General features: G+C 40.8%; 2 protein-coding genes across 2 annotated transcripts; one reads left to right on the top strand and one right to left on the bottom strand.

Annotated features, from left to right (window-relative positions):
- Nucleotides 1-60,081: 60,081 nt before the first annotated feature.
- On the bottom strand, nucleotides 60,082-101,852 carry PDHX (pyruvate dehydrogenase complex component X). Its single transcript, XM_079787926.1, has 11 exons — nucleotides 101,674-101,852; nucleotides 92,607-92,687; nucleotides 82,706-82,806; nucleotides 74,410-74,609; nucleotides 74,022-74,120; nucleotides 72,329-72,503; nucleotides 69,924-70,071; nucleotides 67,881-67,939; nucleotides 65,055-65,213; nucleotides 61,625-61,689; nucleotides 60,082-60,842 (listed from the first exon to the last, which is right to left on the bottom strand). Exons 1-11 carry the CDS (start codon nucleotides 101,831-101,833, stop codon nucleotides 60,584-60,586), a joined length of 1,506 nt encoding a protein of 501 aa, XP_079644052.1. The 5' UTR covers nucleotides 101,834-101,852; the 3' UTR covers nucleotides 60,082-60,583.
- Nucleotides 101,853-102,113: 261 nt separating this feature from the next.
- APIP (APAF1 interacting protein) lies at nucleotides 102,114-124,995 on the top strand. Its single transcript, XM_079787401.1, has 7 exons — nucleotides 102,114-102,262; nucleotides 109,812-109,912; nucleotides 114,765-114,813; nucleotides 117,271-117,388; nucleotides 118,723-118,858; nucleotides 123,908-124,075; nucleotides 124,687-124,995. The coding sequence occupies exons 1-7, from the start codon at nucleotides 102,206-102,208 to the stop codon at nucleotides 124,784-124,786; spliced, it is 729 nt and encodes a 242-aa protein (XP_079643527.1). The 5' UTR covers nucleotides 102,114-102,205; the 3' UTR covers nucleotides 124,787-124,995.
- The last annotated feature ends 19,184 nt before the right edge of the window (nucleotides 124,996-144,179 follow it).

Below are 144,179 nucleotides of genomic sequence, written 5' to 3'. Positions count from 1 at the left end.
CAGGTTTCCTTCCTGTGAGTCACTTTAAGAAGCTTGACTTCTTCGTTCTCAGTTTTCAGCCCTTTTCTGGTTTAATCAATGGCAGCTGAAGCCATAGTATAATTTTTGGAAGTGTTGATGGATGTGATGTCCCTTGGAAAGGAAGTGGTAGAGAAGAGATGAAAGAAGGTGAGAAAAGAATCTGTATGTGGAGGGAGGGAGAAGCAAAATAAAACAAAACTGGAGGAGACACAAAAGGACTTGAAATTTCTTGCTATCCCGGGAGTCAAAATATTGCTTAGTTTAGTCATAATTTATCACAAAGGCAACCAGTTTCCTGGGCCAGACAAAATACAAGACTCCAGGAAAATTTGAATTTCAAGTACCAATTTTTGGTAGAATGAAATATTTCAGACATACTTTATATCAAATTTTTTTCTTTGTTGACCTGAAATTCAAATTAAACTCAACGTTCTGTATTTTTATTTGCTAAATCTGGCAGTCCTTTCCTGGAGACATTTCAATCTCGTTACTTTGGGTTGATGAGGGTGATAAGATATCACATTGAAGAGGAAATGGAGAGGATAGCACCATCCTCCTACTTTCTAGCAGAAAGATCCAGGTTATTTGGACTTGCTAGTTCCTTCCTTTGGGGGCAGCTTCTGCCTTCCCTGCTCAGCTGAGCACTGAGCACTTCAACTCGACCACTGTTTCAAACCCATCAGAAGGTCACTGAACTTGTACTTGCTGTCCTAGACTTGGTGTCTTCCATGACTCAGATAAACTTGGATCCCACAAATCTACTGAGACTCATTCTTGCCTTAATCCCCACTATGTTTGTCCTATCAATAGAACTGAGCTTTTGCCTTGGTTTCTGCCTATATCTGCGGTCCTGAACTCTAGATCATTCAGCTGTGGTTTTGACATTCTGCCTAGACTTTAACCATTTTTCTTTTTTAAGAGGTTGCCTTCAGCCTATGCCTAGGGTGTGTCTTCAAACCAAACACATCACCTAGAACCACAATGCTGACTCTGCCTCACCATCTTATAGAACAGGGATTGCCAAACAGTTCTGTAAAGGGCCAGATAAAAACTATTTGGGCTTTGTAAACCTTCAGTCTCTGTCACAACTACTCAATCCTGCCATTGTAGCACGAACAGACATGCGTTCCAATAAAGCCCAATTTACAAAAATGGTCATGGGCTGGATTTGACTGACCCCTAATTTGCTGACCCCTGTTTTAAAAAGAAGTCTGTGATCTTGTTCTTCCTGCCCAAAAGTTTCCACTTAGATATAGATGTTGGCCTATTAGCTCATGGGAGCCACATCTTTTCTACTTGCCATGATGTGGACAGCTGCTCCATGCCCCATCAAGGGCCAGTCCTATTTTCCAAACTCAATGTCCTAGTCTTGGGCCTGGCAGTTCCCAGCTTTCTTCTTTCCCTCTACCAGCCTCTAAGGTCCCAGCATGTTTAGAGGAAATTCAACTTCTTTCTGCTTTTGTTTCCACAATCCAGTATCCACCCCCTTTCTTTCCATAAATATTACCTTAGTTTAAGACCTAGTTGGTAATGCTTCAGACTGGTTCTGTCTCCTCTTTGGACTTTTCACTGAGGAATCTTCATCTGCCTATTACTGCTGCATAAGACAATGAGACTACCCATCAGTGCAAGGCATTGCTTGTCTTATAATAATTACAGAATTAGAGAAAAATCATCTCTCTCAGATGATTAAAATCCCCTGGCAGAACCAGGTAAAGGCAGCCAGTGCATGACTCCAGGGCTACACATGTTGTGCTTCAGTGTGAAGAAAAATCAACATTATCTATTTATTGTATTGATGCTCTTATTAAAAGCAATAATATAACCTTAGAAAGACCTTATGATGATATGCAAATGCAAAGTAGATTTCACAAGCAACCAAATACATGTGTAAATAAATCCACTTATTCACCAGGGAAGGACTTGGGACCTAATAAAAGAATTTCAAAAATAAAGTTTTAAATTAGAAAAGATAACAATTTTGAAAGAACTCTTTTCAAGTAATGTTGATTGATACTGACTGCTGCTCTGGGTCAGTTTGACCACCTCGTTCTACACATCCTTTTTCTTTGTGGGATATGTATTTCTCTCAAAGGTTGATTGCAATCGAAGACTTTATAAGCCAAATCCTATTTTAAATAGACAGAGCTCACTCTTTAATTTTAGAGTCTTCCTTTCCTCATTAAAAAAAAATTGTTTTCTATTTCTTATTTTTTCATTGTAACAAATTCCCAATAACCATTATGCCCTTAAATTGAAACTCCCTACATTTACTTAGGAAGAATGTTTTTTGAATTATCTGAACTCCTTCAAACCAGTCAACTATCATCTAATTTTGTTAGAAGGGATATATACACTTGCTGCTGATCTAAAATCAAGTTGGGTTGAGATGGCATCTTTGAAGAGCCCCTTGAAACATTTTAGGACTCTGACCACATGAGGTCAGCTATGGGGAAACCTAAGAAAGGCACCCAGGGTTTAGAGGTCTCTGTAAAATGTGATTATGCACCTCCCATCCACCAGGCAGAACTTTAATTGTAAGTTATCAAAGAGTAGGAAAATGATCCCTGTCCAGGTTACCACAGATGAATGGTAGCTTTGGGTCCTATGTAGAGTAACTGGGAAGTCAGAGGGCTTCATTCTCTAAGTCCAGGAAAGCAACAACCTAAGAAGAGAAAGTGTCAACCCACCTTGCTTCCCATGGACCTCCATAACATCATCCCTCTTAAGGAGATGACATGATGCATAATTCATCCAAACAAGTACCCAATGGTGAGCTTTGGATCATTCTCTCAGGATCTTTCTCTATCACAAAGACCTCCCTATATATTACATAAGATCATGAAAAAGAGGTGAGTAAGTAAAGAACAGCTGTGGGGTAGACCACCAGTCGTGTCTGTTGCCGGGGCAATTGGGTTGTTCCTCTCATAGAGGCAAAGTCACATTACATTAAAGGCATTCTAAGAGATGTGAACTACCGTCATGAGATCATGGATATTACTGAGGTTCAGGGCCAAGCGATTCAATTTTTAAATCCTGCTGTGACTCTCCAAAGAACATTTCCAGTTACATATAAAAGCAAGTCATTAAGATTTCAGCTTACGTTTATTTCTATGTTTGGCATGCAGTTCATTGAACCTCACCCTCTGAGCTCACAGCCCACAGATATCTCATAGCACTTACTAAAATGTGTAATGATTTGATATGTTTATTACTTTGCCTCTCCCATCACTTTCCCATCACTTTTACTGTCTCATCTGCCTTGTTCTCCTTTTTTTTTTTTTTTTTATGGAAGCACACAGCACCATGTTTGGGACATAGTAGTCACTAAAAATAAAAAGATATTGAGTTATTGAATGAGTAAATTAGAGAATGAAAAGCTTGGATGGGTAAACTATGAGTCAGATCTTTGGAGCAGAAAAGGCACCTAGTACTATCAATATCTTCACCAAATTTTGTTGAGCCCAAAGGATTGTTTTTACTGCTTACCTGTTACCCAGTGGGGAACACCATGGGGAGGGGGCCAAGAAAGGCACCTTTCCATTGACCTCCATCAGTGTTTGACGGGGAGTTTGGCTACATCAAAAGAGCTGCTCTCTTGCCAGCTACAAGAAACAGAGAGTGAATTGTCATTCATATTTGTGTTCTAGGACTCTGGTTGAAGGCAAAAGAGAGTTCTGTCTTTCCAACTCTTCAGGGGTCTTCAAGGATCTCAAACTCCCCAGTTTTTATTGCTATGAGCTGAGTTCCCAGAGCTGACTCGGAGGGAGTCCCATCCTGAAACAAGTGGTCACCAGTTGCATAAATACAGCCCCCAGTTTCAGGCTGTGGGCTCCTTGGATTACTTTCCCTCTCAGGCAGGAAAGCAGAGTAGAGTCTCTGGTGAATGGGAGAAACATGGAGAGTTCTAGGGAGCCTGGGTGGTGACAGTAAAGTGAGGAAGGGAGAAAACTGGGAGGCATTTCAAGAGCTTCTTCCTCAACATGCTTCTTCATTTCCCTTATAATCCAGTTTTAGAATGAAAAACTGTGGAGATTCTTACTGCAAATGTCCACAGCTCCAATGGCCATTTCTTCTCCTTGCTCAAACCTTAAAATCCTGTAGGGTTTTTATAAACTTTCTAGCAGGGGCCCTGCTCAGCTGATGATTCATTATAAAGAGAATTTTGGAAACGTTTAGGATTTTCAGTCAATGGGTAAGACATGTAGGACAGTTTCCTTAGAGGACACCTTCCTCCAGCCCTTAGTCTCTGGCTTAGTGTCAAATGGTGCTCTGCCTGCTCCAGGACAAAGAACTCTTCTGGGAGAACAGAATGGCCTGGGCTGGACTAGCAGACAGGCAAAAAGAACACCAGAGGAGAGGGTCGTGGGTGTTTGGCAAACCAGTTCTAGAATGGAGAAGCTTACCCTCAGATTGCTAGTTCAAATCCCCGCTGAGCTGAGGACAGGGAGAGGAGAGGATGTTAACTGAAGATGTTTGCTTGTTTCCCTCACTGGATGGTTGGTCTCCACTGAGGTCCAATTTCCAGGACATGGTGTTGTCCCACTTATCCTCACACCTGCAACAAATCAGCCATCTGGCACAGGTGACGCGGGGCCAATTCCTCCAGCATGAGGATATCTCATTCTCCAGCAGAAGCAGGATTTAAGTCAGGGCTGATCTCAGAGGGCCATCCCTTGGATGACTTCTCATTTCTGTCTATATCCTTTTCCTAAGTGATCTCATCCAGTCTTTTAGCTTCAGCCAACACCCAAATTTACATCTTCAGTACCAACTTCTCCGTTGAGCTCCAGCCTCCTTATCTCCAACTGCCTCCTTATACAGTAATCTCCACTAGGATATCTAATAGGCTTGGACTAAACATGTGCAAACAGTGTTTTGAAAGCTCCCACTACACCTGTTCCACCCACATGTCAGTTGACAAGCACTCCATTCTTCCAGTTGCTCAGGCCAAACATCTTGACTCTTCTCTTTGTCTTACAACTCACGTCCAAACCGTAAACCTTGTTTGTCCCTACCATAAAAGATATCCGGTTCTCACCATCTACACCACTGGTCCAAGGCACCATGGTCTCTCAACTGTATCACCATAACAACTTCCTGACCGGGCTCCTTGTTTTTGCTTTTGCTTTCTATTCCCGTTTTCTTTCTATTCCTTCCCAGCAGCCTGAGAGAGTCTTAAAAGTTAAATCAGATCATGTCCCTCTTTCCACTCAAAAGCCTCTGTCTTATTTAGAGGCAAAGCCACAGCCCTTACAATGGGTCTAGGAGGCCCTAATGATCCCTGACTCTGATCTGTGCTGTTGTCTTTGCTCATTCTCCGCCTGCCACACTGGCCTCCTGGCTGTTCCCCAGGCGCAGAAACGGTTCCCATCTGAGGCTCCCTCGGTGTGGAGCATCATTCTCCCAGGCACCCACATGGCCACCCCTCTTCTCCAGGTCTCTCACCTTTGGGTGAGGCCTTCCTTGACCACTCTCCACACAAAGAAAACCTTATTCTTGGCACCTGCTACCTCACGTTCCTGCCTTGTTTCTCTTCGTCACATTGGCTTGTTTACTTGTGTATTTTCTATCAGGATGTAAGTTCCATGGGAATAGGACCTTTCCTTTTGCTCACTGTTGTCTTTGCAGTGCCTACAATAATAGTCAGTGCTTAATCAATATTTGTCAGGTGAATGAATGCATGAATTTCTGATCTACTTTCACTTTCTGATCCCAAGATGACTGTTGTTCCCAGATTCAGCATTTCAGTTTTCTTAACCATAAAAGGATGGGGGTGAAGTTCGATGGTTTTATTTGAGGATAGAGTTTTTTAATGGCCTTACAAGGAAGATGTTAAACTTTAAAAAAATCTGTAAAAATCCATTAAATTTTTTCCACTGTGGCTGACGCATTTGGTATGAACAACAAATTCACATACAGTGGGGAACCTGAATTTGGGAGTGGGTCAGAAACAAGGTGGGGAGAAACATTTTATCATTTATTAAAATGAAGATCAGCCCTCATTTACTTAGATAAATCTGTTTTCCTCAGTAGAGCATACCTACAGAAAAGTGCATGAATCTTAAGTGGATATTGCAAAGAAAACACACCCAAAGTACCCACCACCCAGGTCAAGAAATAGAAGAGTACCAGGGCCTACCTTAGGGCCTTTCCCACCGCTACTCCTTCTTGCTTTTTAAAGGGACCACTATCCTGACTTGTAGCACCATAGATGAAATTTGCTTGTTTTTGAACTTTGTATAAATGGAATCAGACAATATGTATTCTCTTTGTAACTAGCTTCTTTCATTCCACATCATATTTGCGAGATTCATCAATGCCGTGTGTAGTAGTGGTTAATTTATTTTCATGTGTACAGCACTTCATTCTATGAATATCATCATGTATTCATCTGTTCCACACTTGATGTATATTTGAGTTGTTTCTATCTAGAGGCTATTATAAACATTTTTTTTGTGAATTTTTTTTGTGTGTGTGTGTGTGTGCACAACCTGGGTATGTGCCCTGAGCAGGAATTGAACTCACCACCTTTTGGTGTATGAGACAACGCTCCAACCAAATGAGCCACACTGGCCAGGGCTGAAAGAGTTCTTTAGGCACTCTGAATTTGAGCCCTTTATCAGTTACACATGCTGTGAATATCTTTTCTCATTCTGTACCTTGATTTTTTTTAATGGTATCTTTGGAAAAACTAATTAGTTTTGATAAATATTTTAAAATTCAATATAGAGACATTCTTCTTTATGGTTAGTGCTTTTTGTGTCTTATTTAAGAGTATCTGCCTACCCCAAGATCAAAAAGCTATTCTTCTAGAAGCTTTTCTCTACAATCTACAGACGACATAGTATTGATTTTTTTTTCTTGTGGTATGAGACAGGGGTTGAGTTTTAATCATATTTTTCCATTTGGATATCCATTTGACTGGCATCATTAATTGCAAGATTGTCCTTCCCCTACTGCTTTGAGGTGACATCATTTCCATAAATCAAGTGCTTACATATGCTTTGGTCTAGACTCTCTACTCTGTTCCACTATTTGTCTATTGTTGTGCCCATGCCACACTGCTTTAATTAGTCACTTTTTAATCATTCTTAACATGTGGTTAAATCCTCCAACTTTGTTCTTCTTTGAGGTGGCCTTGGTTATTCTAGGCTCTTTGCATTCCCACCTTACTTCATGGAATAGGGAGGACCTTTAAAAGTAAAACATCTTCCTCTTTTGGTGGAGCCTCACATCATCCAAGCCACCAAGTCTGAGCTGGCGTCCTAAGGTCCATAGCCACATTTCATTCCACAAGTCGCCTCTAGTGTGGTCCTCACCATCACACCAGTTGTTGCCTGGTTCACCCCCATGTCTTCTCCTTCCTTCTTTTTCTCCAAAAGGCACTGTCTTGGGTGTGCAGTGAATCAGCACACACAATACCCTGGCCGTTTCTGCTGCTGAGACTACCTCTATTGTTTCTAGTAACAAATGAAGTGTATTGTGTTCTTACTATTGTCAGGGACTGTGCTAAGTGCTTTGCATGCATTATCTTATGTAATCCTTCCTACCACCCTGGGAAGTAGGGCCTCTTTTACTGCCCCTTAAGGACTTACATCATTTCTTCAAGGTCCCTATCTTCTCCACTCACTGTTCCTCCTCTGTCAGCTTCAGCACCTCCATGGAACATAGCTTTTCTGAGCTAGAGGGGATCTGAGAGATGTTTGATTTGACAAATGAGGAAATTAATGCCCAGAGAGGGAACTAATTTATTTAGGGCCTCCTCAGCTGGTTAATGGCAGAAAAGGGATTAGAATTTAGGTTTCCTGACTCCCAGCCAGTATACTTCTCCCACACACATTTCCCAGTCACAGCATCCAGCCAACAGATGTCCTTGCTGCTACCCATTTATTTCCTCCCCTTTCCATTTAAATTTCTTCCAAGACTTATCTATGATGTTAGCTATTTTCACTTCCTCATCTCCCTTTCTCTCCTTAACTAACGCCAACTCTACTTCCTTACCGAAACCACTCTCATCAAAGCCACATGCAACTTCTATGTTGCCGGACCTAATGGTCTTCACTCTCTCCCATATTACTGGACCGCTCAGCTAGCTTCTACCCACTTGGTTACTCCTATTGTTCTTGCAACACTTTCCACTCCTTTTGCCTATATCACTACACCCCCTCAGATTTTCTTCTACCTCATTGACTGTTCTTTCTCAATACCCCTCAGCTGGATCCACCCTCCTCTGCCTACACAAGAGATTTTAGAGTGTCCCACATTTGCTCCTTGACCCATATTTCTTGACCCACCCTCTCTAAGTGACTGCACTAGTCTTATGACCCTAAATACCACATATGTGATGTTTCCCAAGTAAGAAGTTCCAACCCTGACTTCTGATTTCTAGATTTTAACTAGAACACACCCTCTCTGTTTGGATGTTGTCTTAATTGGGTCCTCTATAAAGCAGAGCCTGAGGAAAGGATTAAGATACTAACAGTTTAATTGGGAAGTGAGGAAGGTGTTGGCTGTAGCAGAAAATGGAAAGAAGACAAAAGGAGGTGTGAGATAATGTGAGGAGCTGCATCACCATCCCAGCTTCCACCACACAGAGCTGCTGAAGGTCCCAGAAGGTCACTCAGCATGTGGAACTTCTTGGGAAGAGTTGCTTGAAGATATTGTACCTTAGAGTTGTCCATAGGAGAGGGAAGAAACGACTTTATTGTCTAGCTCCCACTGAACTCTCATTTCCCCTCCTGTAAGGTTCACCTGCAGGATGCTACCTCTATGCTATTGTTATGCAAAAGCTGATCACTTGTTGGCCTGCAGAAAGCCACCTTACCATGTGGTGTTCCATTTACATCTGAATGTAGAAGACCAACTCAGAGCTAATGGAGCACTGGCTGGAGAAGAGAAAGAGATGGTACAATATGTGTGGCCTGATGCAGCTATTACACAAATCCACATGAACATGACCAAACAGGATTCCTGATTTCTTTCTCCCAACCAAACTGCTTCCCTCCTGCCCCATTTTTTTTAAGGTTGTTGCTCTGTCCCTAATTTGGCTAAGATGGGGATCCTAGCTAATAAAAGGGTAATATGCAAATTAACCATCACTCTGTCACAAAGATGGCGGTGCCCATAGCCACAAGATGGTGGCCGCCAGTCCTCTCAGCCCCGCTGGAATCCCCCAGTCCCAGAGGGGTCGGAGGGGCAGCATGAGCAGCCTGGTGGAATGCTTGCTTCGTCGCCGCGGTGACAAGGCAAGTGTTCTGCGGCCGGCCACGGATGGGCCTCTGGGCAGCAGGTGCGAAGCAGCCAGGCCCTACAGAGAGGTGCTGGTGCACAAATTTGTGCACAGGGTTACTAGTCCAGATATAACAGCCCACCAAGCAATTTCCTTTAAGAAAGGATGACAAGAGAGGAAACTCACATGTTTCCTGGCAACCCCAGTCCATTTTAAATGTCAGAAATTATGATCATCCCTGGAGGCTTTGGAGGAGTAGTCTGTGGCCGGATTTCAGTTGAGACCTTGATAAGCCACAGGAAGTCACACACTCAAGCCAAATTGGGCAGGTAGAAGTAGGGGACATTTTGACATGTTCTTATAAACTCCAGGGAGGGAGCTTCTGCAGAAATGCATGTTTTGATGCATGCTACCTTGCTTGAACCCAACCTGGATTAAAGGCTGCTGCTAAAAGGGGAAAATGTAGCGCTAATGTTTGGGAATTTTCTTTTTGGGAGGCTTGACAAGACAAAACCAAGAAGCATAAATGTCTGTGTTCAGCTCCTCTTGTGATCACCCATAGTGTCTGATCCTCCTCCAGAGCCCAGTGCCTCTTAGCCCCCCCTCCCCCCCCCCCCCCCCCCCCCGCCCCAGCTTCGCCTTTCCCTCATCTTCTCAGGATCATCTGTTTCTAACATTTTAACTATTCGTATTTGAGAGTTATGTGTGGCTACTCTTCCCTGGGCATTATTTTATGGTTTTATGTGTATTAGCTTCACTAAATCTCCTAACAACCCTGTGAGGTAGGAATCACTAATGTCCTAATTTCACAGAGGAGAGAACTTCGATACGGAGGAGTCAGGTAACTTGCCCAAAGTCACACAGCTCATACGTGACAGAGCAGAAATTCAGATCTAGGCAGCCAGGCTCCATGCTCCAAATCAGAACATTATGCTGACTTTCTATTATTGACAAATATGCTTTAAACTATTTCTTCTTTTTTAAAGACCATTCCTATTTCAGTAAAAAAAAAAAAAAAGGCTTCACTTGAAGAAATGAAACATTTAAATGTGGACTTCAGATAGCCAGTAACAGGGATTGGGGGGGGGGGGGGCACCACTGCCTTCCACATGCTCTTTATCTATGTCATGCCCTGTCACCCAGGAAGAATGTATTGCATAGAACAGCTTCATCTTGTGCAGGTTATTTCAAAGAGCTGCAACTAACATTTAAGACATGGAATTACTGCCTGCCAGAGAATGGGCTGGGAGCTGCACATACCTTACCTACATCAACAAGAGGGGGGCAGGCATGTGAACTCCCCTTTAGAGATGAGGAAGCTTAGACATGAAGCGGGATAAGTCCCGCAACTTGCACACAGCCGTCATCTGTTTGTCTGAGCCCAGCCTCAGGTCTGTCTGGTCTCTTTTGACTACACAAATGATGAAAGAGTGAAAGCTTCTAGTTTTGTGTCCTTTATTTTTGGTCACAATGTCAATTTTGGCAAATGACAAGGTAAGAATAGAACCTTCCATTTCCCGCCCCATGACACAGTTCCTCCCCCAGATTTTCACATCGTAGAGTATGGCGCTCCATCAGCCTGGGCACTGAAATGAAAAACCCAGTACTTGGCCTTTGTTTATCCCTCATCCTACCTTCTTTATATAAGTTACCAGCAAGTTCTGTCAATTCTATCTCTAAATGCATCCTGCGTCCATATACTTCCGTCCATCTCCACCAGCAACCCCTGAGTCCAGGCCACCCCCCGCCCCGCCATTGCCCCGACTACATCAACAGTGCCTTCCCGTGTACACCCACTTCACCCCGCAATCTGTCTTCAAATAGAAGCTGTGTATGACCTTCCAAAGGTCTGAATTTGACCTTGCTCCTCTCATAAATACTCTCCCAGCTGGGTTTGATGCCACTTTCCTGCTTCCCACTGATCCCTGGCTGTGGTGGGATAGGTCATGCTCAACCCCACTCAGGACCCTTCCCCAAGTCTGTGGCTGTCAACTCCTCAAAAAGGTCAATTGATTCTGAACTAGACATCTTCCCTCTGTCAAGATTAAATGTACCAATCCATCCACTCAAAGTCTGAGCCCAGCTCCTGGCATGCAGCAAGCACTCCGTTGATGTTAGTTCTTGCTATTGCTTTGACCATTGTTGTTCTAGTAGAGACTCCACAGTGCATATCTAGGTGATGAGATAAGTGGAATAGGAAAGAGGAATAATATTAACATCGGGACCCCCAGGAGCTCCTGTGATGGGAAGGTACGATAATTTTAGAAGGAAAATAATGTGGGCTTGTACATCCTTTCTTGCCTTAAAAAAAAGTTATTGCTATTATTGTCACACACAATGACTACATGCCTAGTGGAAGCATGTTTTACCGTCGCAATGTACATAGTTTGAAAAAATATAAGAACACTAAATATATTGTTTAAAGCAGTGTCCAGACCTGGTCTGATTGATTTTCCTGAATAAGTTTCACCTTGGCTCTTAACAGTCTCCCATCAAGTTTTTTCTATGACTTAGCAACAAGTACCTAAAACAAAGTGTGTCCTCTTTTTCATATTCGAGCATCCTTGCTAACAGTCTAGGAAATGACTTCCAGAAATATGCAAAGAGGAAAAAGGGTGGAAAAAAAAGTTAGATTAGAATAACCTATGCACCGGATACTTGGACCTCATTTAGTAAGAGCTGCTTTATAACAGAGATAAAGGTGATGGTGTGGAGACCTCACACACAACAAGCTGCGAGGCTGGGCCCTTCTTCTATAGATGGTGCCCTGGTTTGTGCACAAAGATACCCATCACAGCCTTGCTCTCAATATTCCAGGTCTACTGTTTGTGGGCTGCTTCAGTGAGCTATGGAAAATTTGATGGAATATCCAAAAGCCATTAAAATAATACTGGCAAAGCAATTTTAAAACATGGGGCAAGCCTTACATGATAATATCAAGTAAATGAAGGAGGCCTGCGATTGGGATGCATTAAAACCTGCCATTGTACTAGCAACAGTGATTAAACTTTCACTTCATTTCACACAGCTTTCCCAAGTGAGACAGGGAGAGGAGGCTTGGAAATGAACCATGGGTGGCACCGTCAACCCCTATGCTCTTCTTCCTGATATTCATACTGGACGTCCCTGCAGGCTTTTCTTCTTGTTCCTCTGTATTTTTCAAATGTCCTAACACTTGCCCGGCTGGCATGCTCTGTTTGAGCATCAACCTACGAACCAGGAGGTCACCGTTCAATTCCCAGCCACATGCTCAGGTTTTGGACTCAGTCCCCAGAGGGGACCATGCAGGAGGCAGCCAACCAATGATTCTCTCTCATCATTGATGTTTCTCTCTCTCTCTCTCTCTCTTTCCCTTCCTCTCTGAAATCAATATATATATACTAGAGGCCCGGTGCACGAAATTCGTGCACGGAGGGGGGTTGTCCCTCAGCCCAGCCTATACCCTCTGCAATCTGGGACCCCTCAAGGGATGTCCGACTGCCCGTTTAGGCCCGCTCCACCCTCAAATATGGTGTCACCCACAGCCACAAGATGGTGGCGCCTAGTCCCCTCAGCCCTGCCAGGGCAGCAGGTGCACCTGCCTCCAGAGTCCCCCAGTCCCTTCAGCCTCCCAGCCATCCAGGGCCACCTGAGTCTCAGGTAACCAGGGCTGGCCGAGGCTTGCGCTGCTGGCAGTGGCATCAGCAGAGGCGTGATGGGGCATAACCTTCCCCTGATCGCTGGGTCGCTGCCTGCCCCTGAGGGCTCCTGGACTGTGAGTGGGGCAGGTCGGACTGAGGGACCCCCCCTCCAGTGCATAAATTTTCATGCACCGGGCCTCTAGTACACACACACACACACACACACACACACACACACACACACAGGTCCTAACACTTTTAAAAAACACTTTTGTTCTCTTTCAATGTTTTCCCAGAACTGTCCAGGAGGCAGCCGCTGAGGACCCACATCTTGCCCCTTCCCCCGCACATGTGTAAATAAAGCGACACCTCTGTCTCTAATTTAAGGCGGGCTGTGCTTTCTCCTGTAAGCTGATACTCGGACCAGAGCCTGTGGGCAGGACGGGTGTTGTGTGTTTTCTGTCGAAGCTCCTTTTGGCTGATAAACTAGCACTTAAGCGTTTCCCTTTTCCAAACCCCACATGGCAAGCGCCTTTGCGGTGAGGTGGCAGCCCAACCGTCGTCACCAGCACGAACGGTCCTGGGGACACTTATTTTTAGTTTGCTGTCTAAGCAAGAGCGAGGGTGGGGAACCGGGGGCCTTGGGGCTCCAAATTCCAGAATCCAGAGCATGGAGCTGTTACAGAGAGAGTGAGGAGAAGCCACCACCCTCCTCAGGAAGGCCCGAGCACCTTTTCTCTAGGGGCCAGAAAGACAAGGTAGAGATCTTGTCTCGGATGGGAAGACCTTAGCCCACTTTTTCCATGGTTTAATTTCATCAAGGATGCTATAAAGCAGAAACACGTCAACACCCTTTGGACAAATGTCAACCCAGGTTGTCTTGGGCACTAATTATAACCAAGAGGAGGATGGTGATGAGCAGGGACTCTGGCCGACATCTCCCTCCTAACAGAGCCAGGACGGGGGTGCCTCATCTTCTGCTGGTCGAGAAATTGGCCCATCACCAAGCTAGGCCAATGAACTCTCTTCAGGGAAAAGCAGTCCTTAGTGAGGCGACACAGGGACTCCTGGCTGATGGGGAGTCTGTTAGAGTCTCTTCCGAGGTCCCCAGTTTCCTGTCCTGTACAAAGCCAGGGTCTTTAGCTTTTTATTTGATTCTGTGAGCTACTCCGTGGCCTTCTAATATGCATGTGTGTGGGGTCTGACGTGTGTGTAGCTTTTTTGTTGTTTGTTTTTTGCTTAAATTAGCTAACATGGGGCTTATTTATTTATTTATTTATTTACTTGGAACCAAAGACCTCCCTCTAAAATGAGAACCAAACATATTTCAATATATATGCAAGTCTCTGCCTGGCTCTGGACAGAAGGGCAATTTCTCCTCTCCTCTTCCCCCTCCATGTTCACCCAGACCCAAATATTTTCAACATAGGGGAAAATGAATTCTCCCTCTTAAACAGGAACTGTGAGATGCTGCATTTTATGAAAGCCCTGGGGATTTTTTTTTTTCGTCCTTCCTTTTTCCACAAATGCACGCCTCTTACTATTTGCTACCCAGGGGCAGCCAAGCAACCTCAGCCTGAGAGGGGCCCTTCAGACAGGAGAGGGCTGAGGGCCTGCCCACTGCCCACGTCTGGTGTGTTTGCATTGCTGCTGGCTTTGCTCATGACATGGTTCTTGAGCTGGAAAGCAGGCTCTGACATCCACCTCTTAAAGACGGACAGCTCCTAACGGAAGCGCGTCTGACTCCATGATAGAAGTGTTGGGGGTCAAAAAGCAATGCTCTGCCGAGACCGATTTGGCTCAGCGGATAGAGCGTAGGCCTGCGGACTCAAGGGTCCCAGGTTCGGTTCCGGACAAGGGCATGTGCCTTGGTTGCGGGCACATCCCCAGTGGGGGGTGTGCAGGAGGCAGCTGATCGATGTTTCTAACTCCATCCCTCTCTCTTCATCTCTGTAAAAAATCAATAAAATATATTTAAAAAAAAAAAGCAATGCTCTGTCCAAGGCAGTGCAGGAAGAGCTGCCCCCCCCCCCCCCCCCCCCGCCCAAGAAAGTCTGGCTCCTCATTCAGTCGTACACAGAGGCAGGAGCAAATGTCCCAGGAGGATGAACAATGACATTCTTCTGCCTCTACAGCTATGATTTCACACAGTGGACAATATCTCCCATCTCCGAAGTACTTATTTATTGTTCAAGGCATCTCTTACTTCATTTGATGCATCTCATAATCCAGTGAGGAAAGAAGGGTCAGTAACATCAGTCCCATTTTATGGATATGGAACCTGAAGTACATGCCGGTACCTCACACTTGATGGTATGATATTATTACTGACAATAACAAAGCTAGTCATCGACGTCAAATTAGCAGATCTCTCTCCCCAAATCTGTTTAGAGCACAACAAAACAAGAATAGTTCATATTTTATTGAGTTCTCTTTATGGGCTTCAATATTGAGTAGATGAGCCCTAGCTGGTTTGGCTCAGTGCATAGAGTGCTGGCCCGTGGACGGAAGGGTCCCAGGTTCGATTCCGGTCAAGGACATGTACCTCGGTTGCAGGCTCAATCCCCGGGCCCTGGAACGGCCTTGTGCAGGAGGCAACCAATCAATGTGTCTCTCTCACGTCAATGTTTCTTTCTCTCCGTGTCTCTCCCCCTCCCTTCCACTCTCTCTAAAAATCAGTGAAAAAATATTCTTGGGTGAGGATTAACACACACACACACACACACACACACACACACAAATATTGAGTAGATAAAATTGTCCTTGTTTTAAAGTTAAAGAAACTTGGATTCCTAAAGGTTAAATAATCTGCCTACAGCCACATCATCAGTAAGTGGTTGAGTCAGCGTGTGAACCCAAGCAGTCTGACTCCGGAATCATGCAGTGGACCAGAAAGCCACATGTCTGTTAGCCCATTTTCGAAGAAAAATTCTAATAGCATAAATTGGCCAGACCCTTCAACTTCCTTCTGTTCTAACCCGACCCCCCTTTGTAACACTTCTCAGTTCGAGAGTAAACATCCCATATCCACTAGGGGCAGAAGTGGCTTTTCACGAATATTTTCAGCTCAGAATGAAAAGGTGGAAGAACTCAAAGGAGAAGGGGTCTAAGTCCATTCCACAGACCCAGATGGCTTACAGGGCTTGGGTAAACACTCAACTCAAAAATGCTAACAAAGCTCCCAGCCTCGGCCAGCCCACATGGGCCAGGCTGCCGGAAGTAGCAGCCTAGAAAATGTCAAGGATCTAATAAGTCAATTTGCGCTGAAACCAAGCGTGACTTCCTTCTACAGTGTGTATCTCTGCCCTGTCGGTCTCCACAGCATGGCAGACACCAAAGTGTGACAGGAAACCCAATCGTCTACGCAAGCAACTTAACATTTTCAAAGCAGTGTGGTGGGGGTGGGGAGGGAGCGAAAAGGGAGGGCAGGTCGGAGACAAACATCAGATCAAAGGTTTGATAAGACGTGGTATCATTCAAATGACACCCACAGACGTTTGAAAGATGCTTTGCTCACCTGGGCAGCTGGGGGCAAAGTGGGGAATTCAAGGAAGTTGGTCATGGGTGGCCTCTACCATCTCTCGACAGCCTTCTTCCCTGAGAAAGTCTTCTCCTTCAGACCCTCACTGCCCTCACCTGCCATCCATCTCCAGAGAGGGGCTTCCCAAGCATCTCCCACACAGCTCTGTCCTGCCTGGCCAAGTCCCTGGGCCACTTTTTATTAAGAAGGGATCTTCAAGTGTGTTTCCCCCATGGCTTTTCATTCCTTCAAAGTATTAGCAACAAAACCAAAACTGACAAACTAATTCATGATTTATATTCTATTGGGTGATAATGGGTATTAATCAATTAATACAGTGAGAGAACTTTTGAAATTTACCCTGACAATAATTAATGGAATTTCCTGGCACACTGGGAGGCTGCTGTGATAGACATGTTTAGTGCTTGCCTTTATCCTGTTCTCCTCTCGGGTTAGACAAGGTCATGTGACCATGGCCTATGTGTCACCTGTGGACCAAGATGTTTGCTTTCCAATGAGAGATTCCTCTGTGGTAGTCTGGTTCAAGAGTTGCTACTGGGGAGGCTGTCAGCTAGCTACCCTCCGAGTAGCTGGGCAGAGTCCTTTTTGAAAGCCAATTGGAGTGATGTATCTCTATCTGCCACATCCCATATCCCCCCCATAATTCTAAGAGGATATTTGCCCCTCAGGGTAGTTCATGAAGATAACATAACTCTATAAAGTACCGTGTGAAGTGCCCTTGGGAAATAGGCCATCTCTAAACCTGCAAAATCAGAAAGAAAATTATGACCATAACTGCATTAGCTAAAGCATGAGGTGTGCCTAGAATGTGGGATTTCATTTAGTTTTAGAAAAATCTCTAATTGCACATCTGCAATAAGATCAGAGGTGCTTGCTGCAGAGGTTTGGTCATATTCTGCAACGAACAGGAATACTCAGGGAGGGAGTATTGACCGATAACTATTGGGAAGTCACTGCTGAGAAAAACGAAGCAGCGATGGGGAGGTGGAAAATGGCCTGAGAAAGCCGGCTTCTCTCAGGAGGAGGGAGTCAGCCCCTGCTCTTAGCCTCGGCTGCGAGTGGGTGTTTAGCACGTGGCATGAAGAAGAGGCTGGGATGGACCAACTAGTGGGAAATACAAGATCAAACCTGAGAACGGGGCCATGTCCTGTTAGTCTGGTTTCAGACATGAGCCAGTTCATCTTCAAAGATGTATGTTTCATAAGCTACCACGGTGGTTTCCAAATGGAAGTTAGCGCAGGTCTGGAGGGCAGAGGGAAGAGCAAATGAAAGGGAAAGCCTGGGGGCTGGGCCATCCCCTACCCTGTCTCCAGTCCTCCTTCAAGAGAGCAGCCCATCTTTCTGTTGTTGTTGTTTGTTAATCCTCACCTGAGGATATTTTTCCCATTGATTTTTAGAGAGACTGGAAGGGAGGGAGGGAGGGAGGGAGAGAGAGAGAGAGAGAGAGAGAGAGAGAGAGAAACATCAATGTGAGAGAGACACATCGATTGGTTGCCTTCTGCACACGCCACCAACCAGGGCCAGGGATTGAACCTGCATGCCCTTGACTGGAATCAAACACATGACCCTTCAGTGCAGAGGTCCTCAAACTTTTTAAACAGGGGGCCAGTTCACTGTCCCTCAGACTGTTGGAGGGACGGACTATAGTTTAAAAAAAAACTATGAACAAATTCCTATGCACACTGCACATATCTTATTTTGAAGTAAAAAAACAAAACGGCAAAAACACCCGCATGTGGCCCGCGGGCCGTAGTTTGAGGACGCCTGCTTCAGTGCAAGGGCTGATGCTCTAACCACTGAGAAACACCAGCCAAGGCTAGAGCAGTCCATCTTACCTGTTTTACATGTTAGAATTTTGTGTCAGGTTTATTTAAGAAAGGCTTCCTTACTGAAAATAAATGAGTCACTTAAGGATGGTTTCCTAGGACTCCCCTGAAAACTACTGAAATAAAATCTCTCAGGAATTTGTAGTTCCAAAAATGCTGCTCAATGGGCCTCTTGATAGAAGGATAGATAGATAGACGACATATGATAGATGATAAACAGATGAATAAAACACATATATACACAAAAATAGAACATTTAAAAGGATAAGAAGTAAATATAATAGAGGCTGTATTGTTTTCTTCTTGCCCCCAAGGGATCATCTGGAATTCCCCTGATGTAGGCGCACCTTCACTGGGGCATTCTCACGGTCTTTCCTATCTGTGATAGAAAGACTGTGGAGAATAGGGGGATGACCTACCATTACTTACAGATCTAAATCCATCCCACGGTTTTTAATGGCCTTTGAGTCACTGAGACAGTAGTACTCCTCAGCCTATTTCCTACTCTTACCAGGGCTCGGGCCTGGGAGTAGAGTGGATAATGATGGTAGTTGTTTACCACAAGGTGGGAAAAGCTCACGTGTCTTTTTCCAAAGCAGGTGGAGTCTTCCTCCCCATTCCCTTCAAGCACAGATGAAATGCAATTTAAGCAAATCTGGGGGTTCAAAACTGAACTCTCTTCAATCACCAGTTTAGGACAGTGAGTGGAATTATTGACATTCTAGTTGATGAAATGCCCTAGAACTCAACTCTGAAAGTCAGTCAGACATACACGTATAGTCACTGGTATCTAGGACCATCCCTTAAGGGGATCATCCCTGAGCAAAGTGGATAGATATCATCAGAGAGGAGATCTCCAGGCCTGAGTAAGAAAAGGCAAAGTTCATTAACCCCCCAGAGAAGCAGGAGGTCTGAGACAGGCACCCGCTATGTTTGTGTCACTTCTGTGACTCAGCTTCTATTTCTGCTGCTGATAAACAAAGGCCTGTTTCCAGGTATGCTGTGTGTGGTCAACCCTAAACTTGGACATTAATTATAGCCCTAAGTCACCAAGACTACACTGCTCTCAACCACATTTGTTTCACACATATTGAATTAAAATTAGAAGCACGCACACAATTTTAAAAAGTCTGTGGGTTTCCCACCCAATCTGCAAATCTCCCTTCACTATCAGCTCAGCGCAGGAGTTCTGCTTCTGTTTTGACAGCTCCTTCCACCCCAGAGACCCACTCTCAGTACCATTTCCCCAATGTGTTTTCCCACCTTTTGTTCATTCACATTCTCTCCCCCACACACCCCCACCCCAACTCCATTCCCTCCAAATTCCCATGTGCCCATCTGCCCTTCCCACCCCACCTCCAGATTCATGTACAGGCTTTGCCCCACGGCCTCCCCAGTGAGCAATGTATTTTTTCTGGGGAGAGTAAGCACTGACTCATTGCCTCCTTCTTACCACAGTTTCCAAAACACAGTCTTATTTTACCCTTGTCTCTACCCAGATCTTGGTTGGTCTGGGCCACTGGGTATGAAAACAGGCTCTTACTAGGAGGTTCCCTCCTCATCTTCCTAACATCTCTGTCCCTCCTCTGGTGCCTGATCTGCAAACATTCGGAAGACAGCAGTGTTTTAGGAACTGAGGCCCTTCAGGATCCGTTCTTTCCTGTATCTCAGGCTTCTGGTCAACAAGAGAAAACACTCGTCCGCTATGGAAATAAGACTCAAGGTCCTTAGAGAAACGGCTCTGTAAAAGGAAAACAGACCGCGGCAGTCAGTGTCATCTTAGCTTCGCCACTTGGGCAGGAAGGGGAAAACCTAACACTGAGCCACAAAGAGGAGCCACGGTTTTCTCTGAGTTTGGTAGCTACGTGAGTTTTACTCCTGTCCTCCCAGCCCCAGAAAGAAGCAGTGTGAGATCTACCTGTGGGCAGTTGAAGATGAAAGGTCTCACGTTTCTATGTGAAGTATAAGTGCTTTTATCCCTTTATCAGATCCGCGCAAGGCAGCACATTTAAGACTCAAAAGTGAAGGTGAAGCATTGCAAACGAGGAAGATGCTACTCATCCAAACCAATCAGATGGCTCTCTTAACTACTCCCACGTTCCTGTTTTGAGCAGCCTGCACTGGGTGTTCCTACCTCCCAACACTCTTTTCTCTGGATCTATTCTTTTTCTTTTTAAAAAAATTTATCTTTATTGTTGAAAGTATTACAGATGTCCTTTATTTTCCCCATTGACCCCCGCCAGCCTCCCATCCGCCCCTCCCAGGCCTTCACCAGACTATTGTCTGTGTCCACGGGCTATGTATACATGCATATAAGTTCCCCCATCTCCCCACCCCCTCTGGATCTAGTCTTTAGATCCTTCCTCAGCTGGAAAAATCAGTTTCCCGGTGACTCAGAATTCATTTAGAATACTCCCCCACACTCCTACCTCTCTGGTCAAGACCAAGCCTGTTCCCTGTGGATTTCCAGCATCGACCCCCGCATGCCCTCAGGTGTCCCCTCTGCCAGGATGTGCATGGCTTTTTGATTCAGGAAGCAGAGGAAAGCAGGTGCAGCAGCCTGTGCCTTTAAAACTCTACAAAGCCGACGAGTCGCTCTGTGTCAGCTTTCGCGGAGGAATTCACTGAGAAATTCTTTAGTCTATTTTCCAGAAGAGGGATTGTCTTCTTATCATCTGGAACTTCTTCATGTCTTGACTTAGACTTTAGAGAAAATGCTATCTTTAGGGTTTAGAAGGGATACCCATGGCTGCCCATTGCAAAACCACTGATATAAAACAGACCAAACAACAACAAAATCAAAACAAAACAAAACAGAGGGTGTGTGAAACAGTCCCTTGTGGATAAAATGATGTTCCACTTGAAGTGATGCTGGTTGGACTATTGTTGGGACAGGGCCCCGGGGAAGTCAGCTTACCTGGACTGCAGGTCTCAAAGAAGAATTTGCTTTGCACGGGGCTTCCTGATGCTGCACTGCAGATCCTCCAATGCCTTGCAAAATGTGCAATCCTATTTGGGAATTAGTTTTGAACTCGGGAGAGTTTCTCAGTACAGAAACCTCTTTCAGGGTTGAGCCACGAAGATGATGTAAGCCCAGTGCTAGACAATTAAAATGATTCACGAGGCCACAGGCAAATCAATCCCTCTTCAGATTCTTCCTTCCAGAACCTATCAAGGAAGCAGAGCTTAAGGAATCAGGACTTCCAGGATCAAATTCTCTTCCCATCTCAAGACATTTATTGGATAAAAAGTATTTTTGCTGTTAATTAAGACTCTGAGGCTCTTAGTTAAATCGTATCAAATGATATACAGATAAGTAGGTACAGTCATTTGCAACTTATGTTCTCCAACTGGGAAGGAAACTCTAAGGTGAGCCAACTTTTCTTTGAAGATTTCATTCATTCATTCATTCATTCATTCATTCATTCAAGCAATATTATTTATGTAGTCACGCAGATCTGAGGATAAACAGTCATCCATACTTACAACTCCTCTTACTTCCTTGGAGCACATAGATTATGTAAGTTCCTCTGCAGTCCTCCTTCCCGCCCCCACCCCATTTTTTTCTACAACCAGTGACTTAAGTGAGCCATTGAGAGTTTCTATATCCCATACAGAAGACTTCTGAGGAAGGTTAATTCACCTCACTTATGTTGTATGCTCCAAAGTCCTTAAGCACAAGCAACATAAATCAACCCTGGATTAACTGAAGTAGAAAATAAGTTTATTGATGGTTTAGGGAAGTTCACAGAACAGACAGGAAAGCAGGAGAGTGAGGCTGGGAAAATGCAAAGACCATAGCAGCTCCAGGGACATAGCAAATAAGAACTGTCAAGATCACATCTTAGGGCCTAGCCGGTTTGGCTCAGTGGATAGAGCGTCGGCCTGCGGACTAAAGGGCCTGGGTTCAATTCTGGTCAAGGGCACATACCTTGGTTGCAGGCTCCTCCTCCCTGGGCCAGGTCCTGGTCAGGGTGCATGCAGGAGGCAACCAATCGATGTGTTTCTCTCACATCAATATTTTTCTCTGTCTTTCCCTCTCTCTACCACTCTCCCTAAAAATCAAAGGAAAACTATCCTCAGGTAAAGATTAACCAAAATAAAATCACATCTTAGGAAGACATACTGTGGATACTGCCAATGCTGTAACCATTGCCTCCTTTTAACACACTGTAAAACAGGTCAGTGAAAAACGGAAACCAGTTTGCACCTATGGGAAATGCCCTTGCCTCTTGTGTGGTGGCCACTCTTCTCAGTACCTCCAAGGAAGGGGGAGGCTAACAAGAAAGGTGGGGTTAGCGTGGGCTCTTGTATTCTGGTGGTGAAGGCGGTGCTCTGGGGTGATAGGTGAGTTTTTAGGAAAAGGGCTGAAGGGTTGGTTGGGTCCACAGGTATTCAGCGTGGCTACTATGTGTTCAGGACAAGCAAGAACTAGGCTGGAGTCATGTTGGGGATTGGCTGAGTGGCTAAGGCAGGACCACATCAAGGGACTGGAGGAGGAACCCCAGCAGGCCAGGTGGTGGTTGATAAGTCATGGCTGAAGCCAAAGAAACCAACAGGGTGGGGATGCAAGGATGGGGTTGAGGTCAGAGGACAAGGCTGGGATTTCATCTACAGATGGGCTCCTTGTGACCAGGGCCTCTGCCAAGTGCTGCTCTTATAAAGAAAGCTGGAAGGGGTGCCTTCTCTGGGTTAACCAAGCCCAGAGCACCCAGTACGGCAGTTCTGAATCTTCATCTACATATTATTCTTTAATAAAAAAAAATCAAATGTTTCATTTTGAAATGAACCTTCCAGACAGTGAGATATGGTAGAAAAGAGGCTTGAGTTTTGTTTGAATCCAGCTCTTCCGTGAACTGGGTGAGTGACATTAGGTAAGTCAAATTCCTCAGGGCCTCACCTTCCTGCTATCAAATGAGAAGGTTAGGCTAAATATTACCTAAAGACTCTTCCAGCTTCAGCTATGACAAGTCCACACAAGGGCTCAAGTGTATGCAAAGGCACGCCCACATGTGTACACATGTGAGTACACACATGCACCATAGACATGCCCTAGGGCAGTGGTCGGCAAACCACGGCTCGCGAGCCACATGCGGGTCTTTGGCCCCTTGAGTGTTCTAACGCCACTTCTTCAAAATAGACTTGCCCAGGCCGAAAACCGACTTCTGCACATGGGCCACGAAGTTTCAATCGCACTGTACGTGCGCGCCCGCACGTGGTATTTTGTGGAAGAGCCACACTCAAGGGGCCAAAGAGCCACATGTGGCTCATGAGCCACGGTTTGCTGACCACTGCCCTAGGGGATGCTGCACATGTACCCCAAGAAGGAGGGCACAGAACACTCTCCTTGCTGTCCATCTCCCCTTCTCTCACACTGGCTCTAAAGGAGCCAACTTCCTCAAAAACCACAGCTGTTGAAACGGTTCCAAGAGAGTTATAATTAATTTCTGTTTCCTAACATCCTGAATGTGGGGCCCAGGACAACTGATAATGGGGTACTTCCCCCAAGTTACTAACCACATACTGAAAGGGGGAAAACCAGGTTACTAAGGGCTTAGCCAGTGGTGGGCAACTGGCGCCAGAAATAACAAGCCTGACCTGGGAGAGACCAGTTCACAGCTCAAGAATGCACAGTGGTAGCCCAGCTAGGATTTCCTTTATTCCAAGACAAACCACGTGGGCTCTGATTATACGCCTGGTTATGGTTTCAATCTCCTTTGTTACTCATATCATTATTCCCAAGGAGTCAGAAATTATTCATCCATTCTAACCGGCTGGCACTTGCCAGCCTCTCCACTGAGTGATGAACGGAGTGTCCATGTGCCAGGCCCGAGCCAGGGTCGGGAACACCACAGTAAACAACACTGCCATGGCCCGGGCACTCATAGGACTGACAGTCTAATGTGGGAGATAGAAAATGCACAAATCAGTACATACCTACAAGTGACATGAAAAAGGAAGCAGGTGCAGGGCATGGTGGAGAGTAATGGGAGGGAGCAAGGGGGAACATATTTGCGTAGAGTGGTCAGAGGTCTCTCCGTGAAGGTGATGTTAAAGCAGAGGCCTAAAGGTGATGTTAAAGCAGAGGCCTAAAGCAGATGACAAGGAGCCAAGTATAGGAAGTGCAGTCAGGTTGAAGTAACATGCATGGTCTGTGTATATGTGTGGTGTGTGTGCATGTGTGCATGGTGTGTGTGGCGTATATTTTGTGTGTGGCATATATGTGGGTTGCGTGTGGGTGTATGAGTTATGTGCATATGTGGTATATATGTGTGTGGTGTATGTGTGTTTGTGTGGTGTGAATGGGATATGTGGTGTATGTGCATGTTTGGAATGTGTATATGTGTCGGTGGTATGTGTGTGTGAGGTGTGTCGTGTGTGTGTGTGTGGTGTATGTGGTGTGTATGGCAAGTATGGGAGGTATGTGGTGTGTGTGTATGTGGTGTGTGTATGTGGTGTGGTGTGTGTGTATGTGGTGTGGTGTGTGTGGTGTGTGGGATGTGCGTATGTGGTGTGGTGTGTGTGTATGTGGTGTGGTGTGTGTGGTGTGTGGGATGTGAGTATGTGGTGTGGTGTGTGTGTGTTGTGTTGTGGGTGTGGTGTGTGTGTATGTGGTGTGGTGTGTGTGCAGTGTGGGATGTGTGTATGTGGCGTGGTGTGTGTGTATGTGGTGTGGTGTGTGTGGTGTGTGGGATGTGTGTATGTGGTGTGGTGTGTGTGCTGTGTGGGATGTGTGTATGTGGTGTGGTGTGTGTGTGTTGTGTTGTGGGTGTGGTGTGTGTGTATGTGGTGTGGTGAGTGTGGTGTGTGTGTATGTGGTGTGGTGTGTGTGGTGTGTGGGATGTGCGTATGTGGTGTGGTGTGTGTGTATGTGGTGTGGTGTGTGTGGTGTGTGGGATGTGAGTATGTGGTGTGGTGTGTGTGTGTTGTGTTGTGGGTGTGGTGTGTGTGTATGTGGTGTGGTGTGTGTGCAGTGTGGGATGTGTGTATGTGGCGTGGTGTGTGTGTATGTGGTGTGGTGTGTGTGGTGTGTGGGATGTGTGTATGTGGTGTGGTGTGTGTGCTGTGTGGGATGTGTGTATGTGGTGTGGTGTGTGTGTGTTGTGTTGTGGGTGTGGTGTGTGTGTATGTGGTGTGGTGAGTGTGGTGTGTGTGTATGTGGTGTGGTGTGTGTGCAGTGTGGGATGTGTGTATGTGGTGGGGTGTGTGTGTACACACACACTGAGGAGAGGGAGAAGCACTGGCTTTACTGGCAGAGGGAGGAGTGAATTGGTGGAAAACTCAAGTGATTCAAGTTGCTGAAAGAGTTCTATGTGGGCGAGGCAAAGGGGAAGACAATATGAGACAGGACGGGTGAATTTGGCAGAGCCAGATCATTCAAACCTTTTAAAAACTGGATATTATGTCTTAAACTTTTTTTCTAAATTCAATAGGAAACAGTGCATTTTAGACAGAGGAATAACAATCTTATTTGCATTTTCTGTTTGTTTTGCTGATAACAAAATAAAAATAGAAATAAAATTTGGAGCAAGAAGGCCAGGTAGGAGACTAGTGCAGATAGTGAGAGCTGGACTAAGTTAGTGGCTCTCTGCCCTCCAGGGGGCACTTGGCAAGGTTTGGAGACATTTTTGCTGGTCGTGATGGGGTTTGCTACTGGCACCTAGTGGGAAGAGGCCAGAGATTCTGCTAAAGATCCTAAAAATTGACACCACAGCCCCACACAACAAAGAATAATCCAGACCCAAATGTCAAATGATGCCAAGTAGAAAACCCTGGACTAGGTTGTGGTAGGAGAAATGGAAAGTAATTGGATTCAAGGTGCATTTTTAAGCTAAAATTAACAGAAATTCCAAAGAGCTTAAATGTGGAGAGAGAAAAAATAATACAAAGTGGCTTTCAGATTTCTGTCTTGAGTAACATGCCATGAAAATATGTTGGATGAATAGGTATCAACATTTTGGTGTAGTAGATAGACTCAGTTGCTTAGCTTAAAATTCCACATCTACTATTTATCAACTATGGGTTGAAAGATACACAGGCGATTCGTGTCTCAATTTCTCCATCTATTAAGTGGGATGATGGTGTACCTACTTCAAAAATATGTGATGAGAATCAATGACTCAGTCATGTAAAGTGCTTCAAGTAGATTTGGCATGTGGTGAATAGTTGAGTGTAAGTTACTTTGGTTGTTGTTATTGTTACTATTGTTAATATTATTAGAGCCTGGACCTCATAAGAGCTATCAAGGTGGGACACGTGAATTTGGGAGCCATCAGCACAGAGATGGCTATGCCCACAGAGATGGCATTTAAAGCTCTGAGATGAGCCGAAACCGGTTTGGCTCAGTGGATAGAGCGTCGGCCTGCGGACTGAAAGGTCCCAGGTTCAATTCCGGTCAAGGGCATGTACCTTGGTTGCGGGCACATCCCCAGTAGGGGGTGTGCAAGAGGCAGCTGGTTGATGTTTCTCTCTCATTGATGTTTCTAACTTTCTATCCCTCTCTCTTCCTCACTGTAATAAATCAATAAAATATATTTAAAAAAAATAAATAAATAAAGCTCTGAGATGAATGTGTAGATATAGGGAGACAATGCCCAGGACTGAACCTTGGCACTCTATTGGTAGAATATTGAGGGATGAGAAAAAACACCCAAATAGTGATGTCAGAGGAAGTCAAGAAAGGGAAGCATTTCAAGAAGGGGATGCTCAACTGGATTGATTAAGAGGATCAAAAAGTATCTCCTGAACTTCAAGGTCATAGATGACTGATGAAAACAAGTTTACTTAAGGAGTGGGATGGAAGCAAGACTGAAATGAGTTGAAGATTAAATGGGAAAAGATGTGAGACAGAATACAGGGTAAGAACTGGTGGAGGATTGTTCACTTAAAAAAGATGGTAATAACATGGTAGAGAGTGAAACATTAGAGATATAGGAGGGAAAGGAGTTAGTATCAAAGTCCTTGAGAGGATGAGAGGAGACAGGGTGGAGTAGCCATTGGTTAGATGAGAGACACTCCATGCTTTGAAACAGGAGGCTAGTCAAAGATGAATATCATGCAGATAGGTTTGCAGTTTTTACTTTAGGGAAATAAAAGTAATGAAATGAAGTTAGTTCATGCTTGGTCACTTTTTTTTTTCCTGAGTGGAGTACGGGGGAAACACGCCTAGAGACAAGTAGAAGAGACTGTATTTTGAGTACAGAATCGTCACCTTGGAAACTGGGAAGGCTGGACTTGAAGAGGGAAGTGGTGTGATTGCTAGACATCTTTTGAGACTCGTGATTATGAATTTTAACTGAAACCAGTGAACTTCATTCTTCGATTTTTCTCCTACAATGTCCTATTGTTCAGATGTAAGTCTAGAGAAGATAGAAGGCAGGATATTGGATTCATGAAGGAGCTGGAGTTTTGCCACATGAATAGGACACAGGATGAGACAAGGGAGTTGGGGGTATTTTCAAGAGAATGATTATAATGGTAGGCCATGAAATCTAGGCTGGGACAAGATGGAATGTGAATTTAAAAAAAGGGCTGATGTGTGGGGAGAGAGCAGTGGGAGTCAAAAATTTTGTCTCTGAGTTAAAGTAAAATGATAGAGGAGGTAAAATGAAAGTGGAGGTGATGGTCTGAGAGAAGGGTGTTGACATCTAGATTCTGATGGTCATCTACTTTCTGGAGAGGGAGGTGTCCAGGGAATGAACAGATGAGTGGGTGGTTGAGGTAGAGGGAAGGGGTTGTCACTGGACATGAGCAGATCAAGGAACCAAGGAATTAAGGAGCTGGACAAGTGTCCACCTGGAAGTAGAGTCACTGAGAATGACAATGGGATTTGACTTAGAGAGAAAAGCAGGGGTTTGAGTCCTCAGAGAATGAGGTCTGACCAGCAGGCTGGGCATTGAGGAGCGGGATGGGAGAGTGAGAGAGAGGGAGCGGAAGAGAGAGCGTAGTTGGCAAGAGAGCATACATCTTAAAGGGATAGGAGGGAAGCATAAGACATGTCCACTTCCCCTGGACCTGAAGTACTAAGGCTAGGAGTGAATCAAGAGCCTCTGGGTGAGAGGCTTGGAGGTGAGTGGTGGACTCACAGGCTGCCAGGTCCAAGGAAGGCAGAGTTCAAAGAAGAGGGCACTTTCCACCTTCAACCCCCATCTGCCACCTTCCTCCCCATCTGCACACAGCAGTCTGTTACACAATATGAGGTCCAAAGCCTGCTTGGTCCAAGCCTTTCCTCTCCCATCCCGCCCTCCCTCTCGCCACCCCCCCACCCCCCGCCATTCCCACTTCCAGAACAGAGGAGGCTTTTCAAAAGTTTATAGACTAAAAATAACCATAGAGCAAGGTCATTAAGTGGTTTAAACAAAAGCCCCCACTTAGCGCCAATGTGGATTAGGTGGAGGCTGTTTTTATGAAATCCACATTGTTTTTGAGAGCATCCCTCCCTACGCAGCAACTAGGTTCAAAACATACCTTAAAGTTTTATTTTAAATACTCAGACTAAAAACAACTTACAGGTATTGTCAGAAAAAGAGGAGTTGTCCAATTAACCCCACGTTTGCTACGGCCTTTTAAATCTGATGCGCGTGCCTACAAATCATGGACACACTAAAGCAGTTCCTGGCAATTGTCTAAGATCAGGGATAGCAGTGTAATAAACAGTTTACATTTACTGAGTGCTGCCTGTGTCCCAGGCATGGTTCTAGAGAAAGTTCCTTCGTTATTGCATTTAATGTTCACAAAATCTGTATGGGTTTTCATGCCATTTTACAAATTGAGAAAATGAGACACTCAAGAAATAAGGGACTTATCTAAGGTCTCCAGCCATAAGGGGTGGAGATGAGATGGTCTGCGGATGTACAGTAAAGTCATAAATTCAATTTGCTGCTGGGAAAGTATGTGAAGGGCTTAAATTAGCAACTCCAATACCATAAAAAATGAAAGAGAAATTGTGTTTGATGAACCATTTGGTGATATTGCCATGTGCTGCAAATATCCAGTGCACTGACTTCCCCTTTGTTGTCCAGAGCAGATACCACTGGCCCATCACTGAACAACCCCACAAAGCTTGACCCCTGACCTGCTCTGGGAGCTCCCATCCTATATAATAAAAGGCTAATATGCAAATTGACCCCTCAACCGGGCATTCGACCAGGAGTTCGACCAGAGTGTGGGCTGGCCAGCCAACTGTCCGCGACCCCAACCGCCCCTCCCCCTCTGATGTGTGTGTGTGTGGGGGGGGGCAGCTGGACCCCACCCATGCACGAATTCATGCATCCGGCCTCTAGTCAGTTGATAAGTATTGGCGCTTAAAAGGAAATCTTTCTGCTTTTCCTTCCCTATATCCTCCTCCTTTGCTCCACTTTTCCTAGAAGCTTGTCCCTCCCCTGCTCCAAGTTTGGTTCTGCTTTGACTCTTACTCTCTATGCTCAGCATATGGTCTTGGTCTCTTTCAAGTGTGACTCAGACTGAGATTTGCCCCCTGGTCCCTCTGCCCTTTTTCTGGTTCCTTCTTCTCCCCACTCTATCATAAGCTGTCTGGACCAGTGATTCGGTCAGTGAGGATGAGGCATGTGGGGGGATAGAGTAGGGGCAATAGGACGGAAGAGGGAAGGTCTTGGTGCAGATTCACCTTCAGAATCTGCTCCGAGCCCTCTATAAAAATTTCTGTGTGAACAGTACGATCCAGAGCCTTAGATGTGGTATCAGGTTCTGAAGATCCTGCAGTTGGAGACATACTACTGAATCACACATCCATGTCATCCAAAAGGACCCAAAAAGCCCCTCGTGTTTAGTAATCTGAATTGTAAACACAAGAAAACCTTTCAGTTTGGGAGAAAAAACTTAGATATTTGTTGTGCATTGAAGATAGCAATTGGGGGGTTGAAAAGTAGTGGGTTCTATGTGGCTGTGTAATGCTGGGAAATCACTTGGCCTCTCTGGGCTGTGAAGTGTGCCGATGAAATGTAGAACCTCTCAGTCCCTTTCAGTCCAGCATTCTGTGTCCATGTAGCCTGTGTTTCAGAGGTTCTTGTTCTTATCGGCTTTGCAGGACTACTAGCTGCCAGCAGTGTCTCCCCAATTACTCCCAAGAGTCACCAGGAGGTGGCCCACCTGCACTCGCAGGAGTGCTGCCAGTTTCCACAGGTCCGATGGCATCTTATCTCTCTTTCCTGCTCTGGCTCTTCCCTCTGATCATCCACTGCTATTTCCTGTGACATTCCCTGAGTTGCTGGCTCCGTGGGGTCTAAAGTCTATCATGCATCACCACCATCTCAGCCGTGGGGTAAGCATATCCTCGTGATGTCAAAGCCCCTTAAGGATATGTGCCCTCTAGCATTGAAACCTGAAGCAGGACTGCCGACCTCCGACCTCCGCCATCGGAACCCCAGAGCACTTACTAAGAGGCGTTGTCAAATTACTGTGAAAACTTTAGAGGCACCACTTAAATTCTTGATGGCAGGTCACTCTCTTCTCCACTCCCACAAAGAACAGCTCGAGTTAGCTGAGCACCTAAGAACCACAAGATAGAGGACTGCTGACCTAATCTGTCCCTGGAAACATTGAGACAAACCCATGATCGGAGAAGCCAGGACAAGTTATAATTAGAACCGGGCGAGTCACAGCTCTTGGGAGTTAGCTCTGAAGTGCTCACTCATAAAACAGCACACCAGTGTGAGGTCTACTGAGGCTCATTCTGGACATCAGAATTCAGTCTCGTATAAGGACCGAAGGACTAGCTCAGAGACGAGTAAGATTCATGGAACGCCAGGATATTCACCCGGGGCCCAGCCTCCCCATGAAGACAGAATATCAGATATGGGAAGTACAGACAAAGTGATAACAATTTTTACTAGAAAAAAAGTTCCCTTCATCAAATACAATTTCTCTTTCATTTTATAAGGTATTATAGTTGCTAATTTAAGCCCTTCACATCCTTTCCCAGCAGTGACTTGAATTTATGTCTTTACTGTACAGCCTGGTGGATTCAGAAAGAATCTGAGCTTTCAAATCCCAGCTCCATTACCTATTTACTGCTTATATGACTGTGAATGAAACGGTCAAACTTTCTAAACCTTAGTCCAGCTTATTTATAAAATGGGACTTTTATGAGGATTAAAAATAAACACCACAATAATGTATGCAAAGCACCAGGTTTAAGAACCCAATTATGATGGGTGTTCAATCACGGTCAGCTTCCTTCCTTCTGACTAGAAGTCGTCAGATGATTCTAGCTTCAGGTTTTTGGTCAGGCACAGAACCCGCCCTTCAAAGTGCTAATGCTGTTTCAGCTCAGCAGACACCTAGTCTCAGGAAAGCCATTAGAAACCCCCAAAGTACTATATTTTTCTCCTGCTAAGTAGCTCACTTCCCACAACTTCCTACAACTTTATATTAAGTGAACCCAACACATGAGTCACACTACTTACAAAAGCAAATTTGGGAGCCACACCCAAAACAGAGGCATCTTGACTTTTCACAAGAAGCTGTAGGGCTGGGGGGAAACCACAGTTTAAAAAAGAACACTAAACTTCCAAGCTACCTTAGAATTCATATGCAAACCCAAGAGCTTAGTTAATTTTTTTTCAGTGAATTTCTATCATTAAATATCAGCTAGGAATCATTGGACAACATTCAAGCTTTTGCTGAACTTGCTGCTTTGTGTGGGGTTGCTGTAGAAGTCCAGGGGGTGGTGGATATAGCAAGAGGGTCCAATCACTTTCCCTCTTAGGTTAATCAGAAATATAAAACTAAATTTAAAATAATATCCTAGAGAGTTCCAAAATGGCAGTAGAGTAAGCGGAGGCTACACTGACACTCTCCCAGGAAGGACCAAACTGGAATTACAACTAAAATACAGAAAAACCATCCTGAATAATCAACTGAAAACTAGCTGGAGAGAACCCCGATAATCAAGGACGGAAAGTGGAGATTGCATGGAGACTGGTAGGAAGTGTGGAGGTGCAAGAGGGCTACCCAGGCTCCCACAGACAACAGCTGAAGTTCTGGAGGGATATCTCAGCTGGCGGGGGTTCCCACTGAAAACTTGGGAATCTCAGAGAGAAGGCAGGGTAGGTGGGTGGGTAGGGAGAGATCAACTACAGAACTTGTATGCATATGTGCATAACCCATGGGCACAGACAATAGGCTGGTGAAGGCCTGGAGGTGGGTAGGGACAAAGGCAGGCTAGCAAGGGTCAATGGGAAAAACGGGACATATACTTTCAACAATAAAGGTTAAAAACTAAATAAATAAAATAAAATAATACCCTACTTCTTGGGCAATTTCAAGATGAAAACTTACTTATTGAAAGCATGTACCACAGCATTGAAAGTATGACTTTTTTTCCATGAAAATTTTCAAGAATGTATTTAGTATAAAAGTGCAAAATATGAAAGGAAGCCTGCTATATGCTAAGGTCATGGGCGAAGAAAAAAGTTGCATTTGAAATATAAACACTCCAAGTCTGTAGAAAACCCTGGTGTAGTGATGGAATTTATACTACCTGTATCTTATGGAAATCCTATGCAAGGAATTAACTTAAAAATGGTGTAGAACCTTTGAAACTCCCAGAAGCAGAAATTAAATAAGTTCTTTATAGACGTCTAAAATCCATAGTACATGGGCTTCCTGCATCATCAAAAGTGGTATAATGATAAACTATGACAGTAAATAAGAAAGAGTCATGAGGCATGAACTAAAGAGTTAGCACCCAAAGAGCTGGATTTAGTACAACATTCTAAAAGACAACTAATAAGTATGTTTCAAATAGTTAAGGCATTTTAAGAAAGGAGGAGAGATAAATAAGACAGCTGCTGAGAAAAATCAGTGAACTGGAAGGTAAAATTGAGGAAACTCCCTAGAATGTATCACAGAGAACAGATGGCAAATACAAATGAATAGATAGAAAATATAGAAGCTAGATTGAGAAAATCCAGCAGATATAAAATAAAGCTGTCATGTTGCACATTCCCATTGGTAGGATGTAAAACAGTATTGCAGTTCCTCAAAAAATTAAAAATAGAATTATCATATAATCTAGCAATTTCATTTCTGGGTAAATACCCAAAAGAATTGATACAATATAAAATGGAATTGTATTTTTAGTTCCTGTTTCTGAGAATCCATTATTGGTGTATAAAAATGCCATCGATTTCTGGGTGTTAATTTCGTATCCTGCTGTATTGCTGAATTCATTTATTAAATCTAGTAGTCTTTTGGTGGAGTCTTTAGGGTTTTCTATGTATAATATCATGTCATCTGGGAATATGAGAATTTTACTTCCTCCTTTCCAATTTGGATGCCTTTTATTTCTTCTTTTTGTCTGATCGCTGTGGCTAGGACTTCCAGTGCTATGTTGAATAAGAGTGGTGAAAGCGGACATCCCTGTCTTGTTCCTGTTCTTAGGGGAAATGGTTTTAGTTTTTGCCCACTGAGTATGATGTTGGCTATAGGTTTGTCATATATGGCCTTCATTATGTTGAGGTATAATCCCTTTATTCTCACTTTGCTGAGTTTTTATCAAAAAAGGGTGTTGGATTTTGTTGAATGCTTTTTCTGCATCAATTAATATGATCATGTGATTTTTGTCTTCCAATTTGTTTATGATGTATCACATTTATTGATTTGTGACTATTATACCAGCCTTGCATCAGCCTCTGAGTTTGATGAAAATGCCAGGCCCCCATCACTGGGTTAGTGGAAAATAGAAATCACAGGTTAGGTGTTTATAAATTATGAGCAGTACACAGACACTGACCAATCATAATGGAAAGAGAGTATGGGAAGTAGAGTAGTCATATGCAGTGGTTTTGTCAGTAATTGTATTGTATAAATATACAAATATTTGTATATTTTATTGTTTGGCAAGACTTTTATTTTGCAAATCCTTTAGGCAACAATGAGCCAAAAATTTTTTAAATGAACTGAAAGTGTATGGTTAGTGAAAAGTTAGGTACTAACCTTCTGTGTCTCAGGCATTTACTATCCAAATCCCTTGCTACTAAGGGTAAATATCCCTTATTTGTTAAAGGGTATCATGGCAATATCACCAACCACCTGACAATCAGAAGGGACAAGTGTGCCACTGAAGAAGCATCAGCACCTACTTAAGTCAGTGGATATTTAAAGAAGAATGTGCCCACAATGACAGCAGCTATGGAATATGCATTTACAAAGCCCTTCTTAAAGAATGGCTTTGCACGAAGACCAACTGCACATGCTCAATTAATTTTGCTTGTTTCCAACTTACAAAGTGAAGTAAGTGGTCGTTACTAACAAATTGGGAATGTTGCAAACAGTTTTCTAAAAGGGCCAGTTTTACATACCACTGTCACTTGATACTTCAACTAGTCAATGAGTTCAATTATTTCCTAAAATTGGATTCGTGGTTTTTAAAATCCAACTAATGGGATCCCAGGAAAGCCTTGGGAGTTCATCCTGTCCAAAGTGAAACAGGACCTGATTTTGAATGTTACTGTAAATTTAAGTAAAATGCTTCACAGTGATGATAAACATATTTGCTCTTCCACTGATCTGGTGATGCACAGCCACAAAGCAAAAACTATGTTCTTACTGAATGAAAACAGTGGAGCAGAACTGTACTTAGAGTCGGTTGGGTACACGCACAAGCTATAGATGTGTACGAACAAGCAATACTATTTTACCAATAAGAATAAAAGCTAGAGCTGAAACCGGTTTGGCTCAGTGGATAGAGCGTCGGTCTGCGGACTGAAGGGTCCCAGGTTCGATTCCGGTCAAGGGCATGTACATTGGTTGCGGGCACATCCCCAGTAGGGGGTGTGCAGGAGGCAGCTGGTCGATGTATCTCTCTCATCGATGTTTCTGGCTCTCTATCCCTCTCCCTTTCTCTCTGTGAAAAATCAATAAAATATATATTAAAAAAAAAAGAATAAAAGCTAGAGTTATCAAAATTTATACACACACACACACACACACACACACATACACAGTAACTAAATAACTCAACTACCAAATTTTTGTGACAAGGTTAATGATGAAATTAAAGAAATAAACAAACAAAAAAACCTTTCCATAGTGATATGAGCTTTATCTCCTTGCTTCTAATAAGCAATCAGCTTTTAGACATTTTTAAACCTTTGAATTATTCTTTTGTGAATCAACCTAAGTGTCCTACATGTGTTGAATTTTTATTTATTTATTTATTTGATTGAATTTCATTTAAAAGCCATTGGAAATCTTTAATGAAAGTATATGATGAATGGAAAGCTCCCTAATGCAGTTTTTGAAGCTTATGGAGAACTGCCATAAATAAAAACGAAGCTTGCCAACAAGATGTGGAGATATTATTAAAGCAAAGACAGAACTAAACCAATAAAGTGATCATCACTCAAACAGTACCAGAGATTTGATTTGGAAAGTATTGAATTTAGAATATCTCAACATGTAAGATGTATATTCGGATGGTGCTTCTATTTTTAATTGGATAAAGTGATATTCTGTGCCAGAATGAAGCAAAAATAAAAATCCAGGATTTTTTCAGCATTTAAATTTGTTAAAACATTAAAAATAATAATACAGGAAACCTTTTATGGTAAATTCTGTCTTTAAAAATATCTGTTAAAATATGTTCCTCTGAGTGGAAGCTGGGAGACAGTATGTAAAATATTTAGGCTGAAATATTTAGCTATTTCAATATAAAAAAATAGAATTGAGTATATATCTTCATGCAGTATAAATTGCTCTGACCTTACCATATACCTTGGCATCTATAAAATATTTTCTCAACTAAAAATATGTTTTCACTATAAATAAGAGTTATTTGAATGTAACAAGAATTTCATATTTATTAGTTATAAATTACAACTTTGGAGATCTCAGAAATTTTACAAAAAAACACACACACCACACAATAATAAAAAGGTACTGAAAAAAACAACAACATACTTCAGAAAAATACCAGTGACCGTTTTAGAACTAGAAATGGCTAAGAATGAGTGGGCAGAGCACCAAGGATGTTTAGGGCAGTGAAAATACTCTATCTATGATACTATAAGGTGGAAATATGTCCATATACAAATCTGTCCAAACCCAGAGAACGTACAACATCAAGAGTGAACCCTAATATACACTACAGACTTTGGGTAATAATGATGTGTCAGTGTAGGTTCATCAATTGCAATAAATGTACCTCTCTGGACAACGGGGATGTTGATGGTGGGGAAGGTTGATAGCAGGGGAGGTTGTACATGTGTATGTTGGGGGGAATATATGGGAACTCTCTAAACCTTCTGCTCAATTTTGCTGTGAACCTAAAACTACTCTAAAAATGTCATTAAAATTTTTTTAAAGTTCATAAAAATGTTGCTAAAGTATAATAATCTAATTAAATGAAAAATGTGTTCAAGCCAGGAAAATGTTATGATCAATTAAGATATTACATTAATAAAGTGTCATTATCTTTTATATTGTATAAAATTTTGACAGCAAAAATAGTAGTTTTCTAAGTTTACTTTGTTACTTACTTATCACAATTGCCCATATTAATTTTATAATTAATAAAATACTTTAAAAGAAAAAAATGACTAAGAAACTGATTAAAGTATAAGAATATGTGCCAAGAATATCTTGACTGTTATTTTAATGGTCATTCAATCCATTAAACAAATAAAGTGATCATCACTCAAACAGTACCAGAGATTTGATTTGATTTGGACATTTAAAGTTGTTTGCATTAATAAACATGAATATGTATTATTATCTGTTTATTAGAAATAATTTTTGAAAATTTTTGTAATAAATCAAGAGTTTTCATCATTGTATTAATGTAACATTTCTCAGCCAACAAATATTTCAAAATATATAACATATTATTTTAGCATTCTTTTTTCTTCTCCAAGGTGTGCTGTCACTCTGAGAGTAGTTAAAAGAATTCTATGTATTTTATTATTATTATTTTAATAAATATATATTTTCATTGATTTCAGAGAGGAAGGGAGACAGAAAGGACCAGGAATCGAACTGTGACTTCCTGGTTCATAGGTTGATGCTCAACCACTGAGCCACGTTGGCTGGGCGAATCCTATGTGTTTTAAATATGTATTTATTAATTTTAGAGAGAGAGGAAGGGAGAGGGAGAGAGAGATAAAACATCGAAGAGAGAGAATCATTGATCAGCTATGTCCTGCATGCCCCTGCTGGGGATTGAGTCGGAAATCCAGGCCATGTACCCTAATCGGGAATTAAAACTGGTGACCTCCAGCTGCTCATCAACTGAGCCACACAATCCTATGTGTTTTAAAACAGGAGCCACAGCAATGTTCTAAGCAAAGGCAATGAATAACCATGTTGTTTCTGAAGGAAGACACTTGAGAAGGGAAAATAATACTCATGTAGACTTCCCAGCATAATGCAGGAAAAAGAAGGAAAAAGTCAGTTCCATTGACTCAGTTCCCTTGCTTGTAAAAGGAAACTATTTGTCCTAAAGTAGATCCCACAATCCAGTCTATGGGAGCACTTTAAAGAAACACAGAGCCCCAATCTCTGAGAGTAACATTCAGGGACCTGCATTTAAAAAGACTCCCAGGGAGAGGAACCAAGATGGCAGTGTATCACAATTAACACCTGTACTCACTGCCTCCCACAACCATATCAAAATTACAACTAAACTACAGAACAATCATCACCCAGAAGCACCAGAAAGCTGGCTGAATGGAAGTCCTACAACTAGAGAAGTAAGGAAGAAAGCACACTGAGACTGGCAGGGGACACAGAGGCACAGAACAGGCTGGTCTGGCACCCAAGTGGACCGCTTTTTTAATTGGGAGGGAAACTGTCTCTGTGGAGGCCACCCGGAGGGGCAAGGGGACCCAGCCCCACACCAGATCCCCAGCCCAGGGTCCCAGAGCTGGGAAAAGAATTCCCCGTAACTATGGGATGTAAAAACCAGTGCGGATTGGGGCTCAGTGACACAGAGGCTGCTGGAGACCCAGCTGCTCCTCTTAAAAGGCCAGCATCATGAACTGAACTTACAAGGTCCTGTTTCCTCTGAACTCCAGCACCAAGGCTCTGGGGGACACATTTGTCTGGGCAGGAACTTGAGGGAGGCTTTCTCCCAATGGAAGTAGTTGCAGGGATCATTGCTCCTGTGCTGGGACCTCCCCCAGCTGCAGGTCTGACTGCAGCCATTTCTGTTTGCTCTGCCCTGGTGATTCCCTAAGACCCCGCCTCATCCAATTTACAACCCCACCCAAGCTGCCTGCAGCAGGGGAGGAATCTGCAGATCTCTCTGTAGCTTCTGCTGGGTGGCCCCAGGCAGTGGCTGACTTTGCTCCTTGCTGGAGACTGAGAGCCAGTAAACCCAGTGGTCAGTGGCAGACCATACCAGATTACAATTCTACATATCCATAAGTGACACACTCAAGGGGCAGACTCAGTGAACACCAAAGCCCCACTGAAGCAAGTTCTGCTCCATAGGGGTATCTCCCGCATAGCAGCTCTCCCACTGTAGTCACAGCTGATCCTTACAGCAAATTGGCTTGGAGGTCAATTCCTTCCAGTGATACCAACAGCAATCAAGTCTCACTACAACAAGACTGTGCTCATAGCCCACAAAGGGGTGTACCTAGAGTTCCCAGCTCAGGTGCCTGGGGAGGCTGAGCCACTGGGCCCTATAGGGGATACCTACTACACAAGGCCAATCTACCAACTCAAGGAGACATAGCAGCTCCACCCAATACATAGAAACAAACATAGGGAAGCAGCCATAATGCAGAGACAAAGAAACATGTCACAAATGAAAGAAATGGAAGAAAGCAAACTACTGGTATAGGGTTCAAAACCACAGTTATAAGGTTACTCAAGAATCGTCTAGAAACCTCCAAGGGACTTATTGAGACTTTCAAGGATCTTAGTGGGGAGGCCAAACACATGGAAAAGGACCAGTCAGATATTAAGCATATACTGACTAAAATAAAGAATAATATACAGGGATTCAACAGTAGAGTAGAGGATTCTGAGAATCAAATCAACGATGTGAAATATGAGGAAGCAAACAATACCCAACCAGAAGAGCAAGAAGAAATAATAATCGAAAAATATGAAGATAGTGTAAGGATCCTCTGGGACAACTTCAAGTATACCAACATTCATATTATGGGTGCCAGAATGAGAGAGAGAGCAAGATATTGAAAACTTATTTGAAGAAATAATGACAGAAAACTTCCCTTACCTGGTGAAAGAAATATACTTACAAGTCCAGGAAGCACAGAGAGACCCAAACAAGAGGAACCCAAAGAGGACCACACCAAGACACATCATAATTAAAATGCCAAGGGCTAAAGACAAAGAGAGAATCTTAAAAGCAGCAAAAGAAAAGTAGTTAGTTACCTACAAGGGAATGCCCATACAACTGTCAGCTGATTTCTCAACAGAAACTATGCAGGCCAGAAGGGGGTGGCAAGAAATATTCTAAGTGATGAATAGCAAGAACCTACAACCAAGATTACTCTACCCAACAAAGTTATCATTTAGAATTAAAGGTCAGATAAAGAGCTTCACAGACAAGAAAAAACTAAAGGAGTTCATCACCACCAAACCAGTATTATATGAAATGTTGAAGGTTATTCTTTAAGAAGAGGAAGAAGAAAAAGATAAAAAATATGAACAACAAAATGGCAACAAATACATACCTATCAACAATTGAATCTAAAAATCAAAATAAACAAATAAGAAATATAATGAACAGAATAATCTGGTGAATAAAATAGAATCAGAGGCATGGAAATGGAACAGACTGATGATTCTCAGAGAGAGGGGAGTGTTTGCGGGGGGGGGGGCAGGAAGAGATTAGATTTAATATGCATATATGCATTACCTATGGACACAGACAATAGGGTGGCGAAGGCCTGGGGCAGGCGGGAACCAGGTGGAGGGAGGCAAGGGGGGGGGGGGGGTAAAAAGAGGGACATCTGTAATAATCTCAACAATAAAGATTTTTAAAAAAAGACTCCCAGGAGCCCTGGCTGGTGTGTCTCAGTGGTTAGAGCATTGGCCTGCACACTAGAGAGTCATGAGTTCGATTCCCAATCTAGGGTATGACCCTGTGTTGCAGGTCTAATCCCTGCCCCTGGTGGGGGGCAGGTGTGGGAGGCAACCAACTGATGTGTTTCTGTCACATCAATGTACTTCTCTATTCCTCCTCTCTCTCTGTCTCTTCATCACCCCCTCCCTTTCACTCTCTCTAAAAAAAAAAAAAAAAATCAATAGAAAAAAATATCCTCATTCCTCAGATGAGGATGAAAAAATAAAAAAAGAAGAAGACTCCTAGGAGCTTCTGCCAGGCAGCCCTGCTTGAGCCTGCTGTCAGCTACTACTACATCTCTTCTTTGAGTGACTTCCTGTGAACCATCTGCTCTGAATAAGACCTCACACTGATGACCCTCCCGTCGTGCAGTGTTGTGACAAGAGATGGTTCTACTAGACTTGCCTGTAGACTTCTCCCCTTTCCTCATGAAGCTTCCACTCATCCAAGCCTTCCTAGGGAAGGAAGATTTGTCCCGACTCTTCTCACTACAGAAGCTGCACACCAGACAGAAGCCACTCGTGCCCACCCTGGTGGCTGTGCGCACAGGCTGTACTGGGGCCTTCGTTTACCAAGTGAGCATTGCAGCTTGAGACATCCCCTCACTAGAAAAGGTACACTTGCAGCATGCGCATTCACTTCTTTTCCATTTCTTTCTTGGCCCTTAAACATTTATTGTATTTTTCTCCTGTTACACTAGTTATACTGTATAGACTTGGTATAGAGAATTTTGAAAACATAGAAATGCAAAAAATAAAATAAAAATAATCTATAATATCACCTTCAAGAAAAGCTAATCGCTGTGAACATGCTGGTTTGTATATTCTTCTAGTCTTATTATTTAATTGCACTTATACATTTTCAAACAAAAGTGAAATTATTTTGTATATGTGGCTTTGATTTCTTAAAAAACAGGGTGTCCCCCCCCCCAAAATGTATTAAACAACTTTAAATAATTTATTAATTCCAAAAGGTTAAATCTGAAAAGAAAGAAAGATCAATCGAGCTATCAGTTGTTAAGCATGTATACATTTTTTTTGGGACACCCTCTATTAATATGATTGACATGTGCAAGAAGTGTGTCTTAAACTGCCCTTTCTGCTTTCATTCTTCCTGGAGATTAAAGTGTCAAAGTAGATTTTTTTTTTAACTCAGCAGAAGGAGAGATGAGATGTCTCATTAAAACTTGGATGAACTCTCCCTGTCACAGCTTATTTATGTTAGTAGCTTTCTTCAAATCAATGGCTCCCACTAAGACGTATACATTAGTGCCTCATAGCTAAATGCATTGGGAAATAAATAGCGACTCCTTCCTTATATTGTACACACAACAAATGTTAGCTGATATGTGTCAGCTGCTCTGAAGTGGGAGATTAGAAAATTAAACTTCATTGATAACTTCCATGAATCCCAAGTCAAAAATCAAAGCACAACCCTCTGTGTCACATTTAACCTGGAAGGCAGTGTAAGAAAGCTTTTTAAGCAAAAGCTGCTGGAATCTCTTCCTAGCCAAGGACTGCCTTTGATGTTCACTCCAAAAACCAAGTGACCACTGGGGATGGCTGGTCTCATAATTTTGAGTGGTTAATGTACAGCAATCCCAGCTCACGAGCACTCATCTACACTAATAAAAGAGAAATATGCAAATTGACTGTCACTTCGCAACAACCACCAGCCCATCAGGAGTGAGTATGCAAATTAACCCAACAAAGATGGCGGTGGCCCCGCCACCCAGCCACTCTGGGCATCTGGGCAGTATGCATGCAGGCGCAGAGCAGCTGGGCAGGATGGGATGCCTGTTATGAGGGGGAGGGCAGGGGACAGAGGGAGCTACAGGAGTGGAGCTCTGGCTGGAGTGAAGACTAAGGCGGCGGCCAGAGCGTAGGCCTGGGTCCCGGGTGCTGGAGGAAAACTGGTGCCGGCAGCTAGGGGAAGGAAGGCCTATTGCATGAATCTTTGTGCAATGGGCCTCTAGTATAACCTATGAAAAACAATATACCTACAATGGGCATCCTACACAAAACTAGAAAGGTCTCTTTTCTCCTTGAGTGTACTGCTGGCTAATTGCTTTCAGTAATTAAGCTGGAAGAGACAGAGACAGTCCTGTGTGATGCTTTGGAGGAGCACAGAGCACAGGAACAGCGGATTTAATCACCTATCACACTTCATTTTCCTTTGCAGTTAATTAGCAAACATTCCTTTCTCCACCTTATCTTGGTTGAGGTCATATCAACAATTACCTGCCCTTCCATTTATGGGAAATCACCTGAATAATTCATAATGCAGAAAAGCTTATCCACTTGCTTCCATGTTCCTTTGCCCAAGAATGATTAGCAATGGAATATTTCAAACATACAGAAAAACATAGATAAATAAAACCACCCAGAGTGAACGGAGGTTAACACTCCACTGTGCATGCTTAAGATGGTTGTCATCACACTCTTCAGTCGTCACTGCCACATTTATAAGAAGATTTGGCCCTTGGCTAGGACATGTCTTAGGAGCATACCCTTGCATGTAAGGCTCTGACATATTTCTCTGAAGTGGTTGCATAGCTTTCAGCTCCATGATCTTCAGTTTTCCAGTGTGGCTCCCTCCACAGGGTAGGGGATGAGACTGGGTGATGCAGTGGCTGCAGTTTGGCTTTGGGACCCCCAGAGGTCTGAGTTCCAACCCTTCCCCCCAGCTGAGTGCATGTGGGCAAGGGTCTTACCGTCTTATTTATAGAACGGGAATAATAATGCCTACCTTGTAGAGGTGCTGAGAGGTGATGTAAGTAAAGCGTTAGATGAGTAGTTGGCACATAGTAGGTGGTTATTACCAGCTTGTGTATCTATCGGATGTGCCAAACAACCCTCAAAAGCTTGAGCCCCATCCAACTGAAGAATATCTACCATTAACCAGCCACGCATGGTGCAGATCATGAACGGCTCTTCATTTGTGGGCTTACTCATGCATGCCACTTCTGCAACCTTCTAATGCTCTGATTCTAAACCATGCCATTTTTATAGAGTTTTGTAACACTTACCTTTACAGAAAGCCAAATTAGCCCATGAGGTAAGTGAGCAGTTGGTTGTAACCATGAAGCCCCCTATTGACCATGGGCATTCTTTGGCTGTCTTTATTTCCATGCATATCTCTTCCTCTCCCTATCCTTAGGTGTATCTATGATTTGTCATTATTGCAAGTTGCCTTCAAAATATCACATGGACTCAGTGGTTCTCACCTATGGCTGATCTTTGAATTTATCTCTGTGTTAAAAATATCTATCTATCTATCTATCTATCTATCTATCTATCTATTATCTATCTATCTATCTATCTATCTATCTATCTATCTATCTATCTATCATCTATCTATCATTGATCCCAAGGCGACCTCCCAAGATATGCTGGGAATCTCTGGGGCTGGGAGAGATGGGTATGGGTAGGATGAGGGTATGAGGAGTTAATGTTCCATGCAGGAGAGGCTGTTATGGATCCAGGGTTGAGAATCACACTGAGTTCACCACTTGAAATGGTATCTCTCTGAAGAGCAGTCTGAGATTTGGGAATTAATCAGGGAGTCTTTTCTTTTTGTTCCAGTGATTTTGTAGGCAGGATGCTGCTATTCCAAGTCTTCTGTTGCAAATTATGTCTTCCATAGGAATGAAGCATACCCATGGGCCATCCAAGCACAATGTAAATCAAAACACATGTCCACAGCTGGAGCAAACGCATTAGGAACATTTAACTGGATTCCACTGGAGTGAGTCGGTGTGACACCATGCCCAAGTTAACGAAAACAACCCCCTAAAGAAAGCTCCATGAAAGAGAGCCAAAACCTTGGGTTTACTAGTAATTCAGTGTTCTAAAACACACACACACACACACACACACACACACACACACACACACACACGGTATAATGCACACACCGTACCCTTTTGCAAACAAAAGCACACCAAATGCCAGGAACTGGCATGAGAGTACATTGTTTCCCAGACATAAAGCCCAGACTGGAACTGACCAGTGCTTCTCATACTCTCCTTCCCTCTCCCCCGCCACTCCTCCTGATCCCCAACAGCTGTATGCTCTCAGGTACCCTGGCAGAGAAGTGCATCTGAAGATGGAGACGATGAAGAAATCACGCTTCTCTATTTTGTTTCCATGGTGACAGCAAAATAAAAGACAACAATAAGCGTTTCAAAGCAACAATAAAAGAAGCCACCTCTCTCTCAGGCAGGCCCCCCTTGGTGGGAAAGCAGAGCTGTGCTGCTCTCTGTGAGATGATGGCCTGTGTTCGTCCCCTGACCCAGGGGTATGGCTCTCAATGGGGCTGGCTACCTGTACACACACACCCCAGCAACCAAGAAGCTACTCCTGGAACGTGCTAACTTTTTCTTTGGGGATCCTGTTGCTGAGTTTCACTTTCCATGACCTTCCAGAAACCAGACAGTGAAATCTCTGGGGATTTCTGAGCCACCCAATTCAAAGTACCACAATCAGGAACCTGAGTAGGGTCAGAATGCTGGCTGACCTCTTGCAACAAACAGGGACCTGGAATTTGGGCTTGAGCAAGTTCTGCCCCTCAGGAGAGAGTCAGCAGGGGAATGCCCTGGGTGCCTGACACAGGCAATGCCAAAGCCAGATCCCTCTCCCTCGGAGAAACCAGGGCCACCAAGCTTATTGGTAACAAGGTAGAATACTCCCCTCACTGCAACCTCATTATCATTCGTCACCCTTGCCTTGCATTCAAATGCTCTGACCCATGTCAATTGTGCCAGTTAGATTTCCTTTTCAATAAAGGCTCCAAGTAGTATTAACTCATTAGTTTCCACAACTATCCAACCCATTGACAGTATTCCCCTTGATTAACCTCCAAGAGCCCTCTCAGAAGAGTGGAAATTAGAGCAGTGAAAGCAGTGGTTCCGAATCATTCATCTTCTTTCTTTCTTTCTTTCTTTCTTTCTCTTTCTTTCTTTCTTTCTTTCTTTCTTTCTTTCTTTCTTTCTTTCTTTCTTTCTTTCTTTCTCTTTCTTTCTTTCTCTTTCTTTTTTTCTTTCTTTCTTTCTTTCTTTCTTTCTTTCTTTCTTTCTTTCTTTCTCTCTCTCTCTCTCTTTTCTTTCTTTCTTTCTTTCTTTCTTTCTTTCTTTCTTTCTTTCTTTCTTTCTTCCTTCCTTCCTTCCTTCCTTCCTTCCTTCCTTCCTTCCTTCCTTCCTTCCTTTCTTCCTTTCTTCCTTTCTTCTTTCTTTCTTCCTTTCTTCTTTCTTTCTTCCAGGGGGGAAATTCCCTCAGTGAATTTACTTAGAGCAAAAGTAAATTTTGGACTTGCCCCTACGTTCACTCATGTTAGTACTGTTTTCATTTAAGTTTTTATAGAAGGTAGGTCCTCTTTGCCTAAAAACCCAAGGGAAAAACCCCAATGCTTTAATTTACTCACATCCTGCTATGCTTTCTCAGGCTATTCATTTCCATACCACGCCTTCAGATGCAACCTCCTGGTCTGAAGGAAAAGGGGAGACAGGTCAATGGGACGTTGTCCCAACCTCAGAAGGAGAGAACTTCTAGGTACCTCTTCCTGGTGGCCAACACCAGGGCTGCTCTAGGCTATTTCCAAACCTCAGCATGCTCAATCCTAGAAACAGACACCATTTTCTGCCTAACCTGTCAGGCTCAGTGAGGCATAAAGAATAAATTAAGAATATTAAGTGACAAAATCTGGTAACTCTCAGTTCCTGAGAACCCAAGAGGTAAACAGGAAGAGGTATCCTCAACCTTCAGGGGATGAAGACTACCTGGATGCAACAAAAGTGAAGGGGTGATGAGCTCTGCACATTTGGAGAGAAATTGTCTTCTTGTTCTGGGGGTTCCCTTGTGTCCCTGGCTCTAGAAGACCATCTGACCACCAAGGTTGACAGTTGCCCGCAAGAAAGCATAACCCTTGACCCACTTACAAGTTGGGCCTGTGGACTGGTTTTATTCTAAGGGTGATTTTTAATTCTTTTCTTCCTGTCCTATCATTCCACACTATGCCTCACCCCAGTTGGTATATCGAGGCTTAATCACACTAAAAGCCACCAATGGGGGGAGAGGGAAGAGACAGTAAGGAGGGGCCATGATGCCTACATTGTCTGATTGACAAGGATAGTCATGACCTTAGGGGAGGGATGGTGGGGACTGTAGATAATACATGAGACATGACTATAAAATAAAGGCATTTTACTGTCTGATTGATGAAGCCAATTTCATTACTGTGCTGCCATACTGAATATATATATAAATCACAGGTTTAAAAATTTTTTGTTTTAAATTTTTTAGCCCCAATTAGAGAATCCATGTCCATCTTCTCCTATGCAGCCCACTTGGTCACTATGCAGCTATTGGTAAAGCACATTTCCATCGCCCTCGAGGTATGGGAGCTCTGGCCACTGGCCACTCATAATTTTGCCTTCTGAAATCCTTGTCTCTCCTCCTGAGTTCACACACTCGGAGTCTGGCATTATATCCTTAAACTATAAAATCCTCAACTTTATGCCCATTGGGAAAGCCTAAGCAAGCAAGGCTAGTTAATGCAGGACGTGGCCAACTTACTCTATGAGAATCTGATCCTCTCACTGTCCGGTAGCCAGGGAGCTCGAGAAAGTTGCTTCAGGTGGCAGGGAGCCCCGATGCTGCTTCTCGCTCTCTCTCTAACAGCCATGTGATGTTGGGAAAAGACCTGTCTCTTCTCTGGATTTCAGTTGTCTCCTTTATGAAAACGAAAAGCTGGCCATACCGTCAATCTCTTCCAGCTACATGTTCTATGCTTTGCAACTGCAAGGTTGAATCTGAGAATCTGTGCATACAAAAGGGCTTAAAAACTATGGCACCTAACACTTAAGCACTTTACATGTGTTAACTCATTTACTCCTCTCTAGAACTCCATGAGGTAGGTATTTATAATTATAACCCCTATTTTTAAGGTGAGGAAAAAGGCATAGAGAGAGCTTGAACAGCATGGCCTGTGTCAGATGGAAGTAGCATAAACGCAGGCAGACTGTCTCTAAGGTAAGTACTCAGGAACCACCAGAAATATAGGAAAATAGATTTGAGGTTGCGCCTCCTAGTGTTTAAATGCTTAGAAGGTGAGAAAGGAAGTGTGAGAATCACAATTAATCTGGCAGTTAACAGCATTTACAAAGAACCCAGACTAAAGCCAGACAATGCACTCTTTACCACCTGCTGGGTTCTTTCATTACCAAGGACAAACACAAGTGGCAATGGTGTAAATGAGGATGATTCTGGCAGCTTGAGATCTCTTTGCCACCTTGTCAGTGTATTGATGTGTTTTGGGGCAGGAAATGTTCCAATGATACTGGATGAGGGAACACAAGAGGCCAGGCAAAGAGAGCCACTCTCAAGACTGGTTTCGAGAAGAAATAAGCCCTGCCTCCAGGGTCTTCAAAACACAGCCACTGAGGTCCCGACTGCCCTACTCTGATGTCCCAGCATTGGCCTCCTCCAGTCCAGCAAGATCTTTGCAAAGGAACAGACATGTCTGTTCATTTTGAAAACAGGTCTATTAGAAACCCCCAAACCCAACAAGCCTCTCTAGCAGGAAAGCTCTTGTCTGTTCCCTGCAGAAAGATAGTGACGAGAATGTATGCTATCTGGATTCTTGGCTCCTTGCACCAGGGCCTGAGGTTCTGAAAGGGCCTCCTTTCAATGCTCATTTACTGTAGAAAGGTTTCATGGGAACATGATTGAGTGTTGTTTAGTTCAGGGCCCGTCTGGGGTTTTCCACCATTAATCCTCTTGGAGGAGGGTGGGGCTGAGCTGGGCACAATATAACCCTGGTCACAGGGATCCCTATGGCAACCAGGGCTCCACAAGTTAATAGCACCTTAGGGGGTTAACCAACACAGCTGTGCAATGCGATACAGCTTCAGGCCGTCGTCACTGCTACGTACTATGGCCAACTTGGAGAGTTCTCTATATTGATACTTTCTTTGACCCTATCAACCAAATAGCTCTGTGGCACACTGGCTGTCATAGAGTGAAATACCTCTCTTCCCCTTGAGCTAAAAGCATACCGTACTAAGAAGCGGTAGATTCTTTGCTACCATGTCATTGATTTACCTACTGTACTATGTGACCCAGGAGAGCTATGAATCATCCCTCAACTTTCCAGCTAACCAAACAGGTTCCTTTGGATACAATCTCTTCTTTCTCTAGATTTATTTGTTCTGAATCCTGGTGCATTCCTAGGGCATTATTTCTTACTGAAGACAGCTCTCCCTCAGTGTTTGTTTAGTGATAATTTTTATTTGAAGTTCTTCCTGAGTAGTACGCTTGCCCTTTTCCAAGGCTTTATGTTCTTAGGAATACCTGAGTCACATGCTGTCAGAGTTCCAGCATTCATCAATCACAGGCAGGGGCACATATTTTTGTGTCTTTCTTCTCTCCCATGGGTCACTGAACAGTGTCAAAATTCTGATTTCTTTAGTTGAACTCGGAGACTATCTCTTGTCTTTTTTTCTTTCCTCTCTTTATATTCACTATTTTCATTTCTAGGTAATGCAACAGATCATGTCTTCTTTCAAACACTAGTCGAGGAATTACTGAGTTGGGCACTTTGCTGGGTGCTGGGTGCTGGGGGCAGAGTTGAAGATGGTCTGTCCTTAGGAAGCTCACCATGAATGAGATAAGAAAGGTCATGACTAGACAAAGCAGGAAGTGCTCCAAGGAAAGATCCTTGCAGGCATGCAGAGCGGGGCTTGACCCAACCTGGAAGATCCCAGAAAAAATCCATCCAAAAGCCAAGAAGAAGTGACACTTGACCTAAATTTTACTTTAAAGGACAAGGAGCCGTCATTTCTGGAGGAGTCCAAACAACAGTGGGACAGATGTGGATGTGGAAGAATGACGTAACAAAGGGAGGCTGGAGAGTCGTGGCCAGGGCACGAAGGGCTTTGTCCCTGGGGCTAAGAAATTTGAACTGTATCTGAAAAGCAGACAGGAGCCCCCAAAGGGGAGAGACAGCAGGACTGTAATATAGAATGGTATCATGAATCGAAGGACAAAATCTCTGCTACGTTCGTACACGTTAGTAAGACTGTGTGTCCCCATTTACTTCATCTGACACTACTACTTGGCCCCAGTGACTGCATATAGTGCATGGGGAGACTGATGGGAGCTTCGTGCCAATTCCTGGCCCCCGCCTACCTCTCCAGGAGACTTAGAGCAGTGGCCACCTGTCCTCTGGTCTGCAGAGGAAGGATCTCTTTGCATAAGGCCATGAAATGAGGGATCCAGATGACGGACAGCAGTGGAAATGGCACTTGTAGCTGGGGAGAGAGCGTGTGCACAGAGGCGGAGACACAAGCCCGCAAGCCCCACGTGGTGGGAGGAGGTGGGAAATGTGGTGATAGGGACCAGGAGATCCCTGGGTTCCCCGTTTCATTAGAACATTGCTGCACAGAAGGTTACACATTTCCACGTTGGAGAAGCTAAGGTAGAAAGAAAGAAATTGTCTCAGCACAAATGTGAGGCAATAGCAAATGAAGAAGACAAATCACATGGTTTGGCTTGCTTCTGTTTCTAATCTGTTCTCCCTGCCCACGAGCAGCCTGCCTGCCTGTGGTGCCCAGTTAGACATGCTCCCTTTGAAATCGAGCGTTCACAGAGCTTAAGGGAGTTTTCAGATGGAAATGTAATTACTTTTTTTTTAAAATAAGGCTCAAGCAAAGTCCTACTAATCATCTATTGTCACATCTGTAGCATAGCTCACGTTCACTTAAGGCTCATCAGAGGATTTGGAAACCACTCAGGAAAATGATCTGACTCCTAATGACAATTCTTTTTTCCTTCTGGACACAGGCTTTTTAAAATTTCCAAGAGACATTTTGGGGAAACTTAATTAGGAATTTTCTGAGTGCATGGAACTTGTACTGGCCTCATTTCATGCGCACTGGCCTCTGCTCGAAAACCCATACTTTTTCCCCTCATATATATGTTTCACGGAGACCTTTTCCAGGAATGTAGAAGTTTAAAACTTTCACTCAAGCTGAGGTTTCTCAGTTTTTATTAGGAATTTCACTGGCCCAGGATGTGTTACAGAGACAAAAGCAGTTTCAAAATTGCTGGCTCAGTCACGTGGACTGCAAGTGACTCTCAGCCTAGCAAAGAAGAAAAAGGTTTTTGGCTTGGCTGGAGTGGATCAGTTGGCTGAGCACCATCCTGTGCACCGAAAGGTTGCCAATTCGATTTTCGGTCAGGGCACATACTTGGGTTGCGGGTTCAATCCATTGGAGCATGTACAGAAGGCAACCGATTGATGTTTCTCTCTCTCCCTTCCCCAAACATACCCTTATACTAGCATGTAACCCCCTGATACTCCCAACCCCAACTTGGGTCTTATTTCCTACTTCACAGATGTAAGAAAACAGGTTCTGGATACTAACTGATGAATGTAGGTTCAGTATGTTTAATGCAATCAGTGTAATTCTGCAAGCATATACAGAAATGAGGATTTTGTAACCACCATTTAAAACTATCTGAAGAGGATTTTTCAGGTAACTCTCTGTAGATCTTTTTATAAAGCAAAAGCCCTTTTGGAAAAAACAACATCACTCTCCACTTCATGTGTTCTAATTTTAGGTTTTCATAAATTAATTTCAAATTTCAAAAAAAAAACGGTGGAGGCCACCATTCTTTTTCATTTGTTAAGCTCCACACCAAGCCAAAGAGCCAATCATGCTTTGCTGTTAAGCTTTCCTAAATAACAAATGACATTTGAAAATGTGAGCTACTGAACAGAAAACTTCCCCATGAGTCAGCAGACAAGCCCAGCAAAAGATCTCATGGTTCCAACTAACTAGCCCATAGACTTTCATATCCAGTTCTGCTTTTTCTGTGGTCTTTAAATTAGAGTCCAATTTCTGGTTAGGAAGTGAGAAATTGGGTTGGTTTCTACTTCCGTACAGTAGTAGTGATGCTAAGATACCTTGTATTAAGGGTGTTAGAAAAAAGTGGCCGAGTCCCAAGGTCTCAAACATGGGAACTCTTTATCTTCAGCCCCCATTCCATCTTCTCCCCCTTGAGATTGCAAAGGGATACAATGAGCAGAGAACAAGCCCAGGCAAAAAAAAGGCGTATTGTTAATGGGACTCGAGCCTCAAACCCTGATAGAGTAGATCCTGGTGAGCTGGCTTGGATTATAAACTCTTGTGAGTGAGCTATAAAATGTACAATAAGCAGTATTGCATATTCTATTACGATTTGTGGATAGTGTATTTTGTTGAATTATATTACTGTATTACACATTTATTGCATTTAATAGTATTGCATATTCTATTAAGTAAATTGTATATTTTATTATTTGTATATCAGTAAAATTTCTAACAGACTTACATTTGATTATATATGAAATACACATTTCTTTCTCAGAGAGCTGGCTGTTACAGCATTTACCAGCACACCACTGCCTAAATCAAGAACAAAAACAGGTTGGTTCCTCCTTGGCTTCTATCTTATAGGTCCATGCCCTTAGCTCTGTAGTTTACTATTCCTCTGACAAGAAAATTACAAGTAATTGTATAAGAACACAAATCAAAAGAAAAAGATATTTTCCTGAAAACTCAAAGCATATTGGTATAATCTGCCCAATCCAGCCTTTCTTGATTTGAGAGAGGAAGGGAGTGGGAGAGAGAGATAGAAACATCAATGATGAGAGACAATTATTGATTGGCTGTCTCCTGCAAGCCCCATGCTGGGGAATCAAGCCTGCAATCCGGGCATGTGCCCTGACTGGGAATTGAACTGTGACCTCCTGGTTCATAGATCGACGCTCAACCACTGAGGCATGCTGGCTGGGCCAATCCAGCCTTTCTTAAGAAGGCTGCCCTCCAAAAAAAGACAGCTATAGGCTGATTTGATCACACCTGCCATTAGGCAAAAATTAGAGAGAATCCTAACAGTATCGGCATCATAACTTAATAAAAGTCCTCCTCCTTGAATGCACATAGATGGCTCCTTGGGAGCAGAGGACAGGGGGTTAGAGGCATTGAGGTAGGAACGACAGCAATCTTCCTGTGAAATCTGGAACACGTTTGGGGTACATGACAAAGGATCAGTTGGACGTTTCCACCTTTCATCAAGCAGAATACACATGAGCATCAGGGGTTCCTACACATTTATTTTTAAACTAGAAGCCCAGTGCATGAATTTGTGCACGAGTTGGGTGTGGTCAGCCTGGCCCCAATTGTAGATCAGGACTGGGCCTGTCAGGAGGAGGAGACAGCGGGAGGTTGGCCGGCCCCAATTGGGGCCCGATTAGGGCTGGGCCAGCTGTGGGGGGGGGGGGGGGGGGACCATGGGCAATTGGCCAGTGGACCCTGTCCCCAACTGGGGGGGGGGGGGGTGGCAATTAGGGGTAGGGCTGGCCATGGCAAGGGGCTGTGGACTGGCTGGCCCCACCCCTGAATGGGGTCAGGGGAGGGGCCGTGGGAGGTTGGCCAGCCAGCCCCACCCGATTGGTGTTTGAGATGGCTGGGGGGAGGGGCCGCAGGCTGATCAGGGTGCTGGGGGCCCATCTGGGGTGGGGCCGGCTGGGGGAAGGGACTGCAGGAGGTTGGCCAGCTGGACCCATCCCCCAATTGGGCTGGTTTGTTAGCTGCAGTGGGCATCATAGTGACCGGTCGTTCCAGCGTTCAGGTTGTTGGCTTTTTATATATATAGGTTGTCACTGACTTTAAAATGTCTTTCTAAAGGTAAATATAAAAGTTACCAAACCAAGATGTATAGAAATTTAAAATAGTGTTACTTGGTAGTCTTGATTGGTAACTTTAGGCCAATGCCATTAGCCAATCCTTACAACTAAGGAATTTCCTTTAATGCTATAAAAAGAAAGAGGGAGGGAGGGAGGGAGAGAAGAAAGGAAGGAAGACATGAAACTTCAATGTTTTCTTAAACAAAACAAACCAAAAAGGTCAGACCTGTCTCTGTTCATATCAGATTTCTGACTGTTCCTGTTACTCTGTGTTCTTCCTTGTCCAGGCATCTACTCAATACCATAATTTTTTCCCACTTGTTAGTCTTACCCGCCCCCTCACCTTCTCCTTAATGACTTTCCTCTTAAAAAAACACAAAAACAAAAGGTCACCATATATCTGTTGTTCTCTGAGTGCCATGAAGTAGAACCTTTTGCTAAACAGTCATCCCCCAATTAAAAGGAGTGCAATTTTTCACTAATGAGAAAGCACGATTGATGCAGGCAAGACGTCTTCAGGTAAGCAGCTTCTGCTGTCTTATTTATAATATGCACAAAAGACTTCTCTGTCTTCCAAATAACAGATGAGTCAATGCTACCATCATAAAATGTTGACATATCCACCCACTGCAGAAAGGAAACTGGCTTCAGAACCTCTTACAGAAAGCATGAAGCTAATCTTGACAAATGGTAACACTTTTACTTAATCGAAACTCAGGCACAGAACTGCTCTCAGGCCCTTAGGAGAGAAATGTGTTCAGTGGACGTCAGGCTGACACATTAAGGGGGCCTGAGGGGGGGGGGGAAGAGTGGGAGAAACCCCATCAGTCTGGCATCCTACAAGGTATGAGCCATGTGTTATTATCTTTTATGAATTAACTAGAGGCCCGGTGCACGAAATTCGTGCACGGGAGGGGGGGGTCCTTCTCAGCCCAGCCTGCACGCTTTCCAATCCAGGACCCCTTGGGGGATGTCCGACTGCTGGTTTAGGCCCGATCACGGGGATCGGGCCTGAACCAGTAGTTGGATATCCCTCTCACAATCCTGCACCACTGGCTCCTAACTGCTCACCTGCCTGCCTGCCTGCCTGGTCACCCCTTACTGCCCCCCCCCTCTGCTGGCCTGGTTGCCCCCAACTGCACCCCCCCCACTGGCCTGGTCACCCCTAACTGCCCCCTGCTGGCCTGGTTGCCCCCATTGTCCCCCCTGCTGGCCTGGTCGCCCCACGCAGCCTGCCTGTTCAGTCGTTTGGTCATCCTTCACTAACCTTCCCTGCCGGCCTGGTAACCCCATGCAGCCTGCTTGTTCAGTCGTTTGGTCATCCTTCACTAACCTTCCCTGCCGGCCTGGTAACCCCATGCAGCCTGCTTGTTCAGTCGTTTGGTGGTCCCTCACTAACCCGCCTGCCGGCCTGGTCACAGGCAATCATCTTGTGAGGGTGTGAGGGTCAATTTGCATATTACCTCTTTATTATATAGGATAATTATGTTGGTGACAGTAACACAGGATGGAGAAGTGATGTGATTCTAACAAAAGCACATCCAAGAAACTTAGAAAACAATATGGGAAAAATCAAGGATATTTCTACTTACCGAGCTCTGCTATTTGCATAGAAAGAACATGTACTTTCAACCACAGAGACATTTATTAACTTAAAAATATTTTATTAGATATTTCTTTTTCTGTAACTTGTTATCCCAAAGTAAAAAACTCCCTGGTCATCACCCAATAACTGAGGTGTTTTTCTATTTGACCCTTAATTATTAATCCACACCACTGCCATCCACTCATGAATCAGAAGGTTAAAGGAACACTTCATTCATTAGTATTAAAACCTAGAGGACACGACATGTCAAATTACTGTGGCTTTAGCCAGACTTGTTTCTGTATTACTTCTATATTCCTAAAGGAGGCGCTACTGAGTTCAACAAACTCTTTTTCACTATATGAACAGAGAGGCATTTCCTCAACCCATGTCTTTTTTTAATGTGCTAAACTTTAAAATTTGATGTTTTTTAAAAGAGCAATCTCTTGTGAGGCGCTGGGGCCAGACTACCTGCCTTGAATCCTGTCATTGCCTCTTGCTGGCTGTGTAATCTTATACAAGTTAGATTTTTGTGTATATACTTTTGTGAAGTACTGACAATACCAATACCTATCTTATGTGTTGAAGACTCAATGAGTTAATAATACATATAAAGCATTTGGAACAATGTCTGGAACACACTAAGTTAGCTACTGCTATTGTATTATTTTATTATATTTTCAAGGTGAATATATATATATATATATATATATATATATATATATATATACAGTTTGAAGAGAAAAGGACCCCAGGTACTTATTGAGAACTAATTCAATAACTAGAAAAATATATATGGCCCAGCTGGCATGGCTCAGTGGTTGAGCGTCGACCTATGAACCAGGAAGTCAAGGTTCGATTCCTGGTCAGAGCACATGCCCGGGTTGCGGGCTTGATCCCCAGTGTGGGGTGTGCAGGAGGCAGCCAATTGATGATTCTCTCTCATCCTTGATGTTTCTATCTCCCTCTCCCTTCTTCTCTCTAAAATCAATAAAAATATATTTTAAAAAATATATGTATTTTAAAAAACTACACCATTCTTTTAAAAAATATATTTAAAAACTGTTGAGGTAATTACTTTTGGTTCTAAATTTTGACCAGATTCGAAGATATTTATTAAAAGGAACATGTTCTGTATCATTGATTTTATCCTCAGAGGAACGAAGCCCTTACATTTTTAAAGCTTATACTTTTCTAAGTCCGCCATTCAGAAGTAGGTGTTAACACTTGACTTCAGGATTTCGGGTTAAGAATAGTTGCCCATAATGGAAACCAAAATCCCTTAGCACTTTCTGCATACAATTATCATAAAGGCACAAAGAGAACCAATACAAATTGACTGAAGAGTGCTGGTGTATAAACACATTTGTGTTATTACTGAATAGGACCTTCAGTTATTTCAAGTGGAAAATGCTATCTGTTAATACAGAACAACCTCAGCAGCAGTAACACAACTTAGGAAGTTGTATTCTGCAAAGCAGTGTTTGAATTTTGGCACTGCACAGACCAAGGTTCAAATCCCAGGAGTGGCACTTCTGAGCTGTGTGCCTTCGGCCAAATTACATAATCTCGGAGTTTGTTTCCTTATCCTGTCTGGCAATGATGATTGTAAAGTAGGATATATTTACCTCACAGAGTTAATCTTAATTCTAAACATGACAAACAAACACCACTATGATTAATTTATTCTTCTGTTTCCTCATTTTATAGGTGAGACTGTATTGAGGCACAGAAATAAGTTGTTTACCGAGAGTGCTTAAAAGACTCTTGATTTAAGTATTCAAGCTAGGGAGACAAAATATGCACTAAATGCCAGTAGCTCTATTGAGAAGGATGGAAATTTACTAAGTACCATCATATAACTAACTTCCTGATAAATGCCATTCCCTATCAGACAGCTGGTGAGCCTACTGATGAAAAAGTGCAGAATAAGTGAAATTTATGTGATAAAAAGTAACATTTTAGATTTATGTAATACTTTATGCTTGATCAACTGCTATGTCTAATGTCATTTAATTTGATCACAACAGCCGTATATTTTAAGACCTACTTTTTAGTGATAGGAGTAATAAAAAATTTCATAAACTAAGAAATTTCAGAAAAAAAAAATAAATTAGTTTAGCTCTGGCTGGGTGGCTCAGTTGGTTGGAGCGTTAACCTGTGCACCAAAAGGGTGGAGGTTTGATTCCTGGTCAGAACACATACCTACGTTGCCGGTTTGATCCCTGGTTGGGGCACGTACAAAAGGCAACCGATCGAGGTTTCTTTCTCACACTGATGCTTCTCCCTCTCTCAAAGTAATTAAGACTTATCCTTGGATGAGAACTAAAAAATTTTTTTAAGGTATGGAAAAAGGAAAATCATAACTAATTAATGAATTTGCTTATAAGTTCTCAACTTTAATAAAAGTCCGTGTCCCTTAACTGTACCTATCACAGATAGTAGAGGTTAAATCAGAATTTGAAAACAATAGTCACTTTGCTAGAAAAAAAAAGGCTGCTAGGATTTGTTGCAGAAAATGTAAATAAATAATAAAAATGTAGAAGTAAACACTGTGTGGTAAACAAATAAAAGATAGCCACTATTTGAGGCTAATAATAAGTTTTCAAAAAACTTCTTTATTCCTTATAACTTCAATTAAACATTTTTAATTTTACAAATCTAGACCAATACCTTCCCTCCACCCCTGCTTGTCCCCATCTCTTGCAATCAATGGAGACAGTAGAAAATAAATCCACAAAACCATTTTTAAAAATTTCAATGGAACACTACTGCTTTTATAAACTGCTTTTGCCATTTATAAAGCTTAAATGTCTTCTAAAATATACCACTGGCTGTACATAACTTCTGCATGGTGATGGGGGCCATGGTGTATTGTGTGGTCTGGGCAACTGCATCTCTGCTGCTGCATTTTCCCACAGCACACACCCCCTTACGTTCACAACCCACCACTGCAAACTGACACGGCCAACACTCTTCATCCTCCCCCATCTTTAAAGCCACCTGACCTAGTGCAGTGTCTAGACCACTCACGCTTTCACGTAGCAAAAGCGTGCAGCTGGTTCCTGACTGCTGCCCTCTCCGTTTTGACCGACCTTGCATACTGTGGCCAGACTAATCTTAAACAGATTCTGCATTGGTACTTCTTTCTGCAAAGACCAATAACTGTTCCCCATTGATAAAGTCACATTTAAATTAATGGTTCATTCTTATCTGCCACACACTTGGTTCTTTCATTTAGTCACTTCACCAGAGGCCAAGTTCATCGCAACGCAATGTGCAATGAGGACAAATTTTCCATGAAAAGGAAGGTTTTTATTTTAAAATATATTTTTATTAATTTTTAGAAAGGAAGGGGAAAGAGAGAAAGAAACATCGAAGATGAGAGAATCATTGATCGGCTGACTCCTGCATGCCCCACTCTGGGGATCAAGCCTGCAACCCGGGCATGTGCCCTGACCGTGAATCGAATGGTGTCCTTCTCGTTCATAGGTCAACACTCAATCACTGAGCTACACCAGCTGGGCTGTGAACTCTAAGATTTAAATGCCATTTTAATTTTTCTCCCATACTCCAAGTACAATATATTAACTCACAGCACCACCTACCTTTCAATAAAAGGCTAGGAAACTAGGTTTACTTTTAGCATAATGCCCAAATGGCTGACCTATACAAAGTAGAATGTAATTAGGCTCATAATGCAAAGAAGAAAAAAATATCTAAAAACACAAGTTCCATATGGCACTATATATAAGATACTTATAATACTAGTACACATACATTTCCTAGTAATGTTCCAAACCCAGGAGTCTGGCCAGCAACATAATAAGAATTTCAATCTGACACAAAACAGTCAGTGCATAGACTGTGCCTGTAAGAGTTCACTAGAGCTGCAATCAGGGAGATGGGGGCTGCTTTGACATAAATCTAATATTTACTGGTATTTTCCTGCCCAAGTGGTAACTGGAACGTGTGGTTTTCCTTAGAAGTCTTCTCAATATTTTAGTCATGTTCCCTGTTTAAATGAGAAAAAGGATGAGGAGGGATAACATCTCACTTTTCTATCCTCTCGCAGTGATGCCTATGAGTACCAAAATCTATATAAAATGTGGAAGAGGCTGCCCGGGCAGCACACTCTCTACAATGATCCAAACCAACTACACCACAGGCCTTCCTCAAATCAGTGTGATTCTCTGACTTCACACTGAAATGGGATTCTTTTTTCTACAGAAACGACAATTTCCTTACACCAACCTAAGCAGGACAGAAATATTAGTCAGCATAAATGAGCATTTGTACCAACAGCTGAGAAGTCAGTCAAACCATGAGAAGGAACTGATTACATGAAAAGCTTGGTTGTGATGTTCATGAACGGAAATGTCTTAAGCATTTCTCCTGTGCAGGTCACAACAACCCTGTGAGGCAGGCTGGGGTAAGGACCAACGTCCATGTCCCCCACAGGGAAACAGACACATTGCGGTTTATGCACCTCAGCCCAGGAAAACAGAGCACCAGGCCAAGGGACATTATGGCGGTCTACTGCTCTATTCCTTAGATATGAAAATTAGAAAAACAAAACAAAACAATTTCAGTTAAAACTGACTAAAAAGAATTTAAAATATAAAAGTTATTTTAAAAGTATCACTTGGTCACAACTTTCAAACGGAGGAACCGGATTAAACATATTAAAGATATTAAAATAATATCTAATTTTCTTAACACAGGGCTGGGGCCCTAATTATTTTGGAAGGCTCTTTTCTTAGAGCATGAGGAGTGCAGCATGTCACACCTCACAGCAGCAGACTACCAGGAGCCTTTCTGTGATTGGACAGTCAAATTACCATCCGATTTTGGTGGGACTATCTTGCCAGTTAGAGTAGAGTTGTTAAAAGAAAGAAATAAACTCTTCTAACCTTTACAATAATTAGTTAAATTTTCATATCATCAGTGGAGTAACAAAGATAGTTCTCACCTGCTTCGTAAGCCTTCTTCTCTACCCTCTTTGCATTTCCCCCACAGGAAATCCATTCTTTTCCTGATGCATTAGTTTTAAATGCTTCCTTTCTTCCTGTAGAGTCCCTTTGAGCTGTTCCAGGGAAATTACTAATCTACTTCAAGGTTTCTCTAAACTTCTGCGTCCTAACATGTAGAATACAATGGACATTTTTACATTTTCTTACATCCTATTGCACATTACAAACCTGATTAAAATGCACTAAGAAACATTTTGTGTTCAAATCAACACTAATTTAAAATGTTTGGTTAGGAAACAGCGTAATTTATTTTAATATATTCCAATTTAGTATGAAGGTGAGCAGTTATTTCTGAGGTTTAGATATTTAAACTATAGTTTACCATTGAAACATTTTTTGGGGGTCTTTCTTTCTCTCTTCATTTTTGATTTTTTAATTCTTCCTTTTAAGAAGTTCACAGTGTCACAGGAGTAAAAAACAAGACTGGTAGAAAGCACTCTAAAACATATGGCTTTATATACATAAAAAAATTCAATAATGTTGCCATAACCCCTAATACAATGTGATCTGTATTTACTTACTACTATCCAGAATAAACGTCTGTACATATTAATTGTTCAAGTATATCTAGAGCAGTGCTTGTCAAAGTGAGGTCCCACTGCTAACTTAATGGGTGTTTCTTTGAAGACCACATCCAATGTCAATACAATTAAATATAATTGTAACAATTTCTTGAATATGCTCTAAAGAGCCAAACATAATTTAATTTACATTTAGTTTAACACCCCCTTTGTACAGCACCAAGGTTAAAAATGGATCTAGCTAAATGTTCTCTTTCTTTTATTAGTTACAGTTTGTTATTTCTACAACATTAAGCCCACACTGAACTCTTGTGAAAGTTTTACCTTAAATAAATAAACACTTCATCCACTTCACACTTAAATACCTAATTTTTTCCATATAGTACATGTTTCTGGGTAACAGTTCTATCTTTGAGAACTAGGCAAGACGCATAGGGTTCTCTAGGTTTGCTTTAAAACTTTCAAGAAACCTGGTGGCTAGCTCGTCATCGACTACTCGGCCGTCACTCGACATGGTGACCCTGATGAGCTGCTGCTGCTGCAGTTTGTCATTCCCCTCTTCATCCTGAGTGAGCTTCAGCACAGATCGGAATCGCCCCACAGCCAAGATGCAGGCCTGAGGAGGGTTGATCACCGCAGTGAACTCATCGATGCCAAACATCCCCAAGTTGGAAATGCTAGAGGAAACAGAAAGCTCTGAAGGTGGCATGTCATCAATCAAAGAAGACTTCCCCCGAGCACACATTTTCACTTTAAAACTGTCATTCACAGATAAGCTGATTGTATACATAGAAAATGTAAGACTCTACAGATAAACTAGTCAGATTAGTAAGTGAATTTCCCTAAGTCACTAGGTAAAAGGTTAATACAAAAATTCATTTTATATTTATATACAAGTTGCTGTGACTGGAAAATAAAATTTAAGAACAATACCATATACAATAATATCCAAAATATCAAGGAGCCTGGCCAATGTGGCTCAGTGGTTGAGCATTGACTCATGAAACAGGAGGTCATGGTTCGATTCCCTCGATTCCCGGTCAGGGCTCAGCTTGAGTTGCAGGCTTGGTCCCCAGTGTGGGTTGTACAGGAGGCAGCCAATCAATGATTTTCTCTCATTACTGATGTTTCTATCTCTATCTCCTTCTCTCTTCCTCTCTGATATCAATAAAAATATATTAAAATAGTTGAGGTTAATATATCTATTGTATTTATAGATTTTTTAAATATCAAAAACAAACTCCAGATGTCACTCTATGAACATTTTGAGTTAACTAGCTAACCCTAAAGGGTTTCTACTAGCTTTGATACAAAAATTTATTTGAAGAATATTTTCATACAATCTGTTATCTAAATATAGTATGTGATATTTAGCTTAAATTTTTAAAAAGTTTCAGAAAATAAATAAAACAGGTGACATCTGTTTGATGCTTCTGATAATTAAGAGTTTAAATTTTACCTGAAAGATCCTCCTTGGTATTCTTCAGGTAACAATTTCCCATCTCTTGCTTTCTTTGATAGAGCCTGAGAAAAATGCAAAACATGTCAAACAACACTGTATTATGCACAGTGCAGGGTATTTGTCACTTGATATATGGACAGGGTACAGTCTCATCTCTGAGATGCTTTGCTTTCACTTTATAAGATGTATATGTAATTTTCTCTAAAGTCAATTTTAAAATGAACAAGATAGGATACAGTCTAAAGAAGCTAAAGATGTGAATCAAAACTCTAGAAAAAGCACTTTCCTTGAAAAATTGTGCACCACTACTACACAGAATGTTTTGGTGTTTTCCATTTTGTCTATAAAACTTTTTTTCTTATAAGATATTAGAAGAAGACATTCTTGTCAATCTAATATTTTAAATAAACTATGCAATGGCAACAAACCTGCAACCAACATACCAGTTTTCATCTTTCACTTTTTCCTCTTTTTTATCCATAACACACATATGTAATTTCAGACAGTTGTTAAAAAAAAAACCATCCAAACTTTATATTTCACTTCCCCATATTAGAAGCATCTTTCTTGTTGCCAAGTCTTTATAAATGATTTTCCAATGTCTGTTTTTCTAAACACTGCATCTGCCAGAATTTACTTAGTCATTTCCCCAGTGGCATCATTTGGTTCACTGGTTTCTTTTGAATGATTTCATATAAATTCTCAGAAGTGGAATTACTAAGCCCCAGAAAGTGGACATTACTGGTTCTTCATCCTACAGCCGAAGCACTTCCTGGATGAGCTAGTCTAACTGACACCCCACAAAGAATATAAGGATGTAGTAATGTTGTATCACTCTTGACAATACTGAGTTCCAAAAACTTTCTTACAGAGGGTAAGACAGATGACACCCTGAGAGTGAGTTTAAGAAGTCCTTAAATTTTCCTCCACTTGCACTTGCAGTTAACTGCACTTCTGTTTAACTTTTATTTTTCAATGCTTCCAAAGCAAGGACACAGAGGCTCAGTCATTCCATATAAAAAAAATTAATAATGAATTTACTTTATGAGGAGAAGGGTTAATAAAATAAATCCTGGGCTTACTTAATGGTCTGTATTATATGCCTAACATAAGTACAATTACAATCACCATTAATAACTGTTTAATTTGAAACTATAAATGATTTCCACTTTGAAAAATAAAACATTCTTTAAAAATCTAAAAATAATCTCAACATAGTACTGTGACTTAATGCAATTGAAACTACGGACTGATTTTCTTTGGATAGTTACTAATGAAGCTATTTGAAACCAAAATGAAAACTGAAGAGAGAGACTTAGACTGTGTAGTCCGTGGAGTATCAGAGGCGGAGAGAGCGATCTGCAGAAGTGCTTTTCCTGCCTGAAGCAATACCACTGTTCACATGACTTGCACAGACACATGTCATGTGGACCTCGAGAGGCATTTCTTTAAAGGCAGATGATTTCCACATGAGTTACTGCACTAACACAAATAAAAAGCATATCCATTTTAAAAACTAGGCTGCAAGCACGCATAATACACTTTAAAAAAATCTCTGTACACTCTGAAGACATCAGCAGGATATTCCTATCAGTGAACTCTAAGAACCTAAAATAAAAATAGACTCTGTGGAGGATTGATGGTTCTAAAAATTCCTAAAGAATTCTCACTGGATTTTCCTGGTAGTGTGAAAATATGAACTTAAAGTCAAAGCTGGTAACAACTCTAAGCAGACAGCTATAACAATATAATACAAGATGGCCAGCAAACATTTCTAAAATATATCACATGCCTTATTAATTCATTCAAAAATTATACTGGGTACTGATGCAAAGTAAACTTTACCTCCGCCTTTTAAAACTACTATAATTAATGAAGAATTGAGAACAGTGTGGGATGATCTAAGGTTTGTTACTATATTCCTCTATTCAGGAAATACAAACTTGAACTTGGCCAAAACATGCCTTTAGCAGCACACACTGGCATCCTTGGGATTACTGAGCGTCAAGAAGTAAATATTTAGTGCAGGTGTTCTTAACCTGGGGTCCATGATGCATTTCCAAGGACCCACAAACTCCTTGGAAAATTACTTTGACTTTTAAATTGGCCAAATTAACACCACCTCTCAATTACAAAATACAGTTGCATTTTTATCTATAAGAACACACTCTGCAAATCTTTTCAAAGAGGAGTGGAGAAAGGCTTTAAATGACAATTCAACTAAGGTCACTGTTATTTATATCTAACTCTGAGATTCAAAGGCATGTTTTTGAACCAGATTGCCTTGTATTCATTTATTTATTTTGAGCAAGTAGGTACACACACACACACACACACACACACACACACACACACACACACAGCATCAGCTTCCCAAAGAAATCGTATCTTCTACTTTTTAATCCCTCTCATAACTTGTTCTACCACTAAACACAACTGGTCCTTGGTAAACAACAACAACAACAAAACGAATCTGAAATTGTCAATGCTGACACTATGATATTTTTGATCAAAAACACAGAAATTATTGAGGCTGTCAAAGCTGACCTACTGCCTGTGCTCCTGATTGTTCAATGTAATATTTTTCGTGAAATCAGATTCTTCTACATTAGAGCTACAGAACTGCTTCTGAAGAAAATGCAGGAAAAATGAAGTACTTTTGTTTTTAGAATACTAAGCACTTTTAGTGGTCTCAATTCTAAAAAGAAAATGAATAAACTTCTAAGAATAAAATGATGTTAATAGTGAGGCTTATCTATTACCATGTTTTTAGAAATATAGTTTCAGCTTTAACTATCTAAACTATCATCTTTAAAGTTGAATTCTAGACTTCGGTAAGTAAATAATTCATCTATAACTTGAATACAACTGACCCTACTTTATCTGCATGTTATTTCTGAAATTTTGAATGTTAAATGTTCTTAAAATGGGTTGTATCTGCGCCCTGGCCAGGTGGCTCAGTTGGTTGGAGCATTGTCCCATACACCAAAAGGCTGTGGGTTAAATTCCCTACCAGGGCACATACCTAGGCTGCAGGTTCAATCCCCAGTTGGGGCACATAAGGGAGGCAACCAATCGATGTTTCTCTCATATCTCTCTCTCTCCCCGCCCCCCCCCCCCCCCACCTTCCTTCCCTTCCTCCCTCTTTCCCTAAAATGAATAAAAACGTATCTTCAGGTGAGTATTAAAAAATAATAATAAATAAGTAAATAAAATAAATAAATGGATCATATCTGGATTAAAAACTTAAACTCCACATACACAAATGACAATCACTTGGAAACACACACACAGATACAACTGCATATACAAATATAAATAATTACATATAGGTATATGTATATCAATCATAGAGTGACCAGATCACATCAATGCTTTATCAGGAAGTAAAATCCAACATTTTGAAAGTACAGTATTTAAGGCCTACCTTCACAGAGTCAGCAATTTCCTGTATGCCCTTGGCCGCAGCGTCTTTTATGATTGGTGTAATTAAACCTCTATCTGTTGCCACAGCCACTGAAATATCAATAAAGGGCAGTTGCTTTGGGCCCTCTCCATCCCAGCTTACATTAACACTTGGCATTTGCTAGAAATCATAAACAGAAATACATGTTACTAATAAAACAGCAGCTTCAGACCAAGGTGAGTAGAAAAATAACTAAATTATTATACTCACTGGAAAGTGAATATAGCTAGACAGAAGGAAATAAAAATTTGCTTTAAGGAAATGGTTTGGATCTCTGTGTTAAATACCTTTTATATCCGGGATGAACAATTAAGCATACCATCTTTTCTGAAACAAGCCTGAGGAAATTCTGATGCTGTACACATTTTGATCCTTTTATATCATGGTTAAAAAAAGGCTCCCTTTGTTAAACCTGATTGCTATAAAGTATTTAATGTTTGGTGTACTTCCTGCCCCAACATTTGACCAACATGACCTTGAGAAGGTAGTCAGGGAAGAGGGGTGGTGACATTCATCCACTCATTCCTGAGGTACTAAGGAAGGCTGATTTTCTAGCACAGTCCTAGGAGGTACCAGCAGGCCATTCATAAATGACTTCCTTATTTAAGAGAGATTTTCTAGCTTCATAAACATATGCTATGTCCTACATGTGAGCATGTCTATATTCAATATACATACAATACACTGAGGCTGAAAAACCAGATGAAATGGTTAAATACTTGGAAACAATGTGAATTGATATGTTGTCAAGTATCATAGCAGAAAATGATGCTGAAAAATAGATATAAAAAACAAATTTCTCTTCTCAAAAATTCTTTGCTTTCTACAGAATAATATCCATACCTCCCTTCTGTAATGTAAACATAGCCATCCACAACACAAATTCCTCCTACCTACCTAATCTTACTTCTGACCACTCCCCTAAGATGAATTTCCTAGGTCCCTCAGGCCCTGCCCTGCCTTGCTGAGCTCATTTTCATTTCTTCACTCTTCTCTATCTTCTGAGGCTTGGCTCACTCATTCAACAATGCCACTAAGTCAAAAATAAACAAGGAAGTTCCAACCTCTTAGAAGATTTAAAATTCTTTAGATATAATGGTAAAATAAAAAGGAAAAACCACCCCCCACTTGGCAAATAAATTTAGTTAGGAAGCTATTGTGACAAAAACCTATGGGACATAAGTTGTACTCAAAGGAAAATTTATAAATCTAAATAATCTTACTAATAAAAGGCAATTATAATGAATTACATTCAAGTTTTCTAAGAAAATATCTCTTATCAAAATAAACCTGAGGAAGTGAAGGAATACATAAAATAATAAAGAAGGAGTGACTGTAAGTATGCAAAAGCAAGACAGTTCAGAAAACCCCCAGGCATTTCAGACATTAACATAATTATAAGCAAATTTAAGTGACTCTAGGCTAATAAGTTTGGGAATTTAGATGAAATAAATGATTTTCTGAGAATATATACACTTCCAAGACTGATTCAAGAAAAAGCTGAAAATTAAACAGCTCAATAATTATGGTGGGGGAGGGATGAGAAAGTTGGCAATAAATATAAAAAACAAATTTCTCTTCAAAACAGAACTCAGATATTTTTACTGGTGAATGCTATACAACTTCAAGAAATAAAAAGCTTCACAATATTAAAAGAATCACAGAGAAAGGGAAGGAAAAAAGCACCCAAATTCATTTTGATGAATCCATTTATTTAAAAAAAGAAAGAAAAAGCCTGAAAAAGCTAGCACAAAATTTAAATTACAATTACTATGGCTCCTGATACAAAATTATGAAATGAAATTGACAAATAGCTAATGACCACTCAAGGAGGGCAAGAATAACTCACACTTTGAAAATCATTAATAATTCAAAATATTATTTGGTCAAAGACATATGAACACTTTGACACGAACAGCTATGCCTATAAATTCTCAATTATTTAAGTGTTCAAGAAATAAAAATACATTCTTTGTAAATGTACCTTCAATATAGCACCTACTAAGCAGCGATACAGAAAAGCAGCCTCATTCCACAAAGAAGGCATGACAGGAGATGGTGCTGAGCAGCTAGGCAGGAAGCCTGGGTTTCAGATTCACATCGCTAGTCAGACAGACCACCTACCTTCCTGCCACTCCACCGGAACACTACTGGGCTTCTGAAACTTAACACACATGGTCCAGACACAAACTCGAGATTCCCTGCTGCAAACGGACTCCTCTCCCATTTTCCCAGTCTTAGTACGTGGGCAACTCCATGCCTCTGTCTGGAATCATCTTCTAGCTCATACCCACTTGGCTCCCTCCCTCTCTTCTCGCAGGCTTTGTCTCATTACCACCTTGCTAGAGAGGCCTTGCTTTTGAAAACAACACCCCTCGTTATTTTGTTCCTGAATTTGCGCTCTATTTCACCTGAGCACTTTCACTGTCTGACATTTAGCATTTGCTTGTCTCTTCCAACTAGAACGTAAGCCCCATGAGAACAGAAAATATGTAGGCTTTTGTTCACCACCACATTTCTAATGCCTGGGATGTATTTAGCACAAGACAGGGGGTCAATTCGTATTTGTTGAATAAATGGTCATTATTCTGCTATAATTAATTAGTTGTAAGCCCTTCTGATTCTGTTTCTTCATCTGTAAAACTGAGGAAGATTAAATGATAGAATGATTTTAGCAATAAAATTATAAAGTGCTTCTGATTTAAAAATAAGAGTTCTATTTATCTATAAAAGTCCAAAGATGTGAGATTACTCTAGAAGCCAAAATTATTGGGATTTGCTACTTACTTTAAGAGTAACAGCTGCTGCCTTGATGATAAAATCATTTACTGACACTTTAATGTCATCTGAAAGAAAAACAAGCATATTAAAATTAACGTTCATAATAAACTTTAACACTGACCATTAGGATTTCAAACTTGTAAATTACTACACTGACAAGCAATGGTAAAAAACATGACAGGTTTTGTTTGCTTATTCAATAAGATTCCACTGATTAGAAAAACTTGTATTATATGAGGTCCTGGATAAATGGTATTAACCATGAAAAGTTTATTTCTGGGGCTTGATTATAATTCTTTTAAATTGCTCAGATATAATACACAAGAACTTGCAGAAAGAAAATCAACTCTTATGTCTCTAACGAGACAAATGGTCTCTCTATGATGTATATAAACAGGATGGTTCATTTTTTTCTCATCCTTTTCAAATGTTCTTTTTCTGCATATGCTTTATAATATACTGACTATATTAGAACTATGGTACACATAGTCACTTCATAAAATAAATATGTATCTGGGGGATATTCAAATTTTTACTAATGAGGTGTACAACAAAAATTTTAGACCACTGCGTTAGATAAGATCTGCTTTTTAACTTAACAGAACAGGATACAGCAAATGCCAAAGATGAGGCAATGTTGGTGTAGGTCCTAGTGTAGTAAGTAAAATGAGGTTTTCTGTCCAGTTTTATGGTGAGTCCATTTGAATTAATGTCCTTTTGAATTAATGTCCATTTGAATTAATGTCCACATGATGATTTTAAGATAAAGCTGAGGTCCTTTCCCTTCTCACAGAGCTGCTATAACTAAAGCATTTGATTTATACTCTTGCTTTTCCCAGTGGGTATGGAAGTGTTGGAAAATGTAAACTACACTTGATTCTTTATTGCAAGAGCTTCTAGAAGATCAAGATCTACTCAATGATATGTGGCAGCAATCACAAATCCTGTTATTATAGTATCATGGAATTTTGTGTGAACAAGACCTCATTCCAAAGGCATGCTGAAGATTTTCAGAAATAGAGTAGATAAATTATCATAAACATAAATACTGCCAAACTGTCATGGTAACAGTCAGCTGCTCATTTAATTCATAGCTCTTCTAATTCAGATTTCCAGAAACATACAACTTTTTTGTTTCTTTAAAATCCCTTCAGGAATAGAAATAAAAATGGATTTCCAATGCTTACAGGTCAGAATTTCCGAATGTACGTAAGTGTAAAGATTCTTAGCAAATTTTTAGAAAACGGAATCAAGCAATTATGAAAAAATTAATGATTAAATGAGTTTTATTCACTCATTACAAGTAATCACTCATATAAATAAGGTCGATTCAACATTTGGAAAGCAATAAAATTCACCATATTAATAGGCAGGAAAAGGAAACGTTATCTCAAAAGATGCACAAAAAGTATTTGACAAAATTCATCATCTATCCAAATGTGAATTTCAGTCTGAAAAAGGAAATCTATAAAATCCTACAGCTAATATTAAAGACTGAATACTTTCTCCCAAGATCAAGAATGAGGTGAGAATATCTGCTTTTACTACTTATATTTGTCATGCAATAGAGAACCTCAACAGTGCAATAAGGCAAGAAAATGAAATAAGAGCCATACAAATTGGAAATGATACATTAGTTTATGCTAAAAATTTTTATGTCTCAGCAACCTTAGCTTTAATTGATTTTTGGGAGAAACATTACAAATTTAACAACCTAAAATGCACTTTGAAAAAGAAATTAAAACTTGTATCAAGAAGTGATACATATGACATATTTATAATCTAAAACATTCTTAAACCAGTTTTGAATTTTATATTTTCTAAAATGCTAAGGACAGCTTTATTTGGGTATCATATCAAAAAGTATGATTTATTCAATACTATGGAATCAATTTCTTTCTTATAAAAAATAAACCAATTTTTTTTAGCACTAATATATTCCAAGATGATGAAATTGAGATAAAAAGCTACACAATGTGCATTTTATAAATAAAAGATTTTATGATAGTTACCATGTTTATTGCATTAAGTAAATTCAACTTTACTAACCTTTGACCAGATTTTGTCTAACTTTTAAAACAGCTCCAACGTCACAATCAGCAGTAGCATATGCATGAGGTACAGTACTTTTAGATTCAGTTAGCCTTTTGGCAATAACTCTTCGAATATTGCTAGCTGGGATTTCAGTGAATGTGCCCTGCAAAGGAATAGAAATCTGTCCATTAAACCATGAAAAATGAAAGGGGAAAAATAAATTTCATAACAGAAATTAGGTCTCAGTTACTTTTGATAATAATGAAAGATTAATATAGAAAAAGTACTATTAAAAATTCTTAGTGCCCTAGCCAGTTGGTTAGAATGTCTTCCTGTACACCATAAGGTGGCGGGCTCAATCAATGCCTGGTCAGGGCATGAATAGGAGGCAATCCATCAATATTTCTCTCACATCGAAGTCTCTCTCTCTCTCTTTTCCTTTCTCTAAGATTAAAAAAAAATTCTTAGTATAAGGAAAAATGTAAGAAACCTAAGGAGTATAAAACTGTAGGAAAAACTTCACAGTATATGAGTGTAGAAGAAAATGGAAAAATTCAAGTTTCAGTTATGAATGGGACTTCTTATGTTGTTACTATGTTTGAGATGATTTTAAAATATCTAACAAATCATGAATAATTCCTCATGGATGTGTGTGTGCATGTACATGTATAAACACACTCACACACACATACCCCAGAGGTACCACCTATAAGCAATTTTTGTTATAAACATCATCTTTCTATATAAAAGGCTAATATGCAAAGTGTCCCCTGGGGAGTTCAAGCGCTTGCTATGATGTGGCTGACCACCAGGGGCAGTGCGTAATGAAGAAAGGCCCCAGCTGGCAGCCAGCAGCCAGGGAAGGGAGGCCCCAGCCAGCAGCCAGAAGGCCCCAATTGGCCCTGATCTCCAACCAGGCCTAGAGACCCTACCTGTGCGTGAATTTCGTGCACTGGGCCTCTAGTTTCTTAATAATACTCAAAGCAGCCAATAAATCAACAAAACAACTAAAAGCAATTTTTATTTGTAAAAATGTCATAAAGTAGCCCTAGCTGGTTTGGCTCAGTAGATAGCACATCAGCCTACGGACTAAAGGGTCCCAGATTCAATTCCAGTCAGGGGCACATGCCTGGGTTGCAGACTCAATCTCCAAAAGGGAGCGTGCAGGAGGCAGCCAATCAATGATTCTCTCTCATCACTGATGTTTCTATCTCTCTCTCTCTCTCCCTCTCCCTTCCTCTCTGAAAGCAATAAAAATATATTTAAAAAATGGCATAAAGTCGGAAAAGATAATCTAATATACTGGATAATCTATCAAATTATTTCTATTTCAATTTGTTATTTTTTTAAAAAATCACACGAATACCTTATATTCTAGAAATTCAAAATATGGAGTATGAATGAGATAAAAGAATCTTCCCGTAACTTTACTGTCGCCTTTCCATTCTGTTCCTTGAACTTCTAACAAAAGCATGGGACCTTAAATTACATCTAATTCCTTCTTTGTCCTTTACATTATCCTGGGATTGGGTTACAATCACTTCAGGATAATACAGAAGCAGAAAGTACAGCTGATTTCCTTTGTAACAATTGCTCACTTAGAGAATTAAACATTTTAGGTTAACAAAATACTTAATCAAACAGAATAAATGCTCTATATACTGTAAGAATTTGAAAGTGAGGTTTATCTTTCTAATTTGAATAACTTAGTTTTTAAAGAAATTAAGATTTGATTACACATAAAATTTTTGTATATGTAGTCATAAGTCATTAATGCACAGTAAAAAAAATCTGTTTCCTATGAAACTTGTACTATTTTCAATTCTTCTAAAATATTATATTAAAATATATCTCTCCATTAGAAAAAGTAGCAAAGGTTTGTCTCTTTGTTTGCCTGTTAATATTTTAAGTGCCCATTCAATTTTAAATAAACCTGATTATTCTGCATTTCTTCTGATGGGAAGAAATGACATGAAACCCAGGAAAGGAAGAGAGAGGCAAAAATGGAGCAATTTGAAAACAAAAAGACTGTTCTTCATAGTGAGCCTATCAATTTCCTTAGTCAAAAATTACAACACGTCCACAAAAGGGAGCCGGTGTCAGCTACTAATTACTAGCTAAACAAGACATGGAAAGTATCGGGATTACAGAGCATGTGCATGGTACTGAAGTTGTGGAACTCGTAGTAAATTTGAATGGAATCGTAATTCTGATGTTCCTTTTGGAAGTCAGAACAGTACAAATCAATTAGGTTTGTGATAGGAGCTCTGCAAAACAAAGCACCTGGAGAGTTTTGCCTTTATCACTTTAGCTGCTGCTAAAATAGATTGCAAAAAAGTACTTGTAAACCGTGCAGTAATGGTGCTTATTTCCTTTCCCACTTAAATCTGAAAAATAAACATCTACTTAGATGACATTACCGCTATGTTAGGTTGTCCAGGAGTTGACACCGGTGGGACCATGGGCCGGGGATAAGATGGCGGTGCTGGGGCCTGGGCGGGCAAAGGTGCAGTGGGAGCTACTGGAGGGGCTGGGGTCGGTCTGGATTCCGTGATTTTGCCCGCCTGTTTCAACTGGACAAGCTTGACAGCATCCCTGGAGATAAGAGGGAATTAGATAATCATGATCAGCAACAAGAACTGTAATAAAACCTTTAGAAAAATGGAAGGGAGATGTGGAGGGAAGATACAGAAATATATACATGTCAAGGCTAAAATGCAAAAGGAATTATTTGAGCTAGACAAATGAATCTTGTCTGCTGATTCATATTATTTGTCCAATCAGTACAATATTTGTACAGTTTCAAAAACCAAAGAATTAGAAATTTATTAACATACTGGGTATAGATAGTTATTTTAAAAAAGGAAATTAGTCTTTTCATTCTGGGGGCGGGAGGAGGGTCATTTGGAATATGTGCAATTCATAAATTAAAGCACACCCTCATTCTTTAAACTTGTGAAATAATTTTCACACTCAGAAATTATGAAGTTTATTGTGCCTATGACTTTCATTAGGATATTTACTAAATCATTGTTTAGTGCTAATTACCTTGTTTATGGCCAGAAAATCACAGTACTGTTAATTTTGCCCAACAGGCTATCAGCACAATCTAATGTAATGAAGCTAACCTATAACATCATTTAGAATAAAAAATAGACTAATAATAAACTTGCCATTGTATTACTGTGTAAAATAAAGGTATTTTTGTTTTTTAAAAGGATATAGTAAGATTATTAAATATGTCAAACCTTTGATTCTTATAAATAAGCATACTGCTTTAAAACATTACCTCAATTTAAAAATTTTAATGGTACTGCCAATAGAAATGTGGCACATATAACTACAGAAGCCTTATATTAGGTTTTATATGCCTATTTGACTAATCTTTGTCTTCCCCACTAGAATAAATTTCAATAGACGAGGCACTGTCTATTCGAATACACTCTTGAAAGACAAAATTTAAACAAATGGGAAGACATATCAGTGTTCTTGGAAGACTCAACATCATAAAGATGCTAGTTCTTTCTAAGTTAATTTAAAATGTGACACAATCCCAATACAAACACCATGGTTCCCCTGCCACACGCTGCCAGGGGGCTAGATGAATTGTTAAAAATTCATTTGGAAGAATTAAGAGTGCGGTATTAAAAAAATATAGACAAAATAGAAAAGAAAATCTAAAAAGAGACCCAACTGTATCTGGAAATTACTTTGATCATACAAGTGAATAAAATCCAAACAGATTAAGAATAAAATTGTTTTTAAAAGTAATTTCCATGTTTTAGAAATTTAAATGTGATTGCATATTTTTTTCATACAAACGTAAAACAACACAAAGTTTCACTCTCCTGAACTCTAATTTTCTGCATTTATCACCATTTCCAAGGAGCTCGCTTAGTTACCAAATTAGAATTGTTCTTCAGTAATGCTGCAATTATTCAGAAAACCCTTGCATAGCATACAATTTTACTCAGACAAAGGCAATTAAAAACACAAAGGAACAGTGTACTTTCTTTTAAATCATAACTTGAATAAGCTCTTCTTTAAGTACTTTCAGAAAATAATGATCATGGTAAGTAATGAAATTGGTTATTACGAAAAGCACACACATACTCTTTGGTGAAAATCCCCCGAGGGCCAGTGGCTGTGCCCTGGCTGGCATCCAGTTTGTGTTTTTCCAGAATATTACGGGCAGCTGGACTTACACGGAGCCTAAGAAGAAAACATGAAGATTAGTGGGATCAATTAACACTCACATTTGATTAAAATATATCCTAAAGTCAACAGTTTTTCTGATAATTAAAAAAAATAGAAACATAAAGCTAAAACAGACAGCCATAGACAAATAAGTTAATCTGTACTAATCTGGTTTCTATTACTATCAACACATTATCACACAAATTTAATTAGTTACTATTTCAAAATATTCTTTTAAAAAGAGTAAATATTCACAAGGAGAAAGCTTCTACTTTTCATGTGGTTCATTCAAATCAACACTCACAGCAATGTCCCTGGTGGGAGTTCCTTCCTGACAGGCACAGGAATCGGTGGTCCCGGGGAGGGGCGAGGCACTGAGGGCTGTGAAGTGGCTGCTGGAGGACCTACATCTTTGGGAATTTCAACATGTTTCCAATCTTCTCCTTCTTCAACTAGCAAGCCAATTAGTGAACCTAGCCGTATATTTTTAGATCCTTCTTCAACCTATATTTTAAAAAGAAAATAACTGCAGAGATGGAAAGGCTCATGACCTCATGAATAAGCTTATTCCTTTGTTGGATGTTGCTATGCCAGTTAGAAAGATCAGTTAATTTGAGCTAATATCTACTTCCAAGGCAGCCAGCCTCCCCTTCCCACTCACGACCTTCTTTTCCTTCCTTCCCCCACTAATACCTTCCTTTACCACTTTCCCCCTCCCAGTTACTAATGCTATTTCTTGAAATAAAGGAAAAATCTAGAATCTCCCCTCTTTCTGATAGCCTTTAAATAATAAGACATATTTATGACCATCTCCCTTCTGATGTCAATCAGTACAAATCCCAAACAAAAAACTGTGGTTACATATCTCAACTATTTGTCTTTCTCAGAGTTCTATACAATGGCTTAGGGAATTCTAAGAACTCATAAGAGATTAATTCCCCCAATAGGTCCTGTTTACTTTACTAAAATTAATTCAATGAAAAATATTTTCAGTAAGCTTAATCTAGAAAAAAGAACATCTCACTATATAGATAGAATTGGTTAACAACTCTGGTTAAGTGTAGTTCCCACCTTTTTCTACATAACTATTTACAAACCTGAGAAATAAAACTGCATGAACTTTTTATAAGTACATCAGAAACATGGTGGTGTCTCAACTAATAAAACACATTTTCACAGACAATGCCAATTAAAAGTGTAAGACTGAAGATAAAGCTTGAAATAAATATATTTTAAATGCTTCAGTAGCATTAATTTATTTTTAAAAACTCTTATTTTTATTAAGTCCCTAGAGAACCTTCAAATGACAGTATTTTGTAAGTTCAGTAATAGAAGAAAATGTCATTCCTTTAACATTTCTATTATTCCCTTTCAATTACTATAAGTAAGGTTCATTTCCGATGTAATTTAATGAATAACTGAATGACAGGCTGCAGGATGTTCACTAATATAGTAATTATAAGTAAAAGCATAACTCCTAGAATGAGGCTGACATTTCTGAGATTCTAATTTTTATGCTGATTACTATGTGCACTATTCCTTAAAGAATAGGGCGTATGTCCCGGAAGTGAGGAAACTTTCTAATTTACTAATAACTGATGGAGAAGAAACAGAACAATGCTTTGATAAGGCAAAATATATATAAGAAATGGGTATTTAAAACTCAGTAAGAACGTTTAAGGAACTGCAAGCTGTGGAAAAATACTAAGAAACCCAAGAACATTTTTTTTAGTTCTTTGTCACATACTGAACAGTTTTGGACTGCTCATTTGTCCTTACTACATCAAAAAGATGAGTTAAGATTATTATTAGGTTATTTTTTGCGTCTTCTAAAAATGTCTAATTATTTGCTTATGAATTGCTAACTAAGAATCACAAAGTAAAATGACTAATAATCTTTAAAACTTGATAGAAAAAAAGCACTAAGTGATATAAAGTCCACTTGGTGTTAATTCCTATCAAAACTGAACCAGAAATAGGATCAATATCCAAGTGCAAAGAACAATACTCCAATGCAAATAATTTTTTAATAACTAGGAAAGTTGTACTGGAAAAATATCGATAGATTTCTAACATCTGAATCAGACACGATATTAAATCTAAAACTGACACCACATCTGTTTTATTTATAAATCGTATAAATGGTTCCCATATATACCCTACCAATTGATACCTTCACAAGTAGGCAATAAGTATTTAGTATCATTTCAACATTTATCATATTTAAAAATCAAATAACATGTATTTTTAACTACTCACATTTTTTTCTTCCCATTAAAAAAATGACACCATGAAGCATGATACCCAAATATACCGGACAAGTGTATGCTACCACACAACTTGAATATATAACAGAAGTTAAAATAGTATCTATTAGAGTTCCATTTAAAGTCATTGAAATCACTAAGTGAAGTTCAGATCATTATTCCCTGAGAAATAAGAGGACTTTTAGAAGTGTATTAGCTTCCTGTAGACTAGTGTGCTTATGTTGTAGTTGGCAAATGTTTAAAATTGGCATAGACTCGGTAAAAGAAGAGTAAATAATGCTCTTTCCAAAGTGCTTAGAGACCAAACAGGGTGGCCTTTGTTACTGCTCCCTCTGGGTTAGCACGGGGACGGCTCCACTCCACCAGAGCGTTGGCAGTTCCAGGACACTTCACTCAGCCAGTTCTTTTTCCAGGCACCTGCTTACTGGATAAAATTCTCTCCTACTCTTATGCCACTGATCTCTTAATGTGAAGTGTCGGATTTTTATAGTTAGCCCTGATAAAACTGCTGATTAATACTGAAATATTGGATCTGGAATCTGTCATTTAATGTATAAGCCTTCCCTTCCAGCCTTTTAGAGACTTGCTCAGTCTTCATACTGGCTCTGCTACTTGCTAGTTAGGTGACCGTAGAAAATTGTCTCACCATGACTGTTTCTTCATTTGTAACGGAAATAATAATAGTAGCTACTCGGAGTTGTCATGAGGAATAAATTAGTTTGATATAAGACACAAAACAGTGCCAGACATCTGGTAACCACTACATAACTATATGAGATGTTATTATTATTACTACTATGGTATTGGTATTTTCAAGTTTTTTATTTTATTATTATTTTTTAAAATATATTTTTATTGATTTCAGAGAGGAAGGGAGAGGGACAGAGATAGAAACATCAATGATGAGAGAGAATCGTTGATCAGCTGCCTCCTACATGCCTCAAACTGGGTATTGAGCCCACAACTGGGGCATTGCCCTTGACTGGAATCGAACTCGGGACCCTTCAATCTTTAGGTCAATGCTCTATCCACTGAGAAAAACCAGCTAGGGCTAGTTACTGATTTTTAAAACAAAAAATATACTCAACATGGATAAAGACTGGACTTCAGAGGAGTGTCCCTTGGCAGAGGCTGGAAGAACTGAAGAGTAAAGAGCAGCATATGAAACAAAGGTGGTAAGGGTTTTGACAAGCTATTTTTCCACAACACTCAGAGGCTGAATTCTGTCCCAAGCCATGAACCCCAAGTAAGGGCCTCTTTACCAGAGACATCTCTGTAGGCTGCCATAAATCACCTGCAAATGTGCTCAGAACAGCCACCTACCCTCATCCATGTACCAAAGGACAGGAGGTGAAGTCAAGAGACACAATAACTTCAGCAGTATTTCTAACAGGGAAACTGTGTAAGGGGGTTCATTCCATTTAAGTTCCAGTAAATACAGTGTTTTGATTCTGATATTAAAAAATAATCAGTAAGTTAAACAATTATTTAAACATTTTTCTGTTTAAAAGTAGAACACTTCATTCAGAACCGCTCAGTGAGTACCGAGGAGCATGCACAGTGGTTAGTGGAGATGAGCTAAGTAACCTGACTGGCCTAATCGGTTTGAAAACTTGGTAAAGATTTTCCATATGAACCATTATACAGCTTTCAGTTGTTTTTATTCTTTAATATATACAGATTGACTTATATGCCAACGAACTTGGGTTTAAAAGGAAGATAACTAAGAAACACTGAGGCTGAAAGCAAATCAAAGACAAGACAAGGTAAACTGCAGAGGGGCAGAAGAGAGCCTCATCGGGTCTTTGGATAATGGTTTGTCTGGCATTCAAGTGCCAGGCTCTGTTCTAGCACAGGATTAACTCACTTAATTCTCCTAATAATCTTATAAGGTTAAATGCTATCATTATTCCCATGTACAGATGAGGAAACTGAGGCAGAACAATGTTAAGTACTCAAGATCACAAGGCTATCAGGTATTGGGCCAGGATTCAAACACTGTCTGACAGGAGAGATAGCATTTAAAAGGATCAGTACCAAATCTGTGAACTGCACACACATATCAAAACAATCATATAGCAACTCAGGACAGTGTTACCATTTTTAAAAACATGCTTAAAAGAGAAGATATAAAGAGGATTATAATTGATTTCACTTTTAATTCTTGGGGAACACTAACTTATTTACCATTCCAATGCCATTTACCCATTTCAATTGGAAAAAAATTAGAACTCAGAATATCTTCCATTTAATAGAGTTTGCTCTGAGCTTTGAATTGAAAATTTTTTTTTATAAAACACCATTGATATAGTATTAGAGTGAGATACAGCTAAGAAACTGAAGACAATCTCTAATAAACTCTCTAAACATGTCATCCTAATATTCTTTTTAATAATTTATCATTTAAAACACCTGCAGTCCAGTTTGCTGAATAATAAGTATAAGCTTTAAGAACTAATGTGTGTATAATAATTTAAGGTTTTATGCTCAACATTTTACTAGTGATTAAATAAGCATTTAACTTTCCCATTAACCGAACTAAATTGAAAATAAATCATAAAATTATCTACACTAACAGCAAATATTACTTATTAAGATTATTAAGAGCTTTTAAGCTTTTTTTTTTCTGGTGCTAGGTGAAGTGCAATAAATATTGTTTTATATTTAAAATGAAATTCAGATGCAAATATTGTAAGAATAAATACAAAGAAAATAATAAAATTAGGGGAATGCAAAAACCCCTCAAAGACTATGGAAATAAATCCCTATGAATAGCAAAATAGGCTATAATGTCTAACCCCTTAAAAAAATGTAGGAAAGCTTAAAAACTAGAGCTTTATGTCATCTCTTGGCTTTAATGAGCTCAATTACCCAATTCTTTGATTCTGAAAGTAAAATCTCTTTTATGTATTCCTATAAAAATCATTTTATTATTTATGCTAACATGAGAATTATTCCACAATGAAAATAAAAGTGTCACTTGCTTATGTGGGATTGGGGGTTTGGGAATAGATTGGGGTGAAAGACTAAAAGACAAAAACAAAAGAAAACAACAAAAAAACAGACAAACCAGCAAATACCACCTCATTTTTTCACTATTTTCCCTCATAAAAGTGTATATATTGTATATTAATATACTCCTATTTCTATTAAAAAAGCATGCGAAATAATAAAGCCCTAAAACATACAATCTTTTCTTTAGCAAGAAAATAGCTGTTTGTGCCACTAAAGCTGCTATCAATCATATCCCCCATTGCTTTCCAGAGCATTAGGGAGCCAGATGAACAGGCGCTCCTGACCTGGGGCATTGTTAGCAATGTGAAATGCACTGCTAAGCAGCTAACTAGAAAATGCTATCAATTCTGGGAGACTTTCACAGCCAAACAATCCAGACAATCTAGGGCCAGGAACATAGCTTGCCAAAAGCACACAGGATAAAATTAGCTGGGTTTATTACATATGGGAATTCAAACAACCTTTTTCGTTTTCAAATCCTTTGCATAAATTAGTCAAAAAGCCATTTTTATACGAATATTTATATTTTCAAAGCCTATAATCTTAGCTGCTACATTATATATTTATATTTAGTTATAAAGGTAAAGAAATTTTAGCCTTCTGTTCATATTTCCTCCAAGGAAGCATTTTCAACAATGTGTTTTATATGACTATTAATATTGTAGATGACAAGTAAAGGAAGTTTGTCAAATTAGATTATAAAAAATAAAATATAAGCAACTAGAAAAAGGGGAAAGGAACAAAAAAGTAAGAAACACAAATGAAAACTGTGTAAAGATCTCCATCTAATTAGAGTATAACATTTCAAAGTGTGGTCTGTGGATAGAATATACAAAAGAAGATATTATATCCATGCTCAAAGCAGAAATGAACTGGAGTTTCGGAATTAAAAACACATGTACAAGGGACTACTACTAATAGATGTACAGCTTATCTGTACAAATCAAACTAGAGAGGCATGAATGGATACTTATCGTCTAGTCACAAACAAACATTACAATTTATTGGACAAACGTGGAGAGAGCATGGGATCTAATGGACACCGAGAGCCGAGTGAATGCTAGTAATTATAATATTGATGGGAATAACAACATTTTTGGCACTTGGTGGGTGACAGGTCTTGTGATGAATGCATACATCTTCTCTCACTTAATCTCCACTAGTACCCCATGACGTAAGTATTATTATCTCCACTTTATTATGAAGAAAAGGCAGAGAGAAGTCAAAGAATTTGCTAATCATTGTGTCATGAATAACTGGCACAAGTCATTAGCTATATGAATCAGGCAACAGTGTGACCCAGAGCCGGCATTTTAGTTGCTACACCTACTGTCTATTAGATGTTCTGGAAGATAAGAAACAAACATGCACCATTATAGTAACCCTACCTTGTCAGGCTTTAAGCATTTTAATTTACTTACTTTTCACATAAACTCTAATATTCCATTTAAAAAATAATATGCTTATTACATAAAATTTAGAAAATATAGCAAAAATGGGGAAGGAAGATCACTTGGTTCCACTCCCCAAAGTCAAACACACAACATTTTTATAACATTTTATTCTTTTCTATACTTATGGTTTTCCTTGTAGTCCACAAGATTGTAATCAATGTCAACATATATTTAAAAACCATTTTTCCAAAAAATTTTGATGATTTATTAATGTATAATATGTAAGGAAATCACATTTGTTTTTAGAAACAAATTTTAATGGCTACAATGGCTTCTTCTGTTGTTTAAGAAACCTCTCTTATATTGCTAGACATTTTGTTTGAAGGGCTGTCCCAACTTCAACTTCTAGTGAAGCCACAAGAGTATCCAGGATGTAGCTCCCTATTTTATATTAGTTATAAAGTAGAGATTGCCCAGAGAAGAGCTCTCAAAATGACTCTGACAAGGAGAAAATTCTAGTGTCCTAAATTAAATTACAGCAGGCCTGAGAGTGGAAGGAAGAGACAGGAGAGGTCACTGCCAGGAAAAACCAACAAAAGACTGCTTACATTCCTGAGTGTGCACAGAAACTGATTTAACTTAAAGGTGACTATTTCCGGGATTATTTAAAGAAAATAGCCAAGTAGCCCACCACCAGTGCCTCCGCTTCTTGCTTACGCTAGAACTTTCTGGACTGTGACCCACAACCAATCCACAGGAACAAACACTTCTTCCTTAGGGACTATGTATTTAGCTCAGAACTAGTGCTTCTTGACCACCCCCACCCCCTTTATCTACAGCCAATGCAAATTCTTTCAAAACAATGCATATCTTCTTCCCCAAACTGTTTGTCCTTCAACTCCAGGACAGCTGTCATGTCTTCATCCAGCACTGCTGCTGGGGGTTCAGACTTTCTGCTGTAGGACCTGGTTCTTTTTCTGGCTAGCATTTGGCTCAACAAATCCTTTCTTTTAGAAAATCTTTTAGAAATGTTTTTGTTAAACAACTGCATATATTTAAACTAGAGACCTGGTGCACGAAATTCATGAACAGGTAGGGTCCCTAGGCCTGGCCGGTGATCAGGCGGATCAGGGCTTTCCGGCTGCCAGCCGGGGTCTTCCTGGTGGTCAGCGCATGTCAGAGCAAGCAATTGAACTCCCGGTCTCCCAGTCGAACTCCCAAGGGGACACTTGGCATATTAGACTTATATATATATAGATTTAGATTTAAAGGAAATGACTGGTCTTGCTGGATCCACAGCATATTTTCCATAAAAATGTTCATGAAACAGAACTTATACTATCAACAGAAAAGACTGTCAACTCAATTATATTCAAGTATGTGAAATATTCTATACATACATTTTTATATAAATATGTATTTTAAATTATAAAAATGTCTAAATTGTGAGAATGAGTAAGAATGGAACTAGGCCAGTGAGTGTGACTTTGAAATCTATGGACAAGACTTCCCAGGACATCTTAAAACAGTCTTGTCTAGAGGAAGGAGGTGAGCAGATAACAGCTTTATACACCTGCAGTCTTGAGCATCCCAGGGAGCAATAAAAATAGGATTTATCATTCTCCTGAGATAAGAGTAAAACATTCCTTTTTTTTTCATTTTACCAACTATAAACTTCGAAATTGCTATTTCTAAGCTTTACCCCATTGCTTTCTTTGTCTTCAAATTCCATCTCAAATAGCCTTCTCTCAGCCCTCAGGCCAGAATGCTTCTCATACCTCACTAGAAAACCCAAGGTTGAAACAGTTCTCTGTGGTCTGATCACCACGGGCTATTCTTAAACCTTAATACTAAAATATTTTATATATCTGAATTTAAAATATAAGAAATCTTCATCTGTTGTAAACAATCAAAATAAACTTACCACTATTTTGGCCAAAATGCCATCATCACTTGCATCTAAGGTAACCACAGCTTTGTCCGTCTCTATTTCACATAAGGCATCTCCAGCACTCACAGCTTCACCTACAAAACAAGACTGGGTTTGTTTTGTTTTTTTAAATATAAATTTTAGTATGTGAGTTGGTGTGTGTATATGTTTGTAAAACATGAATAATAAGTACCAAAATATCAGTATTTGTTTCTAGGCTGTGGAATTACAAGTAATTCTCATCATGTATGTATGAGTGTTTGCATGTGTGTAAGAGTATACACGAAGATACAGCGAATAACAATGAATGCACATCCTCCTCTGAACAAATCAATTCCAGACCCCACATTCCTTCCTTTATAGTATATTTTGACTATTATTCCATGAAGAGAAAAGTGTTACAATTAATAGCACTTCTGGGTTAACAACATAGGTTGAGTTCAGAAAACCTGTTGGCACTACAGAGCATAAATGAATAAAGCATATTAAGCAAAAAGAGAGATAATCACAGATACAATGAGGTCAAATAAGAAACATTTCTGTGCAACAGAAACAGTAGGGAAACTCAAAAATGTTGAGCAGGACCTGACTGGCTGGTTTCTAGATCTAAAAGCAGATTGGGGGTAAAGTGTAGTAGTTGCTCTTAGAGTAAAGGGAACTAAAAGTGGCCTCATGAAGCCAGGAGGCTCAAATCAGACTCTCAACTTAAAGCTAGGAGTGGGTCAGGGTTCCTCTACTCATAATAATTGGAGGCTGATAACAGAGGCGATCATCGCCTGCCGGCTAGGACTGTGGCTTTAAGAACTGTGGGTCTAGGAAGGTGGGTGAACAAAAACACTGCCTCAATACCAGGAACAGAGCCAAGCCACCCTCGGGCTCCACTACTACACTTGCTAATATCTCTAGTATCAATAGCAAAATCCCTGATTGGAGGGTGGAGGAAGGGAAGAGTAGGGGACAGATAGGAAGACATTAAAACACAAAACCTTCCACTCAAAAGTAAATTGCAAAACAAAGTTCCAAAACATATGAAGAAATTTAATGCTAAGAAAGAAAAAACATAAAATCACTACTAGGAACAGGAACTCATTTCAGATGCAATTCATTTAGTGAGACCGCCAAAGATTTTAAAATAAGTATCTTGAGGATGTTCAGAAATATAAATGAGAAAAAAAAAGACCCATCACAAAAACAAGAAATAGAAAAAATAATAATGTACAGAAATAAAATAATATCAGGTAGAATGAAAAAACTAATTAGAAATCTTGGAAATGAAAAATATAGTCAGTGAAATAAAAAGAAACAATCAATGGGGTGTATTCTAGATGAACAGAGTGAAGTGAATTGGTCAATTATAGATAGCATCAAGAAACTACCTGGAACTTAACGTAGGCAGACAAGAAGATAAAAAATAGAAGAGGCATCGGACATAGATTGAGGTTGCAATGTTTGTTTAATGGAGTTCCAAGGGAAGAGACTGGAGGGAATGGTGGAGAAGCAATACAATACATGAAAAGATAACTACTGAGAATTTCTCAGAAATGAAGAGACATGTACCCTCAAAATGAAAGCATTCGGAATGAGTTTAGAATATGCCTATCTATGGTGTATAGACTGGGAGGGGGCGCGGGGAGCCTTGCAGCTTGTTGGAAACATTCTATATCTTGCTCTAGCTGAATATATGTATATGTGGAAATGAACTGAGCTTATGCTTTCTGGCAAGTAATAACTTGATAAAGAAAAGGTTAAACAGGAAAAAAAGTATTAGACTGTATAAACAGGAATCCACATTAGATACACTGTAGAGAAATTGCATACTATCAACAATAAAAACACAATAATAAAAGCTTTCAGAGGAAAGAAATCAGATTACCTCAATGGGATGCCAGACTGAGAGCACACTTCTCAGCAGCTGCTATAGAGGTCAGAAGACAATGGAGAAATATCTTCAAAAAGCTGAGGAAAAACAACTGTCTATAATTTTACATGTGGCCAAACCATCATTTAAGAATGAAGAAAAAGTATTCTTTAGACATATAAAGGCTAAGAAAATTTATCATCTATTGATGAGTTATTACAAACTACAGTTCATCAAGAAGAAAAGTAGACACAGAGGTAACTCGTGGGCTATAAGAAACAATTAGCAGAGAAGTTGATAAAAATGTTAACTATTAATTTAAGGGTTATTTCTGAGTGTTTATAAAGGTGTAAAGCTAAAACTCTAAAAAAGACTAAGATGAATAAGGGAATGTTCAGATGATCATTAAAGCATGCTAAGAACTTTGGTATAGATAGGAGGAAAAAATATCAAATAATTCTAGACTTTATTGGCAACATTTTATTAAATATCTACCTTAAAAACTTAATAGTGTACACCAAAAACTGTAAAAAATAGAAATATCTACAGTATTCAAAAAGCGGAGGAAACACAGAAAATAATAAAAACGAACATCTAACTGAAGGCAGACACATGATAAGAAAAACAGAAAAGAATAAAAACAAAAAGGTAGAAATAAGTTCAAATGTGTCAGTAATTATAATAAATATAAATGGCTTAAAACCACCTACCAAAAGCAGAGGTTAACAAAATGAATTTTAAAAATAAAAATATGTAAATATGGCTTATAACAAGACCTAAAACAAAAACAATAAAAAATAAGGGACAAAAGAAATATGCAACATACAGATACATCTATTAGGAAAAAAAAAGGGGGGGGGGGGCTTGTTTTTTCTTTGCTATGGCTTTCCACAATTTATGAGAAGTATCTGGTAATTAAACCCGAAGACTGTTAGCTCCTCTGATTCAAACAGCCCCTTTTCAAATAGCAAGACAAGATAATCTACTTTCAAGGCTACATTCTTGAAAATACCTCCTCCCTGCTGTTTTTACAACTCAGGGATAATTAGTACAAACTTCCCTTCCCCACTGCACTTCAAACAAGCCTCTTAGGAAAGCCTCATAACTTTTGCTCGGAGCATGTTTTACAGGCTTGGAAAAATACTGATATGACACCTCCCAAGGACATCAGCCAGGGCTGCCTCCTGAAGAACAAACAAAACAAACTACAACCCTCCCCACCCCCGATATCTGCTCAATTTCAGGTCTCAAATTCCCCTCCCTTCCTTGTTGCTTAGCAGTAGTCACGGCTTAAAAAAGGAGGCTGCCCTTTGTTTTCTTGCCCTTGGACTGATTAACAATGCACTGCCCTTTCCCCTTTGGGGAAAGTAAAATAAACTCCCTCTTACTATTCCTTCTCTCAGTTGTGAATTCTTTCACAGCCCATATCACCAGCCAAAACCCTAACACACACCCCTCACATACACACCAAAAAAACAGTTGGTACAACAATATTAATAGGCACACTCAATAGAAGAACATGAAGAAAAATCTAAAATACTAAGAAAGTTCACTGTACAGAAACTACTTCATTGTACACCAAAATTTTCACAGAGGTGGTTATAAATACCTCTTAGTTAAAATAGTTCAAAACCACCAATATATACTGTATTAATGAAATAAACTTATCTGTTAGATAATATTTAGTGAACACCCTAAAAGAAAAGGTGCTTGGTCTGACTCCAAGGAGATTTTTTTACTGAACAAATATTTATTGAAACCTAATTAGCACACTGAAGATACAGAATTAAGGGTGGGGGAGGAGTTAAGATTTCTGGTCTCAAGAAGCTTATTTACTTTCTAGTGAAAAGCTAATTGGAAATTACAATAAGATTAGGTGAAGTCAGGATGCTATGGGTATATTCAGAATGGGCATCTACTTTCATTTTTGGAAGGTGAAGGACATCTAATCTGAGCCTGAAAAGATGAGGGGGAGATAATGAAGTAAATGGGCAGTAATCCAGGCAGAAGGCACAACATACCCAAAGTCCTGGGGGCAAAGAACTTTGGAGGATCTTCCTAACAGTACCTGAGAAGGGCTGAGATATTAAGATGGTCAGGTAAGTAGGAATCAGCTAAAAAAAAAAAAAAAAAAAAGACTGTTACCTGTCAAAAGAGAAAGCTATAGCAAAAGATTATATAATCTTACTTCTTTATAAGACAGATGTTTTAGTAGTTTAAATAGATTGTACTTCAAAAGGAAAAAATCACACCTTTATATGTTTCTGCTGTAACCATGGAAAAAAACTGAACCAGGCAACCTAGCAATTAAATACTTCTTCTAGACACCTAGAAAAAGAGAAAATGTTTTATCACTTGAGCTCACCTATTCCATATTCTAAACATCCTTTAAGAACCACCCATAAATTCTACTTCAGCCATAGATCAACCTAAATGATTCTGTTCCTGTTCTTGAATTCCTATAGTTGTAATTTATTTCCAATGAATCAGAAATTGCGTTATAAAATGTTGCTACTATTAATTACTTTTTAAAAAAAATTAGGTTCCCCTCTTTCTACCAAACTGTGGGCGTCTTCACAACAGGAACAGGACACATCCTAAGTGTTTTATAGTCTACCTAATTCCCCAGGCTAGTACCTTACAGATAATGAGTTTGAGATTAAAACACTTTGGAAAAAAATTACAATAATTTCACACATCCTCATTTCCTCGGAAGGTATACATCAAACTGTCGAATTTAAAACATCATATTATCACATAAGAGCACAGTACTCTTAATTTATCATGAAACTAAGGTTCTATCTATCAATTAATCAAACATAATGTAAATGCCAAAAGAAAATTCTGAGACCCAATAATGAGCCAGGAAGATTCCAAATATACTCAGTGCAACCTTGATCCACAATTTAGCACTGTAATTAGAAAAACTGCAAGGCGGGGTAGTTACAAGGAACTCTTCCAATTCAGACAGGTTTGAGTCTAAGCTCTGACGCTTACTAGTAATCTTGACCAAGTTACATAATCTCTCTGACTCTCAAAAAAGTTTTGAATGTGCAGCTATATTAAAAACAAAATCACAGAACTGGAAATGCTATGTTAACTCTTCACACACATCTTCAAATAATACCATGCAACATCATTAGATGAAAATGTTAGGTGTGTTATTAACAACCATCAAGAACCAAGACTCATTCTAGCTCCCTACTCCATACCCTGTTATTTCAAACAGATCATTCAACAAATATTCATGTACAGACATTATACTAAGCACTGGGTATAAATACAACAGTAAGATATGGTTCTGTCCATAAGTTGGTAGTCGAGAGAAGATGAGAAGCTAGGACAGAGCATCATGGTCGGTGTGAGGTGACAGGCGGCTCCTCAGCTGCCATGTTGATGGCTGACTGGTTGCAGAAAGAGATGGCAGCCTTGCAGCGTCCCTGTGCCAACTCTTCGTGGTGCAGACGAGGTGGAGCGGGCCCGGAGCGAGAGTGCGGGCCCCAGGAGGGGCCAGAGCAGAGGCCCGCCCGGGGGCCGCTCCCCAGCACCGAAGCCAGCATCATCATCCTGTTCCTTTGTCCCGATGGGTAGCTGCCAGAGCTGAGGAACGGAGTATAAAGAGGCTTCCCTCTCTTTAAACATTCTGGGTAGGAAGTATGGTTTTGATGAAGCACAGTTCATGGTGGTGTTTATGTTATTAATGAAACATACCCTGTGGCTTTTACAAAATAACTTTGTTCTGCCAAGAATAAAATTCTTAATTTAAAAGATGTGCGTGGTAGCCCTAGCCAGTGTGGCTCAGTTGGTTGGAGCAGCATCCCTTGCACTGAAGGGTCACAGGTTTGATTCTGGTCGGGGTACATACCCAGGTTTCGGGTCCAATCCTGGTTGGAGTGTATATGGGAGGCAATCGATGAATGTTTCTCTCTCACCTCAATGTTTCTCTCTCACTTCCTCTCTCTAAAATCAATAATAATAATTAAAAAAAAATCCTTGAGTGAGGATTAAAAAGATGTGTGTGGTAGTAGTGGCAGGGGGAGTTCATTTTTATTTGTAAAACCAAGTAAATCAAACCTACTTTAATGTTCATTAAAGAAAAAAATACTTTTGTGCTATGTTTAACCATCATGACAATCATGGTTAGAAACAAAAATACCTCAATTGTTTATTCAACAAATATTTACTAACTGCTCTTATGTGTAAGACATTGAATAAGACAGTTCAGTAAAAAATAATGTTAGACCTGCTTCAAGAAGTCCTAATCAGAGTAAAGAAGAGAACAAACAAACAAGCAGCAATGCCAAGTCCACCCAATCAGTGCCTACAGCAGTGTGGGAAGCTAGAGGAGCGGCCCCCAGTCAGCAAGTCGGCCAACTCTTCATTTCATCAGACACAGGATATTATTTGCATGGCCCAAGTCCCCAGGCAACCTGGCTCCTAGGCCATCTGAGGTTCTGCCTAGAGGGCTAAGGGCATGAGTAGCAGTTTGAGAAGAAAATGGCTAGGTAAAGTGGTAACTCCCTTACACTCTCCTGACCTCTTATATTTTACTAGAGGCCCAGTACACGAAATTCGTGCATGGGGGGTGAGGGGTCCGGCCTGCACCCTCTCACAATCCGGACTGCTGGCTCCTAACCACTCGCCTGCCTGCCTCATCGCCCCTAATTGCTTGCCTGCCTGCCTAATCACCCCTAACCGCCTCTGCCTCAGCCCCCGTCACTGTGGCTTCGTCGGGAATGACGTCCAGAAGGTCGTTCGGCTGTCCGGTCTAATTAGCATATTATGCTTTTATTATTATAGATTATTATTATAGATTGTACCGTTCATTACAGGTACCTGACCTACGTGGTGAGTGGTTATTGTATTGGACGGTGCAGACAAGAACATTTCCATCACCACTGAAAGTACTACTGAATAATACTGTAACCCAAAATTCCACTCACCAATTCTAAAATAACGACATAACAGAAATACTAACAAGAGTAAAAAAGCATAGTGATGGAATACTATTTACTAACAAAAGAAATGAATTGCTGATACATGTTACGATATGAAAGAGCCTTAAAATCATGCTAAATGGAAGAAGCCAGTCACAAAAGACTATGTATGTATATATATAAAAATATATAAATATATATATATATACTAGTATATATAGATTCTATTTACATATGTCCTGAAAGCAAAACTTCAGAGACAAAAAGCAGCTCAGAGTTAAGTCTAGTGATGTAGGAAAAGGGACTGCAACCAGGCAATAGGTATCTTTTGAGGTGATGGAAATATTCTAAAACTGGATTGTGGTGATGGTTGCAAAACTCTATATATTTACTAAAAGTCATTAAATTGTGCACTTAAAATAGGTAAATGTTATGTTGTGTAAATTATACCTCAATAAAGCTGTGTTAAAATAGAAGTATACTGAAAAATGTTTGATATTTGTGAAATACCCATTTCAAAAAATTTCCATTTTAGCATCACAAACACAGTATAAAAACACCCCAAATTAATAAAAATCAAAGCCTCTTCTAGCAGCAGATGTCAGATACCCATACAACTTCTAGTGGTACCTAGTGATAACACTTCAGTGACAAACTCCTTCAAGACAGCTTTACTTCTTGAATTTTACACACTATTATTATAGTTTACAACTTCCACAACACTACCTCAACATTCCCAGTCCCATGACAGGAGGAATTCCCACATAAATGACGAAGAGAGAGAACACCGAGAGCAGCAGCAACCAGCACTGAAGCAGCACACTCCGTATGTGCCAGACACCACGTGGCTCAGTTCTCCACGTAACTGTCTCAGCCTGGCTCTGTGCCAGTGCTTCATAACATGCTCTTAAATCTCTCAAGAAAGAAAACAATGTTTTTCATACACTCAAATATTCTCTCACCAAAGGGACAACAAGAATATTTTCTTCCTTTTTTAAAATTTTAACAAAATTGACCTTTAATTAAACTGAAAATGTCAGAAGCACACTTTCCACCCCAAAAAACCAACTTGTGGAATTACATACAGCTCAATTCACCTTTCAAGAGATGTTGTGTGTTACCTAGCACTTTTGAAGTGTTTTCTCTACTAATTTTATGATGCATATTCTTTACTTAATCCTTAGACTGAAATGAAGTATTTCTAACACTCATTATAAAACTACTTTTCAAACATTCATTAGAGCAACAAAGATGGGAATAATTTATATGCTATATTATTTGCATGTTTTTGTGACTAAAAAAAGGAAAATGAAATTAAGTTATTAGAGAATTCTAAAGCCAGGGATATACCTTACATCTCATCTAGTTCAACTCATTCCCAGATATTTCATGGCAGAGTGGGAACCCCCAAAGACAAACCATGATCCCTAGGCCAGCATTCTTTTCATTGCACACTATTGCCTTGGCTTAAAACACATGTGTGCGCGCACACGCACACACGACTTTAGTAATAGTAGCTATGAATAACAGTTCCAAATTTTCAAGAAAATTTAAAGACTGAACTGCTATCCATTAAAAGTTATCACTCTGCCCTAGCTGGTTTGGCTCAATGGATAGAGCGTCGGCCTGCTGACTAAAGGGTCCCAGGTTCGATTCCGGCCAAGGGCAGCCCATGCCTGGGCTGTGGGCTCAATCCCCAGTAGGGGGCGTGCAGGAGGCAGCCAATCAATGATTCTCTCTCATCATTGATGTTTCTCTCTCTCCCTCTCCCTTCCTCTCTAAAATCAAGAAAATATATTTTAAAAAAAAGTTATCACATTAACCTCTTCAAAACAAATCAGATTCATAATTAGATACAACACTTCTTTTTCATGAAAAAAATGTCAATCCTCTTAATGTTTGAAGTCTAAACTCATAGTTTTAAATAATGGTGATCATACATTAATAAGATCTCAAGATAAATTTTAAACACATAGCTATTAAGAGAAAAAGGTATGTAAAAAGTTTGCTGCCAGAATAGAAATGATTTTAATATAGAATGACTAAACCAAGTTACTATAAATATATCAAGTACTAAACATACTTAGACATATACAATCATACCCATGTGTACATAAATGTTAAAAGTAAATTATGCTCAATTAAATCACAAAGGTGATGAACTTAAAAAAGAAGCCAGTGAATTATTGCGAACCAAGAATTAATATTGCTCTCAATTATTCGTAGTGTATTAGCAAACAAACATTCCTTCTCAGTTAACAGGACACAGAATTTTAAGAAAAACCTCCTAGAAAATGTGCTCCATGGGCTTAAAGTACATCTTGGCTTGTCCTATATAAAATAGTACATTGTAATCAAAAGGAAAAAAGAACAGAATGATGAGACAATCTGTCTCCTGGCTCTTTATCATACTCTCCATTATCAAGGCTGCGAATAACTATCAGATCACCAGTGAGCTAGAAGTCTGAGAGATAAATGTGGTCCAAAGAATCCTCTTATCTACTTGCCTATCAGTTCTCAAAGGGTGAAAAAATTTAATCTTTTATAATAACCCTGAAAGGCTGTTCTTGTCTCAATTACTATTTAATGATACCAACACTCTATCATACTGAACAAGGAAATAGCCAAAGCTCTGCAATTTATCAGGAAAAGGAAATTTAAAAATAGATTCCAAGTGATTATACACTTTTTTCGAAAGATAAAACTTTCTTAGATACTGATAATTATTTTAAATGATGGCAACAGCCATGCAGAGCCAAATACTCGAAGTGCTTCCTATTGAAGCGCTGGCTGTTTCAATTATATGACATGTCTCTCTCAAATCTTAGAAACAAATTTATGATGTTGAAACTAAAAGTTAGGTATAAGGACTAAAACTTGAGAGAAAAAAAAACCTTAAAATATTTTACCATTCTCTGCTTATGGAAGGTTACAGGCTGAATCCAGAAAAATTCTGCAACACTAACATGGAAAAATTTTGTTTAAACAAACTTAACTAGCAGAGGAACCCAATTTATTGCATTTATCATGTACTAAGTAATACAACTGATTTAAAAAAAATGATCAAATAACACAAGACAGTAGTAATGTACTTGCTCACCTTCCTTTTTCAGCCATTTCACAATGTTCCCTTCTTCCATTGTCGGAGACAGGGATGGCATTAGTATCTTAATAGGATCAGCTGAAAGTGAAAAAAGGAAAGATTAGCCACAAAAATATAATGCACCTCACAAGGCATCAATAGAAAGTTCAAGTAAATTAATATCAAATTCAATTTGAGAAAGAAAATATTCCAAAGTTGAAAAGACTCCTAACTGGTCAAACTAAGTATCCAGGAAATAGCATAGAAACATGAAATTCTCAACTTTTAAAAAAAATTTTTTTTAATATTTTCAACTCCTTTCTCATAGTGTACTCTGCATATTAAGCCAGATGTTTATAAGATTAAAAAATAGAAAAGTTGATTTATGTTTCATCTTCTCCATCCGCTTCTGTTGATGCAAAAAAATATTTACAAATAAAATGATCAATGAAAAAGACAAATAAGAAAAAGTAATAGGGTTCTGATAACCTACAACAGAATAATCAAGATTAGACTTTAACAAATTGGTTGTGTTTTTATTTTCCTCTAATATTATATTATTCAAGAATCAAACGTTCTTGCTGGTATATGTGAAAGGAAAGGTATGCTTTGTCAAGCATGACCAGGCCAAGTGAAGCGAGGTGGTTAGTTAAATTGACCTCCCATTGTGTTCCGTACCACAATTCAACTGGGGATACAAAAAGGTAGGCTCAAACCAGGGTGACCTCTCAATGAAGCCCAGCTTCTCCTTAGATATCAAAAAAGGAGATGCCTTATATATTTGTCCAGATGTGCTTCCCAATAGTCACCCCCTAAACAGGACCATATTCATAGAGCACACGCACAGCTGCTAGATTACAATTTATATAAAGTTTATACTAATAAAATTGTTAACAGCATGCTCCAGCTCTAGCAGTAGCCATGGTAACAAATTATAGTCCATGAAATCTTTCATAGAACCTATTCTCTCCTCAGATTATTCAACTATCCAAACACAACTGCATATCTAGCATATTTCAAATGTGGAATATTTTACCGCTAATATTAAATGAAATTAATTATTTTCTTTGGGAAACTGAAGGAATTTTACTATAATTTCAAATGAAGAGTTCCAACAGCTTCATGATAAAGGAATACCTCTGAAGCCTTTGGAAGGAAGCTTCTGTCCTTTCCCCTTTTCACCCTTTCCTCTCTAAAGGTCTGGGAAAAAGACCTGAGTAAATACTTGCCTTCATCTTTTCCTCATTTTCTTTTAAGAACTGCCTACCTGGAGGATACCTGTAGGTACATATATCACCTTTTTCACTTTTTATATGAAATGAAAATGTTTGCATGGCTTAATGAAAAACAATCGAGCACATTTGCCTACAGGATGTTCAGCCAGCCTAAGCCTGAGCATTTAATTTTTGAGAACTGGGTTTTGAAAAAAACCAATATGAAAAAAACCTACAATTTAATAGCACCATGATAAGAGGCCAGCCTCTCCTTGAAAGACACACAGCTTAAAACAAATCCCAGTTTGTTGCTTCTAAGAAAAAGATCAAGGCTGGCATTATGAGAGAATATTTCATAGGCACATACATATTAAATTTATATCAAATAGAGTTCCACTTCAAAGAAGCAAAATAAATGGACCTCATTGCTTCTAAGTCCAGATTCCAATTTATGACAAACACTAAATCAATTCTCTCAAAACAAAGTCTGTCTTCAATATTTTTACATCTTGGTTCTAGCTGCCATGATACAATTCATATTTATTTTATGATTCTTTCTGCCATTATAATCTCTCACCTAACAGACCTTCACATTTCCATTATTCCCGACATTAAGGACTATATTATAAAATTTCTGCATTTATTATTGTTTTCAAAATTACCACATCAAAAGCCGCAAAATTGCTCATATTTTAAAATAAAAAGAATGTAATCATTCCTAATACAGCCAGCCTTCATGGGTGAATTGAAATTGCTTCTCTGAATAATAACAATAAAATATAAAAATTGTGTAATAAATCACTACCCTTATTCTGAAATGAAGGTGACAAAAAACATAGACAGTCATTTTAGACATCTCCATTATTCAGTAATATCTTTTGATTGATTATACTGGCTTACTATGGCAGGTAAAATGTGCAATGTATTTACTTTTTTAAAAAAATTCTCTAAGTGCTTAAAGTATTATATACGTCTCCTTTTTTCCCCCCATTTGTATTTTCTGATTAATCTAATCAATCTCAAACTGTCATGCTGGAAAATAATTTCAAACATAAGCATTAATTTATTAATAATGGTACATATTTCATTCTAATATATATCCTCTTTCAACTAGAACATTATACACATCTTTTCAAATGTATTTTTCCAGTGGAAAAGTAATTATACAAGCATTAATATCAGCTTTGAGTGACAGAGCTGCACATAATTAATATCCGCCCTTTATGGTTGCCATAAATTCCACTGAGATAGTGTGGGCTTTTCTAGACCTCTCAGAATTTTAACCTATACCTAATATTGTTTAATTTCACTAGAAATTAAATATAGCTTCCCTTTTCATTCCAGTACACAGTACATTCTACCCTTCTGTCAAATTGAGGAGGCCTTGAAATGTGCACCAAGTTATATTTCCTATGAAAAACTGGGCACACTCCTGGGTAAGAATAAAGGAAGTGTGGTCTCCCCTACTTCTGCTGGTCATTCAGGCTATTTCAATTAGTAAAAATGCCACAATTAACTTTAAAAAAAAAATACCCCACATTTTTTGTTAGAATTTAATCCCCTAAGTCATTTTAGTGTTCTATTCCTTTCTATCAAGCTAACAAACTACACTAATGGCTAATAAAGTCTGTCCTTCTGTAGCAATTTAAAAAATATTCAAAATGACTACAGTAATGCACATTTCCAGTTTATACGTAAATTAAATATATATTCTGATTTGATTTTTAATTTTTAAAAATATATTTCCATTGATTTTTGGAGAGAAAAGGGAGGGAGAGAAACGTCAATTGGCTGTCTCCTGCACGCCCCCTACTGGGATCAAACCTACAACCCGGGCATGCGCCCTCTCCTGGAATGGAACTGGTGACTCTTGGTTGGGTAAACACTCAACTACTGAGCCACACCAGCAGGGCTACATGCTGATTTTAAAAGTAGCGTCTCACAAGTCATTCAAACTGTCTTAATCTTTTTTCTTTTTCATCAAATGAATAATACAATAAATTAAAATCTTTTGCTTAGCATATTGCTGCTTTACCTGCCACATCAGGCACACAAGCAATCTTTCAATCACTGAATTGTATAGCTGTTTCCCTAAGCAATTCTTACATTTCTTCAAATTTGCTCTTCCAATCTTTCTACAGCACAATTCTGCCTTCCACATCAAATATAGTACACTGATATAATTCTAGTTTCTTATTCCTTAAAGTATTTCTTTCGCTCTAAGAGCAAAACATTTCTACTTCAGGCAAAATCAGTTATACAAAAGCTTTAAATTGATGATCTAGATCAGTTCTAAAAGTTCTCAAGATAAAAAAAAAAGATAATATAAGCATACACATGCAGATCAAATTGCTTTATGGCTAACATGAAGCAGATCTCAGCTCCATTATGCTGACTGAAGTAATTTAGAATTCAGCAGTTTGTACATGGTACAGCTCGGGAGTTATTCTGGCCCATTTATAGCACTAGAATCCAAACACAAAAATCATGAAATGCAAATAGACCAATGAAGGAAATTACCCAGTACTTGCTTAGTATGGCTCCCTGTTCCTAACGTTAATTTGCTTCTTCTCTAATAGGAAGAGATACTGCTCATTTAATTACCTCTCTTTTCAAGGCAAGAACTCATTAAGTTTAATTGAACCTTTAAAACTTCCATTCAAAGAAAACAATTCTGCCACCTGCAGGCTGAATAAAATAAAGCAGAATGAAGTATAGGGGTAATAAAAATACACAGAAAATATCAATGGATGACAACAGAAAATGTATGCATAACAGTCCGAATGAAAATAGCATTTACAAGTATTGGTATGGTACAAAAACATATAAGAGATGCCCCAAACAGTATATATAGCATAATCTAATTTCTACTACCTGCTCAGCTTGTACAAAAAGACTGAAAGGATATACTCCAAAATGACAACAGTAGTTATCTCTAGTTGGTGATATTATTCTAAGTGGTTTTCATTACCTTTGTTTTTTATAGCCTACACTAGAGGCCCAGTGCATGAATTCATGCACCAGTGGGGTCCCTCGGCCTGGCCTGTGGGATTGGGCTGAAACCAGCTCTTCGATCCCCTGAGGGGTCCCAGTCTGTGAGAGGGCGCAGGCCAGGATGAGGGACACCCACCAGTGCATGATCGGGGCTGGGGAGGGACGTGGGAGGTTGGCCAGCTGGGGAGGGACTGTGGGAGGGCTCCAGGCGTGTCAGGCCTGTCTGGCTCAATCCCAATTGGCTAGACCCCAGCAGCAAGCTAACCTATCGGTCAGATTGTCTGCCCCCTGGTGGTCAGTGCACATCACAGCGAGCGGTTGAGTGGCCTTAGCATATCATTAGCATATTACACTTTGATTGGTTGAACGGCCGACTGGACACTTAAGGTCAGTGAGAAAAGGGGCGTCTCTCAACTACTGACTAGCCCAGTTTTGCTTTGCTTAGGAGGTGAACATACTTAGCCATTACTTAATCTTTTGCACTCGGATGTCGAGTGTGACTCGACACGGTTAGCATTAGAATAAAGGAATCGAGAAAAAAGCAAGCGAGTGCAAAGGGTTAACCCTAGAAACAATTAAAATTAAGAAGCACTTCACTACTGTTCTACTTTAATCTACCTGTCATAGTAACAGACATGCCAATCAGTGATTCCCAACTCATACTTCCTTTTTAAAAAGAAAATGTCCAAACCACAGCCTTTGAAAGAATCTGCCCTATGTGCCTTGGGTAAGACTGACCTACAACAGGTCAACAGCTTCACTCCAGGGAATCTGGAATTAGATCGAAGAGGTAGTGCCCACTTAAACTAAATTGAAAGATGGTGGGGCATAGGGCCTGAATCAGCATTAAGGCAACACAAGCTGACATTATAGAGAAAGAAAAGCTTTGAGTAAACAGATTGGCAAGTTTACGAAGAAAAACAAAGTAAATCAGAGAAAGAGAGAAAGACAGACAATGGGAGCCATAGAAGAAATGGATGAAATCATCATAGTTCCCCCATGGCCCAGCAGCACTTCATATATGTGCTACTGTATCCTTGTAATAAATCTTATTTTTACTTCAGCTATTCTGTTTGTTGCCACAGTTAAAGAATTCAAAGAACAGTATCAGTCTTATCAGTATTAGCATAGAAGCACTTAATAAGGATCAGGCCTAAAATGGCATCCATGCTTTGGCAAAAATACTGTACCATCAACTCTTACCAAAGAATCTGCCTGTCACTGAACTGCTATCAAAAACTCAGATGCCTACAGGAAATAATCAGGTGAAAGAAATGGGCTAGCAACATCTAAGGTTTTTTTCTTTAGATCTAGACATGCTTTATTTTCATATTAAATCTATAAAAACTCTCTTCCTTTATACAAACACAGTATCTGACCTCTGCCACTTTTCCTGGTCTACCTTTTGTCTTCTGCTTTCTACAACAGATAAAGATACAAGACAAAAATGACAACTAGAGGTGATGACATATACCAAGGCACATACAGCCTTGCTGGCTGGGAAGTAATCGTGGAAAGTGGTAAACTAGAAAGTAATTTCCTACCTAAAGAGAACAATCGTTACTCAGTTTTAACTAACTGTCACCATATCGACCCTAAATTTAAATTTTTAAGAAAAGACAAAAATCTAGATTTTTATGTAAAAATTTTTATCTATCTATCTATCTATCTATCTATCTATCTATCTACTGTGTATTAATCCTCACCCAAGGATATTTTTTCTGCCATTGATTTTTAGAAAGGGTGGAAGAGAGGGGGAGAGACACAGAGAGAGAAACATCCATGTGAGAGAGACACATCGATTGGCTGCCTCCCACCCCCGTCCTGACCAGGGGCTGGGAACCAACCCTGCAATCAAGGTACATGCCCTTGACTGGAATCGAACCCTCAACCCTTCAGTCCAAGGGCGACGCTCTAACCGCTGAGAAACCAGCGAGGGCAAAGTTTCTAGTTTTTAAATGTTGTCAATAAATTTAATTTTCTTCTAAAATGATATAGGTCAGTTCACTGGCTGCCAATTTGCAATCATAATATGGACATCTGAGTCCTTTTATAACTTTTCAGACTTTTAGTTTCCCTAGATGTTTAACATCCAAAATATGCAAGGCCTGTAGCTATACACTGAGTGGCCAGATTATTATGATCTGTGAATGAATAATAATCTGGCCACTCAGAGTGTGTGTGTGTGTGTGTGTGTGTGTGTGTGTGTGTGTGTGTGTGTTAGAGGGGCCTGGTGCATGAATTCGTGCATGGGTGGGGTCCGGCCAGCCTGGCCAGGGGAAGGGGACATGGGCAGTTGGCCGGCCTGACTGCTGGTCGAACTCCTGGCCGAGGGGACAATTTGCATATTAGCCTTTTATTATATAGTATATACACTGAGTGGCCAGATTATTATGCGTTCAGAGATCATAATAATCTGGCCACTCAGTGTATATTAGGCAAAAGCACTACAAAGGTTGAGCCTCATTCATTTTTCTCTTCACGTTATTTTAAATTCAACATGTTATTCCTCAGAAAGAACTTAAAACCAATATTATTAACATCTTAGTTATTAATTAAATTCAAAATCATGCCATTCAGTCTAAAAGGGCAGCAATGGAAACTCTTCAAAATTAACTGCCTAGACTAGTTTGAAAACATGTTTACAGATGCTATGTCACTTATGTAAATACACATCTGGTATCCGGGCCTTTGCATCGGCTGTTCTTTTAGCCTGGGAGGGCTGCCACCTTCAGGAAGCCTTCTTATGTACGCCCTTATTATCCTCAACTTACCTCTCAGAGCTCACTACCCACACTAGTGAAATCATGCCATTATTCTTTATTTCCCCAAGAAGACTATACACACCTTAAGGATAAGACCTAGAACAGAATTTAGGGCTGCAGCTCCAGAAGCATGGCAGAATAAAAGCATGTAGGACAGGTGAAAAGGTGGGAGACAAAGTTTGGCTCAGTATTAGAAAAAAAATCCAAAACTTTCAAATAACTTGGAGCTACTCAACAACACAATCAGCTTCTGTGGTGGGCAGAATAATGTCCACAGCCCCTCTTCGCTGCCACCCCATAAAAGATGGCCAGGTCCTAACACCCAGTACCTGTGAATATGTTATGTTACATAGCAAGGGCGAATTAAGGTTTAAGAAGGAATTCAAGTTGCTCAACAGCTGACCTTGACATGGGGGAAGCATCCTATTATTACCCACGCGGACACAATGTAACCACAAGGGTCTTTATATGTGAAACAGGGAGGCACTAGGAAATACAGCTTCCTGGGGATGCAGTGTCCTCTTCCTTACAGATGATGCTGCAGCAGAGTTAGTGTTCATGGTGTGGGGGCCATGGGGGAGGGTAAAATGCCACCATACATCAGATAAGGATTGCCTAAGTGAGTTTCTAAACGGATGGGTCCTTCAACTGGGTATGACTGACCTACAACGGGTCAACAACTTCACTCCAGGGAATCTGGAATTAGATCGAAGAGGTAGTGCCCACTTAAACTAAACTGAAAGATCGTGGGGCATAGGGCCTGAATCAGCATTAAGGCAACACAAGCTGACATTATAGAGAAAGAACCTGCATGAACTCCTCTGAACCTGCATGAACACATGCCCCTTTCTCTGGAGAAGATCTAGAGCATCCAAATATTCTCAAAAGGATCTGTTTTACAAACAAGGTTAAGAACACTCTTCCCAGATTATTTCCAACACGAGGCTTTTACTATTCCATGATTTTCTAAGGCCGTGAGTCTCAAAGTGTAGCCCAACAAACACCAACCCAAAACATCAAAACTCATCTAACACCAGGCAGCATTCTGGGGGCTGTAGGAAAAGTTCAATAGTTAATAAACTGGGAGGAAAGAAAAGTCTAGACAGTTAAAAAAAAACATTGTTTCAAGTATTTTATGAAACATTAATCTGAAGAAACTGAAAAAAGTTGTTCCCATAAACCAAATCCTTAGAAATCCCAGTGCACTTATCTTACCGTGTCGCTTGGTGTAACATTTTTTTTTTTTTTTTACCCCCCTGAGCCTCGGGTAGCCCAGAATGTAGGCAAATATCTACTGCACCTAATTTTTTAGATTAAAATTCATTCTGCGGAGTGCCAGAATGACTGGCGGGTAATGCGTCACATTAAAAAAAATGTTAGTCCTATGACTCCGCCCCTCCCACGTGTAAAAAAAATAAAATAATGCCCTATGTATATACTGTTCAGTACCGGAAGAATTGTTAATTATATCGATTATCATTACTAAATGCCGATTTCCTATAATAAACTTCATGATATGATTTCCCCTCCTAATTTTTCACTCTTTCATGCTCATGCTTTGCCGGGCCCGTCTGGGACGCGGTAGGTAGGCATTTACAAATCAAGTCCTTTACCAGCGTCGTGCGGAGCAACCCGGGTGGCAAAGACCTCCCCCTACAGAAAGGCCAAAAGAATGAATAACAACAGCCCAAAGTAGCTTTCTGAATCGCAGCCGCCTTAGGCAGCTTTCCCCCGACAGGGATGCTGGGAAACCCTAAAGGGACCTGAGACGTGACTGGGAAGGGGCCTGAGAGAAGGGCGTTTAGGACTTATCTTCGCGCCTTTCAAAAAACAACAACAAACAAACCCAAATTCCAAGGCAAGGTCAAGAGAAGCCATGCCAACCAGGGGGCCACAGACAGAGTCAAGTTCCCCCAGCTCCCAAGGAAGCCCTTCCGGGCATGCACTTATCAGGCGGCCAAGGCAGCTGACCCCAGCCCGAGAAGAGGCCAAGGGAACAGAGAGCCCGAGTACCTCCACAGCCAAACGCAGGCCCTCCAGGAAACAGCCCTTGCCTGACCCAGGCCCAGTGCTCAGTCCCACAGAGAAGCCGAGCCAGCCGCGACCACTCACCCCGCAGCCACTGCGTGCTGTGAAGCCATCTCCAGCTAGGTCCGCCGCTGGCAGGCCACCCAGCAGCCCCCTTCACCAGCCCCAGGCCTCGCCGGCCGCCGAAGCCTAGGAGAGAGCGCAGCATCCGCAGGTCACAGCCTAGCCTCCAGGAGGCCGCCATCTTTCCGGCCTTTTCACAGGCTCCCGCAGCACTGCCTGATCCCTCTGTCATCAAGCCCCTCCCAGGCTCCGCCTCCCACCCTACTAGCCACGCCCCCTAAGTACCAGTCGTGCCCTGGAGTCTCAGTTAAAAGCCTCCTAGCCCCGCCCCTAACCTCGTTGGCCCCGCCTCCCGGCCAGGCTGCAGCGCCGCAGGCTCCCCAGGCGGCGAGGCCCTCCCAGGCCCGCCCCTCGCCTGGTCGGCCCCGCCCCTGTGCTGTCCTCAGATTCGCCTGATTGGATTGAAGATCTCGCCTCGGCAGTGCAGGCGGGTCGCCGGGAGCTAAGGCGTGCGCCTATTGATTGAAGGCCACTGGTCCCCTTAGTCCGGGCCATGTCTGACTGCCCCGCTCTGGAGGGACATTGTTGCTGGCGGCGAAGCGGCGCGCAGGTAGGGGCGGGGCCGCCAGTGCCTTTTATTCCGAGGGGGCGAGGCGCTGGGGAGGGGAACGCGGCGGAGGCTTCCGGGCGGCTGGGACGCCATCCCCGCGCGACCCCCGCGGTCTGCAGCCCACGCTCCACAGGGCGACCTGAAGGCTCGCGCCGCTCGCCTGGCTGGGCTGTATCCTACAGCGGGAGCTGGGCACCAAACGTCAAAGAAAGGAAAAATAACGGAGGAGAGTCTTAAGTGTGTGTTTCAAAGCAGCTTGTCATTATCGGGAAGACAGGCAGGCCGGTCGAGGAAACGTGCAGCCCTGGAGTGAACTGGAGCAGAGACCGAGCTCTCCAGCGTCCCTCGGCGCACGGGCGACCAGCCTGAGGTTTGCAAAGCTCGCTGCAGGCCCACGGGAAACCTTCGCCTGGACCGGGGCCTGTGCCTCAGTAGCCAGCACGGTCCCTCTGAGCAGTTTTCCTGCCTCAGTTCAGAGTGATTATGAGATGATCATAGAAACGATTCTTCCTTAAACTGAGGTCAAAGGAAAATCCACCCCGGGACTGTATATGCTTTTCATTTACTTATACACACTAACAATTTTATGGAGCACTTATGTGCTCATTGATACAGCGATGATTAAGACAAATGGCCTACGGTGTAGGAATACCAGACAAATAAACAACTTCGATACATTGTGAGAAACCTTGCTTAAGAAGCAGAGATAAAATTAGCCCCCTCACTCCTTCCCCATTATTCTTTCCTAGGGCTGAAGGTCCCAATGAAAAAGTAATAACCAGCCAGAGATTTTGTGAAATACTTGTGGGGGAGGTGAACTTTTCCTCTACTCTTCTAGGTTCTTTTGGCTGGTCCAATAATTAAATTAACATGAGACAGATTAATAAGAAAAACTAACCAAATCAAATTACATAGTACATAAAGGAACCCCATATACATACTAGTAAGAGCCAGAGCGCCCCACATACATGAGGAAGGTCATTCTTTGATAAGAGCACAAGTTAAGTAATTAGAAGCTTGCCCTGCCTTATAGACAGGTCATGAAAAGTTATTTCTGGTAATAACTTTTATGAGCAAGGCCCCAACTTTAAATTCTTTAAGGGAGAAATCAATGTTTCTCCTGAGTCTGCAGGGTCTCGATTGCCTTCTGCTCAAAATTACTCGGGTGCCAAAGTGGCACATCTTAAGGAGGCCTGTTCTGAACCCCTTAAGTTTCTCTCCAAGTATTCTGATGTCCTACTGCTATCCTCTGAGCACCTCAGGCAGGCCTCTGGGGAGCTTCCTGTCACATCCCCCTAAGTAGCTACCCCAAAACCTCACCATCTATCCTCATCCTCTGCCCCAAGCCTGTTTCACAGATGACCTTGAGTTTCTTCAGTTTTCTCACCCAAAGTTAATCCTTTCTGTTTAACTTCTAAAATACCTTCCAAGTCCATCTCCACCATCATGTCCTTGCAATTTCCTTTAAAAACTCTTTCCACAGCCTCCTTCCTGGTCTGTTCTTTTGTTTCCTTGGTCACCACCCTCATCCTCTTCTTTCCACTGCCACTGTAGAAATGTTGCCAACCCAAGATCTGGTCATGTCATCTATCTAAAACTGTTCAGTGGTTTAAGTACCTATAACATAAAGTCCTAGCTCCTGTGCATCTGCCTCCCTCTCCCCTCCATTCCACAGAACCCAATTTATAACCAGTTCCAACTACTGGAGTTCTCTCTGACTGAAATGCCCTTTCTCCTCTTTAACTATCCAGCTTATTCCCAGTCCATTAAGACTTAGCACAACCTCTATGAACCTTTTCCTAACTACCGCTCCCTCCCACCCAGAGCTTTTTACTCCCATAATGCGCAGGACCAGCTTGAATTGTATGTTGCTTTGTCACTTCATAACTGTTAACTTCTTTACTAGATTGTGAGTTCCTCAAGGGTAAGAATTTTATTTTCCTCATATTCATTTCTTTGGGGCCTTCAATAAAAGTTGCGGAAAGAATGAATGAGAGGGCTCCATAATTAATACCAAAAGAAAGGTACATAGAGCAAATGCTGTGTCACAGAGTCCAAGGAAGGAGTGATCCTTGCTACCATAAGAGAAGGAAGATAGGTGAAGTGGGTAGGGGGCCTGGTGTAAAGGCTGACAAGCAGGAATCTGGCAGCTAGAGCTGGGATTATTAGAGATCCAGCATAAGCAATAACAATGCAAAGACAAATAAAGGTATTCTTGGCTGGCAAGAAAATATCTTAGTTATCTATTGCTGCATAACAAGTATCCCAGAACTTAAGCTTAAAACACAAACATTTGGTGTCCCAGTTTCTGAGGATTAGGAACAAGTATCCCAGAATTTAAGCTTAAAACACAAACATTTGGTGTCCCAGTTTCTGAGGATTAGGAACCCAGGAGAGTTTAGTTGGAGGTTCTGGCTCAGGGTCTCCCATGAGTTGGCAGCCAAACTGTCAGCTGGAGCTACAATTGATCTCAAGACTTGACTTCAGCCAGAGTGAGTTTTCAAGCCCCTCATGTAGTTGTTGGCAGGCCTATGTTCCTCACTGATTTTTGACCACAGGTCCCAGTTCTTCACCACGTGGCCTTCTGCACAGGCTGTCTGAGTATCTTGAGCAGCTGGCTTTCCCCACACCGAGTGAACTGAGGAGAGAGGACAACCAAGATGGAAGCTGTAGTCTTACAGCCTAATCCCAGAAGTGACATAGTACCGTTCTGCAGTAGTCTGTTGGGCATATAGACCAACCCTGGTACAATGTAGGAGAGGAACTATATACCATGGTGTGAACACCAGGGGGTCTTTAAGAGCCTTCCTGATGGTTGACATCCACAGCTAGGTTGAATAGAACTGGAAGACTTATGTAAAAAAAAGTGAAAGTATTTGAAAAGTTAAATTAGGGCAAGAAAGCAGAAGGATTTAGACTAAAAAGGTGGTGTTTTGCCATTAGATGCTGTAAGGAACGGAGTTCAATGATCAAAATAGTTTTATTATTTTAGTACTAATAGTAGAGTGAAGGGTAAGCTGGAGAAGGAGAAATTGTAGGCAAGGAGACCAAATAGGAAAAGATAACCTTAATCCTCCCCAAATATCAGTCTCTGAAAGAATTTTTACTCGACTATTGCAAAATAAAAATAAGGACAGTGAAAAAGTGAATTTCGCAAAATTAATAGCATTTCATTTCAAGGATTAGCTTTCATTCTGAGATTATCCTTCCTACTTTTCTTATGTTAAAAATGTACTTTATTTTTGAAAGAAGGTGATAGTAATTGTTAAGTATAATTAATGCTATAACTTGGCAACCTTTTGTCAGTCCCTAAAATTTAAAAACAAAAGCTACTGGTCTTGAACTTCACTAGTCTGAGAATCACTGATCTAGATTATTAATATAAGGAAACTGATACCCAGAAAGGGTCACTGACTTGCCTTAGGGTCTTCTGATTTCTAGTTAGGGCGTGACTGATGTGAAGAAGAGTTTTTAAGTGTGGCAAAGGGCTTTGAGTGGAGGTGAAGTTGCAAAGAAAACCAATATGCACCTAGAGGACAGTGAAACAGATGTGCAGAAAGCAGCAAAAACCAGAGACAAACAATGCTGACAGTTTTGCTATGTCTGCATCCAGTCCCTTCCTGGGGCCAGGGTCAGGAAAAATTGTGAAAGACTGAAATGAGCAAAGGAGATTACTAGCTGACTTGGGGCCATCTTTGAGCTATTTTACAACTCTGAATTGTAGATGACTGACAGCAGTGCAGATGATTATTGTTCATAGAGATGAAGGTTGAATTGTGGTAGCAGTTGTGACATCTTTCTGGTTCCCTCATTAATTCATGGGTTAAATAATATCCTTAACACAGGTTTATTTTATATTTGCATTAGAATCTCCAAGAAAACCTGTCTGAGCAATACAAGCCTCTATACCAGTGATGGCGAACCTGTGACACGCGTGTCAACACGCGTGTCAGCACTGACACGCGTAGCCATTTCTGATGACACGCGGCCACTGAGACGGCCACATGCCGAGGATGAAACATTTGCTGCTCCTGAGGATGAAACATTTGCGAAATAATGTTTTTTCCTCGAAGTGACACACTACCCGAGTTATGCTCAGTTTTTTGGCGAAGTTTGACACACCAAGCTCAAAAGGTTGCCCATCTCTGCTCTATACTATGCTGAGATTGAAACAAAAAGTAGAGGAGGGGATTAGAGCCATGGTTGGCTGTCAGGTATCTCAGTGACGATGGAGACTGATTTCCTTAAAAAGCTAGATTGAAAAATTGGGAAAATAAAATACCGATTCAAAAACCCTAGACTTTAATGTCTTTAATATATACAAAACACTATGTACTGGTAAATGTTCCTCCCTCACTTAGAGTAAGACCTTTACTATGAGCAGTTGCTTGTAATCCATCTTTAGATATGTCTTTCTAAATTCTTATTCTAATTGAAAACCAGATGTAACAATAATAGACAAGTTATGTCATTGACATTCAGGGGAAAACTAAATACCAAACCTTTCCTTCCTGTCAATTCTTGTTAAAAATATATATTCTGATTTTTACTTTGGACAACTTAAATGATTGCATTTTTACCAAATATGTCTCTGTTGGTCCCTCCTGCTAAGTGATTGTTCTTCTTGAAATTGTAACTTTGTGGGTTTGAACGATTGAATGAAGTTGCATTAACAACAGCTGCCTTCTCATTGTTATTCCTCTAGAACGAAGCTGGCTAATTGCTATAATACCTCAGTACTGGAAAAGACAAAAAGGCAAAGGGAGACCCTTAATAACAGACCATTTTCTATAATGTTTGTAACTTGCTGTGAAAATTGGTGGTTCTCAGGATTGGAAAAGTACAGGAGTCTTCTCATTAGCTGTACTTTACTATATAATTAAAAGAACATGTGTATCTCTAAAAAAGGAAATAGCAAATTATACAGGGTATGGATAACTTGGCTAGATTTAGTAAGGACAGATGTAAGAAAAAACAACATAGCTTGACTATTAATTTTAATTCAAGAATTTTTAACTCATTGAAATGGGAGGGAAACTAACATTGACTGTGTCACACATTGTGCTGGGTGCTTTATATTCATTTGATCTCATTTTAACCCTCATAATGTTCTCATTTTATGGATCAGTAAACTGAAACTCAAAGTCATGTAAGGATAAAATTGTGTAATGTGGATTTGAATGTATGTCCATTTACTCCTAAGCCATATGTTGAATCAGAACTTAAAAGAATGTCAGTGTTCCCATGTTCTTAATTTTATATTTTGAATCTATTCCATCAAATTATCATCCTATATAATAAAAGGCTAATGTGCAAATCGACTGAACGTCGGAATGACTGGTCTCTATGACATGCACTGACCACCACAGGGGCAGCCCTGCTCAGCCAGAAGCCAGGCTCATGGCTGGCGAGCCAACGGCGATGGCAGGAGCTTCTCCAGCCTCCATGGCAGCACTAAGTATGTCCAACTGACGGCTTAGACATCAGTCCGAGATCCCCTGAGGGCTCCTGGACTACAAGAGGGCACAGGCCAAGCTGAGGGACACCTCCCCCCAGTGCATGAATTTTCATGCGCTGGGCCTCTAGTTTATAATACCTAAAATAAAATGTGTATGTCAAATATTAAAAGGTGAATTTGAAAAACTACCCTACCATGATTTCAGAAATCCAGTTAAGTAGCTGAAAATTCAGTCTGTTCAACAATAATTTGGATTCAAAGATGTTTTAATCCTTTTTACCCAGTGCCAAGATTTTGTAGGCAAGCTTCCTTGCTGTGCTTTTCTGCTCAGTGGGTCTATTTTAGATAGAGGGAATAACCCCTTGGAGTCTCTCGTGTATATAGCAATTTTCTGTTAGATGCCTATTTTGGGCATGCCCTAGGTTTTATCTGTGTTTCTAGTAGTTTGCATAGCTATCAAAATTGAAGCTCAAGGTCATCAGAGTTCTGCAAATACCTTCAGGGAAATGATGGCTTTGGAGCTCACTTCCCTTCCAGGTAGACTTACTCTTATTTCCTTTTTTTTTTTTTAAATATGTTTTTTATTGATTTGAGAGAGAGTGGGAGGGAGAGGAAGAGAGAGAGAAACACTGATTGGCTTCCTCCTGCATCTGTCTCCCCTACTGGGGATCAAGCCTGCAACCTGGGTATGTGTCCTGACCAGGAATCAAAATCATGACCTCTCAGTGCACAGGATGTTGCCCAACCAACTGAGCCATATCAGCCAGGGCATTCTCATTTCTTTTATGGCCTCTATGAGACCTTACTTTTTTGACAGCTCAACAATGTATTTTGAAATATTTTGAAAAATAATTTCTGCAGCATTTTAGTTGTTTTCAAAGTTAAGGCTGTATGTCATGCTTCCAAAAATGGAGTTCATTGTATTTTTTTTATTTTTGTTTTCATTCATTTTAACTTTTAAAAAGAGAGGAAAACATTTGTGTGTTTTTCCCCAAAGAAGTAATTATTAAACTTATGTAAAAATAAGGCTTTTATTTTAACTAGACTTATTGTGCTGATTATTTCACTATAGAAATATCGAATAATTATGTTGTACACTGGAAACTGATGTGTTGTATATCAGTTATACCTCAATAAAAATAAATAAGTCTCAGTTATCTCAACTGAACATACATATGTTCCTGAGCATGCCTATCTTCACAGAAATATGATTGTTTCTGAGTAAATGCTTTCTATGTTATTTTCTTGACTATATTTCATGAGTATATATTGTTTTTATACTAAGAGAAAACAATGTAATCACAATATTCTGTGTGTTGATTCAATAAAAAAATTGTATATGTTATAGTATATCCTATATATAGGGCCTTACTGAATTGCTTTGTGTAAAGAAATTCGCTAGATGACAAGTATGTTCCTTTCAACACTACATTTTATTTTATTTCAGCCATCTCAATAGACACTTCGTAATATACTGTACACTGAGTGGCCAGATTATTATGATCTCTGAACGCATAATAATCTGGCCACTCAGTGTATAACCTATATAATAAAAGACTAATATGCAAATTGTCCCCTCGACCAGGAGTTCGACCAGCAGGCAGGCCAGCCAATCGCCCATGTCCCCTCCCCCTGGCCAGTCTGGCTGGACCCCACCCATGCACAAATTCATGCACCGGATCTCTAAAATATATATGTGTGTGTGTGTGTGCATGTATATATATACATGCACACACACACACATACACATACTGAGTAGCCAGATTATTATGTGTTCAGAGATCATAATAATCTGGCCACTCAGTGTATACTGGACATTTCCCCACTTTGTTCTTGGAGCCTGTTTCAGTAATGCATTGTAGGCCTTATTCTGAATAATTCCTGGCTGCCAAATAATATAATAGATCCACTTTCTAAAAACTAAAAACAAAGCATGTTTTATAATAGTTTTCTCCCTCATAGTACCCTCTCTGGTAGGTTTTTCTTAAACTTCCTTAAATTAGCTTATTGATAGAGATATCAATAATAGAAGCTACAATAGTCACTTGATAAAATTATGTCTATTTTAAAAATCATTTTCCTCTTTTGAAGGACAAGGAACACCCAAGATACCTGATCCCAGAGCTTTGCAAACAGTTTTACCATTTGGGCTGGGTCACTGGGACTGGAGGAGGAATTAGCTTGAAGCATGGGTAAGTTTTCGGCTGATTGTATTTCTGGGAATTCCCCGTAGAAGCAGACCATGGGGAGCCTAACGCGCATATGTCCAAAGAACAACTGATGCAGTTTTATGTGATACTGAAGGTATTTCATCTCCACTTGGAGAAGTAGATATTTGCATAACAGAGTGGAACAAGTATGCTGAAGTTGCAATATAATAAATACCTAAGGAGTTGGGAACACAATTTCTAACCAGAATAATCTGGTCCTTGGTCTTTGGAGTACCAAAGGTAAATACATGCTGCCAGGTATGTTCATATGTCTGGAATTGCCAAGGTAGACAGGATTTGCCTTAAAGGTCCAGATGCATATTTTAAAGCCACTTAAATACAGATCACCAACTATCGAAATCCGGAAAATTACATGTTATTGAGTCAAAAGAAAGGCAATATGCCTTTCTAAGCACATGTATCATTATTAATGGAGATAGCACCTGATGGGTCCATGAGGCACAGGACAAAACAAGAGGTTCTGAATTAGAAACAGGAGGAATGAATAGTATTTAATACTTCATTCAGTTATTCAGTGTCTTTTCTCCAAGAGGATGAACAAATAAGCAACTTACTGACAATGAAAAGAGAGGTTAAGGCATCTCATTCTCTCAAGTGTTTTTTTCTCCTGAAATGGTTAAGAATATTATTGTCTGGAGGCTGAATGTTAAACTGAGTAACTTGATTTATTTCTTTACCGTAATTCACTTTCTTTAACGAAATCGGATTACTACAACATTTATATAATATTGAGTATATATAGTAATGCTTCCAAGGAGGCTGCATTGTGTGAAAGGAATGTAAAATGTAGTCAGGACATTTGGAACAAAAGGGATTTTATGGCATACCGCAAAATGAGATGATGCCATTGTAATTTCATCTGATTCAAATTACCAAGGAACTCGTGAAATATTAATTGAAGTGTGGGAAGTAACAGCAGGGGTCTCAGTCAACCACTTTCACAGTTATGTGTGTAGGGGATGCACTTGGTCCGGGAAGGTCACGTTCCGTGTGGTCCATCGGACTTTCATTTATGCCTCTTTCCTTACCATCAACCCAGTACCAATGTGTCAAGTCAGCATTGGGCAGGCTTTTGGGTTATTTTGCCAAAATTTTTGAGATGACTTGTTTCTAGCAAAGTCCTATGAAAACAACATTTGTTGTTATTTCATGCATTTAGGAGTTGAGCCCTAGCATTGGTTTCTCAGCTGTATTATTCTAAGCATTGCCCTTAGTTAACTACTTTTTATTTGCATATGCAGAAGTAGTTTGTATATGAACAAAATAGAGCTTTCTACCAAACTGAGCTAAAATAACCATTTTTAACTGGCTCTTTAGAAAAAAGAAAGAAAGCAAAGTTAGAAACAGACTGCAGATAAAGGGTCATTGCAAATCTAAAGAGGGTTTTAAAAATATATATCTATATATATAAAAGCCTAAGTGACCGTTCGACCGGTAGCTATGATGCACACTGACCACTAGGGGGCAGACGCTCATTGCACAGGCATGGGAACATGGAACAGACTGATGAATCTCAGAGGGAAGAGGGAAGGGGGAAGGTGGGAAGAGATTAACCAAAGATCTTATATGCATACTAGAGGCCTGGTGCACGGATTCATGCACTGGTGGGGTCCCTTGGCCTGGCCTGCGGGGATCAGGCTAAGTCCGTGCACTGGACCTCCGACATCCCCCAACAGGTCCTGGATTGCGAGAGGGCACAGGCCAGGTCGAGGGACCCCACCAGTGCATGAATCTGTGTACCGGGCTTCTAGTATAGACAGAAAAGACTTATGTTCTTCCTAGAAGAATTTTACTAATCCATATACTGAGTTGTGTGGTCACCCTAAAACACTCACTGACACCTTTTAAAAATTCAATGGCTTTTAAAGCACTACAGTCCGTTTATAGGGAAGTTGCCTCGTGTAACTTTGTCTTAGATTCTTAATGGCTGAGGAGCTCCTCCTGGGGTTCATAAGTGGGAACAGCCACAATTTTCTGGCCCTGTATTTGGAATCTTATTAAATTTGTGCCTTACATAGTAAAATAAGTAATTTGTACTAAAATATCCCACTTTTTTCCTAATACTTAAATGACTTCAAAAGCCCACATCAACTACTTTGTCAGCAATATTATTCTCATGTTGTTAGGGAAAGTTTGGTTTTCTTCGTCTGATGCTTAGGAATGAAATACACACCCAGTAGACTATGTTTCTACAAAAATACTGGCAATAAGCTCTTTAGGAATATAAAATTATTTACTGATTCCAAGGTTTGGCTGGGACTATTCCAGATTATGCTACTGATGTTTGATACCAAAAGATGTATATAAAAGAGCTTAAGATACATGTAAGAATTAAATCAGAAGGAGGAAATGGAGGACCAAGAAAATGACAGTGAGCAAGGTAATCCTAGGATACTCAGAAGCCATTGTGTTTAGGTTGGGTCCTACCATTCACATTTAGCATTTCCTGTTTTCACAGCTGTAATATTATATGTCAGAGATACTAATCCTATTGCTGCTATTAGACTTAAAGTTAATAAACTCATTTATAGCCAAGATAATTAAGGCATAGTAAGATTCAAATGACTAGACAGTAAATAAAAATAGATGTATTATGGACTCTTGGGTTTTATCTGTCTGCTTAACACTTAAGAAAGAGCAGGGAGTTTAGAGAAAGAAATTCCAAAACTTAATACCTTGAAATTTAAAATGCTTTTTGTTTGCGGCTTACAGCAACAAGTAAATACTGTACTTTTAGTCTCTGGCATATTTCCCTCCTAAGATAAAAGCTCTGTCATCTTTGCATTTTTATCCAGATATCTCCTTCTTTGTAGGTGTAAAAATACTTTTTTCTAAAATCTATTTACCTAATCTTTTAATGACCAATGCTGACCAAAGTCTGAACTAATTTTCATTTTACAAAGGCAGTACTAAAAACAGATTTGGCGCACCAATCACTTGAATAAATAGGATAAATACCCTGGATTTTCCTACTTTGTGGATGGGTTTTATTTACCAGCAGACTGTTTTGTACGTTACCTGGCTCTGTTCCCAGGACTGCCTAAGTTTTTCCCACATAAGAAGACCTGCAAGTCCACTTCCCACTGGAGGTCATTTGACTTCATACCACGCATGATTCTAGAGTTTCTTCCATGTGACACAGGACAAAATATTTGGATCCCTGGTAGTTGTAAAGGGCCCTATTTAACTGTGTCACCCCCTGCCCACTCCCACGACTTCGAGAGCAGGGATGGGGGGGGCCTTCCTTCTGCCAAGGGCCTTTTGGATATTTATGACATCATTTGTAGGCCATACAAAAGTATCTACTTAAAAATGAGCCTACTATACTTGGTCAAACATTTAATGAACTCACTCCTAATGCCTTGGCAGGGCCAGACCAAATGATTTCCCGGGCTCTCTAAGGCCCGCGGGCTGGACGTTCCCCGCCCCTGCTCTAGAGCAGCGATCGCCAACTGGTGGTCCGCAGACCACTGGTGGTCCGTGAGGTCTGAAAGGTTGGCGACCGCTGGTTTAAGGAAACCTTTGGAACAGCGATTACCAACCGCTGGTCCCAGTGGTCCTCGAGGTCCGAAAGGTCCCAGTGGTCCTCGAGGTCCGAAAGGTTGGCGACCACTGCTCTAGACGAGAGAAATGGCACTCTATGGTTTTCTTATGCAACGAAGCTCTAAAGCACTAGCTACTTGGTGAGAACAGATGTGTGTAGGTTGCTTACTGTGCTTTGGATTTCACTGCCATGATCAGGCCAGGTGTTTATTTTCTAGACCTTAATTTACCAGTGGACCATTAAAGGAACTTTCATCTCCTTACATCTTCGTCAGTTCCAAGTCTGTAGGTTTACTAGTGACCCCAATTTTGACAGCTGGATTCAATAGAGGCTGTCATCCTCATTTTCACTATGAAACAGTTAGTATTTATTCAGTGTCCATGCCTCAGCGGCAGAAGCTAGAGCATGCATTTACTGGTGTTTCCTTCGCTTGCACGTCTGGCAGCTCTGATACCCTCTGGAAGCCACTGAAACTGATAAATGAGCCAAAAGGATCTTTCTTGAGTGGGGGAGAGAATTTAGAGAAGACTTTGAAATTAATTTCCAAATCAAATTTGAGAGCACCTTGTGAATGATAGGGTATAACACAACATCCTATAACAGAGAGATCTCCAGATGTAGCCATGCCTTTTACATTTGTAACTTTTACAATTGTTTTAGCTTTTATTTCCAAATATTTTCATAAGGTAGATGTGTTTTTCAAACAGGAAGCATACTGTTCCACCCCAAAAGTAGCCCTGTTAATGCTCTAGTTTAATAAACTGTAATTTAACAAACTGTCCAGCAGAGGTCTCTGAACTTCATGTTTTCTAATAAGAGCATGCCAGCGGGACATCTACTCCTAGTGAGCATGTTTCCCCCTGATTGGATTTTAGAATAACTGCATTCCCCATATGCTAGGATAAACTCTGCTCATTCATGCTTCAAGATTCATGCTAAAGACTTGTGTTTTCAGATTGTATTTCTCCACACCAGGTGAAAGCCTGGTTACCAATGCTTTTGCCCCATGGAAAGAAAGAAATACACATCGAAAATATAGAAGACTCAAGCAACTATCAACATTTTACGCTGTCACCAGCATGACAAAAGCATTAAAGTATTTGGTATTCTTTCTATACGGCCTATACCATTAATTAAATCAAGCTGCTACTTGTATGACTTCATTATTCAGAACATTAATGATTGGACTGCAAGGATACATTTTTTCTTTGTGCAAAAGCAGAGCAATAGAGTTAACTAAATACCAATTTCTGTACTTTGTGTTACCAGCAATGAAATCTACATTGCTCCTTCAGGAGTGCAAAAGGAACGGATTCAGGTATGGCAAAGAGGTCCTTCTTAAACCCAGACGTCTTTTCTTCTCTACTTAACTGTTGTTTTGTGAAATGGAGTTAGTTGTAAAAGAAATGTTAGTTTTGAAGGGTGGTACTATGATGATAATTTAAATAACTAATCAACAAACATTGGTTGAATAACCATTAATTTTTTTTAAGGTCATAAGTGTCCTCCATGCAACCAGTATGGTTTGAATTCTCATTCAACCTCTAGAGGGCAAAAGCGAATAGCACAATCTTAAGTCATATGATAAAAAGGGATTCTAACTTTGTAGCATTATAACACCATCTTTATCAGGCTAGTAGGATAATCAGATTGATGGTCTCAAATGCACGAAGCTGATTTCTGTTTAATGATCGCAAAGATATTCCAATTTAAAGTTGTAAAACTTATTTCAAATTTGGAGAAGACTCATTTGTATTAATGCTATAATAATACCTAAAATCTATTTAAAACAACCACATAATACTTAACATCTGTCTGTGGCATAATGGTTCATTAATAAAACATTTGTAATACACCTGGAGAATTAAAGTTACAAGTCAGAAATAGGCACGCATTACTAGGAAATGTCTGTGGCCCTACATAATTCTTAGAACTTTCAGAATAATATACCTTATTGAGATTATTGAGAGTGCCTATTAAGCATCTTGGAATAAGGAAATTTTACTCTGTAGTATTCTTCTCCTTATATTATGAAATTATAACTCCCATCTTAGGATAATGGTTTCTTTATATAGTCTCTCTGAAATATAGTTGTGAAATTACAGGGCTAAATTGAGAACCTAAATTGATGAAATGACAGCAACATCATTGCATACATGTTAAATATTCCATATCAGTTTCTTCTTCGGATTTTAAAGGGAAATTTTTTTTTTAGCTTTCTTTAGAATATTTTTATTAGTGTAAAGTATTTTTATACTCAAAATGGGTAAAAATTTTGAGAGAGAAATTACAATTATATGAATATTTAAAATATGAGTTGAATATGTGTAATTATATTATCACTCTGCATGTAAATGTATACTGTATCCAGGGATGAGCAAAAGTAGGTTTATGTTTATAATACAAAGATAATACAATAATTAATAAATAATAATCCTCTCTAATAAAATGGTAATATGCAAATTAACCATCACTCCACTACATAAACCACGCCCATCAGCCAAGCCACGCCCATCAGCCAATCAGGGTGAGTATGCAAATTAACCCCAATCCAAGATGGCTACAGCCACAGAGAGCAAGGTTTCCCAGGTAACAGAGGAAGCCAAGCTTTCCATAGCCGTTGCAGGCCTAAGCCTCCACTCAAGCTACAAAGTTTCAATTATAGAAGGTAAACAAATTCAAACAAATGGTGGCAGAATGGAGCTTGAGAGAGCAGGCCAGGGTTGCCGGCGGCAACAGGGGAAGCAAAGCTTTCCACACACCTTGGCCAGGCCCACCCGCTTAAGGCTACAAAGTTTCAATTGTAGAAGGTGAATTAACTGCCACAGAAATGGCTGCCGGAGCCCCAGGCTTGGCTCCGCTCCAGGCTACAAAGTTTCAATTGTAGAAGGAAAATAAACTCCAGATACCAGGGCCTCTGCTTGGGTTGCCAGGGGGCGTGGCCGGCCTGCAAACCACCACAGGCCCCTCGATCAGGCCACCCCACACCCCAAGGGAACCCCCACCCTTATCTGGGACACCCTTCAGGGCAAACCAGCTGGCCCCCACCCGTGCACCAGGCCTCTATCCTATCTAATAAAAGAGTAATATACAAATTGATCATCACTGCAACACACAATATAGCTGCCCCCATGTGGTCAAAGATCCTGCCCCCATGTGGACACAAGATGGCCACCACAAGATGGCCAGCAGGAGAGGGCAGTTGGGAGGCTCCCGGCCTGCAAGGGAGGGCAGTTGTGAGGGACCAGGCTTGCAAGGGAGGGCAGTTGGAGGTGATCAACCCTGCAGGAGAGGGCAGTTAGGGGTGACCAGGCTGGCAGAGGAGGGAAGTTGGGGGCAAACAGGCTGGCAAGGGAGCAGTTAAGCATCAACCAGGCTGGCAGCGGAGTGGTTAGGGGGTGATCAGGCTGGCAGGCAGAAGCGGTTAGGGGCAATCAGGAAGGCAGGCAGGCAAGCAGTTGGGAGCCAGCAGTCCTGGATTGTGAGATGGATGTCCGACTGCCCGTTTAGGCCCGATCCTACCAGGATCGGGCCTAAACGGGCAGTCGGACATCCCTCCAGGAGTCCCAGATTGGAGAGGGTACAGGCTGGGCTGAGGGACAACCCCCCGCCGTGCACGAATTTCGTGCACTGGGCTTCTAGTACAAGAATAAACTCTTTCTCATATTCACAACTGTAAACCTACTTTTCCCTGTCCCTGTATACATAAGAAAGGGGACATTTCTAATGATATCGTATAAACTTTCTTTTTTTCTTTTTTGCTCTCTGTAAATAGCCTGAAGACATGTTTGTTTGTGACATCAATGAACATGACATAAGCGGACCTCCGTCGTATAAGAATCTAAGAAAAAGCCAGTGTACTCCTCTTTTTATGAACGCTTATACTATGAGAGGTAGGCAGAAATGTATTTGATATAAAGAATATTTGCGGAGTAGGCTCCCCTAAATAATGCCAATTATTGCTGCAGTTAACATTTCTTGGGTACCTACTACACACCCAAGCTTTCAATGTGTTAACCCCTTCAGTCCTCACATCAGCCTATGTGCAAGGTCTATTATTAGTCCATTTTACTGGTGAGAGGACAGAGGCTCTAGGAAGATATTTTCCAAAACAAACAGCTAGTGAGCATTTTGGGTCCAGAATTCCAACCGAGATCCGTGGGACTCTAGTAGATTGTCAAGTAGACCAAAGATTATGTTTGCAATCAGGTTCCCACTCTCAGTTTAGAGTTATACCTCTGGGAACTTGTAGTAGAAGTAAATCTCCTTTTGAAAAATGTACTGTGTGATAAAAATAGGAGTCTTATTTTAATTCTCCTAAATTGTGGTAGAAAACAGCCTGTTAAAGGTTGAACCTAGAGGACATTGTGAAAATGGGAAATTATAACTGAAGTACTGGCTCAGCCACAGCAGTGAAGTCATGGAACGTTGCTTTCATGAAATCAGTATTGAGTAAGTCACCATGCTCCTCTGTTCCCGAACATTGTCAGCTCTGACTGAGTATAAAACTGAAGGAGCAGCTTCTCACAGCATGAAGCTTTCCCAGCATAAAGCTAAACAAGCTTACCGACTTTTATGGTATACAAGTCCTTTGTACGTAAATTCATTACATCTACACCTTAAAATCATCCCTTATGCTACCAAGATACGTCCTGTGCTATGAAGCCTAACTTGGTGATCAGGGGTCAGGTGGACCTGGGTTCAAATTCAAGTGCTGTCACTACTGTCCGTGAACCATGGACACGTTTTTTAACTTCTCCGAGCTTCCACTGACCATCAGCTGGTGACCTGTATGGTGACTGTGATGATGCGAAGAGATAACATAAAAAGGGGATCTCTAAGTAGGTGCCTGGCACATAGGAAGCCCTAAGTAGGTGATAGTAGTATTGTGATTGTGATCTCCATGATCGTTATAGCTGCACTTCAGACCATCTACAAGCTAGTTCGTGGGCACATGTAAAGTATAAGGAATTAATTGTTCTGATGCTGGATAAAGTGTAATTTTTTTTTTCTTTCTGACTCCTCTATTAGTATTTCTATTTTCTTCCCTCCCTCCTACCTTACTACCTACTGCCAACTTATCCCATACCTAGAACAACAAGTGCATATATAAATGTGCGTTCCAATGCATGCGTGTGTGTGTGTGTGTGCGCATGTGTGTATTTTTTCTTAATTTTAAGGTATAATTTAGCTTTCACCTCACATGTGACTTTTCTTTCCTCCCCAGGAGCAGGCGCAGTGATTCACACCCACTCGAAAGCCGCGGTCATGGCCACCCTTCTCTTTCCAGGACAGGAGTTTAAAATTACACATCAAGAGATGATAAAAGGAATAAGGAAGTGTACCTCGGGAGGGTATTATAGGTATTTTCTTTTCTACTTTTGCTTAAAGAATTTGAAAAGCATTTCTCCTTTTTTTTAATAAACAGGCTACTGATTTTTTTTAAATATATTTTTTTATTGATTTCTTACAGAGAGGAAGGGAGAGAGATAGAGAGTTAGAAACATTGATGAGAGAGAAACATCAATCAGCTGCCTCCTGCATACCTCCTACTGGGGCTGTGCCTGCAACCAAGATACGTGCCCTTGACCGGAATCGAACCTGGGACCTTTCAGTCCGCAGGCTGATGCTCTATCCACCGAGCCAAACCGGTTTTGGCCAGGCTACTGATTTTTTAATGCACATAATGAGTTGTTGTGGAATCTGTGTTCAGTAAGACCCCCCCTTGATATTATACTTCCAGATCTCTTCTTAGTGACACAGATCAGATGTCTCCCCCGCCACCCCTTTCACTGCAGCCTTGGTAAATGATTAGCAACATGAGTAATGAAATGATTGTCAGAGCAAAATGACAAGACCTTGGCTGAGACTTCTGTAGAGGTGGAAAGATTATGTCCCTACACTGAAGCACCCAGAGAGCAAGGTATCCCCACCTTCACTTTGTCTGCAGGGAGTTTCAGCCCCTGCTAAAGTTTTCACTTCGTTTTTATTTGATTTTGTATTTCTAGAATCCTATAGAATGAAAGCCTAATATGCTAAGTGTCCAGTCGTCCAGTTGGCCGTTCAACCAATCAAAGCGTAATATGCTAATGATATGCTAAGACCGCTCAACTGCTTGCTATAACATGCACTGACCACCAGGTGACAGACTCTCCAACTGGTAGGTTAGCTTGCTGCTAGGGTCCGGCTGATCGAGACTGAACGAGACAGGCTGGACACGCCCTGGAACCCTCCCGCAGTCCCTCCCTGACTGGCCAATCTCCTAAGTCCCTCCCCGGCCCCGATCATGCACTGGTGGGGTCCCTTGGCCTGGCCTGTGCCCTCTCGCAATCTGGGACCCCTAAGGAGATATCAGAGAGCCAGTTTCAGCCCGATGGCGGAACGACTGGTTGCTATGACACTCACCACCAGGGACCAGACCTTCAATGCAGGAGCTTCCCCCTGGTGGTCAGTGCGCTACCACAGGGGGAGCACTACTCAGCCAGAAGCCGGGATCACAGCTGACGAGCGCAGCAGTGGTGGTGGGAGCCTCTTCCGCCTCTGCGGCAGCGTTAAGGATGTCCGACTGATGGCTTAGGCCCGCTCCCACTAAGCCATCAGTCGGACATCCCCTGAGGGTTCCCAGACTGCGAGAGAGTGCAGGCCGGGCTGAGGGACCCTCTCCCCTGAGTGCAGGAATTTCGTGCACTGGGCCTCTAGTATGTTCATATTTATAAAAGTTTTATAATTATTTCCATTAAGTAGATCTCCATATTTTTATAATTTTTCAGTCTGGAAAGTAGCACAGATAGTATAGAACAAAGGCCTAGATAAAATCATGTAATTTCACCAGCCCACAAAAATGTAATATTCATCCATCTAGAATATAGTGACATGAGGAAACATGTTCTTGGGGCTTGGGTACAAGCTCAGCATTTTATTTGAATGTATCGGCATCCTTACTCCTGAGTCTTCATTTCCTAAAGGGCCTTGTTCAGAGGAAAGGGGTGCCAGTTTTATAAAGTGTCCTGACAGCAATATCTTATTGTTGCTGCATGTAATAGAAAGTACATGTTTAAACTAGAGTGCTGAGAAATTAATTTGATTTGATTGTAGTTAATATTTATTGTGTGCCTAAAGCATTCCTCAGCACCATGAAATACCTATTTACAAAAGTTAAATATTTATATTATGAAATTATACATACTAAAGAAAGTATAGCTGCCTTTTCCATATCTGGGTCTTGAAGGAAAGGCATTATGTGAGATATCAATTTCATCAGTATTTGATTTCTTCGGTGAAGGAATAAAAAGAACATATGAAAGGGTGGGTAGAGGAACAGAGCACAATAGAGAGCTTTTGAATTCTGTGTGAGAGAAAAAAACAGACATGATTTTTTTAAAAAGATGCCATTTCTTATGTATTGTAACATACACATTTAGTATATTCTTGTGAATGTTTCAGAATTTAAAGAATACAAATTTTTTTTGAGACATCCTTTGTGATTTTATTTGAGCCTGGCTGGGAAATCAGTAACATAGTCATTATTACAGCTCAAGGGGGAGTAATATTTTATCAGAGTTTGGAGAGAATCCTGAGAGTCCAGTTTTCCAAAGAAGGAGCAAAGGAACATGGGTGAAGAAAGAAAGGAGGGTTCTGATATTCTCTACTCTATTTTTTAAAGTCCATCTTGAGAAAAAAATTTCACATATCAAGCTCTTATCAGGGGAGGTTCCCATATCTATACTAATCTATACTAATAAAAGGATAATATGCTAATTAGACCGGGAGACCTTCCTGACAAAGCCATGGTGGTGGGGCCGAAGCAGAGGCGATTAGGGGCGATCAGGGGCGATCAGGCTGGCAAGGGAGGGCAGTTGGGGGCGAACAGGCCATCAGGGAGGGCAGTTGGGGGTGATCAGGCCAGCGGAGGGGGCAGTTGGGGGCGAGCAGGCTGGCGGGGGGGGGGGGGACAGTTGGGGGTGATCAGGCCGGCAGGCAGAGTGGTTAGGGGCGATCAGGCAGGCAGGCAGTTGAGCAGTTAGAAGCCCACGGTCCCGGATTTCGAGAGGGATATCTGAGAGGCCTGTGGGATCGGGCCTAAATCGACAGTCGGACATCCCCCGAGGGGTCCAGATTGGAGAGGGTGCAGGCCGGGCTGAGGAACACCTCCCCCCCTGCATGAATTTCGTGCACCAGGCCACTAGTCCTATATAATAAAAGCCTAATATGCTAAGTGTCTGGTCATCCGATCGTCCGTTCAACCAATTAAAGTGAAATGCTAATGATATGCTAAGGCCGCTCAACCACTCGCTATGACGTGCACTGACCACCAGGGGGCAGACAGTCGACCAATCGGTCAGTCACTATGATGTGCACTGACCACCAGGGGGCAGACACTCTGACCAGTAAGTTAGCTTTCTGCTGGGGTCTGGCCGATCAGGACTGAGTTAGACGGGCTGGACATGCCCTGGAGCCCTCCCGCGGTCCCTCCCCAGCTGGCCAACCTCCTGCATCCCTCCCTGGCCCCGATCGTGCACCAGTGGGGTCCCTTGGCCTGGCCTGTGCCCTCTCACAATCCGGGACCCCTTGGGGGATGTTGGAGAGCCATTTTCGGCCTGATCCCGCTCAATGCAGGAGCTGCCCCCTGGTGGTCAGTGCGCTCCCACAAGGCGGAGTGCCGCTCAGCCAGTAGCTGGGCTCACAGCTGGAGGGCGCAGCGGCAGTGGTGGGAGCCTCTCCCGCCTCCATGGCAGCACTAAGGATGTCTGACTGGGGAGCGGGCCTAAACTGTCAGTCAGACATCCCCTGAGGGCTGCTAGACTATGAGAGGGCGCAGGCCATGCTGAGTCCCCCTCCTCCTGAGTGCATGAATTTTGTGCACCGGGCCTCTAGTTTAAATTAATTGCCCTCCCTTTTGGAAGCAAATGCAAGTGTATAGTATAGTGGAAAGAACACGGTTTGGTGATCATGGACTATCCTTGCTCTTTCCCTCATTTAACTGGTAAGGATTTGTGTTCCAGCTTTAAAGTGGGTGGCCTGGATTGAATTAGCTTTCAGGTCTTCTTTTGCTGTGAAATAAGTTGGCCCCTGAAAATATGTCTGACTATTCAGTATATGCTAGAGCAGTGGTTGGCAAACCGCGGCTCGCGAGCCACATGTGGCTCTTTGGCCCCTTGAGTGTGGCTCTTCCACAAAATACCACGTGCGGGTGTGCACGTGCAGTGCGATTGAAACTTCGTGGCCCATGCGCAGAAGTCGGTTTTCGGCCTGAGTGAGTCTATTTTGAAGAAGTGGCGTTAGAAGAAGTTTAAGTTTAAAAAATGTGGCTCTCAAAAGAAATTTCAGTCGTTGTACTGTTGATATTTGGCTCTGTTGACTAATAGTCGAGTTTGCCGACCACTGTGCTAGAGGAAAATGTAAGCTTGTGGTTTTCCTGACTAATATTAGGAAAGATTTGGGACTAGCAATTCATTCTTTCCATATTGAAGGATATTTTATAACTACATCTACTTTACTTAAACGAAGTAATGAGCAACTCCATACTGTTAATAATAATGGTTGGCCAAGTTACATATGACAGCTACTTAGCCTGTACCTGCCCTAACGTAGCAATTGCTGATAATGCTGCAGCAGAGCTTTTTGATTAAGTTTAGCCTTACGGAGGGAGTGAAAAAGCAGATGTTATATTACCAAGGCAAGAGAAATTCATGTGAAAAGGAAACATGTCTGAGTTTCGACTGGTTATAAATGACCTCAGGGATAGACTTAAACTTTATAATAATTAAGTTATTTGCTTATATGTTATTACATGAACAAAAAGGAACACACGTTCTGATTTCATTACATGTATTAATTAAACAAGGTGCAATAAATGAAGTTCTTAACTTAAGGATGTTCTGAAATGATATCATACCTTTAATAGTGATCTCCAGAAGTTTCTTGCTAGCCCAGTGCCACAGACCACACCTGTATTTACTTGTCTGAGACGCTCAGGTCCTACAGAGTTAAGTAAAAGGTTTTGTATCATTGAAAAATTCCTATTGAATAAGTAGTTCAATTGTTAATCCCTCCTTCAGTTCTGATTCTGAACTCTATCATTTCCCATCTCCTGTTGAATATATTTTGATTGCCTCCGCTACAAGGAAGTACTTGTATGATCTTGATAATTTTTTTGTTAGGTTTTGGTATCCTATACCAATTCTGCCACTTAGTCTTGGGATTGGAATAATGCCTGCTAAATTCCCAAGGCATCTTTTGATACAGATGTTTGTGCAAGATACAAAGAATTAACATGCAGCATCTTGTTCGTAACTTGAAGTGGCTTTCCAGATACAAAGAGGATGTCTAACTGGTTGCTTGAAAAAACTGTAAATTTTACATATGAATACTGTTGTTTTAATGGGGGGAAAATGGGTTGTTTCATCCTGTAGATACGATGATATATTGGTGGTACCGATTATTGAGAATACGCCTGAGGAGAAAGACCTCAAAGAACGAATGGCTCGTGCAATGAATGAATACCCAGACTCCTGTGCGGTACTAGTCAGACGTCACGGCGTCTATGTCTGGGGAGAAACGTGGGAGAAGGCTAAAACCATGTAAGCATAAATCAAAGAGCATTTGGGACAAGTCACCACACTCTAAATGTGAAAGAGAACAAACTATATCTTAGGATTTCAAATGAAGTGTGATTTTTTTTATGTGTTATTGGTCAAGTTGATTTAAATTTAAATATTTTTTAAATTATTTCTAGATATTTGATTTGCATCGTGTATTCGTTTAATAAGGAATATTTATTGGATGAGCTACTATTTGGGAAGGCACTATGCACTTTGATACAAGGAAGGAGTCAGACCTTGTTCTTGGAGTTTAAGGCTGGAAAGGAGAATAGAGCAAATCCAAGTTATATAATGGTTTGCTACATTTATTTCAAAAAGTGGCACATAGTAACAAATTTAAATTTATATAAGTGGTGCATTTAAAATTCCCTTTTATATCCTGAGAATTATATAATATGGTTCAATATTAACCCTTTCCATGTTTTAACAATGGTGGGGGCAAAATAAGAAAAAATGTAGCTTGAAACTGAGAAAAATTCCTAACCAGCTAGGAACAGGGCTAACTTATGGAGAGGAGAAGTGTGATGATTAGGTTTGGATGACTCTGTTTCTCTAAGGACCTTCAATCCTTTTTGCTTTTTCTTTCATAGGTGTGAGTGTTATGACTATTTGTTTGATATCGCCGTATCAATGAAGAAAGTCGGACTGGATCCTACACAGTTTCCAGTTGGAGAAAATGGGATTGTATAAGCCAAATGGATGTTTATATACAGAGACAAAGCTTATCTTAATTGTTACTTAAATGAAACCTGACTTTTTAAAAATTGAACCTGCTGCCATTAATTTGCCACTAAACACTGCAGATGACCACCCTGAATATCTTCTGACATTGGATGGTATTTGCTTAAATTCTTGTCATTTTGAATGACGATGCAGTAGAATAAAAATTTTATAATGAATGTTTCTATTTTTAAATCCATAACAGCAAAATATTTCCCTTTAAATTAATTCCCTTTTTTATGTACACTCCCAAAGAATTCCTCTTATTCTTCAAAATTGCTGGTAATAATAGACTTCATTGGGAAATTTCCACTTACTTATGGAATGAGCACTTTTCTTGTTTTTGCCAAAACTAGTGGTCAGTTCTCTGTATTTTATTTGACTTTACAGTAGCATGACTGGTGGCCACTCCCTCCCTGAAACATTTTTCTCCAGGCTTCCATGACACTAGACTGATGTGATTTTCTACTTACCTCTCCCGTCGCTTTTGTGGTTCTTGAATTTCTCTCCTTTATCAGATTTCGAAATGTTAGGGGGCCTCAGTGCTCTCTGCCCTTAGCCATGTCTTCATCTACACTTTTTTTCCCCCCTAGGAAATCTCATGCAGTGTCATAGCTTTAAGTATTACCTATATGCTAATGCCTGGCAGCTTTCAGCCCTGGCCCAGACATCCCTGCATTCCAGACTTCCCTCCACCTCCTACTTCTCAGCATTTGGATGCCTAATTGGCATCTTAAACCTGCCAGTGCCTAAAACAATGCTATTGGTTTTTCTTCCCTATAAACCAATACCCTCCTCTCACCCCCCACACATTTTCTGAATGCTTATGCCAAAACCTCTCTGAGACAGACCTCTGTTTTGTTCGCTATCACTAAGGAAAACCCTGACATCGTAAGCCACTCAGTAAATGCCTGTGTCCTGGGTTCTTGGTGGAGGTTCTTTCCCCAGGGAAGAATCTCCTTTTCCTCGTTTTTATAAAAGGGAGCTAATGAATGGGATAGCGGAGGTGAAAGAACAGGCATTAAAACATCTTTGTATGTTTCTTCACTGCAAATGCAGAAGATTTTACAAAAACCTGATTGAAAGGTGGGGGAGGAGGGAATAGCAGGTGGCAGTCTGTGCTACGTGGGTGTTTATTCAGGGGAAAGTGATCCCTGCACTGTGACTGCTGGGAGCTGAGGTCCAAAGGTGAATACAAACAGCCCTGGGAGGGCTTATTCTCTGTCTGGCACATGGTGCTCAGTGTGTGTGTGTGTAAGGGGCAGCGGGCATTCGCCCCGTGCCCTTGTGACTGTTCTCTGCGTTATTCCCCTTCTTTAAATCAGGGGAAGAATGAAGGATTAAACTGGTAAGAGATCTAGATCAAACACTTTTATTTCATTAAGTGCAGGACATTCCTCTCTCCGATTGAAGAAGGGATTAACGTATTTTGTCAAGAGTCTGACAGTTGTTTCTGAAATGATTTTAGAGCCCTTTTTCCCTCCCAGGTCTCTTTTTTGGAGGTACTTCAAAATAATATAGTTCCCCAGAGAATGTCGCAAGCAACCAGAAAGGCCAGGTCGTAACCTTGAGGCGAGTTTTATCTTATATTTCTGTGTGCTCAACGATTTCCCTTTCCGTGAAGAAAACTGCCCTCTCATCAGCAGTTCTAGTCAGGGGGTCGAATGTGGGACTAGAAACATTTGATAGCATTTTTCAAGAAGCAATTTGAATTCTCCCACCACAATGCCGTAAAGCATGGCTGCACGAGAGAGAGGCTGGTTTTCATTTCCCTGATCTGTGTTTCTAATCACTGAATCCTCACGTTTTGGATGATAATCCCTGAAACAGGAGTCCTTAGTGATTAGAAATTAAAAGCAGTGCTCATCTCTTTTACAGTTCTATTGGTGTGATTTTATTGTTTGAAAATATAGTTCCTGAAAATTATATATATAGTTTTTGTCTATTTACTTCCTCCTTGTTTAAATTTCTGCAAGATTTTCATTATCGGACTTTTAGAGGCCAGAGAATAAGCAAGCCAGTATTTATCATAAATGCTGTATCAATCTCCTCTGTGATGGTTCTTGAAACTTTCTGAGTTAGAAGTAAAGGTTAAGAGGATAAAATGAACTTATTCATGTCATTAGATCGGCACCTAGCACAGGCAGGGGGTAATTGTGGTCATCCTCGCAGTCTCTTTTTTTAGGAGCCCACACACTGTAGTAAGGACCTTTAAATACAATTCTTTACATCCAATTCTTATAATAACACTTGAAGGTATTACCCATTTTCCAGATGAAGAAAATGAAATTGAGAAATCACATTACCCAAGTAAAAATTTAAATTTTACCAAAATCACTCAGTGAGCCCTCTGCCCTTTCTGCATTAGCTCAGCTTTACCTCATCCAATGATACTATTTGCTCTAATGGGTGTAAAGAGAATGTCTTCCTAGAGCACGTGGCTTCCGAGACAGGCGTTGGGGACTTGGGGCTCCAGCAGAATTTTGGTATGTCCACAAAGAAGCATCTTTGGCTTTACCAACCTAATGTTTCCCAAAATTTCTTTGGAGACCATTTGTTGGTGATATAATAGGTTTCCATTTATTATTGAACTGTATGATTAGTTTTTATTCTTTTAAATATATAGAATTCTGTTATTTTACTTATTATAATTTTACTAAGTACCTTTTACTTTCCTACTTGATACTATTTTGTTGTTAATCCTCACTCTAGGATATTTTTCCGGAAGGGAAGGGGAGGGACACAGAGAGAGAAACATCGATGGGAGAGAGAGAAACATTGATTGGTTGCCTTGCACACAAGCCCCGACCAGGGCCAAGGATCGAGCCTGCAACCGAGGTACCTGCCCTTGACCGGAATCGAACCCAGGACCCTTCAGTATTCTGGCCGATTTCTATCCACTGAGCCAAACCGGCTAGGGCTTGATACTATTTTTTATTGTAATGGGAGCCATATCTTTGCAAATAAAACCAAGGACTTTCTTTTTATAAACTAGAGGCCCAATGCACAAAATTCGTGCACAGCAATGGGGGGGGTGGCCTCAGCCCGGCCTGTGCCCTCTTGCAATCCAGGACCCCTTGCTCCTTACTGCCTGCCTGCTCGCTCCTTACTGCTTGGCTCGCCGCTCCATAGTGCTGCCGCAGAGGTGGGAGAGGCTCCTGCCCCACTGCTGCGCTCACCAGCCGTGAGCCCGGCTTCTGGCTGAGTAGCACTTCCTCTGTGGGAGCTCACTGACCACCAGGGGGCAGCTCCTGCATTGAGCGTCTGCCCTCTGGTGGTCAGTGCGCATCATAGCGACCAGTCATTCTGGTTGTTCTGGTCATTCCGCAATAACGGTCATTGGGTTTTTATATATATAGATAGTACTAGTACAGCTGCATCTTAGGTTTGAAAATTAACTAGTAAAGTGAAAATTTTCAATAATCATAAGTACCATAAAAATCCTTTAAGTTACCCATACAGTACACAGTACTATATATGTGATTTGTGAATTTAACCTATTCCTTTCATTCTTTCAGGAGTAAGTGTTATCTATGGCTCTCAGTTAATAATACGTTTTTCCTTTCTTGAGGCTATAGATGAAGCCATAATCGACCACTTATCTATTATTTGAGTGATGTGTTGTAAAATCACTCACAATTTTTCTATTGGTTTCAGACTTAATTGCATCCATCACATTTAATATAATTAAGAAAAAAGGGATATTATCCTGGTGTAGAACCCCTTTAAGTTACTTTAACATTATTCAATACCACTGTGATTGGAACTCACTAGCTAGCTAAGATTATTTCTCTTTTCTCATGCATGGTTGAACTTTCCAATTAACAAACTTTTCTTCCCCATGCTCTGAACATAAAAAGATTGTGTTTGTGTATGTGTAATCTTATGTTCATTTAGGCTAGTATTATTTTATAAAAATTGGTTGAAAAGAAAAATACCCTACCCCAAGGAAATACAATGTAACAAGTAGTCTCTTGAAGCAGGCAGTTAGTTGTGTTGGTGTCAAATGTAAGGCTCCCTAGTGGAAGCACTGACGACCCTCTGCAAGCTTATCGGGTTGATGCCAATGTTCTAAAGGAAACCACAAGGATACAACAGCAAGAAGAAATGGCGTAGACATCCCCCGGGCACTGAATGTTCCTGGGTGGGGAGTCTTTACCCTTCAAATGATAGCTGCAAACCTAGCCGAGTAAGTAGATGTCAATAGAAGTTGAATGAATGTTTCTTGGCCTCCCAGCAATAGTAAAGCAGATGGCTCTTCCAAGTAAAGTGGAATGTCTGCCTCACCTCCCAATTCCATATGGAGAGAATTGAGCCTGGGAAGAATAGCTGTCATGTTAGCTTTTATATTATAGACGTAACTAGAGGCCTGATGCACAAAATTCGTGCAAGCGGCTTGGCCCCTGCCGCCGAGGTGGCTGCCTCTGCCTCGGCCCTCGCTGCCGCCACGGCTTCATCCAGAAGCATAATTAGCATGTTACGCTTTTATTATTATAGATTGGTCACGGTGGTGAGTGGAATTGGAATACGACTAGAAAAGTCTTAAATCCTGTTTAGGACAGAATTAGGAAGGAAAGTTATAAATAAACAAATCAATATATTACATTGAAAAGGAAGGGAAGAATAGGATTATTAAATAAATAGAGAAAAAAGAAAAGCTTATCTGATATCTATTGAAAGTCTTCACTTTTTTAGTCTTCCCATTAGCAAACTATGAGTCACTTTATTCATTAACTATATTTAATAAGAAATAATAATTACATAAAATCTATAGTTTAGTAAACACTTTCATTCTTCTCATCAACTTCTCAACAATCCTGTGATTATAATGTTATCACCATTCGCCAAAAAAATATAAGCATCTGGTGAACCAAGCAGCAATGTTTTATCAATTCCCATACCTGTGCCCACAAATATTTGTTTTCTAAATAGATCCCCATGTTACAAATGAAAACATTAACTTGCCCAATGCCTATGAGTGGTAGAGGTGGGAATTTTTCTCTAAATTCCAGGTCTTTGGCTCTAAATTCTGTGGCATTTGCCCAACCTGGATAAGCAAATACCTCAGCTAATGCCAATCTATGCATTTGATTGGTTAATTCTTAAATTGTTCAAGATAATGTACACAGGGACATTTTCAGGTTGACATATCTATTTTCATTGTTTATATAAATTTCAGGTATATTCTGACATTTTACTAAAACTAAAATATGTTTAATAAAACATTTTAACAATACTTATAGAGATAAGTAACATCAAAATGTTAGAGTATTAGGATATTATTAAAGAAACAACTATTTCCCTCCCTCCCGCTACAATTCTTAAGAATGAACTTATTTACATGCACTGATGAGCCTGTACATTCCTGTCTTTCCACTGGGTTCTAGTAGTTGTTCATGGCTAGGAGAATCCTGGTAACCTCTGCCTCCTGGAACTAGAAATGTGTTGATTCTGTTTTAAATTCAAACCTCTAAGGGCTTTGCACCTAAGTGTCACTTTCCAATGGCACTTTTTAAAAAAAGCCATTCCTTTTACAGGATATCAGGTATAATTCTGCCCTTTAAATTCCCTGGTGTTTAGCAATTATTGCAGTTCATTTAATTGCTTGGCATCTCTAAGTAGTGATCTTATCACACAATGGAATGAATTAACTCATTTTGATCTACATTCATTAATGTCGTATCAGCAATCCATGTGTGCTTTTTATAGCAATTCTTTGAAAAAGACTTCTTTCCTCTGTTTCCTGAGTTTCAGGACCTATTGTAATTTTCTCCCTTGCCTCTTCTGATCCACTTACTTCAAGCTGCTGATCTCCCTTCCCAGCCTCCAATGACATTGTTCAAACCTTATGTTGTGAAAGCTGGCATTGTGAAAGATATTACTTTTGCCCCAGGGAACTTCATAAGAATTGCCATTTAGCACTTACAATCATTCTGACTCACCAACCTTACAAAAAAGTGTGATTTTAACCCAGGCCTTAACTACTTCTAGCTGTTAATCTTCAATCATTCAATGTCATTCACATATTCTTCAGGCATTTTTCTTATTTACTTAAGAAACAAATCACCACCTATAGTTCCAATATGAAATAAAAACATTACTGTAAACCAAATCCACATTACCTTAAAGTATATTATCACTTGTAATCTTTCTTAAATCTTTCACATGCCCTAGCCAGTTTGGCTTAGAGGATAGGGCGTCAGCCTGCCGACCGAAGGGTCTCAGGTTCGATTCTGGTCAAGGGTATGTACCTTAGTTGCAGGTTCCTCCACGGCCCAGGTCCTGGTCAGGGCTTCTGCAGGAGGCAACCAATTGATGTGTTTCTCTCTTTCCCTCTCCCTAAAAACCAATGGAAAAATATCCTTGGGTGAGGATTAACCAAAAAAAAAAAGCTTTCACACCCCATGACTGAGGTTTACGTATTCGGTTTCCTTTTCACCAATTCCCTCTGCCCATCTATTCTTAATTAAGGTGATTTTATTCATTGCTTTATTACTTTTTTCTCCCTTTGCCTTTTCTTTTTATTCTTTAAACATACATCTTTTGGTTTTTACTTTTATCTTTCTGTCCTGACATACTTTCTCTCCTGACACCTATATTCTCAACACGTTAGCACTTTGAGTATTTTTGCAATGACCTTGAGCAGAATCACTTAAACTTCCCCCCCCCCCTTTTTTTTGGCTATTTCCTAAGGATCTTTTAATTCCTAATTTCAGCTATTTTTCTTTTACACTTCGTATTATACATATTGGTATTATGTAGTAGTAAATTCTTGTTGGAGTCTACCAAATTCCCCTCATTCATTGAATACGCTTTCACCCAACCTCCTATTCTATGAAGTTCTGGCACAGCTGTCAATCACAATGTCCTGCCTGTCCTCTGGCTGCAGGCATAAGCACATGACCCAGGCTTGGCCAATCATGGCACACCCATCCCCTGCCCAGAGACAGTTTCCAGTATGTGGTTCCTGAGTCAAAGAGAGCTCTCAGGACCCTTCTCCCACTCTGCTGGGCACAGAAAACCTGTCTCCTGCTGAAGAGACTGAGACCAACACACAGAGGGAAGCAGGAAAAGCAGCTATAGAAATAGAGTTCTGATAGAAGTATCTATGGAAAAAGTGAGGTTCAGTACCTGGATCCAGCCAAGCCCTTGAATTCTCACCTTCAGCCTTTGAGTCAGAAGGGATGAACAAATATGCTTTTTTTTGACTTGTTTCAAGACGTGTTCTTTCCTAATAAGTCTTAGCTGACAAAAAAGCCTGACTAATAGATGCTATTCAATTACACAAAATAAAAGGCTAACTCACATTAAGGTAGATGAGACCACGGTCTTTTAGGCACTTCATACAGAATTGGTAAATAGAGAAATGATGTTGATATATTGGCATCACTGAAAGTGGTGTGGGTTCATGCACAATTTTTCTCAGCACATTGTGTTAGAGCCATGAGAGCAAGCTCTCACAATTGAGAAAGCTTTAGAAAATAGGAAACCTGCCCAGCCAGCGTGGCTCAGTGGCTGAGCATCGATGTATGAACCAAGAGGTCAGGGTTCAATTCCTGGTCGGGCTCCATCCCCAGTGTGGGGTGTGCAAGAAGGCAGCTGATCAATAATTCTCTCTCATCATTGGTGTTTCTAGCTCTCTCTCCCTCTCCCTTCCTCTCTGAAATCAATAAAAATACATTTAAAAAAACACAAACACACACAAAAAAAGACTTTATTTTAGAAAAATAAAAGAAAATAGGAAACTTTGGGGGGAAAGCTGAAAATCTGCAGTTTTTACTTCATTACAAAATGAATAAATAAAAAGGCTCATTTAGTAACTTTGCAAGCCTTCAGTGTTTTCACTCTGCTGAGCTGTCTGGAACAGCCATGGATGAAGATACTAAGAAGACAACTCCCTCCCCTTCACCCCCCCCCCCCCCCCGCCACTACATAGAACAATGGATTAATGAAGGAGGCTTCAGATGGAATTATAAGGAAGTAAGTGCTTAACAGTGATGCTAAGAGCAAACACTGGAAGAGAACTAACTGCTTTAGCATTTTTATTAGTATTACTAGAGGCCTGGTGCACAAAATTCATGCACTGGTGGGGGGGTCCCTCAGCCCAGCCTTCCCCCTCTCACAAACTGGGAGCCCTCAGGGGATGTCCTACTGACTGCCTAGGCCCGCTTCCCCTGGGGAGCAGGCCTAAGCCACAGTCTGGCCTCCCTCTGTGGGAGGTGACCGGGCTGATCAGGGGAAGGGGCCACCCCCATCTCCCCACTGATGCTGCCACTGCCGGCTGCCACAGCCGCCAAGGTGTTTTCATCAACACAGACTCCAGTCCCTTCACCACGAAAAAATGACAACTTTCTTTAGGCATTTTCAAGATGTGTCTTTCATAGGATATGACATTTCTTTCTTTTTTTTTTTTATCCTCACCTGAGGATATGTTTCCATTGATTTTTAGAGAGCTTGGAAGAGAGAGGGAAAGACAGAGAGAAACATCAATGTGAGAGGGACACTTTGATTGGTTGCCTCTTGCATGAGCCCTGACCTGGGCCCTGGCCAGGGAGGAGCTTGCAACCTAGGTACATGCCCTTGATCAGAATCAAACCCAGACCCTGCGGTCGGCAGGCCAAGGCTCTATCCACTGAGCAAGAACGGCTAGGGAAGGATATGACATTTCTTAGCCCCTCCAGCAGCAGACCTTAGTTTTTTCCTCCAAGAGTGTGGTGGAGAAACCCTAGATCACCTTCTTGGATTCTTATTACCCAAGTTACCAAGAACACTGTGAGTGGCGGCGTACAGGGAGCTTAGCCAATGAGCAGTCAGAAAAGGTGTTTCCTCTGCAGCTCACATGCAGAGGCCCCCCTGCATTGTGTCGGCTGGGGTGGGGGCGTGCTCCAGGCCACGCAGCAGCAGCTTAGAGCAGGCGCCCCTGTGTGCTGTGTCTCCGCTCTGGCCCGTGCCCCTGCCTGCCCAGACACCCTCCCTCCCTCCGTGGCTGGGGTGTGGGATGCTGGCCTTGTCACCAGGACGATGACGCCGGTGTCCCGCCCCGGCCGCTATGGATGCTGCCATCTTTGTGATGGAGTGATGGTTAATTTGCATATTACCATTTTATTTGATTAGATTATTGTTTTTATGGCTGTTCTAGCTACATAGTTCCATAAATTTTTTGATCTTGTCGATCCCATATGTCTTATTATTTTTAGCATAGCATAGATTCTTCAGAAACATATATATGGTGTTAGAGCATTTATATTGCATTTATATATACCAACACTCATTCTCAAAAGGATTGAGGACCATGTGAAAATGTACATAATAAGATAATTTTTTTGGGGGGGCGGGGACATGAAGAGAAAGAAAGAAATAGAATAAAGGCATTAATGTTGCAGGGTAAAGTTAAGGCCAAAACAATATGAATGTTGGAAAGCCCTGTGTTGGTAGACATAGCTCACACCTATAGTCATGTGGTAGATTTCTTCCATCCAGCTGAAAGTGAAGGTAAAAGTCTGCACTTGATTATGGATGGGTCACTTTAGTATAGGGGGGAAAGCCAAAAATGGCCAGCAGCTGCACTACATCCCCATCCAGGGGTGGCCTTGAAAGATAGAGGTGATGCAAAAATTCTTCCAATTAGGAAGAAAATCTGGTCACCCACTTTATATGAACAAAAGAAGTGGCCCAAAGTTAAAATATATACTAGTACAGACTCATTGGAAGTGGCAAATGGCCTAACTGGCTGATCAGGTGTCTGGAAGGAGAAAGATTGGAAAGTTGGGGTCAAATTGGTCTGGGACAGAAGCATGAGGATAGACAGACATATGAGAGTGGTCATGAAGTGTGAAGATATTTGAATCATATGTTAATGCCCACCAGAGGGCACATACTATAGAATAGTTATGAAAAAATGGATAGGATGACTCAGCCAGTAGATGCCATCCAGCCTCTAAGTCTCTCTTTGATAATCGTCTACCCTCCCCACCCCAAGAAGTTATTTGACTAGTTATTTCAGAGTGAACAAATTTTCAGTGGACCACAACCCTAGTAACTAAGAACAGCCACCAACATTGGCATTCACAGCCAAATTTGATAGGCATATTTGAGGACTTAGAGTAGGAGAAGGCAACTAAGAGACAGCTCTGGAGCCCCTGATAGAATCGTGACTCTTCATGGCAATGAGCTCATTATCCTTTCATGCCTATACTTGCCCTGGAATTAAGCCTCCCTGGGCATTCAACATTAGGTTGCATTTACCCACTGAGAGTGGTGATACTGCCACCCTCAAACGAGCTACCATTTGCTTAAGATGCAGAAAATCTTCTCCATCTATGTCTACTTAGTAAGGATGCCATTCAGTAGCTACACTGAGACACTCCCTAAGGAGCTCAAACTCATGTCATTGGAAGGAACCAGGCTGCTATTATCTCCTGCAAGATAGAAGCCTGTAAGAGGTTTATAATTCACCTTGGTAATACAGCTTCCTCCAAAAGGAAAACATGAGAGAGTTAAACTGCTGTGGCTACCCCAGCAAATTCTTAAAACCCTCAGTAGTTCCACCAAACTCTTACTACCATTTCATAGCAAGGGCAGGACACTAAGGTGGCAATATCCAGTGGATAGCTGAAAATAAGGGATTAGATTTTGGGAAAAACAATATCTGAGAAATATCAGCAGATCAGTGATTCATCCATCCATTCAGCCATTTATTTAGGCAACAATATTTGTTGAATACCTACTATATGTCAGGAACTCGGCAAGATGTTCAAAATTTTCCAGGAAATGTGACAGAACTGGTTTCTTTTACCATGGTATTTAGAATCTGGTCATATTGTCGAAGTGTTAATTGAAACCATGAGTATAGACAAAACTTTCCAAGGTTTGAAGAAACACTAAGCTTTGGGGCACATTCTAGCATGTAAAAAAGAGAAAATAAGCCAACAAAGGAAGTAGAGAAAGAGGAAATAGGTGGAAAACTGGAAGAGCATAATACTTAGTTTAAGATGTGAGAGTTCAAAAGGAAGAAAGAGCCGAAACCAGTTTGGCTCAGTGGATAGAGCGTCGGCCTGCGGACTCAAGGGTCCCGGGTTCGATTCCGGTCAAGGGCATGTACCTTGGTTGCGGGCACATCCCCAGTAGGGGGTGTGCAGGAGGCAGCTGATCGATGTTTCTCTCTCATCAATGTTTCTAGCTCTCTATCCCTCTCTCTTCCTCTCTGTAAAAAATCAATAAAATATATTAAAAAAAAAAAAAGGAAGAAAGAAAATAAAATATCAACTACTGCTAAAAAATCAAGAGTATGACTGAGGGGGGGAAAGTGTAGTATAATATTAAGAATATGGACTATAGCTTCAGAAAAACATAACTATGAGTCCTACCTTCACCACTGATTGTTGATATGATTTTGATGGGGATGAAAATGCCCCCTATAGGGTTATGTAAATGAGATTACATATACAAAGTGTCAAGTATACTTCTTAATAAGTAGAGGTTTAGTTTTTCAGCTTTTTAAGTTTTGGGGGCACCTTTGAATTTGCAAAAAGGAGAATTGGTGAATCCTAGGAAATTTGCCTAATGTCTTTTAAATCCAACAAACATGTTCATAAAACCTGCCACTGTCTATGTATCTCACTATGCACTCTTTCACTATGCACCCTTCTGATAAGTTGTAAGAAGAAAGCTAATAAAGCAGAAATTTTGATAGTAATTTAGGGCCACCAATTGGTGCCCAGATGCCTCAAGCTTTTCGCATAGAGCATGGGATCAGTCACACAGCTGGAAATTTAAGCAAAATATATACTCAGGCTCTCAAAACTCAGAACTTGCAGCTGAATTGGACTCTGTCTTCCACAGCATACAAATCAATCAATCATCAGAGTCAACCTAAGTGAGAAGGCTACAAACCATTTTCCTCTTGCTTGGACCTTGGAGGCAGGGATAGTAGCAGGGAACCTTTAAGAGAAACATCAGAGGCAACTGTAGAACGTACTGACAAACCCAGATCCAAAAGGGGAGATGGCTGAGCTTGGGGAAGACTGAAAAATGGAAGCTAGACGTCAGAGGGCAAAGGAGAAGACCTTGAAAAGTATGCACAGACCACTCATTGGAGAAGTTTGGTAGTAAAAAGACAGAGACCCAGGAAATTCTGACTGTGCAACTGTCAACTTCAACCTAAGCTTAGACCAATTACTTAAACTAAGTCCTGCTTGATGAGTTGGTTTCTCAAGCAAGCAATCTGTCTCGGCTCTTTCCCAGGGCCTGGCTTTCTCAGGTTCCATAAGCAGAAAGGATCATAATCCCTGCTGAGATGTCAGTGGAGAAGACTCTACTTTCTGGTACACCCAACCTGCAGATAATGATCTTGACTAGAAGATTGCAAGGCATTTAAGAGCAGTTAAGGTGCCAAGTCACACTGTCCTTTTTCCAACTGGGGAGAGATCATTCTTTCTATGCCTTGGCTTAAACAAATAAAGCAATCACTAACAGTTCTAGTCTCTGCAGTAACACCAGGTTTCATGTCAGGTTCCGGGATGCACGTAGGGCAACAACTAGGTCATCTGTGAGGATTTAGCTTTCCCAATTACTGACAGGCTATGAATCACTCTAGGGTCAGATAACTTTCTCGAAGAAGGACTGCACGGTGATGGGGGTCAAAGACTATGGTTTGGCTCAACGTTCTTAAGACCTCTGTCCCATTCAAATCAATTCCTGAGCATCTTCTACTGTGTCACAATGATACTAACTTAGCCCCTAGTGAACGCGGGGAGACTGGACCTTCCATTTATGCTCCTCTCACTTCCAATCCCTGCCCTTGTTAGGAGGAGTGGCTCTACCAGCCTATGTCCACTTGGGTCTGCCTTTGATCTGCTGTGTGTGCGTATGTGCTAGCCAGAATAGTAAGGGAAATTGGCAGAATGGTCAGGAAGCATAATGACCAAATGTTTATGGTGATGTCTGGCTGATGGGTTTTAAAGCCTCCTAAAGCTTGAGATTTCAAAATTTAAGTTAATCTACATACTACTCACCTCATGGCCATACAAAGAAATTTCAAGTGGAGTCCTTGCCAGAGCTGCTTTCTGAGTGCATTGATACTGGGTATAGTTCATTGGCTGGCATGGGGCAGGTGAATCTCTCAAAGTGATAAGATGAACTTGTTCTACAGATTTCATTGTTCAATTTAAACAAAAAATTCTGATATTAGTTTACTGGGTGGTGAGGACAGGAATAAAACAAAGCATTATGTTTTTATTTTTGTTCATTCTTCATTCAACATGTATTTGTTGAGCACCTACTATGCGCTGGACACTGTGTGAAGTGTTGGAAGTACCATATGAGCAAAACCAGTCAGGTTCCTGCCCTAATGGAGCCAGAAGAAATTGTCAAATCATTTTACAAGTCAATAGAAAAATGTAAATGCTACAAAAGAGAGCTATGGGGTGCTATGAAAATGAAAGATTAAGAAGTTTGACCTGATTTTGGTGGTCATGATGACAGTGTTAAGGAATATCAAAGTTAATTGCCAAGAACACAGAGGACATTCACAACTCATCATACTTGGAAACCTTGGGAAAGTCTTAGCTATGATATCCCTCCTCTACTTTTCTTGAGTTGTTTAATGTTTCCTCTGGATGGACAGGGAAGACTATGAAGTATCCACATAGGTTTAGGAGATGTATTTGGATAAAGAAGTAATCCAATAAGAGAACATGCTTTATTATTATTTTTGTTGTTGTTAATACTTACCTGAGGATATTTTTCCATTGATTTTTAGAAAGAGTGGAAGAGAGGGGGAGAGACAGAGAAAGAGAAACACCACTATGAGACACATCAATGGGTTGCCTCCTGCATGGGCCCAACCAGAGCCAGGGATCCAGCCTGCAATCGAGGTACATGCCCTTTAATGGAAATCGAACCCAGGACCTTTCAGTCCTCCAGCTGAAGCTCTATCCACCGAGCCAAACTGGTTAGGACAAGAACATGCTTTCTTGATTTACTAAATTCAAGGCAGTCTATACTAGTTGGTACTTCCTAAATTAAAAACTATCAGGTAGAATTGTAACACGTTGGTTATATTCAATCTTTTTGTACCATAAAAGCAGCAAGTTCGGGCTTTGGGTTAACTGTATAGAGACTTCAGATAAAGAACTTTAAAGTACGATATTGAAGAACAGGACTGACCTGAAACTACACAATAGGGAACCACGCCCAAATGATACTTTTGTGATACAAGGGACAGTAAAGCTCTGTGGTAACAAAAAGGTGTAAAAGAGAGATCACTAGACCAGGTGTCAGGAGACTCTGGCTCCAACCCCAGCAAGGCCACTAACATTTCCTCTGTGACTTTGCATAAGTTGCTTCCTATCTCTGAAGTGGTAGCTCCTCATCTGTGAAATTATGGGGTTTGACCTCTGATATTTAAGGTTCCACCCCTTCAAGATTCTTCTTTTGCTACAAGAAGACTCAGGGTAAGGCAGCAAGACTCAGAGTAACACGTTTCTATAATCCCCAGCTTACTTCCAACGCTTCTCTGTATGGACAGGTGCAGACAAGTGGCAATATGGCCCATATCTTTCTACTCATCGCGTGTGCTAGGCGCCATGTGGACAAGATAAGAATAGATTCACCTTTCTCCGTCAGACAATTTTTGAGTTAAGAGCTCAGATTTGGATCTGAGCTTGCTGGCATTAACCTTTTACTACCTGTGGGATCTGGGTAGCCTATTTCAACTCTCTGAGACCCTATTTGCCCATCTATAAAGTGGGGATGACCATCACCACCCCTCAGGGTGTTCATGTGTCTGCCTCTGGAGGTAGATACTTCTGTCGTTACGTGCAAAAATGGCAGACTCAGACTCCTGGGTTTGAATCCTACAACCAACCCTTGGTCAAGTTACTTATCATCACCTGCATTTTACTTTTCAATCTGTAAAATGGACATGATAATTGTAGAGGTGTGTCTCAAAAGCAATAATCCATGTAAGCACATAGAGCAGTACCTGACTCCTATACCTCAATGAAAGTTCATCATCATTATTAATAAACTAGAAGCCAGGTGCACGAAATTCGTGCACGGCGGGGGGTTGTCCCTCAGCCCAGCCTGTACCCTCTCCAATCTGGGACTCCTGGAGGGATGTCCGACTGCCCGTTTAGGCCAGGATCGGGCCTAAACGGGCAGTCGGACATCCCTCTCACAATCCAGGACTCCTGGCTCCCAACTGCTTGCCTGCCTGCCTGCCTTCCTGATTGCCCCTAACCACTTCTGCCTGCCAGCCTGATCACCCCCTAACCACTCCGCTGCCAGCCTGGTTGATGCTTAACTGCTCCCCTGCCAGCCTGTTTGCCCCCAACTTCCCTCCTCTGCCAGCCTGGTCACCCCTAACTGCCCTCTCCTGCAGGGTTGATCACCTCCAACTGCCCTCCCTTGCAAGCCTGGTCCCTCTCAACTGCCCTCCCTTGCAGGCCAGTTGCCTCCCAACTGCCCTCCCTTGCAGGCCGGGTGCCTCCCAACTGCCCTCTCCTGCTGGCCATCTTGTAGTGGCCATCTTGTGTCCACATGGGGGCAGGATCTTTGACCACATGGGGGCAGCTATATTGTGCGTTGCAGTGATAATCAATCTGCATAGTATTCTTTTATTAGATAGGATAGAGGCCTGGTGCACGGGTGGGGCCAGCTGGTTTGCCCTGAAGGGTGTCCTGGATCAGGGTGGGGGTTCCCTTGGGGTGTGGGGCTGCCTGAGCGAGGGGCCTGTGGTGGTTTGCAGGCCGGCCATGCCCCCTGGCAACCCAAGGGGAGGCCCTGGTATCTGGAATTTATTTTCCTTCTACAATTGAAACTTTGTAGCCTGGGGCGGCAGCCATTTCTGTGGCAGTTAATTCACCTTCTACAATTGAAACTTTGTAGCCTTAAGCAGGTGAGCCCAGCCAGGGTGTGCGGAAAGCTTTGCTTCCCCTGTTGCCGCCGGCAACCCTGGCCTGCTCTCTCAAGCTCCATTCTGCCGCCATTTGTTTGAATTTGTTTACCTTCTATAATTGAAACTTTGTAGCTTGAGTGGAGGCTTAGGCCTGCAACGGCTATGGAAAGCTTGGCTTCCTCTGTTACCTGGGAAACCTTGCTCTCTGTGGCTGTAGCCATCTTGGATTGGGGTTAATTTGCATACTCGCCCTGATTGGCTGGTGGGCGTGGCTTATGTAGCGGAGTGATGGTTAATTTGCATATTACCATTTTATTAGAGAGGATGATAGCTAATATTTTATATTACAGGGTACATATTATATATCAAAAATGCCAACATTCATCAGGAAACCATTATTGAGGACATGACTCAAAGGATCTGAGACGTAATTGACCCAATGACTAGCTAAAGCAAACACAAATTAATTACTAAGCATTTTGTTTTCACCCTGGATGAAAATAGAGATAGCATTGTTCACCACGTAGGAGCCGAATCCAAAAGGAATGGGACTGGACATGCTTTTTGAAGTCCAGCTTGGTCACTGGCACACACCTCCACTCTGCTGACCAGGGTGGCCGCGTGGCTCCAGCTGAGCCCTCGCATTTCTCAGCAGAAGGGCAAGTGGTGACCACACTTGCCGAGAGTGAGGTCATGATTCAGGGGTTGGTTTGACACCGTCAGGCAGAGCTGACAAAGACGCACTGTTTTCCCTGACAGCACAGAATCATATTACTGCGCACACAAGTGTCTCACACCTGGGAAAGATGAAATTACACTGAGCTTAATCCTCCGAAACCAGCTCAGCAAGAAGTCGCTTAAACTTTGGGGATAGGAGTTGTCTCCTGGCAAAGAAAATATTGCAGGGCAACTGGGCAGTTTTCATAATTAGAAGGGCCTGGCCTTGTCAGTTGAAGTAATCTTTGATCCTTTATTCTCTTTATTCACTAGACCTTGAGAAGTCTGAACGCAGGCTCTTTTAAATGGACACGCAGGTCTTCCGCACTCACCCTTCTTAACTGAGGACATCAGTCCTTCAGGGAGGTTACATAAGCATATTAGAGCAATGCAGATTGATACCAGACACTCACTAAAAATAGATATATAGATAATTCATTCCTTTCAGCCACACTGAGCCTTGCTGCAATTAAGGTCAGCGAGGATTATGTGCATGTCAGAATGTGTCAGTGAGCACAAACCCAGGGTTGTAACCAAAACTGAGGCCAGAAGGATTTCACAACCTTTATCTCTGGGCTTAAGTAATCACAAAGCCAGCATTTGGGAAGGTATTTAAATAAAAGTCCTCCAACAAGCTCTGCTGCACACCTTCCCTGGACGCACCATCTCTCCCACCGGCCAGTCCTGCAGGGAGGCCCATGATCGAACCTCACAGCAGGAGGTGCACAGAGCAGCCACCTCTCCAAGCCAACTTCAACCTGAGATTCCTGCTTATCATGGCCACACCCTTCTCCCCTCTCCCTCCCTCAAGAACATAACTTAGTTTAGAGTTTTATAAAAAACTAGAGGCCCCGTGCATGAAATTCATGCACTCGAGGGGTCCCTCAGCCTGGCCTGCACCCTCTCACAGTCTGGGAGCCCTCGGGGAGTGGGCCTAAGCTGTCAGTTGGACATCCTTAGCACTGCTGCGGAGGTGGGAGAGGCTCCTGCCACTGCCACTGCACTTGCCAGCCTGCAAGCCCAGCTTCTGGCTGAGTTGCACCCCCCCTGTGGGAGCCCACTGACCACCAGGGGGGAAGCTCCTGCGTTGAGCGTCTGCTCCCTGTGGTCAGTGCATGTCATAGCAACCGGTTGTTCCACCATTTGGTCGATTTGCATATTAGCCTTTTATTATATAGGATTAAATCTATGAAATGTATCAATTGATCTTCCTACCAAATGCATCACAATGCAATGGTTTAAGATGGGGCGTGTCAACCCAACATTTTAAAAGTTAATTAAAAATAAAATAACACATGGCAAAAATTTTTTAAAAAGGAAACACAGCTGGCATGGCTTAGTGGTTGAGCGTTGACCTATGAACCAGGAAGTCATGTTCAATTCCTGGTCAGGGCATATGGCTGGGTTGTGGGCTTGATCTCCAGTCGGGGCATGCAGGAGGCAGATGATCAATGATTTTCTCTCATCATTGATGTTTCTATCTCTCTCTCCCTCTCCCTTCCTCTCTGAAATCAATAAAAATACATTAAAAAGCTATAAATAAATAAAAAGGAAACATGGTTTATAAAAACTCTAAAGACACCAAAATCATACTATGAAAAGTATATCTTCATAATCTTTCCCAGCTACCTAGTTTCCTTCCCTAGAGGCAATTGGTGTTATCAGTTTCTTCTGATTCTTCTAGAAGCATTTAATGCATATTCAAGCCTAAATGTATATTTTTCCTTAAATGCACATGCACATACAATGGTAACAAACCCAACACACTGTTGTGTACTTTGTTTTTTTCACTATATATTGAAAAAACATATAGTTGAAAAAACATATAGTTCCTTTCTCATCAGTACATATAGCACAGACTCACGCTTCTTAAAGACATCAAAGAATTCTAGGGAGTGGTATGGACTTAGCCAGTTCCTTAGTGAAGGACATATTCTTATATGTACAACATCATGTCCATGTGTTAGTATACCTGCAGAATAAACTCCTGAGAGTGAAACTGTCAGGTTAACATGTGTGCACATACGTAATTTTGATAGATGTTGCCCAATTGCCCTCACAGAGGTTGGGCCAATTTATCCTCCTACCAGCTACGTATGAGAGTGGATATTTCCCCAAACCCTGGCCGTGCTAGTGTATCATCAAACCTTTTACCTTTGCCAAACCAACAGTGACAATTATATCTTCTTCTTATTTTCATGTGCATTTCTGTTATTATAAGTAGGCAGAACACCTTCAGAAACGTTTACATGCCTTTTCTTTGGACTATCTGTTCATGTCCTTTGTCTCTTGATTTGTTGGTCTTTTCCCCCCTTATTTTTTATTGACAAAATTGACCTATAACATTGTTAGTTTCAGGTGTACAACATAATGACTCGATATTTGTAAGTCTTGTGAAATGATCACCACAATGAGTCCAGTTAACATCCATCACCACACCTAATTCCCTCATTGACTTGTAAACACACTTAGTAAATTAAGAAAGATTGACTGCATTGTGCAGAGCAAATATTTTATCCTAAGTTATTGTTTGACTTTTGGTCATTTCCTTCCCTGCATACTAAAATTCTTCTTTTGCATAATTAAATTTAGTAAGCATTTCTTTCATGGTTTTAAAGCAGTAGAAGTTGGGAGAGGCCATTAACATTTAACCCACCAAAGTCAAAACTGTCTAAAAGCCAAACTCTTCAAGCTAACCAAGGGCTTATGTTTTTCTTGCTTTCCTTTCAACTCTGATCTCTATACATC

Source organism: Cnephaeus nilssonii, assembly GCF_951640355.1.
Source record: "Cnephaeus nilssonii genome assembly, chromosome: 13".
Lineage (NCBI taxonomy): Eukaryota > Metazoa > Chordata > Mammalia > Chiroptera > Vespertilionidae > Cnephaeus > Cnephaeus nilssonii.
The sequence above is the reverse complement of the archived record's forward strand: the minus strand, read 5'-3'. Positions and strand labels throughout refer to the sequence as shown.

Coding starts and splice junctions, on each gene's coding strand:
- PDHX (XM_079787926.1), bottom strand. CDS start 101,833: ATGGCGGCCTCCTGGAGGCTAGGCTGTGACCTGCGGATGCTGCGCTCT. Junction 70,072..72,328: donor CTGGACAACCTAACATAGCG/GTAATGTCATCT, acceptor ATTCCTTTGCAG/GGCACATTCACTGAAATCCC. Junction 67,940..69,923: donor TAGACAAAATCTGGTCAAAG/GTTAGTAAAGTT, acceptor TTTTTCTTTCAG/ATGACATTAAAGTGTCAGTA.
- APIP (XM_079787401.1), top strand. CDS start 102,206: ATGTCTGACTGCCCCGCTCTGGAGGGACATTGTTGCTGGCGGCGAAGC. Junction 109,913..114,764: donor GGAATTAGCTTGAAGCATGG/GTAAGTTTTCGG, acceptor TTGTGTTACCAG/CAATGAAATCTACATTGCTC. Junction 118,859..123,907: donor ACCTCGGGAGGGTATTATAG/GTATTTTCTTTT, acceptor TTCATCCTGTAG/ATACGATGATATATTGGTGG.